Source organism: Anopheles ziemanni, chromosome 3, assembly GCF_943734765.1.
Source record: "Anopheles ziemanni chromosome 3, idAnoZiCoDA_A2_x.2, whole genome shotgun sequence".
Taxonomy (NCBI): Eukaryota; Metazoa; Arthropoda; class Insecta; order Diptera; family Culicidae; genus Anopheles; species Anopheles ziemanni.
The window spans coordinates 94,535,725-94,657,467 of NC_080706.1; the positions used below are offsets into that span (position 1 = coordinate 94,535,725).

The window sequence follows — 121,743 nt, forward strand, 5'->3', positions numbered from 1 at the left end:
ATACCGTCTGTCGTAAGAAAACCGGGGCATAAAAGGATGTTTGTAAAATGAAAAGTACCTCCAACTAGTTGCCTTCAAAGGTATCAGAGGTAAGGCTGTTTATCTTTCATAATGTCGCACTCCGAATTCAAACGCGCCCCGCTTGATCATTTCGCCTGTAATTGATCGTGATCAATCTCTTCCCTCCTCCTCCCCTAGATGTCGGCTGAAAGCATAACTAGTTGAACACATTGGCGCAAAAAGGGAGGTGGTTTGAGAAGTGAAGGGACAACTTCCGGGCGACGGAAAACAAGAATCAAGTTCCTTTCGTGGCATTTATGATCCTTTTTTTCCGGTGTGTTTTTGATCACTTGATTTCTCTGTCAATGTCCGCCGCGAGCAACTTCGTCAACCAACCATTGGTGCAAAAAAAGCGTCTTAATGGGCGGCGGAATTGACGCACTTTTTGGCGTCATGCCAACGGTGCGCGTGGGAAAACCATTCAGCCCGACGCCCCGGCAGACACCTTTTGCGCGAGTTTACGATGCGTGAATGGGCATCGATCGACATCGATGTAGGTGTGCACGTGTGAGTGTGGTGGCGCCTCGCGATCAGGTACCTTGTTTTTTTTTTGGTCTGTTGTGTTGTTACACGCGCGCCATGTGTCCGCCCCAAAATTGGAGTGTTTGGATGCTTGCCGTTCCGAGGGGGTACGCTGGAACAGTGAAGAACAGCCCAATTTGGGTTTGCAGGAGAAGGGTTGGTGTGAGCAGAGAGGATGGAAAAGGATGTACACGGTTTTTCACGGCTTAATTTAGGATCGAAACCTTCCTCCGAAAGGTACCGAGCGAGGAGAAGTATGCTACCGCTTTTGAGGAGCACTTCGTTGTATTACTAATTTGACATTGACCGCGACATTAATGGTTAACTTTACTATTCCAAACTCAATCGAAGGCTTGCACAATTTAAAGAAGCTTCTTGATCGAGAACCGATGATGTAACAATCTCATCAATTTATACTATAGAAGTTACTCTCTATAACTTTAAATAAGAAAACGAAACGAGGGAAAATATTTTATCCGAAAAATCATTTTTTATTTCGGACTCGAAAGATCTGGCAAACATGGGATAGATCTGCAATCTGCAAGAGTCATCCGTGTGGAGCATCAACAAAAAGCTGAGTAATTGTGTGCAAAAATATTGATTTTGCCAGTTGTCTGCCCTCTTGCCAGGCTAGAGCCGGCATATAGCTTTCGAAATGTGGGGAATGGCGTCGTTCCCTTTCGTCCCGTTTTTTGCCTCCCCGTCTGGCGGATATGTCCTGCGATAAATTCTCACTCCAGTGGTGCGGGTACCCAAACTCCGCAAGTGGTGGTATGGGGCGGGTCTCTGGCGTCAGCTCGTCAGGGATGATGCTTCTATTAGCGCCAGACGCCTGGTCTAGACTTCCGCAGTGTGGCCGTGTTGTCGCAATGTCGCTTTGCCTTTCCTGGCTGCGTCCGCTGTCTCTGAGGGGAAGTCTCTTGAATACTGAAGCACTTTAGAAACGAAGGCTTATAGCCTTTGGAGTTATTGGCTATACTGTGCGGGAATGAAAGGACTGCTGAAGGATGATGATGCGATTATGTTATTTTATATCAAAATTTAATCCTACAGTATCGGAATTCTGCTTTAAGCACGGAAATGATGGAAAAGCAATAATCCATTACCCACCGCCGACATTACAAGGTTTGTGGAAGACTTAGCGGTCTCCGCAATAACGGTTAACTGTAATCCCCTGAATACGTACTTTGCGTGACTGTGTGTAGTTCTGTAATCCATCCTATCTTCCGTGGCAAGGAGTGGTTCCAATTAGTTCGTATTGGGTGGATAATCGCATATCACCATTACAGGTAGGCCTCGAGTCTTTGGTACCGTTCTACCGTTTTTGCCGTGAACTATATCTCAAAAGAGAGTACTGTTCCCAAATGGATCGAAAACCGTTTATGTCGACAGCAGGGTACCTTCCTTCCGAAACTCCATAATTTGAACTCCTGAATTCCATTGTGTGATATCTAAAATAGGTCTATATTCTGTCATTTATTGCCCATTGGAGCAATAGATTGTACCCAATGGGGGAATGAAGAAAATGCCGGAATCGTTTATAGTTGAGAAAAGTGTGGTACGAGACGGTGCTTGCATTTTTATTCGCTTTCTTGGTTCACTTTGACTTTTACTGCTCGACTAATGAAAACATCAATACAGCTTACGAATGGTGCTTTTCCTTCTATAGGTGATGGAAGGAGGGTGGAACTGGTTTGTGGATACACACCTAAGGTGGTTGTGTGGCCGTCACTTACCGAAACTCACACCATGCCACGGTGCAGTGTTTATGGCGCCGCCGCCCCCCTAATGAATATTTCAACGTTGTTCCATTCGATACCCCATCGTCGTCGTCGTTGTTGTCGCGCGAAAATCCGGAAACACGTTCTAGGTTTTATTTATCATTTGCCTACGAGCTTTATTTCCACCGACCGGCGGTCGACATTACACTCCCTAATGTCGGCGACGGTTTGGTGCAAAGGTACTAGGTACTAGGAGCTCGGAACTATATAATGCTGATGGCCGGTAGGCCTTAACCTTTGCCAACCTTTTGGCCCATTTCCACTCGTTCCTTTTCAGGCATTTGGGAGGGAATTGGGAATTTCGGATGATGGCCAAGAATATGGGGGGGAAGTCATTGGCGGATGAAGTGTCTTATCCGCCTCCGCCTCTCTTATTCATTCCCCCTTGGCTCTAGTGACTCCAGGTGGATTTGCAGTTGGTATGTGTGAAGGGCTGGGGGGTTTGATCGTTAATTCGTCTGAAGGCGCCATTCAGCTATAACACGAGGTCTGGACAAGGAAACCAGTTTGCTATAGGCGAAAGGGGGGAGGTTGGGAACTCCTTGGGTTAGGGGCAACTTTCGTTTTCACCTCCCCGGACGGAAAAGTGCAATGTGTTATAATTCACTACGACAATTTATATGTCTAACGTTAAAGGAGCATGAGAAAGTATGGTGCAAGAGTGGAACGAACGAGACGACAAACTCATACTCCTTAAGTTCTCCCCCGTCTAGTTCATAATCGAAGGAAAACAGGGATAAGGAGGGTGCATCAACACGCAAACGTACTTCCAATACCAAAATTTACCCGAGGACTATGTTGTCATCAAGAAATTCACTCAACAATCTTCGACTCTCGAACCCCCCTTGAACGTTACTTTGCGGAACCCATCGATTTTCCGCGAATAAATCTTTTCGGGGTAGACCAGGGTAGACCTCCACCGGAGTCCTTTGCACGAAAATAGGATTCCTATTTCTCCCCCAACCTGATAAAGCTATCGGCTTACGTCGTGTACACTATTTTTCCCTTGCCATATGAAGGTTTTAAGAGATAGTTTACACCCTTGCGAGGGATGAATGTGTTTTGCACAATTCGCATTACTAGCGATGGAGAGTTTTATAGATTTGTGTTATGTTTACGTATTACTCATCTAATGCATTTACACGAGACGGCTAGAGAGTTTCCCCCTGCTTCTACGTTCCGGATTGTTGGCCGAGGGTCAAGGTGGTCATAAAACCACCCATCCCTCTTTCGTTTTCGTTGACCATATGGAATGCACTTTCCAACACGAATGTGGAATATAACACGCGGAAATGTGGTAAATTCAACAGAACGACCCCAAATGGGTTCTTTTATTTTAAACTAAACGGACAAATCAACATTTTATTTCTTTTCTTTTCTTGATAAGGCTGAACATGTTTTTTATGCTTCATGATTGTCGGGAATTCTTTATGATTTAAGTAACTTATCTGATCGAACAATCTGAGAAATTAACAGTTTGGAAGTAAACAGGAGCAAGATTAAATTAGATGGCTTTTTTACATGCTGATTCATTCTCGCAGCATGACATAATGAACCTATTTTTATTACTCATATTTTTTCCAAAAAAAGGGCATGCGCCCATCTTTTTGTAGAGTTGCAGCTCTCAGCCTCACGAATCCGTCAGCCCGTAAAAAGTAGGAAAAAGGCCTTTGCATTTGCCGCAAAAAAAAAACAATCAACTTACGGATGAAGCATAAAAGAAATGGTAAATTGCACGGGTTTCTGGTTTCTTGAAAACGCAATTGGGTAATTGAATAATTATCTTTGGGTACGGCACGCTCCATTGCGCATCGCTGCTAATTATTATCGTCTGAGCAGAAGCATAAGAGAATGAATAATTTACAGTTTTTGTAAACCCATCACTATGACACTTTGTTGCAACGTTATTGAAATTGTGCAGCTTACATACTTTAAGATGGATCAGTTTGCATTTAAAAACTGTAAGAGCCATGTGCACCTGCAACCAAACTTGTATTGTGAACCGCCATCACTAATAGAGTTCCGATGAGTTCAATGGCCCCATATCCGGCTGATAGGTTTGATGAATAGATTCTCATGCTGCCATCATCCAATTTTGGACATCCTCCAAATCGGACATTTTTCTAGACAGGACGACAGAACTTCGCCGTGGCCGTAACTTCCTCGTTTTCATCAAGTTTTGTCTTTCCTGTTGAAAACTGTCCAGCTTCATCAGTGCAAAAGTTGGATAGAGCTGTTGTAGAGAAGTTTCACTCAAATTTGTTCTCAAGCGAAAGCTGACGGGTCTTCATGTACGTGCGGGAGGAGGTTTATAGAGTTCGGACCTTTCGCCTTGGCAGCACTCTTCTAGTATTTGCTCGCGTTCTCTAGTGTCCGCCAGTTCAAACCAACTCGACGGACATCGACGGCTCGTTGGGGAAGCGGACCAAGGCGCTAGCGGACGTAGATGATTGCGTCAATTTAATGAATAATAAATAACATTTTGTGAAAGTGGACTAACCACCGGCGGGCATAGGGCGCTGCTAGACGACCGGTTTGCGGAGATCCCCATGTCTGGGGGTGCGACGGGAATGGATCACAAGTACTCTTTTTTTAAGCTTCTCACTTCCTCTGTTGTTGTCGCACTTGCAATCTGCAGGAATCCGGATGAACCCAACAACCGCTTTCAAGCCACCCTTTTTTTTGTGCAGTTAGCTTTCCGACGGAGAAGTCCTTCACCTTGTTCCAAAGTCCTTTTGGGCTAAAACAGAAAGAATATCACTGGATTGACAGCTCGATAAAGCGCAAGAGAAACGTAATTATGGGATGAAATTGTTGTCTTTATAATGTTGCTTAAGCGGTACTAAAGTTATCATATATTTTATGCTATAGAATTCATGGGATTCCATTCCATTGTATTCAATGTGCTTCCAACACAGTAAGGTAGAAAGATTGTATGAAAATTACATCGAATTCAGAATGGGCGCTAATGTGTGTATGATGCCCTGTGTACATTATTTCTATTCGTCTCATTTTCAGATGACGTGACACCCATTTTCTAATTAGATGAAGCTAATGGGTTGGGCGCCCAGAAAAACGCCAGAATCAAAGCATTAGCAATCATACATACACTCGCATACTAATGTGAGTCTAGCGCCGCCGGTTCCGTCCCACAAAAAAAAGTGGAACAAAATAAGAAAAATAGTACCAGAAAAATGTGCAAAATTCTGCGCTCCAATAATTTCCTTTGGGAGTAGGTGGATCGGGCGCGTTGAGCTTGCTGCCGGGCGTTGGGGTTTTGCTTTTTTGTTTAACAATTGTTTTACTTTTCCCTACGCCCATGTGCATGGCGCCCCAAGGGCCTGCCATTCCGTGTTTTGGGAGTTTGTGCTTTGTTTGTGCGCTTATTCTGGTGGTTGCGATAGTGCGCGCCCTTCAAGTGGGCGCTCATCCCCAACCTTTGCTCGGATTAATGGGAATGGTGTTCCATTTTTTTTTTAACCAACCGGGTGCGGAAGTGAAACCACTTCGTTCGTTTGGGCTGCAAATATAGCCCTGCTTCACATGCCACAACGGCGGACAAAAGGGGACTTTGCGTGTGTTTGATTTGACACGGATTTACCTCGCCGTTCGTGAATGCAATTAGTTGGTCCTGCATCAGCGCAACTGCGAGCCGTGCGAGCCGTGTCTAGGTACAAATTCTGACGCTGGCCAGGCAGAGGAGGCATCAACCTGCAGGCTGGGTGGGACTTTCCTACGTCTGGTGCGAATTCATCATGTGTCCGCTATTGTTTCGTGATCTCAAGTGGCTATATGGTCCTCGTTTGTACGCGCCTATCAGACCCCAGCGTGCATGTTGCATGTGTACCGAAAGCATGCGTGGCTGTTGGCATTTCGTTTTGTGGAAGAATGGATCTAGCTAAGGTTGGCGAACATAAGACGTACATCCAACTAACGAACCAACAATTTCTTTTTAATGGAAACGGTGTGAAGTGAAATGCGTTAATTGATTTTTTACTAGTCGTATATATTTTGAAACAGCATGTTTTGCGTCTTTGCGTAAGAATTACAGCATTTTCCAGCTTTTTATTCCAAAGTCCCATCAAAACACAACCTGGTGCCAGGTTTCTACAAAGCCACATTCAATATCTAACAAGTTTCATTTCGCTATCGGTTTGACAGCTCTCAAACCTTGATTTCGGTCTCCGTCGCCTACTGGACGCAAATCGACAGCGAGATGAAACATGTTAGATATTGAATGTGGCTTTGTAGAATGGTAATGTTGCCATGCCAACGATGATGCGTTGTTGCCATTATGGAGCGCTACTTATTAGATGAAACCTGGTACTTGTTAGTGTTTTGATGGGACTTTGGAATAAAATGCCGGGAAATGCTGTAAGTAGTAACTTCGTAGTAAACTACACTTCCGCGAACTTATCGAACATGAAAAAACACTGATACCAAACAACGCGATTCAGTTTTTGTTTACTTTTAGTATTTTGACAAACTATGTAAAGAAAAGCGTTAACTCATTAACGATTGATTTGTTTACTTTAAATTTTATAGATTCTAAAATTCATTAATTAATCTTATTCACATCATTTTTCACTCATTGCAGGTGTACCTGGGTTCGGCATTGCACGTTGAGTTGCTCCTTACCTCAGATACGTTGCCTGGAAAGGAACAACTACATCGGACGATCGAATGGTGCAGCGAAGCTGTGGCGAACCACCGTTACGGTGGTGGCGGTTGTCCTAATCTCCATCGCCTGGCGGCCATCGCCACCGCCATTATTTTTGCTGACGGTAGCAGCTTTCTAGAAGTAGTGTTCGATTCCATTTCGCTTCAAACGAGAGGTTAATGCACTAAGGAAAGAAAACACTGTCTCCTTGGATCCGATGCCATTGCTACAGGATCAACTGCCTTCCTAGGAGAGCCGAGTGTAGAATAAAGGCAAGGAGTTTCGCAGGATCACACTCGCACACACACAAAGGGAATACGCCATCCATCGTAGTTTTTTTGGTTAACGCCTGGGAGACTGGGAAGAAGTCATCGGTAGAAAGAACTTTTTGAATTTTTGGAGTACAGTAGTTCCGGTGCATTAGATAGGAACTAAGAAATCTACTACGGATATACAAGACGTAGCGTTGTATCTGTTTAATGAAATTTGGTGCCTGCAATTTGTGCTCGTTCGTGTATCCTACATTTTGGGACGAAATACGTAACGAAATTTGGATTCGTTCTCCGGTCTACAGAAATAGAGCGAGAAGCAAAACAACACCATGGCTACCGATCAAAAAGACGTCCTGGCGGGATTGAACTTGTCGAAACTGTCCGGTAAGATTACGGCCCAAAAACACCTTGGAGAAAGTTGTGAGGCGTGACTTAACTTTTCTTGTTTCTACTTTCCATCAGTTCAATCTCCTGCGGCGCGCCTTAAGGAGCTGGAAAATCTTATCCTCGACCAGGTAACGTCGGGCGGCAATGCGAACAACAACTTCAACGGGGGCAGCAATGCCAATGGCACAACCAACAGTCCCCTGTTCGGCAACATCCTCGGTGGGGTGGTGGCGGCCGCCGGTCTCTCGGCGGAGAAGTTCCTATCGGTCGAGACCATGCTCGACTGCCTGCTGGTGCTGTACGACGAGTGCTGCAACTCATCGCTGCGCCGGGAGAAGACAGTGTCGGACTTTATCGAACTGATGAAGTCGGTTGTGCAGAGCATCAAGCAGCTGCGCCTGTCGCGGGATGACTTCGAGGTGCTGAAGGTGATCGGACGCGGTGCGTTCGGGGAGGTGTGCGTCGTGCGGATGCACCACACTAGTCAGATCTATGCAATGAAGATACTGAACAAATGGGAAATGTTGAAGGTAAGATTTGTGTAAAAGCAAAAACATATAGCTATATAGTTCGGAATTGTAATATGGGTCCACGATTTGTCCACAGCGTGCCGAGACAGCCTGCTTTCGAGAGGAGCGCGATGTGCTCGTTTTTGGTGATCGGCGATGGATCACTAACTTGCATTACGCTTTCCAGGACGACATCAATTTGGTAAGATATGCCCTAGTTTTGCTCGAAGTGTATTCCATTTCCATTAACATTTTTTATATCTGGTTTTATTATTAGTACCTCATAATGGATTACTACTGCGGTGGAGATTTGTTGACATTGCTGAGCAAATTTGAGGACCGTCTACCAGAGGACATGGCGCGGTTCTACATTGCCGAGATGGTTCTGGCAATACACAGCATCCACGAGCTAAAGTACGTCCACCGGGATATCAAGCCGGACAACATCGTTCTGGACGCGAGCGGGCACGTGCGGTTAGCCGATTTTGGCTCCTGCTTGCGGCTCGGTCCGCAGGGCACCGTCCAGTCGAACGTAGCGGTCGGCACGCCGGACTACATCTCGCCGGAAATCCTACGCGCGATGGAAGATGGCCAGGGCAAGTATGGACCGGAGTGCGACTGGTGGTCGTTGGGCGTGTGCATGTACGAGATGCTGTACGGTGAGACGCCCTTCTACGCGGAAAGTCTCGTGGAGACGTACGGCAAGATCATGGCCCACAAAAACTCGTTCGATTTCCCGAACGACGACGAGGAGTATGGCGTGAGCGAACAGGCGAAGGATCTGATCCGGGGGCTGATCTGTGCGCCCGAGTATCGTCTCGGGCAGAACGGTATCGACGATTTCAAGGCGCACCCGTGGTTCGAGGGTATCAGCTGGGAGACGATACGGAACGGGCAGGCACCGTATATACCGGAGGTTTCTAGTCCAACCGATACGTCCAACTTCGACGTGGACGATGCGGATGTCAAGCAGTCGGATGCAGTGCCACCGACGACGAATCCGGCCTTCTCCGGACACCATCTGCCGTTCGTAGGGTTCACTTTTACCAAGGACAGCTCGTTGTCGGACGTGGGAAGATTGTCGCGTGCCATGGGTAACAATATTAGTCAATTGGCAGGTAGTGGTGGCGTTCCGTCGGTAGCGCCGCTCAAGCTGGACAAACACGGTTCGGAGGAGAAACAGCGTCTCAGTCCGGATAGCACGCGAAAGCTGCAGGATGAGATAAACATTCTGACTAAGCGTAACTGTGAGCTGGAGAGCCAGATTAAGAGCTTCGAACGCGTCGGGGCACTCTCCGTCGGCACCTCGTCCGATTCTGTTGATGGCCAGAGTGACGCCAAGTTAAAGGAGCACGAAAAGATAATCCGTTTATTGCGGCAAGAGAAGGAGGACCTGCAGAAGGAGCACCAGGATGCGCTCGACCGCTTGAAGCAGCAGGACAAAGAACTGAAAGACGCACTGGAACAGCGCAAGCTGGCCATGACCGAGTACACCGAGGTGACGGACAAGCTTTCCGACCTGCGCCAACAGAAGCAAAAAATTTCCCGCCAGGTGCGCGACAAGGAGGAAGAGCTGGAAGTCACGATGCAGAAAGTGGATACACTGCGCATTGAGCTGCGCAAGACGGATAAGCTGCGCCGGGAGCAGGATGCCCGCATTCAAGATTTGCTGTCGGAGTTGAACCGTGAGCGACAACAGCGCGAACGTTCGGAAGAATGTTACCGGCAGCTGCAGGTGGAGGCTCGAAGTCGTAGCTCGTCGGAGTTGGGTTCGTCGAACTCACTCGGAATATCGTCTTCGGACTCCATCCGACTCGAGATTGATCGTCTCGAAGTGGAGTACAGTGAGAAAATTAATCAACAGCAGACGCGCTACAATATCGAAATATCGGCCCTGCGCGATCAGCTGAACGAGGCGGACAACCATCGGGAGATGTTGCAACGCGAACTGCAGCAGGCCCGTGAGAAGCTGGATTCGAGCCGTCTCGAGTCGCTTACGGACTCGGAGGAGACGATCCTGGAGCTGCGCAAGCGACACGACCGTGAGAAGAAGATCCTGCTTGACGACAACCGTAAACTGATCACTGATGTCGAGCTACTTAGTGAGTCGAACCGCCGTCTGACCAACGAACGACTGCAAATGGAAAGCGAATATGAAGACCTAAGGTAGGTTTGGAAGAAGAAAACTGTGTTCGGGTCGCAATCAATTTACACTTATAACCATCTCTCATCTTCGCAAACAGAAATAGACGCCAGGCATTCAGTCAGTGGGAACGTCAGATTGCGGAAATCATTCAGTGGGTGTCGGATGAGAAGGACGCTCGCGGGTATCTGCAGGCTCTCGCGACGAAAATGACCGAAGAGCTCGAGTACCTGAAGCACTCTGGGCCGTTGAATCACAACGCGAGCGATAACAAGAACTGGCGCAACCGACGCTCGCAAAAGCTCGATAAGATGGAGCTGCTCAATCTGCAGAGCTCGCTGCAGAACGAAATCCAGGCGAAGGCTGTGATTTCCGAGGAGCTTACGCGCACCCGCACTGATCTGGTGGCGGCTCAAAAGTACGTAACCGAACCGTTTGGCAGCGACCGAGTTTTGCTCTAAATTGGTGAAGTATACTCGATGTTAACGATGGATCCTCCTGTTTTCCTTCTTTTAAGGGATCTTCTCGAGACGCGACAAATTTGTGAATCGATTGGAAGCGAACTGAAACGCAAGGAAAGCATGATCAAAGAACTACAACAGCGTCTAGAGTCGAACGAAGGATGTGAGTACCAATCTGTGGTGTTTAGCTTGTGGATCTGTTTTTAGTTTTTATTTGTTAACTCATGTTCTCGCTATTGATTTTTGAAAGCTTTTACAGTATTTAAAAGCGGGTATTTTTGGACGTTCCTTGCATTGGATTTTCCTACCAATTGTTGCATTGTTTTATCGCCGTTAAATGGATTACGGTGATACAAATAGAAAAGGAATAAGATATTGATTGCGATTTTTATAGTTCATAAACAACTATAGTGTATTTTTTAGTTTTCCATTGGGTGGAAGATTTCTTCCCCAGAAAAAGAAGATTCTTTTAATGTTAAAAGCGCTTCAATTTTATCGTTGCATCGTTGAGTGACTACGGCAAGGTAAATTTCGTGTGTACTGTGTAGAATATTTTGGTGCGCTTCATAAACGCTTTGGAAAATCGAAACGGTGTTGGACAATTTAATATGTAGTATCGGAGATGGTTGACTAATATTTAAAAGCAACAAAAAAGCTTAATTAATTTAAGCTTAATTTAAGCGTTTTGATGTTTATCCGTTGGCACACGGTTTACGGGTAACTGCTTCCACTGATAGTTACTAAAACAGACGTACATAGGAAGTAGCCGAATGTCACTCAACCAACATTTTGTTTCTTTTGGTATGCATTTTCTCTTTCACTCAAACGATATCATTTCGTTTCTATTTTATTAGAGAAACGAGAGATAAACTAGCGTTAACTAACCCATTTAATGTCTGTGATTATTTTAAAAGATACTTTTCTATATTACCTAGCCCTCCCCGTTATGTGCATTTATATATTTGCTATATGTTTACGGTCCCGAAAGTTGTATTATTCGGCAAGTCGTATGGTCGGCTACAGAAGCTGAAGTTAGGTAATCTGTTGGTTCACTGTTACGTGACTGCACCTATACAAACATGTAATGCACTTGCTTGGAAGATATCTTTAAGCAACAAACATTCCTTCACAGTATCTTAGGTGAATTCCCAGATTCTCTATAAAGCAGAACTCGCAAGGCCTCGGCTGCCTTTGATTAACCTCGGAAGTAGATCTGCTTTGGATGCTTCCCCTTTCCTGAACACATCCATACTCCCATCGTCATAAAGCCTCTGTTTGGTCCGTCCCATACTGCCTTGTCCCATTTTTGAGAACACGACACCACCGTCCTGTACCTAAGTGTATATCTATGTGTATCTATTGTATGTGCAGTAGCGGGTAATAGGCAGAATGTAGGAATCGTTTAAACCAAAGTGTTTGCTTCATGCTGTATTAGAGCATTTATCCACTCTTAAGACCAGGGCCGATCGCGGAACGAATTAGTAGCAATAAAGAAGGCTTTTTTAAACACATAATTCAATGCGATTGCAAAATGCGACCTATTAGAGGCCACGTAAAGATGCAAATAATGTATCCTAGTTAGAAACCAGACATAGAGTCATATTTCCCGACTTGTACTTTACAGGAAAAGCGTATCTCTCCCTACACGTGTGTGTGTGTGTGCTCGCGTGCGAATGTGTGTCTGTGTGTATATTTTCCTATGAAAGCTTTGTGGCGCTCATGCCACAACGTGCTATTTTTTATCAACTGAACTAAATGTGTTTGATTATTTCTCTGTCGCAAAATACAAAACAAAACGCACAACGATCGAACGAAACAAACTGAATCATTCTAAAACCAACCGGGAAACAACCAATTCTCTCCATCGTTTGGGGGAAAAACCAAAATGATACATTCCCCACCAATCAGTAACCGTCCCGGTCGGGCAACTGACGAGCGTACCAACATTCAACTACCGAGGAGCTCGTAATAGCATCAACGACGCCACAGCAGCTACAGGACGTCCAAGAAGCTCCCGCGAGGTGGAAATGCGAGATGTACTTGAGACTGTGCGAAAGCATTCGCTGTCCCTGGTAGGCGTTGAACCGATCAACAACAATAAATGCGCTTCCATCGAAGGTGGCGATGATGAGTTGTTAGTTGAAAACTTACTGAAAGGGCTCCGGCAGCAGCAGCAACAACAACAAGAGAGCGAGGACCAACCAAAAGGAAGAAACAAAAACGCAACGCTTACTGGAGACGACAGCAATGAGCTAACCGATTTTGAGAGGGCCGTCCTAAGCAAATACATTCGCGAGTTGAACGAAATGCCTCACCGGACGGAAGAGCCGGCATCATTGTTGCCGCCTGTGGGAAGCAATCTGACGAAATCCGATGAGAGTAGTATAAGCATAGGATCAACGACGATGCAGCTTGATGAAAATGGAAACGCATTGGTTGCAGAAAATTCAAATATGGCGGCGGAAGTGAGTGGGACGGAACCAGATTTCCAACAGGAGCAGCAACACGCAGGCGACGTCTCTTCACATCCGAAGGTTGTTATGTCAGCTAAAGCTACTACGAAAAATGCAGCAACGCCTACTACCAGCACTAGCTGTAGCAGTAATGCCATCACTCGCACCACTACTAGCTGCATCGCGGCTAACAACAGTGAACTCATAGAGCATCATTCAGCAAAGAGCGAGCACAATGGCACCGTTAACGTTTCATTAGCGGAAGGAGCTAACGCTAACGATCATAACCGTGTTGTGTCACTCCCTGGCTGTAAAATTACTACCACCTCCGCTACTAATGACGACGGTGCCGAGCGAATTGTTATCACAAGCCCTTCAGCTACTTCGGTGGGCACATCCGTGAATAACAACATGGCAGGTAACGAACGGGAGAACAATCACCTCCTGCCGAAAGGCGTCGAGGCAGAAGGGACCGGTATGGGTCAACCAAAGTCTTCACCTGCCATCATATCAGCATCGACGGTAGTAGCATCTGCTGCTGTTGACGACAATAGCAACACCAACAATACGATGGCAAGGGCAGCGATGGCCGCGATCCGCGATCGAGCAATGAGACGCAAATTTTCCGTGTGGGTCGGTGTCACGTCCTGCGTCTGGGGCCTGTTGCTCTATCTAATCAAAACGTATACGTAATACTTCCTTTTACTTATATTTGTGACGAATCCCCTGTTGTTTTTATCTGAGAGCACCCCGTGCTTACTTGTTTAATATTTTCCTTTTGTTTCGTTTTCATATTATTTGAGTTTCTTTTTGGCTTGAGTTCGACAACCTCTCTGTAAAGTGCATTTTATATACGGCATTTTATTCTCTTTTATCGTTTGATAAGTGAGTTATTGCTAATGTGCAGAAAAGCTCCATACGCAGGCGCAGACGCTTTTTTGTTTTGTCTATAATTTGCTTTGTTTGTGAGCTTTGTATCTACTGTTTTTCTCTTTTGTTTTTTGTATATTTATTCTTCTCCTTCCTCATTTCATGTCAATATTAATGCGTGTTTTATTGTTTTTATTTTTGGTTTACTTACTTGGCTTTCGATTTTCTATAGATTATGTTGTTGATTGTCCTGCTGTGTTTTATTCATTGTTTGTTTACATTACATGTGTATTAAACGTTCGTTTGTTTTCGATTATCTTCCCCTCATTGACCCCTACGACAAACAGTGGCTCTACTTTGGAATGTTGCAGTTGATCAGTGGATTGAAAAGCAAAGTATTCGAATCATAACGAAGTATCGCGTGGGTCGGACGACTGTTGAGAGAGATTTTGCAACTCAATGAGCTTAAATTGATAAGTATAGTCGATATACGAAGAACGTGTAATGCAACTCGTGGGTTTGTCATCTACTTTCACCTTGCATTTTTTTTAGGTAAGCACTATCGTAGTGCGATGTTGCTTAGTTGAAGGCGTTGTGTTGTGCAAATGGATTAAACTAAAACCAAGCATAACACTAACATTTTAATGATAACACCATAATGTTTGGAAAGCAAAAAAAAAGAAACATCTTGCCTAACACCATGCGAACTAGAAAACGATTTAATGGTTACTGTTTCATCCTAAAACGAAGCTAAAACCAGCTCAATTGACTGACCAACAGCAAAACAAAAACAAAATAAGAACTGTATTAATTTGATAACACATAACTCAACTCCACGTTAACTGCAATTTTCCAAAAGAGCGTTGTTGGCGGCCGTTAGATTAGTGATCTGATCGCATCTCCATATGACCATTTTCTTCCTCCATTTGTTGTGCAATGAACATCCGGTCTATGATTTTGCGCTCTTCTACCTCTTACTTTTTGAATCTTCTTTGAATTTCCTCTATTGCTATCTCTCATTTGCTCGCCGATCGCTCGCTCGCTCGCATCCCCCATTCGTAGTCGAAAACAAAAAAAAAACGCAATTATTGCGATGAGCAAAAATAATGCATCAAAGGAAAATGACGCGTGCATCGCCGCCGATTGGAGTTTGCATTTAATCAATATTTCGATCACACCCATGTTCATCCAGCCATCATACGAGTATGTCTCGATCAGTCACCAATGCAACGCAATCGGGATGTTTTTCATCCAAGCTCATAAACAATCGGTCACAAAAGCTAAAAGCCAACAGCTACCTCATCTTCTACCATAGCGTGTAGTAGTCATCAACATCCGGTTGTGCTGTTTTTCTGCAAGAAAAAACATTTTTGCTAAAACCAAAAAAAAACGAAAACCAATCGACGGCCCTCCGCCCGCGCATTCTACTACACCCAACATCTCTCTACATCTGTTGTTCTTCTGTTGTTGTTGTGTTTCTTCCCTTTTTGCAGATCATTGTAACAATTATAAACTCGAACAGTGTTGTAGTTGCCATAACCGAAAAGTAACGACGACAATCACCACGACCACCACCACTACCATCCGATCGACCGACGGTTACAATGGCGGTGACTACGAAGGCACCGAGCACCAGCACCACCAACATCACCATAACCACTGTTGCGCAATCGCACAGGACGATCTCATCGTTACTCCTTTCGACTCCATTACCGCTCATGCCATCACGCCCATGGCGACGATGTTGACGATCTCGACAACGGGACAGTCTGGGACACCGGTAGTGCCCTCGTTGGAGCAAGAAACCGCTAGCGCTGCGGAGCCCATACAAGAGAAGTTGGTGCTTGATACGGTCGATGGAATACATCCACTGACACCACCGGCCACACCTCAGCAAGCCGGAAAGCATACCTCAAGAAGGACTCAAACCTCTTCTACTATAAACACGGAACCATCAGTTTATACCGAACGTGAAGAGTTTGCTCTTCTATCCATCGAGGAAAATAATGAAGATGGTGCAGATGAAGAAACACAAATGCATCTTCAGGATCAACCCACACCAAAGACCAATGTAGTGCTAGTAGAACCGGACATCGTTATCAGTGACGACGTCTCGAAACCCGATGGACTCCTCGAAGATGGCACCCCGATCGCATTCCCTAATCGTTCGCAATCGCTCTCATCGCTGCACTTATCTGACTCATCGTCGGAGCTATCGTCATCTCGTTCGCCACAGGCGACATCATCCACCACACCGCCACTATCTGAGTCGGCATCCGCTGCGATCCTTTCCTTTACGCGCAGTCAACGCAAAGGAAGCTGCCGGAAGCGCAAGAAGCGTCGCGAACGCCACCGGAAGTGAGAAGCCTATGTGTGACCGTAGGAAGGATAGGAAAAATCGATCGAACATACAATGAATGCAATGTAATGTAGAGTTTCTAGTCAACCTAAGATGTAAAAACAAGAAAAAAATGGTAAAGTAAAATAAAATGCAAGACAGTAAGTGAAATCAGGATACAAAAAACCCAAGAGTAAGGGCAACAAATTAGGTCAGATACAAGTATTTCGTGCTTGTATCTAAAGAGCATTGTAAAACTAATGAATCTCAGTCAAGTAGATATGAATGGTTGTTCCATCGTTTGCATAAATTAAATAATAATTCAAGTTAAAACTGTCTTTATTAGCCTTCAGACGAAACATCGTCAAGGGGAAAACGATAGACAGAACAGCAACATAAAATGAGTCGAAAAGTTGGAAAAGAAATAGTTTGATATGTAGAACAGAACGCAGGCAAGTCAGATGATTGTTAGATATTTTTGTTGAATTCTTCTTTTTAAATGTTATTTGCCTTCATAAAATGGAGGAACTCTTGTCGAGGCCAGGAAGCTATACGCAATGGAGCAAATGAAATAGCAATGTTAAAGTTAATTTTATTCCTTGGCCTATATTGTTATTATATGAAACACAAATCGTATGAAAATGAAATGCATTCAAAAGAAAGATAAAATATAAATAACGAACATATTAATTCCAATAACGCGTGATTTAGCATCTTCGATCAATTGATGTGTTTTAACGTCTCAAGACAGCTATATAAAAAAACAGTAAGTTCATTAACTTGTCCGTTCTGGATTCCAAGCCAAAGGCTGCCCGCTCCGGTTGGGGTAGGTAAACCAGAGTGAAACGTAAGGAGTCATAACAGTATCCCTGAAATCGTTTGCATTTTGTATATTACAATGTGCAGTATAAAAATGTTAAAAATAAGTAACAGTCCATAGATCGTGTAGTGCTAACAGTCTCTTTTTGTTTCGACTGCTCTGAAATGCCCAGCTTCCTAATGAAACGACCCAATTTACCGCCAAATTGTCATTCGATCGGATAATGTCTCTAACTTTATTCAAGCTAGTAGACGAAAAAAATGTCGCAGAACAAAATCGTTAGTTTATGTGGTGTAAGAACAATACATCTGCAAGATGTTACAATTTGTTTTTGCTGTACTTAAGCAAAGGTGCATTCATCTAACAAATTGTGTGCATTTTCTTTTCTTTTTTTCTTCCTTCTGATCGCTGCCGCAACGCCTTGCTCGTAAAACAAAATTTCTAAAAATCAAACACCATCAACTTCCATCACATCAAATCGACATGAATTCGGCGTGCGCATATAAAAATTGTTTGCCTAACGCGGTACAATACGCGCGTGTGTGTGTTTTTATAATTTCTTTTTATTTCACAAATAAAAAATATTTCAACACATTCCAAATCATAAACGAATCACCAACAAAACACCGCTGCCAACGCTACGATAAAAAAACTAAACTCAAAATCTATCAACAATGATTTTTTAAATCTACCGCAAACTGTTACACAATGTTCCATGTATTCCATTTGTTTTGTGTTTTGTTGTGCGAACGTTGTGCTGCGCCATGAACATTCCAAAAACAAACCAACATTCATGGGTTTACCATTTCGTTTTCATGTTTGTAACCATTTGTCTTTTGATGCGTGTGTGTGTGATGGTGGTTAATTGAAAAATGCGTTTTTGGGAACTTGAAAATCCCCGGCAAGCAGTCCTGGAACGGCCTTCCTCGCAGATGTCCTACCTGGATCATTTCCTGAAGGAGTCGAGCGGTGTCGGCAGCGGTGGTGGAGGTTCCAGCTCAACGACGCACACAAACTCCATGTTAGCGATCAATATGGTAAGTAATGATCGAGTACCGCATCCTATCCAAAGTAGGCGGTTTGCTCGATGTAGGGCATGCTTTGTTTTTGTTTTCTCTTCAGTTTTATTTACAACCCCCCTTTTGCAAATATCAGCACCAAACACCCGTTGGGATGGTTTCCGTTCACTTTGGACAACTACTTTTAATTCTACCGAGAAACCAAACTTCTCTTCTTGCACTCGCATTTTTCACTATCACGCCCTTTCCTGATTCCGGTTCCTGCACGCAGCCACCGGCCGGCTCCAGCACAGTTTCGCAACACCAACAACAGCATCAGCTGCAGCAGCAACAACAACAGCACCATCAGCATCGCAAAAGTAGTGGCGGTAGTGGTCAGCAGCACGTAAACACATCCACTAGCTCTTCCTCCAACAACCTAACTACCAACAATGCACATCATCAACTGAATCAGCAGCATAATCAAAGCCTTTCGTCACTACATCAACAACAATTACACCTTCAACAGGTTCAGCAACAACAGCAGCAGCAGCAAGTGCAATCGCAGCAAATACCGCAAGCACATCATACGTACAGCAACCAGCAACAGTTGCTCCAGCAGGCGCAACAAGAACAGCAGGCGCAGCAACAGCAGCAGCAGCAGCAACAACAACAGCAAGCACTGCATCATTCAAACTACTCGATGGAGAGCGAAGATGGCGATGTGGAGGATAACAATCGGGGCCATTCGTTGTCCAGCTCGAAAAGCAATTTGAGTGACCATTCGTTGGTAAGTTTGCAGATTTGAATATAGATGTTGTACAGCCAAGTACGCTAAAATAGAGGCAAAAGGACTAAACAGCAAGATTTTCGATACTTTTCTTATAACTTGGTTTTCTTTCGTACAGAGTTTGCACAGCGTAATGATGTCACACCAGCAGGATCTTCATCCGCACCGACAGCAGAAGGCTAAGATACACCAGTTTCTCGTACGCACTTTCTCCAGTCCGACCAAGTGCAACCACTGCACGTCGCTAATGGTGGGCCTGACGCGTCAGGGCGTTGTGTGTGAACTGTGCGGCTTTGCCTGCCACATGATTTGCTGCCCGAAGGTGCCGACCCAGTGTCCGGTACCATCGGATCAGACAAAACGTCCACTCGGTATTGATCCGACACGTGGCATCGGAACGGCCTACGAAGGCTACGTGAAGGTACCGAAGCTGGGCGGCGTCAAACGGGGCTGGGTGCGGCAGTTTGTAGTTGTGTGTGATTTTAAGCTGTTCCTGTACGACATTTCCGCTGACCGCAGCGCCTTACCGAGTGTGCACGTAACGCAGGTATGTTACGGAAATAGTGCAAACAGAGTCGATAAGAATTGCATTGATTTGACTTTCTCCATCTTTAAGGTCTTGGATATGCGTGATCCAGAGTTCACAGTTTCCGGTGTACGCGAAAGCGATGTTATCCATGCAACGAAGAAGGATGTCCCGTGTATATTTAGGGTAAGATGAGCACGATTCCAACGCCTCGGATGGAGGTATTGAGTCTCTATTCTGTTGCTTACAGATAACAACTTCCCTGCTTGACGGTGGTCCTTCGTTGCAAACACTGATGCTGGCTGATACGGAGTCAGAAAAGGCCAAATGGGTAGTGGCGTTAAGCGAACTGCATCGCATACTGAAGCGCAACAATCTGCCCAACACGGCCATGTTCCGGGTGCGCGAGGTGCTTGACAGTACGGTTTCAGCCATTCGCAATGCACTGAGCGCGCTTATCATCGACCCCGAGCGAATACTGCTCGGTACCGAGGATGGTCTGTTCTGTCTTGATCTGGATCGTAGCCAGATCGCACGCATCGGCGAAAGCAAGAAAGTGTATCAGTTGTGGTACATCGCCGAAGAGCAGTTGTTGGTAATTCTGTGCGGCAAGCAGCGCCATCTGAGGCTGCTACCGATCCGAGCCCTCGAAACGGTGGATGTCGAGTGGATCAAGGTGGCTGAGTCCAAGAACTGCATTACCGCCTGCACCGGTATTATCGAGCGAGGCCCACAGCCGGTGTTCTGCATCGTGTTGGCGCTGAAACGGCAAAACACCTCCCAGATCGTGGTGTATGTTGTGAATAGGGACCGCAGTCGGCACCACAAGATGTGCGAGTTCACCGTCGCCTATCCCGTGCAGAGCCTGCAGGTACTGTCGGATATGCGGCTCGCCGTAGGCCATCAAAGTGGTTTTACCGCTTACTGTTTGCAAGGAGCTGCCAAGGCGATGCGTAAGTGTTTTAATAATGTGTTTTCGCCGGAATACTTCAATACCATCCATCCTGTATTTTTCCACAGCTCTTGTACACCCGGAAAACCAGTTGAACAACTTCCTTAACTTCTCCGGTGTTGATGCGTGGCGCGTTATCGAGATTCAGTCAGGTCACGGAGCAAATGGTAAAGCACACGGATTATAAACGATATAAATAGGTTCTCGGTTACTTACAGTTTTTATTTCATTCCTTCGCAACAGTGCACGGTGAATATCTACTCGTATTTCAGACGCTTGCAATTTACGTCGATCTGCAAGGTCGAAAATCCCGCGATCGTGAAATAATGTACCCAGCAGTACCAAAGCATATCAGTGAGTATCAGTATATGGTCTTTAAATGTATTTTTACGAGGTTAAATATAATATTCTAACGATGGCTATCTATCTTATCCATTACCACAGCGTACTGCGATGGCCATCTCCTAGTCTACTCGGAAACCCATTTGGATATCTTCAACACGCAAACTGCTGAATGGGTTCAGTCAATTGGTTTGAAACGTTCCCGTCCACTAATGAACAATGGCAGCCTTACGCTTACCTATCTGAACGATAGTGTACACGTTGTTTACCTGGCGAATATGCACACGAGTGAGTATCACCAGCGTTGTTAGGGATTATTTTCCGAATCTAACCAACATCGAACCTTGTTACCTTGTATCATTTTTAGGAGAATTGCTCAACCTTTCACCATGTGACAGGGACGGTCGTCTCAAGACGAAAAGATTTTCATTGCGTGAGCCAAACCGAACCATTCGGACGTAAGTAATTTATTAAATAATTGAGTTTCGAAATCATTGAGAAGGTACGATAACGGTTACACATTGTGTACACATCTTCCACCAACAGTAGCACCGATCGTCGTTCAAAACTCATCTCCGCCCCAACCAACTTCAACCACATCTCCCACATGGGTCCGGGCGACGGAATCCAGAAGCAGCGGCTGCTCGACTTACCGACCACGATCGAGACGGCCGATCAGAGCACCCAACAGCAAAGAGTAAGAAAGAAGTGTATTAAAGATCATATACAGTTGATCTTACTTGGTGGTTTTTTATCACAATTGTTTAGATTTCAACTATGCGTCACGCTCCTCCGCCACCTCGTGCACCGCCACGTCCATCGATGGTTCATCCTCTTAATGGTAAGTACATTCGTCCTTTCCTTACCCATCACTTTCCCCTTATTGCCTGTCGGATATTTAATGCATCATTAAATCCCAAAATAGGTTCAAACAATTCTTTACCAGGTGCTAAACGGGCGGCTCCAGCCAGGCCACGCGATCATCCACCATCGTTACCACGTTCACCTAGTCCTTTGGGTAGTATGTCCTCGTTACATGATGTTCTGAAGGTAAATTTTACAACCACGTAAATGCGCATGATGTAACGTACTGAATCTGTACTATTTTAGGTGTCGGTCGCTGATATGCAGTCCGAATCGCGTCAAAGCGTTGCGAGCAACAACTCCAGCTCGGTATCGACCCCACCATCTCCGACGAACGATCGATTGAGTTCCAGTTACGACTCATAATGGTAGGCACCGACGGGGTTGTGAATTGTTATTGCAGCTATTACATGCGAGTGGTTTCTTTCCAGTTTCCTGAAATATTTCACCAAATTGCTTAATATTCGTTCTACATTTGAACGCAACAGGCAAACGTTTTGTTTGAGGCCAGCCTCGGCGCCCAGGCATCCGGTTCGTCGTAGTTCAGATGCTTAGGTTGGGTTTCATCGTTACTTATGCATGTCAGGCGCCATAAACTTTGTTTGCATTTCTTTTCCAAATGTCTACTGAATCTTAAATATATTTGAGGAACAGCAACACCGCCGTTACATAACATACAATCAGAAGGTTGCAAATTCGTTTTTGTGTGCTAGTATCTGTTTTCCCGGGGGTGCATTGCAATTAACACTGATCTCTCTCTCTCTCTCTCTTAATAAATCTCTAGCTATACTTATCTTCCTTGTTTTCGGGTATTTTCTGAACACATTTTATTTTAACAAAGCGATCCAATTACACATTTTCACGGCTAAAGTGAGATCGAAAATCAGGAAACTGTTTCAATTAAGGCGAACATGAGTGATTAAAAGAACAAAAATATACACTTAGCAATTGTTGGTAAGAGGAAACGGGCAACTGCAACGATAGAAAATCAAAGTCACAGTGTGCATGTATATGTGTGTACGTGTGCAATCGAATTGTTATAAGAAAAATTAGTGAGTATTATTCTTTGGGCAAAGGAAGATACGATAGAGATGATGCAGAATGATAAGGGGGGGAATGTGAATTTCCCGTTACCACGCTATTTAGATACTAGTAACCTTAAACTTTACCCAGTGTACTACATTCTACTCTACCAAACCACGCACTACACATTTGCTATTTGGTTTTGTTCGCAAGGAATGATGATTCCATAAATCCTTTCGTAGCTAGATTGACCCAAAATGCTGCTCATTTGAACGTTTATAAATAAAATATCAATCAAAATCCTTGTTACCAAAACATGGAACGGTTGTGTGCAAATCATCTTTGCTTATGTGTGAAGAGATTTACCAACATTAGAGAAGAAAACACATATGGTAATGGTTTCAAGGGTACGAAACATTTACACGCAAAAAGATTGGAGAAATCCTTACAGACTAAACATAACCGTACCATTTCTTGTTCATCGAGTTGTTCCATGATAGCTATTCGCTAGTGTTTCTATAACCTAAATCCATCGACACCGAGACAACGATAAGCAGCAGATTCGAGTGGATGAGGTAATTGTTGTCATTGCATACTACATAACTAATATACATTTAAAAAAAACCACACACACACACATGCTCTATTCGAAAAAGAAGATTTGCAAAAATGTTGGAATACGCTGCTTTTTCATATAACATATAAACTAGGATTACAGTAGAGCAAACCGATTTTCTCTTGAAAATTGGACGTACACACATGCATGCATACTGACTCTCGAAGAGGTAAACGTGGAAAAAGGGGTGGTAATGTTGTTAAAAAAACGAGAAAAATAAGACCTAAGATGACGTTAGAGATCGGTGCATATGGTGCTTCCAAATGTAGTAGTGAAAAGCGAATGAACAAACAAAACATGACTAATCTTATGCTAAGAGGAGGAACTACTTCAACTGCTGTCGTTTTGCTCGTGAATATCATTGTCAATAAGGAAAGGAAAACGGAAACCGGATAAATGGAAAAGGATAAAGGAGCCTGAACAAATTATGCTGAAATCAAATTACACTTATACGAAGATATTACAAACCTTAAAAAATAAGAGTGGTCAAGAGATCTGCTGTTGTCCGTGTGTGAAACCAGGAATGAAAAACTCGCCAACGGTGTTTTTCCTAGTTCTCGATGTAAATGAACTACCGCTATTAGTGTGCCGTAGGTTCGAAGTAATGAAACTAAACGACGGAAACTGAAAAAAACGAGGACAATATTTAGTATTTCCAATGCAGATTAATACTGCATTTGTTACATATTGTATAATTACGGGGCGCATTACGAAAGAAGAGAAAAACACGAAAATGCAGAAAATTTCGATTTTCCGCGCAAAACTTAGAATGGTCTGGTTACGTTAGAGCAACCACGCCTGATGCTGTGTGGAGATGGTAGTTATGTACGTTCAAAATACGGATCACAAATCACTTAAAACATACCTACAAACATGCATACATTCACACTATCTTTCGTACGGTTGACTACTAACTTATTGCACCAACATCAGAATCAGCAGTCGTGATCAGAATGTCGTGAATAGTAAGTAGTACGCAAGAAATGAAGGAATTAGGTATTAAGGAGCTACAAAATTGATCCGAGCGAAGAGCAACACTTTATGAACAGTTCTAATTAAAATTTACTTTATTTATGTCGATTTCCATGCTGTTCTTAGTATACCCATCCCTGCGCCTAGAGGAAGCTCCTAGTATATCGAACACGTTTTAACTGAAGTGCTTCACATTTTTATTCGCTTTAATGAAAATGAAATGAGATACCACTATGTTACAAATTTACAATCGCCATTATTTTTCTTAAATCTTTCGTTTGTTAGCATAAATTCCTATTTTATTTATTTGAGCGAGCTCTGATGTTTATTTATGTTTAATAGTGGAAATATGATTCTTAACGATTAACTTAATTTGACCCATTCAACTTGAGGCCGTAAAATAATAAAATAAAGATTTTTGTTGTCTTTCAAAGAACTATGTGACTAAACATGTGGCAGACAGTTAGCGCGTAGGTATTATGTGTATAGTTTTCTTCAAAATTTAAATTACATTCATGACGCAGGAAGAAATCGCTAGTAGGAGCTGATAAGAAGGAGTATAACTGCGCAAATGTACATTCTATCCATGCGTCAAAACCCTTCATAACTACACCAGAATCATACTAATACGATGTAAATGCCGTTGTCGATGGATAACGGCATTCGTTAGTATCAAACAAGTAATGATTGAAAAGCATTGCGACAAATATCCATCACGAAGCATTACGGGCATTGGATATGCAACAAAGAAAAAGAAACCGAACACTCACACTTCACTTGTATTTCTGTAAATTGATGGAAAGAAATTCTCGTTTATTTTAAAGAAATCAATGTGTTTTGGGCAAATCAAATTCCCAACTACCAACAAATAGAATAATGTGTCGACCGCATAGTACCATAGTACATAAGGTGAGTAAAGTTTAAGTACATTCTATTTACCTTACCTATTCACAAAACAGATCTGTCAAGGAATTTGACAATCGGCTGCGAAAACAAACGGTCCAAGAACAACCTCATGTCACGTTATGTTTTCGTTGAAAACTGCCGTATGCTGCATTGTGATTTTGGTTGGTCAATCTAGTCAGCTCTGAACTTGCGAACGAAACGAATCTTCCTGTTTGTAGAAGTGCGCCGAAAAAACAACTGCACAAGTAGTGTAATTCTCGAAGCTGCTTCAAAAACGGATTTACACGGCATTCACTAATGCTAGACAGTGGTGTGAAAGTGAAAAACTGTTAGTCGCACGTCGCGTCGGAACGTCCGCGGATTCGGAAAAGCTGCGAAAATAAGTGCACTTACAAGGGGCACACCGATTTCACACTCGCCCCTCTGCACCAGAGGCTGCAAAGTTCGAAAAAACAGAAAAAGAAGCCTGCGAAACAAATGACGAAATTCATTCTAGCCCGAAGCTGCCTGGAGTTAGCCTCCGCCGGCACCCTTGGATCCTCGATAGGTTTATCGAATGCGTGCATCGTTCCCCGTATGGGAGCTTCATGGATGAGGCAATACTCTCTACAGCTAAGAACACAACATGCCAGGCTAAGTAGCTTTACCGGCGGGCCGATCTGTAGCAAAAACTTTTCCACACAGGCAGACAACCGCAAACCGGTAGCATTCGACGACGGTGACCGCCCACCATCCGATCCGGAAGCCGTCCATGCAGATCTACTAAAGCGACTAACGAAATTGTACGATCAGGAGCAGGCACGCAAATTGATCGTTCCTCCATTTAAGCGTGCGCTACTTTATGGCGAAAAAGCGGCTGTTCGGGATCAAGTAGGCGATTTCAGTTTTATACAGCTGTACGAAGCCGTCAAACGACTTGCCGTTCAGATATCAAAACAATGTGGTAAGTTCTATACACAAGCACGGCATGTCGTCACTCATCACTGGGAAAACATGATGCAACCAAGGGGGCTACATAAAAGGAAATGCTTGAATGCGTTGCTGTTTTTGTCTCCGTTTTCTTAAGTTGGACAGCCAACCGAGCGCCAAGGTCAGGGTACGCAGTCGACCGACATTGAACTGGTCGCTCGGTTGGCGCCAGTAAAAGGGGCTTAGCGCACCAAAAACAGGTCTCCGGCATAATATGCAGCACAAATTTAGTTTCCGGCGTATTCATGTTTTTCTCTTCTTCGAAGGAGTGGGGGAGATGTCATCTCCGGTAGAAAGCGAATGATATATGTCAGTGTGCCCACTGATATATGTGTACCGTTTTTTCAAACGAAGAAAAAAATCTCAAAATTGCGACGCAATTTAGCATCGCGATGTCCGTCTTCGCATAATTCAGTGAGCAAAAAACTCAGATCTTAACGGGTTTCTGTTGTTTGTATCTTTCACGTGCTTCCAACGCCGACATTCTCTGAACTCGATACCTTATCCTTGAACCTTAAAAATGCCGGACGTAGGCACTTGAGGCGCTTGTTTGAATGCAGATCACTGCATTTGTTATTGCCTTTTTGTCTGATTTTATTTGATCAGCTTGCTTTCGAATGGCTGGAATTAAAAGAATATTCAGCAACGCTTGACACTGTCGGATATTTTGTTCGTATCAGATCCACATCAAGAGGGGGTTTAAACATAATACCTGTTCATTGCTATCGTATTTCGGTGTTATTTTTTGTAGAAACCCTTCCTAAACTTGCTGAAGCATGAGTGTTCTGGAACAGAAATATCATTTGGCTTTCCGACTCGTCCCAAATGGGAAAAAAATGTCACCCGGTATAGACAACTTGAATGACGCCGTACCGGCCATCGGCACCTCGGGTCGGTGTTTGTTCTAATTGTAGGAGCGAAAAGTGGTTTGTAAACAGTCGGATCGGTTCACCGGTGCAAACTGTTTGTTATTTTCTCGCAATCTGAACCTCGATTTAGCGATAACATTCTGCCACTCCACCATAGGGCTGATGCTCTGCCTCGTGACACACTGTAGTAAGACGCTCTTTTGTAGAGGAGACAGAAATAGACCGAATCATTCAAAGGACTAATCCGTACCTGGGTCGGTGTGGGTGGTATGAAGCGGCTATGTTTAAAACGATAGTAGAAATTACTGGTTTGGCATGTCGATCGTTTTGCTGTTGATGCCGATTAATGAGCAGCGAAAGCAACGAGATGGAAAGGCGCCAGTCAAATCGAGCAATGGGAAGTGAACCGTCAGAACGTAATCTAATGTGATTTACGTTGTTATCATTAACAAGAAACAAATTATGGAAGCTGTCCAAAAGATCTACTGGTTTTTATGCTTTTATATGGAAACAGGAAAAATCTAAGAAAAATATTCACAACCTAATCTTTTAGTTTTTTAAGAAAAGATCAGGACAAAAAATGACCGGACGTTATGTTTGGGTTATTCCTGTTCTTATTTGGGGTGGTCTAATAAATTAAAACATAGGAATCACCCGTGACGATATTTGCAAAATCGCTGTTATATTTTTCACGCCATGACACTAATTGGCAATAAACGAAATACTTTAGTCTGGGTTTATTCTTGCGAATTTCTTACTGTGAGATGCCGAGGTGCACGGATTTTGGTGCTGTGATTTAATTCGCGATTAGATAATTCATTTAAAAATCTCACGATTTTTGATTGGTTAATTCTGATTTTGTGTATTTTAAACAGGAAGTGCATCCCAATCCCGCGTGGCATTCTTATGTCCGAACAACATTACATACGTTGTAAGCCAGTGGGCATGTTGGTTCTCGGGACAGATTGGTGAGTATGAGTTCTGGGTTTGTGGGTGATTGGTGTAATTATCATTCCCGCGTTTCTCTTCCTGTAGCCGTACCGTTGAACGCCAAATACCCGGCCGACCTTCTTGAGTATTACATAAAAGATTCGGATGCATCACTCCTGCTGACTACACCAGAGTTTCTGCCCCTCGCCGAGCCGCTGGCAGCAAAACTGCAAAAGCCTTTTCTGGTGGTGAGCCATGATTTGATCACCAGTCCTGCAGCGAACAATACGGGTTCAGATCCCTCGATGGGAGGCATTTCATACTTAGATCCTAGCCGAGAAAATGTGCTGCAGCTTAACGATTTGCTCGTGGTGGAGAGTGCCCTCAATGGGGAGTTTTACCGCGACGCAAACGCGCTTATACTGTACACCTCCGGTACGACCGGTAAACCGAAGGGAGTGGTACTTAGCTACGCCAATTTGGACGCCCAGCTAAGCTGCCTATCGCACGCATGGCAGGTAACGTCCACGGATTCGGTTTTGCATGCGCTTCCCCTAAATCACGTGCACGGAACGATCAATGCACTTAATCTTCCGCTGGCGGCCGGTGCAAAATGCGTCATGCTGCCGAAGTTCGACAGTAGCAGCGTGTGGAGCTACCTGCTAAACGTGAATATGACCACAAAAGAGCGCGTGAACATATTAATGGGAGTACCGACGATGTACGGATTGTTGATACGCGAGTACGACAGTGTTTTTGGAGCAAATGCGCGCATGCGTGACTACGTGAAGACACATTGCCGAAACAAGATCCGGTTGATGGTGTCCGGGTCGGCGCCACTTCCGGGTAATATATTCGATCGCTGGCACGAAATAACCGGTCACAAGTTACTTGAACGGTACGGAATGACAGAGATTGGTATGGCCATTTCAAACCCGTACGTACAGGACTCCGAGCAGCGCAGTCGGAAGCAGGGCTGCGTGGGAATGCCTTTGCCTGGCGTTAGCGTTCGCATTGTTGAGCCAGAATCCGGTCGGCAATTGACATTGGAGGGTAAGGAAAACGAAGGTTTCTGGAACAAGGACACCGGTGACAATGTTCCCCCATCCGATGCGCCGAAGGACTCTGTAGCAGGTCAACTGTACATCAAAGGACCTTCAGTGTTCCGTGAGTACTGGGGTAAACCACAAGAAACCGCCGCCGAATTCGACTCCGAAGGATGGTTCCGGACGGGTGATACGGCCCAGTATGAAAATGGAACGATTCGCATTTTGGGCCGCACGTCGGTGGACATCATTAAATCAGGTGGGTTTAAGCTGTCTGCACTGGAAATCGAGACAGCCCTGCATGAACATCCGGACACGAGTGACGTTGCCGTGTTGGGCCTTCCCGATGAAACCTGGGGCCAGCGAGTGGTTGCAGTAGTAAGCCTTCGGGAGCAGGTAACGCCGGAAGAATTCAGCATTCCGAAACTACTCGTGTGGCTAGAGCAGAAGCTGCCAAAGCAAGCAGTGCCGAAAGAGGTCAAGGTAGTGGAAGAAATTCCCCGGAATGCAATGGGTAAAATCAACAAGAAAGAACTGATCGATCGATTATATGGTACCCAAACAACTACGACGACGCCGGTAGCCGAACAAAAAGATGAAGTTAAACCGTAAGCTACAGCTGCAGGACATTAAGATGCGCACAGAAACGTATTTATATCAATAATCGAGATAATTCTAAGTAGGCAGCCAGTACCTAGTGCTAGTCTATAGCTCCAAACAAACAGAAAAAAAACCATCCGATTGGACTTACATAACTTGACGGAAGCAAACCTTTTTATATTTCGTTTGCTTACGGAACAACCCGGAATAACAAGAATGTTCGTTATAAGTTGACCTAATAACAATTTAGACAGCAAGGTGTCAATGAAAACTTGAAATGTAGAGGATTTTTCCGAGCAAATAGTATCCGAAATTTACTAACTTTATCAGTATGACGGTCAATAGTAACTTCGTTAAAATTAAGTTTTGGAGATTGTCTAGACTTTCTTTCGAAACATCCGGCGATTTTTCCGACTACGAAATGAAATGTTTTCCTTGGAAAACCCGAATATTAGTTGTAGGCATCTTGGAACAAAACTTAAACGTTAAGTTCGTAATGTCAAAAACTTACCGATTAAGCAACCTCGATTTCGATGTGATTACCGATTAGATGACCTTGAAAAGTACAAAACCTTCATAAGGTTACCGTTTCGGCGGAGCCAATCACAGCACGGCGTTGTATGTGTTGGTCAGTCACACACACAGTTCACGCATAAAACCCCACTTGCGACAATCGCATGACGCTTGAAAAGTCATTGGAGAGAGGTGTAAACCGATCGCAGTGAGCATCGCAAAACAGAGCGTTTCGCAGCAGTAGACAAATTGTCAATCTCGTCAATTCGGTCGAGTGTGTTTGTTGAAAATCGTTCTTCTGCGTTATCCGCACTACGAACGGGTTTTTTTCGTTACCGCAGCTTTTATTCCGTGTGTCAATTCAACTCCATCGTCAGGTTGGCCACAATCGTTGTGCACAGTAGCCATTGTTGTTCGTGTGTCCGGGACGGAAAGAGGAGAAAAATCTGCAGCGGGGCAGAGGATCACTGTATGATGTAGTGCTTGCAGCAGGAGAGAAATGGGTTGCGCGGGGGGGTGCGTATGTGTGATGGGGGAGCGATAGAGAGAGGGAATGCAAATCGATGACCATCATCTTGGTCTTTCGAGACGCCGATCAAAATTTTCTCGCAGAATTCACGAAGTGCCAGTTCAGAATTCGGTGTGTGTCGCGTGATCTCTCTCTCTTCGAACCAGACGGTGGTCCTTTGCTCGCGTGAAGCAGCAGCAGCAGCGAGAGAGTAGCCTTAGTAGACGTGGTAGTAGCAATGTGGTGGTACTAAGTAAGATAGCAAAACGTTTGTGAACGGGAAAAAGGGTGGAAACGAAAAATCCGTCGGCGGAGAATTTCATTTGCCTGCCCAAATCGCTACTGACTTTCCCGTGTGTATTGTTTGCACACCTAAGGTGGCGCATATTTTCTTGTTCCTGTTACCATCGAATCGACCCGCACGACCGACGAGGATGCAATTGGAGCCTTTTTGTGCTCTGAGTAAAGTGGTCACGGAAGTAGGCACCAGACGTCGTGGTTGATTTTTTTCCATCAGCAAAGTAGACGTACATTAATCTCAATTGAGTTTTCACTTGCCCCTGTCCGGAAAGGTCAGATTCGGTTCGATTCGCGGTGGGGTAGGTTCAGGGAGCAAGGCGAAAAGGAGCCGCAGTCCCTCGCTTGCGGGGTGGAACGGAAGTGCAGAAATGTTTTTCCTTCGCTCCGTTCGAGATCGGTCGAAACGTTAACCTTTCGGACAAACACGGACTTTGTGATCCGTGTGTCTGCCCCGTTTCCGAAAGGTAGCAACAGCAGAAGCGTGCGTGAACATCTGTGCACTTGTGTGCCGCGGCGTGTGTGCGAGTGTGTGTCTGTGTGTCTGGCGGACATCGATGAGGCGAAAAAATGGTCTTTTTTTTCGTTTTTGGAAGGTAGCGAAAATGGTTATCCAAAAGCGTAAGCGCTGGGGCGACTCTTTACTTTTTCACCTTCGAGCCTTTATTGACGACGGCGACGATGACGACCACGATGGCCGGGCGGGCTCTGGGGGAGGTTTGTGTGGTGTGTGCGGTGAATATCATCCCGCCGCTGCCGCCGTTGCCACCGTCGGTGTGTTCCCGTCGTTACCGCCACGGCGCGTTCGATAAGAATCGAAAAGTGTGTCCTCCAAACCCCCGATGTGTGTGCATGATAGTAGGAGTAGGAGAAGAAGAAACGCGGTTGATACGAGCTGAGAAGAGATACAGATCTGACCAGCAAAGCGCAGCTAGCAGCTCCACCGTAGTCAGCATGGTAGTGGTGGATGTGAGATTCCGTCGTGAGTCCGCGCGCGCGAGAGGCGAGAGTCTCGGAACCATTTTGCTAAGTAACAACCCCCCCACATACAGTCTAATCGCGACAGCCAGCAGCCCCAGTTCGCAGCAGCGCCCGTGTGTCCGCCAGTAGTGTACACTAGGTGCACCCGGAATACTAGAATCAGGCAGGAGGAAGATAAAATTGGAAAAAAAAATCGGCGTTGCACAACCTCCTCCGCAGCTCCGGGGGGCGAGAGCAATGATGGAGCAGGAAATTACAAAGTGAGCCCGAAAAAACAAGGTTCCAAGTGTCAGTGAGTAAAATGGGGAGGGATTCGCGTGAAAAGCGGAGGGTGGTGGTTGTTGCTGTGCCCTGCCTGCTCCCCGGGAATACAGGATTTGAAACAGCGAAAAAGGGCCTCCAGAGCTCGCACACACATACAGAACTACTCCAACACATGGGAGACCTCGAAGGGGGTGGAGGGTTGTTAGTGAGACATCGGCGGGTGGATGAAAAATCACAGTGCAACCGAAAGGATGCGAAAGGAGCCACTACTAACCGACTATTGTGTAGTGTTCGTCCGCGGTTCGTTCCTCCAGGACGTTTCCATCACGTCCATTTACGGACGGAATCGAAGAAAAAGTTTCCTTTAGCAAATAAAGCTATGTAATAATCTACAGCTTTTCTCGCCGTCATCAGCACACACATCAGAGTGTTGTGCGTGTGGGGGCCTTGTCGGTCTCCCGAGGGGGATGAAAGCGAGAGAGAGAGAGAGAGAGAGCGAAAAAACCAATGAAAAAGAGAGAATGAGAGTGAGAGAGAGAGCGATTGGGTGGTATAAATGTCAACCCGAGAACAGCAGGTGTATTCCTCGTTCAACCAGTGTTCCTTCTTCCTGAGTATTTGGGAATAAATATTGCAGTAAATTAAGTAAAAAAGAATTTTTCAAAAAGAAGTTGATGCTTACGACGGGGGTGGAATTGCAACGGTTTGGGGTGGGGGTGAAGGAAATAAAAATGGCTCATACGTTAATTTCGGGTGCAGAGTTATGATGGAGGCGCAGACAAATCATATTTTCTTTTAGTCGTTGGGTTTAGTGACAACCTCTTTGTCGCATGGCCTGCTGAATCTATTGGAGACGGCCTTGTGTATGTGTGTGTGTGTATGTACAATTTTCTTTTATTGTTAATTTTTTAATGTTTTGTTTTCTTTTCACTTCTAGTGTTTGTGCGTTTTGTGTGTGGTAAAGAAAAAAAATAAATAAACGTCGTGCTCAGCTGTGTGGTGTCTTCGTAATCGCGACAAGAAAAATAAGAAAAATAGAGTTATAAGGTTCGGCGCCGGAATAAATACAAAACCATAAAACCATCATCCCCGTAAGCACCCGCAACAGTAGCAGAAATCAATAGCAATTCAGCAGTAACTGGCTGGAGAGAAAAGTGTGCCAAGTGACCTGGTGTGACGTGAAATATCACGAAAAGCGCAAAGGAAACATCAAGTCGCTGGATCGCAGTAACCAGACCGCTCGCCTAGCACCAGCCTCGTGAAAAGTGGTGGAAAACTGGCTCACAAGTAGGCTGGAAAAGATAAAAGTGTGGTGTATGTTTCGTCGAGAAGTGGGGGGACCTTCTTGACGCGATCTTGTGACCAGGAGTGGCGATCATCATCATCATCTGCATCGTTTTCAACGAGCGGTCGCCTCTCTGTCTGTGCCGGACGGGTTGTGTTTTTTGTGAGTGTCGTGTACCACTGTTTAGTGATTTGGTGTCCCGATGAAGGTTTTATTCATCAGTGTGTTTGATTAACATCACGAGAAAGAATAAAGAAAGCAAGAAAAGAAAACAGGCGAATCGTGACATCGTGTGTAATTTGCGCTATCCAAAACCAATCGAAACCAAGCACCAAGTAGCACAAGTGTGACTTCTGCTGCTTTGCTCGTTGTGTTTGCCAGATTGTTCCGCCACCGCTTGCAGATACATACCTCACAAACAACAAAACTCTACATCAGCCAAAAACTACACCAGCAGTTGTTGCAGCTTTAATGGTGAACCGTCAAAGCAACCTGAAACCACAATAGGTAGGTAGTAGGTACGTTAATGTCACCAAAAACCACCCTTATCGACGGTTCGTTCGATTTTCAGTTACAAAACACTCTCTGTCGGAGCTGTTCCTCCCTCCGGTATTATGAATACCGAATTTATTCCCCATTGCGTGATTCTTTTCGCCGAACGAAACATAACGAAACATTAGACAATGAAAAGGGAAAATTATTGCTGCTTTTCCATTCACCTGCCTCCAAGCATTGCCCGACAGATGGAGGGCGCCCTTTTGGAGGGTGCTGCACATAGGTTGTAGGACCAACAGAGAATACCAATGCTGCCCGTGGGCTGCCATCCTTTACAGGATGTGAGAGCCAAGGAATGTTTAGAGAAAGAGAAGAAAATGGAAGCGAAGAAAAAGAGAAAGCATGTGGAGAAAGATAGCAAGGAAGAGAAAAGGGTGCAGCTCGTTCGTTGACCTTCTAAATCCTCCTGTTGTAGTGGCCTCTGCGAGGAAAATTCTCGTTCCAAATTCTTTCTGCGGGCCGAAGGCGATTTGGTTCTTGTAAACGGGAATATTCGGCACGCCTCGACCTTTACTCGGGATGTGGTTGATGAGACTAGGGTACTCTGTACCGGGCAATTGGTGTGCTTGGGCATGTGTTACTGCCTGTAGATCGAGTCTTTTCTGAGTAGACCACATCCTAGGAGGCTCTCGCCATCAACTCTCCTGGATTCGAATGGAGTAAATTTAATTTGCTGACGATTCTCACACTTTCCACACGATGGTACTTGATTACCGTGTTCTCTCTGTGTATATTCCAGCAATTTACTGTAAACCTGGTGATAAGACCATCAATTGGTGTTTGGGAGTCCTTTGGAGTATGTTGCATTAAGGATAACAGGAACCAACAGCAGTGTAGAATAAGTTAAAAACATGTAGAAAATTTCCCTGCAAGTGCTTGACAGGTAGTTGCTGTTGAAAAATATTGCCCCTATTTCGTTGTTCTATGACAAGTATGCTCCATTTTTCTAAATTATCACTCTCTTTCTCTACTCTTTTCGTCCTCTCTTTCTCCCGCTCTCTGGTCTTGCCTTTTGCTCCTTTTAACTTTCAAAACTCAGAGTTGTTCTAAACTTGCCATTCTCAGAATGGTAGTATTTTCAGCATTCATTTCCACTTCCGTTCAAGCGATCGGCTACTTCTCTGTTTTTCCAACCGCGAGAAGCATGTGATGGTCGAAGAAACTAGGATAACTCCCTCCAGAATGTGGGTCCTCCGAGACATCAGACTTTGAGGGTTCACATCGAATTTGTGAACCTATGATTCTTTGGTCCGGAACCAAGCATTGGATGGAAACACACTGTTTGGTGAGCAAGATTAGTTGCGCGGTGATATGAATTTAGAGGGAATTTGGTTTCACTCTCGGCAAGTTGTTGAACTGCTGCCGCTCTCTAGCAACCATCGGGGGACGCTTGACGCTCCGTGTACTGCTGTGTTCCGATATCTCACGTTTCGGAGCGTTGAGATCAGCGAAGAACAGGCCCAAGATTTATGCCTCCGAGAATGCACAACCAAAGTGCTTGCTTTGCTTGCCTGCTGCTGCTGCTGCTTCTGTCTCGATAATAGGCAAACACAACACACCACCAGATTTCAATACACGCTTACTAAGATTCAAGTGTATTTGGCTGTGTCTATGTGTGTGTATTGGGAGCGGTTTGTGTGTTTATGTGCCACCCACGGCAACAAATGTACGTTCGTCGTGGGATAAGAAACACGGCATCTCCATCGTTGAACGCGATAAATTGCGTCCACTGTTGCGACTATCTAGTCTAGTGTTTGGGCTTGAGCGTGGAAAACACTAAACACTGCTAATATTATGTTTGGTTTGAAGAGATACTTACAATTTGTACAATTGTAATTAATTTAATCCAAATTATTTGACCTTACCAAACCTAGGGTTTCGATTTAAAAAAAAAATTATTGTTTTAACTATTATTATGAAAGGTAAAAAAGGTAAAATAATTTGTGAAATATATTAAACTACAAGAATTATTGTTGCTCTACAAGTAAGGAAAAAATGAAGAGTAAAGCTAACATAACTTCAAAGGTAAAAACCAAATGCAAATAAGTCATTGGTCGTCCTTTTTATGGCATGGTTGTGGCACATGGAGGCGCCCGGTGTTTGATTCGATCGCACGTGTTGGCGGTTTGGTAACTTCACTATCACTTGTGAGTATTAACTATCGATTCATTTTCCAGTTTCCAGTTCAATCGTGCATATGTTTGCGCCGTTGTTGAAAGTGACATCTAATATCCCGTGTCATCCAACAACCTGCCAGAATGGTTTCTAAGTTGTGTGTTGTTGCTCCAGGCCGAAGAAAATGCTGGGCACAATCCCGCTCGACCTGCTCTCTTCTTCTGGCAGGGAAGTTCCTGTGCTGAGGTGCTTCGAAGAGTGCGTGTTCGGTTCGGGTTCCTCAGCCGTGAGCGATGAGATATGTAAGAGAAAAGTTGCAACAACTTCTTGTCTGGGAAACCAGATACTCACCGTCGGGGGTCCGGTCAGCTCTCCGGTCTGCTCCGGCGTGTGACCAGTGGGAAATGTGTGTGTGTGTACTCCCTTAAAAATGTGCCTCTATTTTTCACGAGCACATCGGGACATACTACTTGAGTCTCCACCGTGGGTGTGGATTTTCCACCGTGTGTATAGGTTCTCCGTTTGAAGATTTTTGTTTTCCTTTTACTTTAAATAAGTGCGGGGAACAAAAAGCTCCACTTAAAGATGGTAAATTAACTTACAATTCCCGACATCGACATCGTTGGCGTTCGAGGACACCGTGGGATATATTTTTAAAGCGTTTCGGTGTTTAAAAAAGTCTCCCTCCATTGTTTCACAATGTTACAGTCCTTTTATTCTTGGAAGGAGTTTTGGAGGCCGAGACCAAACGAAATTTGGATAATGGAAGTGGTGCGCTTTGGGGGAGGCAGCGCTTTCTTTTATCCTTCATTCTTTATTTACCACGCTGTCCAAAAATAGACTCGGGGTTTCGAAAAGGCAATCACACCACGGACGGCCGGTGCCACACAAAGAGAGCCACCCTTTTTGGTTGGAGGACAAATGGTGGCCAGGGGGGGGGGGGGGAGGCGCTTCCGAGGTTGTGTCCACTTTAATACGCGTAACAGAAATCCTTTCTCCGGTTCAACGGCAAACAAAATCGATGCGGGCAGGAGGGAGTATTTATGTCGATTTTCTTCATCCACTTGCCCGGTTGGTGGCAATTCCTGCTTTCTTGTTGGTGCCTTCCGAGCCCGCCTGGCAGGACTGTTATAAAACGCAAACCATCCATCCACTTTACAGCGAGCCACAGATTTGGTAATGATTCATCGAACGAGGTTTTTAAGTGCGATGAGTCCTCAGGGAGAAGGTGGACGGATGATTCATTCACGTGTCAATTTAATTAGCAGCGGAGATCATAAATAATTTCCGGTTGCAACTGACTGCTTGTGACAGGTTTCGGAAGTACATTTGTTGTTTATTGGAGCGGTTGTTAATTACCTTTGTGTTCGAATAAAGATAACTAAAAATTACTCTAATTCGGCAAAACAAAACCGACTGTTAACCCAAGCAGAGCGGCATCAACGGATTGTGAAATCGAAAGTGTCGTTGAAAGCGACAAGATGACCTTCTTTTGCTCACTTCTCCTCCCCTCAGCCCCCCCGTCGTTGCATCGAATGATAAGGCAGAACAAGCGTTTTGTCTGGCCTTTTTCCAGGCGTTCCAGATTGTAGAACGACACGGATGTCGGACCAGCAGATGAACACAAACAGTCATACAGACAGACTCAAAGTCAGGTGTTGCTGGCCATCAGCGTGGAATATAATATGTGATGATGACTAATCAAAGGTTGTTTTTCGTGTCTCGCCCTGGTGGCGCTCGGACACGGTCACGCTGCTGCGGATGACGATAAGAGAACGTTTGTCGGGTCGTGGATGCGGCATTTTCAGCTAATGAGAAATATTACAATTGTATGTCAACATACATACGATCGGACATATCATGAAGCCAAATTTCATCAATAAATGTTTCACGTCCAAAAGCGTTGACAAATAATGTTGGCCAAAAAGGTACCGGGAATGAAAAACCGAACCGTCCGAAACCCCACCACGATCGAGCGTAGCGCTTTCCCACGCTGTTTTTCCTCATACTTTTCCCCCCACCGGTGGCGTCCCGTCTCGCTTCCGGCGGACACAGCGCGCGCTATCTCTTTATCTGGCCGTGTCTATGTCTCTATGCTTCCCTTGATCCTTATCCACCGTTTTTCCGATTACGGGGGCTTTGCGGATTCCGGCGTTGGATAAAATAAGCCCTGAAACAACATCTGCTCGGGCTCTATGTTGGCCTTTTTGCCTTGCTCTCTTTCTCACACACACACACACACACACACAGTTTTTCTCTCGCTCACTCACTGTGGATTACACTGTTGGCAAGAAAAGGTTAAAATCCATCCTTTGGTGTTGCGTGACTAACTCCAGAACACGCCGCCGGCACTGCTGCTGCTGCTGCGGCTGGCCTTTGCGTTTTGTAACCAAATATTCCAACCCCCGCCCCCCACTGAAGGGGGGGGGGGGGGAGGGGAGAGAGAGAGAGAGAGAGAGGGAGGGATCCAGTGGAAACTCTGGAAGCGATGGGGTTCACCAACCCACGCGCAACGTACAATGTACGTACGAACGCAATCATCATCTGGGAAGGTCAAAGGAGCAATGGACCCCGGAGGAGAAGAAGAAGAAGGGTATCCTCTGCTTCGGTGGGGGGAGGGTGTGGTGAAGATGAGGCGAACCGGGGGGGCCACTTGCAGGGAGAGGTATGGTGACGATAAAAATTATCTCTCTAGGTGTCTCGGGCATATCGGGCGTTGTGTCGTGTTGTTCGGTCGTCATCGGCTGAAATTTGGTGACGTAACGGCAGAAAAACACCACCCGGCGCAGGGGGGGTGGGGGTGGGGAGAAGAGTACATGGCCAGGGGGAGGGGTAGTGGGGGATGGTTGTCTTGCAGGCAGGGTGCTGTTTATTTTTGGGTTTTTGTCTACGTTAGGAGGCGGCGGTCGGTTGGAAAACGGGGCCGGAAAAATGGCATAAAGAAAAACCGTCACCATGAATGAATGGATCAATCAACTCCGGGAGGAGGCAAATGGATTGGTAGCAACTCGCGACTCTTTCCATTTGCGCGTGTAAGCGTAATGTATTTCTTGCCGATCTTCGCAGCGGTCTCCGGTTTTCCCGTTTTCGAGCGAAACTTTCCCCGAGTTAAGCGTACCGGAATGGGTACTACTCCTACGGTAGCGTCCCAAAGTACTCTCGAGAGCAACAGTTTGTTGGTATGGCTCGGCTGGATTCGACTCTTCTCCCGCTTCAAACATTACCGCTTTAAGGCAATTGTTCTAAAATTTGTCAATAAGTTTGAGATCGTTTCGCAGTAACGAGGACTTTTCCAAAACCGGCTCTAGTGTTGAGAATAACGAATCAGTACAGTGAGTCACTTCAGTCAGAGTGAGTGAGTTGGAATGGAGACTCAATGCTTGAAATTAACTCAGAATGATTTGTCTCACTCTCAGTGATCCGAGTCTTTATTATGTGGGAAGGAATCAATTATCGTAGATCATACTACTAACAAAAATTAGGATGCCACCATCCTTGCTTGTGAGCCAAATCTTTCTGAATCATTTTAATCACAGATGAGTCGAAATAAATCTTAAAAAATTGAATTAATTTTTTAATTCATGGACTCGGGATGGACTCAAGCATTTCTCGAACTGATCGTCGAGCGTATGTTTCTAACAAGGCTATCAATGGTTCTAATGTTATTTATAAATTATGTTGAGTTGTGGAAGGGTGTAGAAACCAAATCATTCTATTCTTGTCCAACGTTGATGAATTTCTAAAAATTCATTCTAGATCTTGTGATCAACAAACAAACGTTGTCAACTCTAATTGTTAAGGACCAATTAATCTTTCATCCAACGATTTCAATGCTCTATTAAATGAACGTGAATTCTTATCATTCATCCAATTACCCAACTTTAAAGAATATTTTGACGTTCTTTCGACCTTTGAGGTCGAAAAATCTAAGTGATTTTCTGATAGATACTTTTTGTTCCAAAAACATCGCAACACAAACTAATACACATTTTACTTCATTCGCCTTAATTCGGTGTAGCACGTTGTGTCAAGAACCTAAGGCTAATACATAAATCTATCATGAAACCGAAAGGAGAAGAAAGAGCTTCGACCAAATTTGGTTTCGTCCAACCCAATCAAACACAAAACTTAATGGAAATAATTATTTCTCCATTTTTTTTCCACCTACCCGGTAGGTTCGGTCACTTACTTTCCGGGCACCAACGGTGTGGAAAGAATGTAAAATATGCAACCGAACGAACGATGGATTAAGCTAATTGATTGCTGCAATTAGTGAAAATAGTGGCGTAAGATGATGCCTTAAGTGGGGGTAAGAGCGGAAGGAGGTTTGTGGTCGATTTTACACCTGGTTGGTCTGTAGCAAGGGTTGCGACAATTGTTGCAGTATAGGGTTATGGTGAAGGTTCGCCCACATCCAACACTGCCTTCTGAAGGCCTCAGGCTTCTTCATTTCATTTTATTCAGTCGGACACCGTCTTCATGTATGCTACCCGCCCTCCCACACCCCCACCTACATGTGGGGGGTAAACTCTCCACTGCTCCACGACGCGATTGTTTGGACAACATTTTAAATTCATCACATGCTTCTCCATCGCACTGTGCACCGTTGTCCATCGCGTCCATTGTGGAACTTTCTCAGCGGCGCATCGAAAAGATGAGACCTAGAAAGCCGAGTGGTGCGTTTGTACCTATGTATTTGTGGATGCGTGTGGGTGGGTTTGCGGAGGGTGATGTCTCAGCATACTAATGTTACCTTTTGCGGTGCGTTGGAAAAATAAAATGTAAGCTGTTTAACGAACGACCAAATTGGCAAAGGGAAGCAAGTTTAGCCATCGGGAAACCTCACTAATGTAGGTTATAAGTTTTTATTCTAAAAATTGGAAAACCCCTGTTTGTCTTCGTGATACACGAAAATGAGATGGAGTTGCCTGGTGCTTTGTACCCGTTGTGTTCGAGGATCATTAAGATTTGAGCTCGAATTTGGATTTGAAAAGTGTACGGAAATGTTTGATAATTTCAATGGATAAAGCAAATGTTTTTTTTTTAATAAACCTTCCATTTTTAAGTCTGCACCATAAATTTGGTATTAGGATACATTTTGTTTCTAGATTCTAAATTATAAAAAAAAACTTTGCAAAAATTAACTCTGTCTCTAAAGAATGTAATAAGAACAAATCATAAAAAAGAACCTAAAGCAATTTAAAATTACCAAAAATTATAGGACAACATTTCGATTGAATAGTAAGCTCTACTCGAAAAATTTCTTCGAAAGTCAGAATAATTTAAAATAGGATTTTATTCATGGATATATGAAATGTTTATTGTAATTCCAAAAATAAACCATAGATTGTGCTATCATTTCTTGCATCTCTGCCAGTTTTGACCCTTCAAAGCCACTTATTGTTCGTTTCTAAACATTATCAATGATGATCATTTGCAACACGGAAGTGTGGGACCTTGCTGCAAAGGAAATACCCATTTCCACGCGTTGATGCAATGCGACCCTGGGGACGAGAAAGTGTACCGGAATTACCTCCACTGGCCAATCGCATCGTCCCACCGAGTCTTCTGCATGTGGCCGAGAGTTTGATCGTGCAGTTCGCGATCGTTTGGCATCGTCGTTCCTGGGGAAGGGCCGTGGCAAGCGGCACACGTAATTCCTTGCGGCGCGCATGCTTTCGGTCCAACTTAAGCAGTCCGGTCACATAACCGTCCCGCGACGCCTTACAATGAATCTCGTTCCCTTCCGTCCGTCCCAACCGAGACGGTCGGCTCTCGGAATCGTAAACTGTCTCCAGTCGTCGTTCGGTGTGGGTTTCATTTTGAAATTCTTTCCGATTCCGAGACCAGGCTGCATTTACCGCGCGGCTGTGTTGTTTCGCAACACGGAGAAAGGAAACATTCCTGTTTCGAATGGCGCGCTGTTGTGAAATTATTCTCGCCATAGTTAGAAAGGAAGCAATTTGCTGTCCCGACCGACCGACCGCAAGTGCAGCTTTCCATGTCGCGGCCAATGTATTGCCACCGAATTATGTTCCACCCGTTCGACGAGCGAGAGAGAAAAACACAATAAAACAGTGGCCCGATGGCCGGGCGCTTAACCGACGCCACCATCGATTGATGCTAATCAAGAAGGTGAAGCATTTGACAATCGTCTCACCCACTCATCCATCGATCGGCCGGCGGGGGAGAAACGGTAATGTGGCCGCTAATAGCCCTTCTCTCTCCGTTCGGCTGTTGTGGTTCAGGCAATGGCGGCTTCGAAGGCGCAATAAAAACACACACACAAACGGTGAAGAAGGGAAGAATGGCAGGTAGCGGGAGGAGGAATCGTAACCACCGGTCACTGTGGAATGTGTTTTACCTGTCCCAAAAGGGGTTGGGAAGGTGGCAATTTATGTGTCCTAGACGCCACTTCGTGCACTGCCTATGCGACTATCGGGCGCTTATGGTAGCTTTATTAGTGGCAGGAAGTAAGAGGGAGGGGGGATAGAATTTTCTTAACTATACCAACGGCAATTAGCGTTTTCCAGGAACACACCAGCTAAGGTCAAATAAGCCAAAATGCAAGAATAACTAAACAGCGCACTTACTTTCTTACGTTCAGTTAAACCACCTTCCTCACGTTCACTTACATTAATCATCGATGGCATCGAGGCAGGAAAAAGGTGCGGCATCTGATCACAATTCATCGAATCGAGAGGTGCCCCCCGGTCTAATATAAAGAACTGCAAGTGCGACTCTTATGCCAAAGGTCTGGTACGATCCGCGCAGGAAATGGTGTTGGCATTCATCGCCGGCATCCGTCGGATCGCATTTGCGTGACTGAACCGCAGTCCGCTGGTTGGCTCGATGCTCTGAAGTCAATCGAAAGCAAAAGAGGTCAAATCAATGATCACCGGCAGCGCCCGAGAGCTCTGCCCAGTCTGTGTGTGTAGGTAGGCCGGCCAATTAGAATATCGTTGAACAACGCACGGTAACAGTTGCTGCGAGATGCTTCCAGCGTTCCGTGTCTTACGATGGTTTGAGGGTCACTTTTCTTATCCACTTTTGGAAGAATAATGTCCCAGCTAAACCGCAAGCTGTTGAAAATGTCCTACTTCCAATCATAAGAAATAAACGTTTCATCAGAAATAACCGTCATTATTACAAGCAGGTTTTTGGGAAAAGATGTTCATAAATGACATGATCTTCCGAGATACTCAAGCGTGCATTCAATTCCAAAAAAAGTCCTGCAGGGCGTCATTTTCGGATGAGTCGATATGAAGGTATTAGAGATATCGACCTATAAGTGGTTAAATGTTAGACCTTTAACTTGTGATTCAAGAAGGTGGTTGTCATTACAAACGCTTGAGCTTTCAGTAAAGATACGACTGGCACTGGACATTAGACATCATATTTTGGATTGGTAAAGATCAATTGAATAGTATGTAACATCAGGGTTTTTCAGATGATATCATGATGATTCTAACTGCAGCACATGATATTCCAACAGCATCAGTTGATTTTATCACGCGATCATGTTTATTATAACTTTGTCAGTTGAAATCAGAATCGTAGCCAAGATCAATCAAAAGACAGGTCGGGTCAAAGCTATTTTTTTGCTCCGCCATTGTTGTGACAGTTGGTTGAAAAAGTGTTTACAAAAATGTCTTGCATACTTGTGGGAGATCTGCTCTTCTGTGTGAAGTCATGGGATATGGATCCTTTTGCTCGCCGTGAGTGCCGAAATTAAGTGTGTTGGTCTGCCTTATACGCAGCCTTCCTCCAGAACATATTTCGAACGCCTCAATTCCTTGTTCATACCAAATTTGCAGTTTTACCTCACTTTCCTGGCTGCTGGTGAGAGGTAAACAAAATTTCAACCAACTGTCAAAAATTTCTGACGGTTTTTCTCTCGAAAACGAAACGATGCTGTTCGAATATTATGTGCTGCATTTATAATAAATACTGCTACTGTTATGATATCATCTAAAAATCCCTGTATTTCCTCCCAATAATTTCAATATCATTTGCCAGTAAAGCATCCTAGACATACAACTTTTGTCTTCTACGTGTGTCGATCCGGAAGTCAAATTTAAATCTTTGAAGGTTTAAAATCATTCGATAAACAAGCAAAACTTCCCACCTCTTACTCCAGGCTAGTTACGCTTTCAAACCACACTTACTCATTATGTCCTGCGAGATACCACAAGCTTCAATGTTTTAGGGCTACTTGGCTACCACCCACTCGGCAAGTGCCCATATCTGTAACGGGTGCAGTTAACCGTGAATATCGCCACCATCGTCGCGTCATTATCATCGTCATCATCGTCATCGCCAACGTCTTCTCGTGGACGTTACCGTTGTTGTCGCATCGACGTTCTGTTTCGCCTGACGTTCGGAAGCGGGCGGGGAAGCTACAAAAGCGCCTACCTTTTGCATCATCACCGATGTGGCGATATGTTTGCAATGCCGGATGAAAATAGTTCGTTCCGGAGATCGGTCCGGAGGACGCGGTACAAGAAGAAGGCGCCTGGCGTTACATATATATTTATATATATTTGCTGGTTGTTATATTTGCCTTCTTTCAGTACCATCATTTAACAACAGACTGGCTGGTTGGCTAGCTGGCTAGCTGGCTTGGTTCAGAACCACCATGGGCTTTTACTCGTCCCAAACGCAATTGGCATCGTGATCTGGAGTATGGAGTATGCGGGCGGAAGTAAGGTGCGTGGTGGATGCTGCTGGAACCCTGGATAGATAATCGTAGATACGCGTGCATACACACACGCACACACACACAAACACATCGACACATCATGCCATCTCCACCGATTGATAATATGGTGAACAAATTTTCTCACATTGCATAATTATCAGCAGCAGCAGGCAGCAGTGGCAGTTAAAGCGACTCCTCCTGTAGTAATAACGCTGTAAGTGTTTGGAAAATGGCAGGGAGTGCTGAATGGTGGGAGGCACACTAAACAAAGGGGAGGGGGGCTGCTGCACTACTAAAACCTGAGGGTTAGGAAGTTCAATTCCGCGTGAGCAGTAGTGCACTGGAGGTGGGGGGTTGGGTGGGGGTGTGTAGCTGTTCAAACACTCGATGGCCGGCTCTCGTGGCTCTCGGCTAGAAGTGCATCATGGAGTGCTTTAAACAAACAAACACACCACCCTCATAAGTACTCGAACATGATTTGTTGATCGGGATTTTAGGGTCCCTGGCGCGATATAGCGTCCCGTTTATTGGGAAATATAGAGACAATGTAGTGGACCCGTTGTGGCCACATGTAGTATCTAACACATTTGTCATTTGCAAACAACAACCAACCGAGTATGTATCCAACCGGAGCCATTTTTCTTCCCCAGAAATCTCCATCTTAACGAGTGAGACGTGTTTTCTAAGGCGAAACTCACATACGCACTTACCTGACACACATTCTGCGAACCGATTAATTACTAGCGCACATTATAGGGGGGGGTGGAGATAAATAAAAACGTGGATGGAACTGCAATAGTCACCCACTCACCCAACTACCCCTTCCATCGGATTCTTCCCGGTCCGGTTGGCCTAGGGCCCGCTCTCATCAAACGCCGCTGCACAATTGGAAGAAACGATTATATTTTTATTTATAGCATCAAACTGCTCTCTCACACTCTCCAGTGGCCATCCACAGCTCCCATTCTTCCCATTTCATCCCTTTCATTAAAATACCTTTCATTTTCGCATTTCCGATCGGCCTGTGGGAGGGAAGGTAGCTGGGACTGCGGAGGGGGCGCTCTATTCCCAGCGGATCACATAATCGATGCGCCGATTGCCTGATGTCGGAACAACACACACCCCATACAACAGTAGCGGGGCGTAGTGTGGTGGCCGCGGGGCTGAAAGTATAGTATCAAAGGCGCGGAAAGCATCAAGTAAAGCAAAAAAAAAAATTGCTCAACATCGACATCGTGCGATCCTCCTTCGCACGCGGGGGTCGCACACATTTCATTAACAAGTGTTGCCTATCGAACGTGTCTCGTGACGGAGGAGAAGGGAAGAGCCAACCGCGAGGGGTGGGTTCCGAGAGTGCGTGGTTTAAATACTACCCTTCCGAACCGAAGGGTCTGGGGCTGTGCTAGTGTGTGATTTTAATTCTAACTCTCTCTCTCTCTCTCTCGTTGGCTCTTATCATTTCAGAGCCTTCTGCCCGCCCGCCCGCCTGCCTGTTAAGGGCAAGTACACGACTCCGACTTCAGAGTGTCGGAACCGGATTGAGTGAACTGGAGTGTAAAGCTGAATTTGCTGAGAACCCGACTAAACTAAACACCCGTGGGAAGAAGTGTGGATTGCGAGGAAAAAGTGTATCGGGAGAACGGCGGGAGTCGCAGGATACTTCCCCAATGAACATAGGATAGATCTTGTCCTGTAGCACAAACAAATACGTCGCACTCAGAAAGAATCATCGCCATCACCGGGGGAGCTGTTCTGTCTTCGCTTGGTGGAAGAAGGAAGCGTGGCAGGATATCGAACGGATCGCGCCAATAGCGAACGACGCACACCGGTCCCAACCATTAACGACGGAGACGGAGGGTTCCCGGGAAACATCGCACCCCATCTAGACGCTGGCTCGCAACGGTGAAGCCCGGGGGGCCGAGTCTCCCGATACGTCACCGGAAGGTGGTGCCACCTGCTGGTGGGCCCCGTGGTCAGCGATGGGTTGCTTCGGCTCGGCCGGATCGAAACAGTCGGACTCGAACAGCTCCGAGGACACGAAGAGCCAGAAACGGCGCAGCGATGCCATCACGCGGCAACTGCAGAAAGACAAACAAGTAACTGGGACCACCAAACAACATGTTCCAGTCAGCAGTCCAACGACGTTGTAACACTTGTGTCCGTTTGTTCTTGGTTCCCCTTCTTCTAGGTGTACAGAGCCACCCATAGACTGCTACTACTCGGAGCCGGTGAGTCTGGCAAGTCCACGATCGTGAAGCAGATGAGAATACTGCACGTGAACGGGTTTTCCGATAGCGAGCGGAAACAGAAGATAGAGGACATTAAGAAGAACATTCGCGATGCTATCTTGGTGAGTATCCGCCGAACCGGTGAACCCGGTCCCGTGTCCACTTTTCCAGTCCAAATCGAATCCCGTTGGCGCTTGGATGCATCGTTTCACTGTTCCCATTGTTCTACGTTTGTGTTCTCACACACTATTCCAGACAATTACCGGAGCGATGAGCACGTTGACGCCACCTATTCAATTAGAGAAACCGGAAAATCAGGCACGAGTAGACTACATTCAAGATTATGCGTCCGGTAAGGGGAGCAGTGTAGTGGCATCGCACTGGTCAGGTTTGAAGTAGCAGCTAATAAATGTTTTCGTTTGCTTCGTTTCCCCCATCCCACCCGCAGGTCCGGATTTCAATTATCCTCCGGAGTTCTACGAGCACACCGAAGAGTTGTGGAAAGATCGCGGCGTCCAGCAGACCTACGAGCGATCGAATGAGTATCAATTAATTGATTGTGCTAAATAGTAAGTAATAGAGACCCCGGTAGAGTGTATACTCGGCGAGTGTCACTCTTCATTAACCCCTCGGAAGCAAAACAAACGATCACACGCGAGCCGGCTCACATTTGACCCCTCCCTTTCTCTCCCTCTCTGCCCGCTTCGTTGCAGTTTTCTGGATCGTGTTAGTGAAATCAAACAGCCTAACTATACTCCAACCGAGCAGGATATCCTGAGATGTCGTGTGCTAACGTCCGGCATTTTCGAAACTAGGTTTCAGGTTGATAAAGTTAATTTCCAGTAAGTATCCTAGTGCAAGTACGAGTTGCATCTCGAGTGGGGCATCAATATACACATTTATCCTCTCCGCTCTCCGCAGCATGTTCGATGTCGGCGGGCAGCGCGACGAGCGACGTAAGTGGATCCAATGTTTCAACGATGTCACAGCAATCATCTTCGTGACGGCGTGCTCTAGTTATAATATGGTCCTACGCGAAGATCCCACCCAGAACCGGCTACGGGAATCGTTGGATCTATTTAAAAGTATTTGGAACAATCGGTCCGTATCAAGTCTCGCTGCAAACTGTATATCTTGTGCAATGTACTAACCGGTTTCTATGACGTTTTTCTTCCTTGGCAAAACAACAGATGGTTACGGACTATCTCAGTCATATTGTTTTTAAACAAGCAAGACTTACTGGCGGAGAAGATCAAGGCCGGCAAGAGCAAACTTTCCGACTACTTTGGCGAATTCAATCGTTACCAAACACCAGGTACGTATTTGGCATCTCGAATCTTTGGTTGCTGAGTTCTCTTTCGCAAACACTAACACGCGCTTCGTGGCTCTTATACCCCTACGTTTAGCCGATGCTGTTTGCGAGATGGGAGAAGACCCGGAAGTGATTAGGGCGAAATATTTTATAAGGGATGAGTTTTTGGTAAGTTACGATGAGACCGTGTCGGCAGATAGCAGATAGTTTTTAATTGCTTTTTTTCTTGCCCTCTCTTCCAGCGTATATCGACAGCGAGTGGTGATGGCAAACACTACTGCTATCCACACTTTACCTGCGCTGTAGATACAGAAAACATCAAGAGAGTTTTCAATGATTGCCGAGACATCATTCAGCGGATGCATCTGCGACAGTATGAGTTGTTATAGGTAGGAAAATGCCGGTGTATAAGAGTACCGACCCAGGGGTCTCTGGGAAGTATGGGGTATGAGACACTAATACGGCTTGTGTTTTTTTTTCTTTTAGATATACTTAATGATTTCGATTCAGCAGCAACTTGGTCGTCTCATTTTAGTTGTGTCTATCGTGCGAAAAATATCAAACCTAGCCAAACTATACTAATTTTATAAAAAAAAGAAACAAATATTTGATTAGGAATTAATCAAAACAAAAAAAGAAACGTGCAAACACAAAAACACACCATACGTCACATTCACCCCCTCTCCGTTAATCCTTCTCCTCACCCAAAACATACACACAAGTACACACAGTATGCAAGTTACACGAATCAAGTGTAAACAACCGGGAAATACCACACGTTACACTGAGAACAACAACAGCAACAACAACGACGACGAACGAAATAGGGGAAATGTGCACCAAGCGGCTGTAAACATGCTCAGCTATAGTGAACCTCGGCAGTGGTGTTGTGCAATTGTGTATGTGTGTGTGTGAATGCTGTCCAAGGATGTAGCTTCAAAGAGTGGATCACCACGACGATGCTGAATCTATGACAAGAAGGAAATCAACAACTGCCGTCGAAAACGCGCAAATTTGCGCAGTAAGCGCAGAAAACCCGGTTGCATGGGAGACTACTACGATCACAGAAAGAAACGCGCATCGCATGTAGAACATCGCTCGTTCGATTCGCAAAACCTCGCGCTATCCTTGCGACCGGCATCGTTGGTGACGGTGGAAGGTTGCGGTAAGCTTATGCTCTTACCCAAAGTAGTGCTAAAATTACTGCATCCTTGAGGTAAACTAACAAAACAGATCGTAAACCAACAAACGGCCAAGGATTCTTCTCTCAGTGAATAATAAACTACTGAGAAAGGAGACGGATGTAATTCAGCTATACAAATCAGTGTCTCAAGCTTCCAGTACCAGCTTCCGGATGTAGGGAAAAGAAAAAGTTAAAGAGCGTAAGCATCGAGTGACAACCGACTTACGCTGCAGCTATCGATCGATCGCAACGCAGAGACAGGAGGGCTGCACGATCCGTTATAATAGGTTCTGGTTCGGATACTAACCCGATGGTCGAGCAGATGATATAGTGTGTAGAATTTCAGTATTTTCGCTTCCTGTTTTATAATACCGCCCCCTGTTTTAAAACTGTTCTTCGCATCGCAACGGTATTGTTGGGATGAATATGTTAAACGATTTTTTTTATACGCGAAGTTCTTTTAAAGATTCCCACGAAAACAGCAAAAATCTTAACTCTGTATTAATTCTGTTTCATCAGCCATAAGACTCTATTTCTATTGTTTATGTTAGAAAGAAAGAAAGGGGTCTCGCAGCTTTAGAGAGACTGATCAGCAGATCGCAGGCCAATGTGTGTGTGTGTGTGTGTGTAAAGTTATTATAGTAGGATCGTTATTATTTTAAAATTTGTTGTAGCATTATGTCATTGTTTTTGTTTTTAAATAATGTTTTATTTTCGTTGACCACAGATTGTGTATAGCTCATTTTAAATCGGTTCAAATCGGCAGAGTCCGGCGTGTGGACCGCAGAAAAGCGATATGAATTGATTGTTACGTTTTGCAAAAACATAGAGGGAAAAATGCTTGTTTGGATAATGATGTACAAAGGCAGAAATGCGCCCGACCCGGCCGATGAAGATGGCCCCGAATCGTGTCAAACACGTGTAATCGGTTCGTTTACTTTCATTTAAAACGTGAAATGCTGTTATTTTATGTGTACTGAGCTGTTACGTTGTGGGTCCTTATGCATAATTGTTTTGTTATGCTTCGTGATCGTGTGCAATCGGAAAGGTTTTTCTTTTTATTTCCAATTTTGTGTAAAAAGAAGTAAAAAGTGATGGAAACTCCCTAAATGGAATTTAACGTAGGCAAATATTTAGTTAAATGGTATGAGAAAGGCCGCCAGTCGGTAGCCAAAGGAATAGTAAAGAATTATTTTGAAACAAAAAAAAGTTCACACTTCTTTAGGCTATTCATAATAGCGTGTTTGCCAGTGCAGTGCAAAGGGGAAGTTGGTAACAGATACGGATGTTAATCAATCCTTTTAAAGGATAAACAGAACAGAAGAGAGAGAGCTGCAAAGAAAGTCGCATTCGATGTATGTCTTTTGGTTAGCTTAAAAGCGGGATCTAAAATATTGCATACTTGATTTTGTGCAAATCAAATTCCATCCTCGCTCAAGCACTGCGTTGAGCAAATCATAAATGCACCTTATTGTTTTAACGCAAAATTTTGTTTTTATTTCATTTTTCCATTGAGAAATATGTTGAATCTCTAATCAAAACGTTCTAGGAAGCTTGCGTCGTCCAGATATGAAGCTCTGAGAAGAACCGTTAAGTATGAAAGTTTCCGTGCTTCATACAACTGGTCACTTTAATAAACAGTTGTAATGGCTTGGCATGTGAGCATCGTGTTTCGAGGTAGAAGGCAAAAGTCCGGATTTTCGGGTTGGTGGTGTGGGGTGCGCAATTAGAAAAGCCATCTAACTGAACACATTGCAAACAAACAAAACTACACGAACCAACATAACCAATCAGAATCAGATGGCAATTTTGTATAGCTTTATCGATGGTATAGAGAGAGAAAAAAACAAACAAACAAACAAACAATATCTGAACGAAAATGATAGCAAATGAATGGTGTTTATTATAGATGTTAAAGTAGTGAACAACACAGGAAAAGGAAAAAGATCGACTCACGTAACCAAACGCAGACAGTTTTCTTGGCGCACGAGGTGTACGTGAGTTTAGGAAGGAGTTAAGGCTTCGAGACTCGCTGTCTAATGGTACGCTTTTGTAATGTTTCATTCACCACATTCGTCACTTGTGATGGAAAAATGCTTCATTAATTTGGTACGAACAATTCAAAGCAAAACAACAAAAAGTTCATTTCATGCTCCATGTTATCTCCTAGTTTTGTTTCGCTATATAAAAGTGCAAATTTATGTTTCGGTAAAAGTGTAAAACTGCAAAAATAAAATCAAATGGGGAATAGCATGCAAAAATTCATAATGAAGCTAAAACCGAAATTAACAAGATAAACAAGCTAATAAACATTGCAACATAAGTAAAACAAACAAATACACACACAGAACTCTATAAACAAAAGAAGACAGTTGGAATATGTTGTGGAACGTCCTTCGCAGTATTTTGAACGCGAGGCACCTGACAAGGTGACGAAGTAGTCGTAGTATCTTTCGGTGAAAACGGTGAGAAGATAATGATAAAAGATGTAAATAGTAATTTCTTCGCCCTTGCTTCACCGCCACCATTAGTGAGTAAAGTGGGTAACGAGTAGAACAAAGAAAGTCAAAGAATAGAGACACAATCCCAAAATTGAAACGGAAAACCAGAAAACAACATAGATTATCATTAAAGAAAACATACAAACACGTACTCACCTCACACTTGAACCGAAGACGACGGTATTACGTAAGAAAGATGGGCTAAATGAATAAATCTGAGGAGGAAAAATTTGTTTTCCTATGTTTATGTTGTCTTTTGGTTACAATTTGAAGAATACAGAACATTAATGACTCTATTGTTCCTCGGTTGGAAAGACGAGAAATTCATGCTGAGATAGTGCTTGATAGTGCAACTCGGATTTAAAAGAAGACTTTTGATACACCTTGCTGATGAAAGAATGTAAAGTATGAAAACGTAAAGTTCATCCTGATAACTATCCTAATTCGGAGAATATTTGATGTTCCCATTTCGTTACTGGTGGTTTATATTTATGCAAGCTCTATTTGTTAAAAGTGATGCATTTTGGTTTTTAACGACGACGTAAAGCAAACGATGGACATCGACCGAAAGAAGGTAAAAAATCAGAAACATCTCGTAGAATATGCAGTGTTTTTTCTGCCTAAGATTTTTATTCCACATAAAAAAAATATGTGGTTAAAAATATACTCTGGGCAATCATCTGTTCCGAAAGCTTTGGAATATGTCTGTGAACGTGATCGAATCAAACATTAGAGAGAGAGCAAGCATTAAAGAACATAAACTGTAGGTGGTTGTAGAGCGATTATAAAATTTAGCTCGATAGATATGTGCAACAAAATCGAGGGGGTAACCACAGGAGCGAGAATAGATGTGTAAAATTATTGTTATTTATTTTATTTCTATTGCTATATGGACCCGGGTGCGGTAAAGCAACATTCACCACCCCACAGGCAACACATACAAATCATAGACAAAATCATAATTAATATGTACCGTACATTAAAGAAACACTCCGTATACCTAGCAAACAATAAACAATCGTCTCATGCACAGAAACGGTCAAACTAAGTCGCCGCAAGATGAAGACGATGGAGACGCAAAAGACGGTTGGCAGAACCTGCATGAAGGGTGGTTTTGGGATAAAGATAGTGAAACAGAAGCTGCAGGAGGATCTTACGGAAATCAGACCCCGTTTACACGGAAATAAACCTAGAAAATCTGAACAGTAAAAATATGTATCGTTTATACATACATAAACATACACATGAATATACTTGTATAAATCCGTATATAAGTATATAAAATAACCAGATGAACAAGCAGATGCAACAGATGTACTATTTTTCGTTAAAGTTATTGCTCCCTTGTAAAGATATCTCTTCTTGTACGGATTTCGTAGCAAAACACCCACCTTCGTACCTTCCTTCTACTGTGTTAGTCAATTTGTCACTGACTCTCCATTCCTAGAGCTTTCGCGCGACCAGAACAGGCGAAAAAAAAAATAGTGAAGCAAATTAATTGAGCCACTGTCTCAATCTGTGTCCGGATAACCGAGAGCATGCAAGCACGGGCTCCGAAAGTGAATGCTGGGAGTGATGAAACACTGCACCTACTACTGTGTATGTACGCGTACTTTCATCAAGCTGGAGTGTTAGAAATCGCTACTGACCTGTTAGCCACACAGCAATTAGGCAGTTAAGCAATATATTCTGCAACCATTTAACACGTAGAATTATGTACTCCCAGGCGCTAGCCACCAGCTGGCAGAGAAAGGACAGAACAAGCATTGCGTTAACACGCGGAACACGCCAATGCGGACTTCAGACAGACTACAAAGTCCCTTTTAAAAAAAAAACATCTGTTTGGCCCGCCAGTACTGTGGCTCTGATGATATAGGGGTTGGAAAGAAATGGTGGACGATTACATAAATCGCACGAGAAACCACATAATTGTTAGCAAACGATTACACTATAAGCGCTGAGAACGTGCAATACGAGGGGTGGTAGAAAATCATCTCTAGTGCATTTTCTTTAACTTAGAGGAAAACCTGCGAACAAAGTAGACTAACCAGAAGGACACGCAAGGGGCAAGAGAGAAACTGTGTGATGGGGGTGAGAAGCCGGAATGTGCAAAAAAAAAGAACGTGTTCATCAGCAACAGATTGATATAGAAGTATATAAATACCTATCAAAATAAATTGGCATAAATCGAAGGTAAAAAGCAGAAATCAACAGAAAGCAAACGCGCATCGCAACTTGCACGAAGCAACAAAAAACAACAGTAGAAGAAAAGAAAACCAAAATCCTTTTGGGCAGCGCGCGTGAGTGCATAACTCTTTTATATAGCTGTATAGAAAAGAAGGTACCGAAAGCTCGATAATACAATAGTGCGGATGTGCGGAGAAATGAGAGCAAGTTAAAACTAAATGATTGATGTATGGAAACTGAAAACAAGAAAACAAAAATCACCTAGTAATAATTATTAAAATTTCACTTATACTGCAAGAACATTAACAGAGAACGACGCATGTATTGTGGCGACACAACAATAATGGCAGTGTGCGCGCGGGGTCAATACAAACCGGAACAACAATCGCCTGCAGTGATCAGGTCAACTGGGTTAGAATTAGGAAAGAGCAGATACTTTCAACAAACAAACACTTAAACCCAGCACAAACTGAGTTTGACAGGAAAGATCAGAGCAAAACCGTCGGCAAATAGTCATACAATAAAGGTGAGTAATTAAATAAAACTAGGGACACGAAAAGTCGCACAAAAAGTATATAAAAGTGAATGGGATTATAGAACAAACCAGGAATGTCGAAGCAGAACAAACTGAACAAAAGAAATAAAAACTACAAACAAAACAAATGATACCAACCAAAACTACCAACAAATCTTGAGATAAGAGTAGTTACACAAAAGCAGAGCGACTGCTGAACACGATAATATGAACAAGGAAATAACAAGCGTGGTGAAATGTAACATGAAACTTTGAGGAAAATAAAACCAAGAAACCCTATCGGAATATGTGAAAAATAAAGCTGATAAAAAGTTTATATGTGAGTATGCTTTGAATAAAACAATTACGTGATGACAATTGTATTTATGCTTTACAACGGATTGGAACTCGGATTCGACGATCCGGATCTCAGAAACGATTTGAATCAAAAGACTCGAATCCCTGCAGGGATTGGATTTTCCCACCACTAGTATTCATGTATTTTTCAACAGAATGCCGACTGTCAAAGCACGCAGCCACTTTGGGTGGTCAACTTTGAATTGTCGTCACACGATTTCAAACGCTTGAGGGTTAATTGGAAGTTAGGAAAATAATCCTCAAGTCGTCAAAAGAAAAAAGTTTACTTCCAATCAGTATTATACTTGGAACTGTTTAATCCAATCAACGGCTCAGGTTTAACTCAACCGTCATAGGCAATAAATTAATTTTCCTTCTTCTTCTTGGAGTAACTACCATCTTCGGTCTTCCCTGCTGCCTGCATTATGGGCTTACTAGCCTTGGATAGTCAGTCCTCTCGTACAGGGCAGCATCCGGTCTCGGTTGGGATTCGAACCCACGCCGGCAAGGTAGCTCCTCGGCTCTCGTTGGTTGATTTTCTAACTGGCGAAGTCGCGGACAGCCAACAACAAATTTAATTATATAAATTTATTATTTAACAACCAATAATTTTATTATTTAAGTTTTTTAAGTAACCTTAGCCATAAGGTAAATATTGCAGTCGCAGTGAAAAACAACTTTACTATCAGCTTCGTTTCGAAACCTTGGCAAAGCCGACTAGCCTTTCAAGCCGCCAAACCGGCGCTATAACTTTCGCACACAATTTGACAGCCAGGCCGCGACAGCGATACCTGCGAGTAGTGATGGAGAAACTGAATCCCTACAGGGATTCGAATCTTTCGATTCAAATCCATTCTTAGATCCGGATCTTCGGATCCGAATCCCAATCCGTCATATCATACACGCTCATCTAATGCCAATTTTTCATTCATTAATTCAATGAATGATTTACATAAGAATATCAGTATAGTTGACATTATTCTTCTAATTGTATTCAAACAACACGAACAACCTAGTCCTTTTTGGGAATATGCAGACTAACTGATTTACCCGAGAACTGTCCCGAAATTCATTGTTTTTTAAAGGAGTACATTGGTACAACAGGATATCGAGAGAGCGGGTAGTCTGACGCTGTGCTTGCAATGTATTTAGTAAATGTTGTAGTTTTTGAGCTCGTAGTATTGCATTTGTCAACATGGTCTTTGATTATGATGATGATGAGTAAAAAAATGAACAGGAACTTTTTATTTTTATTATCTAATTTATATTAATAGAATGAATGAGTCTACATAGTTTTGAGACACGCGCGCGTAAATGAGGACAATTGGTGGTCATGGCTGTACGAAAAGAACTAATAGTATCTACACATCTCGCTTTAGTTGGGTCACTATGTAATTGGCAGTGGGAACTACAAACAGAGCAGAAATGCCCTCTTACACTCTGGAAAGTGGTGCCTCGTTAACCTTGGGGGACTCGGCGATTTACCTTTCGAGGTGATTGCTCGGGACCGTTGTATGGAAGGAACAAGATCAGGTTCCTTAAGTAGTACTCGTGGGTTTCACCACACTATCAATCATTGATAGCTGGCGGTGTTAACCAATACTGTACGAAAATACCTGCCCTACTCCGGAAAGTGGTCTCCTTTTGCTAGTTGGGAAATCTAAGATATACCTCCTTGTGCAATTGATGGCGACCGTTGTATGAATGGAGCAGAGTTGGATACGATTGTTCTGGAGAGTAATGCCCCAATGCCCCCTCTCGTTTGATGATTTATATTTAATATCGTAAGATACTTTCGTCTCTCTCAAACCTATGTAGGGGTAAGCGGTGGGACTCATCATCATCATCATCATCATGTAAACAAATCAATGTCGGTCTGGAAATTGTTTATCCTAATTTGAATCCCCAGAATCCGATTCAGAATCTGGTAAAAATGGTCTGGTCCTGATGAAATGGGTTTGGTTGGGTAGAGCAACTCCGATAATGGACATTCTACTGTATTTCTTTGTAAAAAATAGGTTCTAGGAATTTTTCTAAATGGGATCCAAATCTTTAGAATCTGTCAGATCGAATCTTTGGAATCCGTCTAGGGATTGAATCTTAGAATCTTCCGAATCCCGATTCTGCCAACACTACCTACGAGTGTGAGGGAGAAAGATCACCGATCGGGTAATGTGAGTGAAAACGAGAAAAGCTGACAATCAGTCTATCAAAGAAGGAGCAGGCATCGGAAAGCAGCAGTCAACGAGGTTTTAGCGAAAACGTAGAGAAAAAATGAATGTTTGTGAAAACAGGATTCACAGTTTCTTCCCATCGCTCCATTGCACGATAATCGCAAACTGAACGTACCGTTGCGTGGCGGAGTCAAGTGTGTCGAACGTTAGTGTGACTCCGCAGATAAAGTGATGCTCCTGAAATAGTGGATCCAAGGATTCCCTACATTGTTGTTGCTGTTGTCCCTGTGCTCTTCTGCTGCAGCTGACAGTTGTTCCAGTCTTCGCGACTCGCGGATATCATCGAGCCGATGTGTATTATGTTTCCTTGAAACGCCAAATGCAGTACGATTGTCCGGATTGGTAGCGAAAAGAAGTTGAATCGAGTGTGGGATTCGCGCACGGTTTACCGTGATATCGTGACACTCGAGATCGACCAGTCCAGGCCGTGCTCCGCCAGAATCCGCAGCCCACTGCGAAGCAGGAAAAATCGACTCTGGGCGCAGTGAGAATATATAGTAAGCATTTGGAACGAATGTTATTTCCCGTCGCGGGTCGTTTGAAGTGAGGTGAAGATGACGGCACTTGACCAGGTCCAAGTGCACGTCCAACACTAGTTGCAGCATCGGCTGGCAGCAGTTAGTAGCGAATTGGCGGCGAGCGTCAATTCTTGCGAACAAAATACGAAAGAGAAATGTGTAAACCATGCCGTACACATCACGCACAAAGTAAACCTTCGAGGTGCAAGTAAAGGGCATAGCACTGTTGTTAGCTGCGCCGAGCTGTTTTTTGTTTCAAATAATCATACGTTGTTTTGCGTGCCTCACCATCGCACGGAAGTGACGACAGTACGAGATGTGTTAGGAATCTTGCGGTCCGCGTAACCTTCAGCTCAATCGGTCGGCGAAAGTGTTTGTCTGTCGCATCGGTTGTCTCGTCTCATGCTAACCGGTGCGGTAGCGGTGTAGGCCTACAATATCTATCGGTTCTGCGGGAAAAAAATGTTCTCCGATCCGCTGCACGCACGGGAGTACTAATCGCTGATGTGTCCTCTTGCAGGTTTCTTATGTAAGCTAACTCAATGTAGGAAGTGGCAAGAGTTCCCTGGATCGGGCCACTGTTTCTCAAATAGAGCGATTTCCACAATCGCTCACAAGGTGAATGTATCAACAAACGACGACAATCGGCGGTGGCATCGAGCACAATGCAAAGCTTGGAACCAGCGTCATGTCAAGAAGCCGATGTAAGAGGCACACACCTTATCCCTCCGTACGGTATGACACCAACAATCCACTTTCCTCATTCGTTCTCGTTTTAGTACATGCTAAATGATGCCTACTGCAAGCTGAGAAAATCTCCCTCGAGGCAATCGTCACTGCTGATCGATCCTCCGCCACAGTATCCGAATCTTCCCAGTCCTATACTTAATGACAGCACGCCACTGTTCAACACATCGTCCTCCGGCGACAGTCCCAATCCGGCCTCGCCATCACCGACGTTCGCCTCACTGACCACCACCAGCCATCACTCCCTGTCCCCGCCGGCAACCCTGCTAGCATCACCATCACCGTCGTCCTCACCGACCGGGCGAACGACCGCGACTTCGTCGACGCCGTCCAAGTCACTGAACCCCGCGTCCCCAGCAGTCAACCACCACCACCACCACCAACACCTTCACCATCATCATCATTTGGAAAAGCGGGTCGCGTCGGAATCGTCCGGCTACGGAAGTGGTTCTCCGTCGAAGAAATCCAAACTCTCGGCCTCCACTGCTTCCTCGTCCCTGTTTCTGGCTTCCTCGCCCACGCCATCGGCGTCTTCCATCACCAGCGGCACAAACACCACCAGCCCAAGTCAGCAACATCACCACCATCATCATCACCATCATCACCATCATCATCATCATAACAGCGGTGGTGACGTGGGGAGTGGCGGCGGTGGTGTTGATGACGGTATTACTGGGAATGGTAGTACCATCACTAGTCCGGGCCAATGGCAGAGGCTGCAGCAGCAGGTCAGTGGGACACCAAATACTCCATCCGGAACGACGAATGCCCGCGGTAGCGGCAGCGTGGGTGTGGGGGTTGAACGGTTCAACATTCATGACAAACTTAAGGAATTGTATCTGGAGCTGTTGGCGGAGGAGGAGGACAGCGGTGAGACGTGTGACCGGCTAAACCTGCGCAGTACATCGTTTCTACTGGAAAAGCTCATCTTACGCGAACAGCTGAACACGCTTATTGTCAATCTCTATCCGGGCAATAAAGGATACTCGCTAGCATTTCGAATAGGATCGCAAAATGACGCGGGCCGAAATGTACGTATTACTTGTATCGAAACACAAACAGGGGGAGGGAAATTCTCTGCAGTTACCTAATCGGTTTCCCATTGTTTTTTTTTTGCAGATATCAAAGAGTGGAGCTGCTGCCAATCTTGCGGCCACTTCGGCGATGGGTACCGGCGTCGGTCCTCCATTTGCGTCGTACGAGGGTTCGATACCGTCCGGTGCTGGTGGTGATCTCAGTAGCGAACTTTTGCAGGAAACGATGCGATGGCCATACGAAGAGGAGGAGCTGCTGGACTGCATCGACCGGGAAGAGTTGCCACTCGTGCTGGTGGACATTCTGGAGAGCAAGTGTCCCAGGCTGTTCTACTGCGGTTGTGTGGTCGCGGAGGTGCGCGACTATCGGCAATCGTTTCCTATGTTTACCTGTGATACTTTCCACGTTCTGCTGAAACCCACCAATCAGGTAAACCCTAGCACGTCAACACACGGGATGAGTCTGTATTTGATATGCTATAATTGATTTACGCACTTTAAGACTTTACTGGCCGACTTGAACCTCCTCACGGCGGACGGTGAGTGGAGTGCCGAGGACAAGCTGGCGCTGGAAAGTCAACTCGTGCTGGCCACCGCGGAACCGCTCTGCCTCGATCCGAACCCAGCCGTCGGCATGATGGTCATCAATCAGCAGCACCGTCGACATTTGCTCAACACCGCGCCGATCCGGCGGCAGGCCAAAAAGTTCTCCCAGGTGGCCGTGAATCGCAAGAGGAAAACGGACCAGTTCACGCACAACTTCGGACTGGAGCTGAGTGACTTTATCAACAAGTATCGAGCGCGTCCGCCGCGCCCGCACGTTGCCCGGCGCGGTGTGGTGAGCTTCACCCAGCCCAAAAAACCCTCCGAAGTGGTGCCAACAGTGAACCTGCCTAGCTTGGAGTTGCCCGAACTGGCGGCACCCGCCGATGTGAATGTGGAAAAGTACGCCCGCAAGTACGAGGCACCGAAGGAGAGCCGCGACTGCATTCCGCAGCTAATCGAGGAGTACATTCTCGAGACGGACCGCGTCGTCAATCGGGGCGATACGCGCGTCTACCACATCAAGCTGTCCATCTTTCAGCGTCCCTCAAACTCGGAGTACCTCGGGGAGCTATACGTCGATCGCGACTACCGTGAGAACGAACGCAACGGAGAGGCTTGCCAGTTCTCGCTGGGAACGCGTGCCCATGCGCATCGGTATATTCAGCAGTTTACGGAAATCTTCACCGAGGAGGGAAGAAAGTCGGTCAAAATCACTCACCTCGTTCCGGGCCAGATTCCGAAGGTTCTCCATACGGCCGGCATGCGGGAGCAAAATGTTCAGCAACAGCAGCAGCAACAACTGCAACAACAACAACAACAAGCACAACAGCATCAACAGCAAATAATGCAACAACAACAGCAACAGCAGCAACAGCAACAACAGCAGCAGCAGCAACAGCATCAGCAGCAACAACAACAACAAACTCATCAGCAGCAGCAACAAACGCTTGTGCAGCAACAAATATCGCAAATTCAACAACGACTTCAGCAGCAATCGCACCCTACCCAAGCATTGCTAACCCGGCTGCAAGCGACAAATCCCACGTTGGCGTCACAAATTGCTACAGCGACCGGTGCCGGTGCCAACGGCAGCATCACCCTGAACGCCACCAACCCGAACACGCTGCCCGGCAATCAGGCCCAGCAACCCCAACCGCTGGCAGCGGTACCAGCGACAACGGCGACGGCGACGAACGTGCATCAAACGCTGACCCATCAGCAGTTGATATCCGCTGCGACCGCTTCGGGGGCAAACATTATCAGTATCAGCCCGGCACCCGGGGTCTCCACGGCGCAGGCACAATTGACGCAACCTACACAGCAGCAAACGCAGATTCACATTCAGCCACAGCATCTGATAGCGGCAGCAGCAGCCGCAGCTGCAGCAGGTGGCCACCAGCAACAGCAACAGCAACAACAGCAGCAACTGTTCACTGCCGGTGCTTGTGATACAACCAGTACTGCCACTGGTGGAGTGGTGGCCACCGTGGGCAGCGGTACATCGTCGACCGTCGCAACGCCACATGGAACGACCATCACGCTACAATCGCAAACACAAGCGGCACCACAACAACAACACCACCAGGGTGTGCAGCAGCAGCAGACGCTCAGCTTGAGCAACGGATCGCTGCTTTTGCTGCAACCATCCGGGCAGATATCGAACCTTACGATGACAACCAACGCCGCGGGCCACCAGCAGGTGCTTGCAACGCAGGGCGGTGGTGCAGGAACTGCAGGTGGCGGGTCGGCGGGCAACGCAACGGTCGGTAATGCGCCTCAGAGTTTCACCTTCTCCTCGGGCGGACAAACGGCGACCATTATCAATCAGGCTGGTGCACGTGGCATGGGAAATGCCGTTCCGTTGCTCGTGCGCCTGGATAACGCCAAGGTAACGCGTGATGCTTCCGGTAACCTAGTGTCCACACTGGCGCAGCAGCAGCCAACCACCGCCGGGCAGCTGCAGATACAAGCTCAACAGGGACAAAATGCTGGCCAACAACTGCAACAGCAGCAACAACAGCAACAGAGCCAGAATACGATACACACAACAAACCCGGAAATCAAAGCGATTGCAATAAGTATCATGAACTCGGCAAATCAGTTTAACCGACAACAGCAACAACAGGCGCAGCAGCAGCAGCAGCAGCAGCAGCAGCAGCAGCAGCAGCAGCAGCAACAGCAGCAACAACAGCAGCAGCAACAACAACAACAGCAACAACAACAGCAGCAACAACAACCTAGCGTCAAATCGAATAGCAACGCAGCGATTCTGAGCCTTCTCAATAGTGCACCGGCTGCAATGACAAATTCGCCGGTGCTGAGCAGTAGTCTAACGTTGCCCGCTGGTAAAACAGTGGCCGATGTGCAACAGCATCATCAGCAACAGCAACAACAGCAGCAACACCAGCACCAGCAGCATACCATCCATCATCATCAATCTGTCGGTGTGGGTGGTACAACGACGACGACGATAAGTGGCAGCGCGGCAGCGGCCCTTTTCAACAGCGTTGGAGCGCGCAAAATAAGTATCCAACAAGCGCAAGCGAGCCAGAACCGTGTCCTGAACCACGCCAACCTCATCACCGTCAGCAGCGGCACCGGATCAAACACTCAACAGTTGATTAACATCCAAGCAAGCGATATTCAGCAGCAGCAGCAGCAGCAACAGCATCCGACATCGCAAGTAGGCATCCAGCAGCAGCAGCTACAACATCCGCAGCAGCAGGTAACTCAGCACTCGGCGGGAAATATTCGCGTTACTATGTCGGCCCTTGCTACGCAACTGGCTTCGCCACCAGCGATTCTGACAACCTCCAATTTACCGCAGAGCTTCAACGTTGCTGCCGCTGCGGCCGCGGCAGCCGCTGCGTCATCGTCCGGTGGCCAGGTGGTGTCCAGTACGAACGCCGTCTCCAGCACCAACGCCGGTGGGGGTACGTTCGCGGGCACTAGCGGGATAGCCACGCCCGGGGGCAGTAAACTCATCATCAACAGTGCGAACCAGCAGCAGCGCGTGCTCAACATTAACACGAACGCTGCTGGGACTGCAACCTCCACTGCGGCCGTCGTTGCTGCCGCCTTCGGGGGTTCGATTCGCCGTGTCAGCGCAATGGGCGGTGGGGGAAACGCTGGCGATGGTATTCAGCTGCAGATTCAGGGACTGTCGGCGGCTCAGAACAACCCAGGGCTGGTCACCACCTCCACATCCGGCAACGATGGAATGCGACGGACCGTCGTGACGGATCAGTTGCAGATACAAAGTATCGCTTCTCCCGGCAGTGATCACTCGAACGCGTCGTCAGCCTCATTGGCTAGCAATAGCAATGGTGGTGGCGGAGGACTGAATGGAAACAACAGTAGCAACAGTGGCAGCAGCATAATCTTTAACAACATGTCTGGTTTAAGTGCTTTGCTCGCGAATAGCGGAACGGCTGGTGTCGTCGGGGGTAGCGTTAACGTCGATGGTACGGTCATGCAGAATCCCTCGGTCTCGGTGGTGAGCATTGGCGGATCGGTCTCTAGCAGCAACAGCAGCGGCAGCAACAACAATAGTAACGGTGGTACTACCGTGTGCAGTAGCAGCAACACTAACCCAGCATTAATCGAAAGACTGAACTCATCTAGTAGCATAAACCTTACCAATAGCGGTAACCTGCCGTCGGCGAGTCCCGGTTTGCAGTTTACCATACCGTCGCCCAAAACGCCTCAGCAATCTCAAACGCATCTGCAGATCCAATCACCCGCCAGCACGATATCGCCGCTATCTAGTCCACCACCGCAGGTTACCATTCTTCCTCAGCAGCAGCAACAGCAGCAGCAGCAGCATCTGCAAGTGCAACAGCAACCTCAACAACCGCAGCAACAACAGTCCCAAGCAGCCCAGGCTATCTCTCAACAGCAGCAACAACAGCAACAACAGCCTACTACGGTCAACTTGCAGGGGTTGAATTTTGCTAGCCTTCATGGTGCAATGACTTCCATCCCCGGGTTGCAAAATGTACAGGTGAGCATCATTATAAGGAACATTACCGAGTTAAAATGACGCCTTTCTCGATGTAAGCAAAGAGTCTACGCACACGTTTATTTTTTCTTTCGGAACCCCGTCAAAAAAAGCGTCGCCTGCTCGGATTGATCTGATATTTCTTCATACTGAGTGTTGTGTTTGCTTTTCTTTACAGGTACAAATTCCCGGGCTTGCTCAACCCATCTCGTTGTCGCTCTCCTCCGCCCCCTCCGGAGCGACGGCGGGTGTGCTGAACAACTCGGCCGGAAACAACACTGGTCAAACGACCAGCCTGCTCGTATCGGTGCCAGTAACTAATACAACGCAGGTAGTAAATACCATCAACGCCGGTGGCAACAGTAATGTACTTTCAGGCAACTCACAAACAACCCAAACCGTCGTCCTCACGAACCCACAGACGAGTGGTTCCAGCTTGCTCTCCCTTCCAATTGGTAAGATATCATCGAACCCCCACGCAAAAAGAGATAGCAAAGAAATTATAATCGTGCTCCATATTGTTTTATTTTAGCTCAAATTGTCACCTCTGGTATGAAAGGCCTGGGCCAGCAGGGTATACGTGCTGGTACACCGCTGACGATGAGTACCGGACAACCAGGGCAACAGATTCAGCTACTGAATATAAGCCAACGGTCTCGCACTGGCCAGCTACCCGTAGTAAGCTGCGCTGGGACTACGCCAATCATGACCAAGCAACTGGCCGCTCGGGTGGCTCAACACCGCCAGCAGATGGCAACGGTAGGAGGCTCGACGCTGAAAATAGCATCACCTATAACGGGTAAGCGCGAAAAAGCAACAGAGTGAGAATAAGTAACGGTTGTTTTGCATGAGTAATGAAACATAATGCGGGCCATTGGTCCGCATAATTATGTGATTGCACCGCTGACTCATACATGTAACGAATTTCCCCAGCATCCCCTCATGGTGGACAACTCAGCAATACATTGAACGTAACGACGAATGCCACATCCAATCAACAACTGTTAATGACTACGAAACAGCTACAGCTAAAATTGCAACAGCAGCAGCAGCAGCAACAACAAGCGCAACAGCAGCAGCAACAAATTATCACAACCACCAATAGCCAACAACCAGTGACGACAACGCAAATCCACATCCAACAGCAGCAGCCGCAGCAACAACAACAGCAGCCAACCGTAGCACAACATCAAAACTCTCAACAGATAAACATTATCAACAACACCGTTATGACACCGCTGTCCCTGTCTAGTCCGGTTGTTGTTGCCACGGCGGGTGGTAGTGCACAGCAACAGCAACAGCAGCAGCAGCAAACAACGCATCCAAACATAAGCGCAATTGCAGCGGCCGCGGCGGCAGCAGCAGGCAAGCACCGAAGACGATCTGCTGCCGATATGAACAAGTGAAGAACCGAACGCAAATAGCTGCCCTGATAGTGCAGCCGCTAACGCTATTAGTTATTGGCATATTAACTGCTGCTGTCGCTTCACTGCAACATAGTTCTTACTAAGCTACTGTTGCTGATACTGCGGCAGACGTTGTTAATGGTTGCTATAAGCAGGACAGCAGTGAAAAGACAAATCATCTGCTTTGTAAAATGCGCCTTGCGCGTGAAATGCGAAAAAACTTTGAAAATAAGCGATCGTACCAGTTACCATTTCGGAGACGCTTTACGATAGAAGAACAGGCCCCTAGAGGTACGATTTGGCGTTCCACTGAGAAGGTACCTCCTGTCGTTTTCAGTAGCAGGTGCGTCAGAAAAGAGATCATCGTATGCTGCAATGGGCAAACAATCTCCGAAACACCCAATTGTGCACGGTTGTTGTTTTGTTCTTCTTTTATGTGAATGATTTTAAAGTGCTTGCTACTAATAATGATAGTTTTATATTGTCTTGACATTTTCCTTGTTTTTTTTTCTCTCTCTTTTGAATGCTTCCATTGTATACCATCGGGACTGGCTTTAATTTTTGCCAACATTTGACGTCCCTCGAATAGTCAGGAAATGTTGGCAAGATTAGTTCGAACGGGCTGAATAATTATTCGTGTTGAAGGTATATTTTACGTTGTTTTCGTACAACCTCGTTTATCCATGTCCTGGAGGGGCGGGGGAAATCAGTTTTTTCCTGGTGAAAATATTGTGCACCATTATTAAGGAAGATTGGAAAATGTTTGGTAGTCCAAGTCCGCTACGCGATTAAACTATAGGTGTCTCAAAAGTAGAATACTTCTGGTTTGAGATAATAGTGTTGTTAAAAGAAAAACAAAGAAACATAATGCCGCTAGGCGCAGACGAAAAGATGGTACTCCAAAGGCAGTTTTACACACATCGCGACTTATCAGATTTGGCTGGAAGACAGATCCAGCAATTCTGCCTTGCCGTTAAATTTAAGTCATAGTCAGCGGGGCAGAGAAAGGCTTCTATTTAACTACATTGCATGGGATGAACTGTAAAAAAATGGAAAAAACAAACAAAATAAACCGACCGGCTGTCGGAAATTGTAAAAGTAACCAAGCATATTCATATGAATGCTGCAAAGAAAGAGGTGTGAAGCTGTGGATAATAATTTAAATTTGTTGATATTACTAGTACCGAACGCTGTCTGAGAATGGGAAGAATGATGAAAATAGATCGAAGAATCGACGGTTGAAAGGCATTAGCGGATAATGAAATTCAATATATTTAAGTAATATTATGTGTAAAGCGAAGCATGCAAATGCTGCAAACAGGAACAAACTTCAGCGCTAATTCGCGGATAACGTTTAGATAGACGACTCATAGAAACAGTTCTCGTAACAAATTCTTGCAATTTTCCGTTTTTCGCAGCCACACGCAGGCATGGTTGAGGCAGAAACGTGGTTGGGTAATGCTCATCCTCCTTCCCTTCGCTGCATTGTGCCTAAGTTAGTTGGCGTGTATAACTGGTGCGAATATACCCAGAAAAGATTTTAGTATACGTTTTGTTTTTTTTTTGCGTTCAAATGCGTCAGCATCAGAACTGTGTTCGGCATATCGAAGGATGACACTGAGGACTAACATCCCACCAGAGCGATTAACGTTGTTTTTAGTCGAGTCATTTTTTGCGTAACTTTGATTTTAGTTTACCTCAAGCTTGGCGAATCGGATTGTGTATAGCGGTTAATTAGAAAAACAGAACGAAAATCTAAGCAGCTGACTTTCTTTACTTTTTCTGTAAATAAAATCTATGTTATTTAATGAATTGTACTTTTTTTTCTTCCCTTTTTTGTCTTTCCTGCATTGGTTCATAATCGACAATTATTTGAAAATTGGCAGTTTTCTTCTTTAAAACTGAGTGAAATATTACTTGATTAAAAATCCCTTGATCATTACAATTTAAAAACAAACCTTACACATACCAGTGTTTTTATTACAGTACATGCTTAGTAAAATTAAGCGACCCTGATAGATTACCCATGTAATGTAATATTCAGCGGTAGACGATATGTAACCTTCTTAAAAGATGACTAATTAGGACTTTTGTTTTATTTTAATCTTCAGTTGACTGGTAGCATAAACAGCGCATAAACAGTGTAGCGATGCACATTAAAAACTAAGATGATCCACATGTCATAAAGAAATGAACCTAATAACAACGCTCGTCGTATATGTAATGTAGGATGTACAGGATCTTGTACATGAAGTGTTCAAACTGGCAATGACTACTACTAGCTGCTGATAGCAGCATAAAGAGAGAGAAGGTAGATGGATTATCTTCCTTCCAGATATATAAGTTCACACCAAAGCGTTGGGGAGAATGACGAAAAGTAAACATACATAATTGCGTTAGGGTAGCTTTGAAATTTGATGATGAAGCGGGCTTAAAAGGATGTAATTGTAGCGGAGCAAAAAAAACGGAACTAAATCGCTGTGTGTAATAACGAATGGGTTGGTTAAAGGTTGGCAAAGCAGACGTAAGAAATTTCCTACTACGTATAGGTAACTCACGCTACTTGTCTGTCGATTATTACGAAGGTGTATTTCTGTTACAACTAAAAGTGAATAATGAACTGAATCCTAATTAAATTGAGCTACAATTGAAGCATGGAGTAGTATTTGATTACATTATTGCTCATCATATTATTTCATTTTATTTTGTTTTCTCTTTTGCAAAATGCTACTCATCATATTTTTCACCGACTTTTCCCGTTTCATCGCACTAGCGGTGCAGGTTTGGAGCATTTCACCATCCATTGATTGTCCTCCGGACTGGTTGAAGAAGCTGATTTTTTCGTCGGTCATCGTTACAGTTAGTGTCGTAGTGGCAAGCTTTTCCTCTTCCGCCGTAGGATCGCTAATAGTTCGCCTAAAAGATGAAACGAGATGAGAAGTTGTGTTCGAATGTTTCACAACTAGAAATCACCGTAATATAAACATACCCGGCTATTACAACGAATGAAGTCGGCACGGGAACCGAATGCACGGTAAGTGGTGTGAGAGAAGACATATCGGTCACCGTTTCATCCGTATCGCTGTTGTGCTTGACTTTGGGAAGTTTTACTGTGCATGGAAAAGATCATCATTAAAAGGCTGCGAATTCTTTTTCGCATATAAGTTCAAGATTTTTCTACCGACCCGTCTGCAATGCTGCAACAAGAGCTATGACAGCCGCATCAAAAATACAACCATCGTGATCTAAGCAAACTAAATCGCAGTATAAAACCCACACCAGCTTTCCGGCGGTAATGCACAGGTCCTGCAGGTCGATACACCGTGAATTGATCACGATGTCCGCTAGTGATTGACTGTGAACTTGAGCCTCATCACATGGCGGCCCGGGTCGGTAGGCAGGCGATGATACTGGCGATATTTCCACGTTTGGCACCAGGTAGCCCACGTTCGGTTCGAGCGCTTTAGGGACTGCCAGCTCTGCTTTAATGCCACAAACCACGGTCGTATTGCCGATCTTGACTATCGCAGAACCATCGGCACTGTTGATCACATCGTAGCTGATCGCTAATGGTCGGAGCTCTTCAAGCAAGCGGCCATCCGGACGAATATCTTTTTCCAAATAATCCTTGTAGTACTTTACAGGATGAAGAAGCCTGCCAAAAGGGTGGTAAAGGGAAAGTTATGAAACGACGATTCTGGAAGATAAATTAAATCAACATACTTGAATGTTTTCAGATCCATCACCGACAACGAGAAAAACGTTGTTATGCGTTGAACACTTTCTGTTGTTGTTATTGTTACAATATGTTCAAGCCGCAAAGTGAGGTTAGAAGCTGTCAGTTGTGATTGTCGGTTGTGTGCTGTAAGTACCACCGTGCAAGAAACCCATGGTTTGGTGGCTACCAATAAATTCTAACATTACATTTGGCATGTAATGGTAGGCGATAAAAAAGCAAATTATGTATCAACATATTTAACAATATAATAATATAAACAGCCCTTTAGATACTTGTACTAAAAATTGAAAACAATTCAACTTATCGGTATCTGCCAGATGGGTTGATGTTCCAATTCCGGACATACTACCATAGTCGATGTCCATCACAATGACTGCCCAACGTTTCGCACGGAAATATGAGATATATGTGTCTCGCTTGCACACCCGTCCGCGGTCGCAATGCTTCTATGACGTCATGAAGTGTTGCAAGACCACGCCATGAGGTACGGCCCAGTTCGACCGTTGACAGCTGTTGTAAACTCCCTCCATTTGATTGGCAGATCTGTTTGAAAAAGGAAGCGCATCTCATCGCATCATCGCTGCCGCTGGTGAGGGAAGCATAAGTTTGTTTCGTCAAAATTGTACTTTGTGAAACGTTTTTCGTGTTTCCCGAATGTATGTAACAAAGTAAAATTGTGATTCGTTTACCTGGAAACGTGGAATAGTGTAGTCTGTTTCGAAGAAACGACACAAAGCCCGAAAAGGAAAATGTCCTTTTGAGACGCGTTCTCCAGGCAAGGGTGTACAGTACGGAACGGCGCGCACGCACGCATTTTCTTGGCGTGGAGAAAAGTGTTAAAATTTTGTGGATTCCCAAAGTAGTAACTTCTTCGTTAAATTAGACGGAGCCTACAAGCATATCGGCATTCCAATAAATCCCCGTAGCACATCCTTTTGCCGACGCCATCGGCAACGCAAAAAGAGTGTTCCGCGCACACAAACACACATACGCACAGCAAGGCGCTGACGCAGCCTCCATCGCAACATCCATTTTATTAACTTCGGCCCGAAAGCGATCGTAGTAGTCTGTGCGTAGAGACAATACGAAAGATTTGATTTGAAAAATGGCGACTTTCCGAGTGCACGAAGACTTGGAGAAGGAAAACCGCCTCAATGCTCCCGCTGGCGGCAAGAAAGCGACCGTTCCTTTAGGAACACTGAATCCTGTGGTGGCCCAGGCCGGTAAAAATCAGGCCTTGCAAACCGGCACACTTCTGCAGCAGCAGCGGACCATGTTCAGCGTACTGAACAATGTTCAGCCGGGAAACGTCCCGAATGCAGAAAAGGCGGTAAGTTCAAATTGTGCCCTCTTCGCGCATGCGCAGCGGTTATTAAATGTTTGAATCGTCTTGGTTTTTAATCTCAATCAAGCAGGTCAAAGAAGCGAAGGGAAAACTACAACATCAGCGTGCTGCCGGAGCCGTACTGTTACCGAAGGTAGGAGATGAAAATGGTATCGAACCGAAAGCGCCTGGCCTGCAGGCGAAGGTTGCCCAGAAGTCGGTGGTTACCGTCACTTCAGAGGTGTTGCAAGCATTCCAGGTGTACGATGAATCGAAAGAAAATTTGACTCACCTAAATGTTGCTAAAAGAGAAGAGGTTCACCATGAGAAACGGTGAGTACAATGTTGATGATTACCTGCTGTATCGATGATAAACATTGGTGTTTTTATGGCATTTTTCATTCCATCAGGGGACCGCTGCAGGAGATTAAAAATGTGGATTTGCTGGAAACACCCATGTCGGTCAGTGAAAGCTACTCTCCGATGTCGGTAGACAAGTCGTCGAGTGTCATCGTTGTCGAAGATGTTCCGATCCCGAGAAATGACCGTGAACGGTTCTACGAGGTAGAAGATTATCAGCAAGACATTTTGATGTATCTGAAAGAGGCGGAGCGACGAAACCGTCCGAAACCGGGGTATATGCAGAAGCAAACCGATATTACCCACTCTATGCGCACCATTCTGGTGGACTGGCTAGTGGAGGTGTCGGAAGAGTACAAACTACACGGCGAAACACTGGCCCTTGCCGTTTCCTACATCGATCGGTTTTTAAGCTTCATGTCGGTGGTTCGTGCGAAGTTGCAGCTGGTCGGCACTGCGGCCTTGTTCATTGCAGCGTAAGCAGACGATTTTAACCATTATACTTCTAGATAGATACAATTGAACACATTTTCATGGCTAACTCTTCTTTAAAACAGTAAATACGAGGAAATCTACCCACCAGATGTAGGCGAATTCGTGTACATCACCGACGACACGTACACCAAGACTCAAGTCCTGCGCATGGAGCAGTTGATTTTGAAGGTCCTTTCCTTTGACCTGACCGTACCGACTTCATTGGTATTCACCAATCTCTACTGCGTGATGAACGACCTACCGGATAAAGTTAAATTCTTGACCATGGTAAGATCATTTGGGTTTGCCCGTTGAATCTTCTCCCACTTATATTTATTTTCCCGATCGTTTATAGTATATTTGCGAGCTTTCGCTACTGGATGCTGATCCCTACTTGACGTACGTCCAATCGGAAATTGCAGCCGGCGCGTTGGCTTTAGCACGTCGTGCGCTCGACCTTCCGATGTGGTCGAAAATGTTGGAAAACAATATCGGCTATCGGCTGTCGGCTTTGAAGAACATTATACTGGATTTAAGCAAGACCCACAACGCCGCAGCTTCCACCCAGCAGCAAGCAATACAGGAAAAATACAAGTCGAAAACGTAAGCAATTATTTCTCGTGAATCTACAACCAATTTCTTAATTTAAATTCTGTACGTGCCATGTCTTTTTTTATGTTTCAGTTATAAGGAAGTTGCATTCCTTCCGGCTGCCATTCTGACTGAAGACACATTTGATAAAATTTGCGATCTGCTTTCTTCCTCATCGACGACCGCAGTCACTTCCAATCAGCAAGGAAAAGACATTGCGGCCGGACAGAAAAATAGCATAGTGTTCGTCTAAATGGCAGGACGCTTAGATGATCAGCGCTTAATTGGGTTCTTGTTTCGTTAATGATTATTCTTTTGCATATTTATACTTTTTTATGTTCGAACTCAGATCACATACAATTCGTGCCGCAGGAATCTACACCTTTAGTGTGCAACCGTCAGTTTTTTTTTGTCATAATTTATTTGTAATACCGTAATGTGCTGTATTATTTCATATGGTTTTACAATGAGACGTAGCTTTCCTATTTATACCAATTTGCGTTATGATTGCCATTTTCGAGCTTTTTTTTAATTTGTTTTTGTATCAATTTACGATCAGAGAACTTTTCGGCACATCAAAACAACCAGAGTTTAGTGAGTTAAAAACAACGAAGACGATCGCACGAGACCATTCGTGAAATAAGCCTAGTTTTGTCCCAGTTTTGTCAAAGATAAAGGCAGCAGATCCCGTTCGAGGAATGTATTGAAACGTCGGTTGTAGTTCGTCGTCTGACAATTTGGCATAAACGCGCGAAGCACATAGCAATAAGTAAACTTTGGTAGTTTCTGAACTAATTTATAGGATTTAAGCATCTTGAGAGTTGAGTCGAATCTACTTGACCGCATCCAGGAGGTGACCATTTTTCCTGGAGCACAGTAACTAACACGCTTGAGAGGAGCAGGGAATGAACAAATTGAGGCGGGTGCCCATGACAAGGATTTGCTAGCGTTTTACCAAATGGTAACGGGCCAGAACGGCAGATCAAATGAACAAATGTAGCTTTTCCAGCACACGTAACTGTTAAGAATCTTTTTATATTAGGAAATTCGACGCTAGAATTATTTTGTTATACAATTTACATCGAAATAAAACACTTAGCGAAAGAGGTCGTTCACGCCGTCGCAAAATCGTTTGAACTGAAATAAACCAATGAGGAAATAAGCCTTCTTTTATCTTTTTTTCAATAATCAACCCTTCAATCAACAATAATCAATAATTAATTTAAAAAATTCTGTTGGTTAACTTTAATCGATCCACCCATATGGGGAGTATTATAATGTCTCCAAGGTGTGTGGTCGACGTTTTCAAGTAATTAATTGATAAAAGTATGCGAGGAGAGAATGTTTCATCAACGAAACTGAACATGTCCGAGTTTGAGAGTTAACAACTGTTTGCTTGGATGCAGAACATGCAGTGATTTACCTGTCATCTGCTTCATGTGATGGTTTTGTCAAATGCGGTATTGTGGATGAGAGGTCGGTAGGAGAATCAAGTTTCACAAACTTTGCCAACCAAACTGGTGTCGCTTCAAATAATCGTTTCAGACGATGGGACTTTTTTGTTATGCTACCGAACCGACAGTGGCCGTATTTACATAGGTGTTTTTGTTTCCCGGGTGGGATAAAAAATGCGGTGCTGTGAACAGGTTTTTGCTGCTAAGTAATGGCTTGCGTATATTCGTCTAGTGCCGCTTAATCTGATTGAATCCAATCAACTAGTAAATTTGGTCAACGTGCCCCGACCGCAACGGGGGAACGGATTGTTCTGCGTGCCAAGCACCGTGTGTGCCTACCATGTGGGTAGTATGAAATGAATTGTCTCATGAGTTCATAACAACAACGCGTCTTTGCTGACTGAACAGTTCCCAAAACAACACGACGCGGACCACTTGTTGCTGCTATCTCTTCGCTGCAGTAAACACTACACGTCTACATTAGGATTGGGGCACGTCGTCGTATCAGATCGCGCGCGGTGGATAGTGAAGGGGTTGGAAATTCAGGTTGCCGAATTGCTTCCCATTCTCTTCCATTCTTCCCGGGGAAAGTTCTTATGATGAAAGGTAAGATGCGGGGCGCATAAGAAGGATGACCCGTTATACCGGTTTTCAATTTCGTGTTCTTTTACCTGTCCTGAAATTTGCCAGTCAAGTGAAAGGTGCTGCTGCTCTGCTCGTCGTTTGGAAGTAAGGATGCTGCAATCGACCCAATAGTCGAAGAACTGAAGCATACACCCCGGAATTCGAAGTGCAGCTGTGTGTCCTCTGTGTGTGAAGCGTGTGTTATAGGAGTACGGATCGTGGTCACTGGAATCGAAACTGCCAGCTCATCGTAGTTTTGTACCTGTTCTTGGGTCGTAGTACTGCTTGGAATTAAGCATCGGGTTGATTATCGAAAAGGTAAGGAAGGCTAATGCTGTTTTACAGTATCCAAGAATAGATTCTTACTCCGGATGTCGGATGTTTTTTGCGTCCTTTGATGTAGCATCAAGATGAGGCGAAACCTGCGTACCCTGATCAAGTACGTGTTTGTATCTGGAGGCGTGCTGCTGTTTCTAACCCTCATCATACGCTCGTTCTCGGTGGACAACAAACAGCCATCTTTGAATGGTTTGTTCGGTCAGGCCGAATCCTTGATACAACACGCCCGAGAAGGATCGTTCTTCAACGAACCGGCGAAAAATGTCCTGCAGAAGCGGATCGATTGGCATAACTATGAGCTCATCCACGAGGAGGCCAAACGGGTCGGCATCGGCGAGCAGGGAAAGGCGGGCCATTTAAGTGAGAAAGAGGCGGAAATGAAGGACAAGCTGTTTAAGAAGAACGGTTTCAACGCGGTGCTGAGCGACCTGATTTCGCTCAATCGCTCTTTGCCGGACATCCGGCACCGTGGTTGCCGCAAAAAGCAGTACCTCAGTGAGCTGCCGACGGTGAGCGTGGTGGTGCCGTTTTACAACGAACACTGGAGCACGCTGCTCCGAACGGCGGCCAGTGTCCTCCTCCGGTCACCCTCGGAACTGATCGCGGAAGTCATACTCGTCGATGACTGCAGCACGAAGGAGTTTCTGAAGGACCAGCTGGATCAGTTTGTGGCGGAAAACATGCCCAAGGTGAAGATAGTACGGTTGCCGGAAAGGTCCGGGCTGATCACTGCCAGACTCGCGGGTGCCAAGGTGGCCACGGCCGATGTGTTGATATTTCTTGATTCACACACGGAAGCGAACGTTAACTGGCTGCCCCCGTTGCTTGAGCCGATCGCTGAGGACTACCGTACGTGCGTTTGCCCCTTCATCGACGTAATCGATTGGGACAATTTTGAGTACCGAGCGCAGGATGAAGGTGCTCGGGGGGCCTTCGATTGGAAGTTCTTTTACAAGCGACTCCCGCTGCTGCCAAAGGATCTTCAGAACCCCACGGAGCCGTTCGAGAGTCCGGTGATGGCGGGCGGGTTGTTTGCCATCAGCGCAAAGTTTTTCTGGGAACTCGGAGGGTACGACGAGGGACTGGACATCTGGGGCGGTGAGCAATACGAGCTGAGCTTTAAGATCTGGCAGTGTGGCGGTAGGATGTACGATGCACCGTGTTCCCGCGTCGGCCACATCTACCGAGGTTACGCACCGTTCGGTAATCCGCGCAAGAAAGACTTCCTCACGCGAAACTACAAACGTGTCGCCGAGGTGTGGATGGACGAGTACAAGGAGTATCTGTACATGCGCGATCGGAAGAAGTACGAAAACACGGACGTGGGTGACATCTCGAAGCAGCTGGCCATCCGGGAGAAGCTGCAGTGCAAACCGTTCAAGTGGTTCATGACGCACGTTGCGTTCGATCTGGTCGAAAAGTATCCCCCGATCGAGCCGCCCGATTTCGCCAACGGTGCCATCCAGAGTGTGCCCCATCCGGCCCTTTGCGTGGACACGCTCAACAACGGCGAGAAGGGTACGATCGGGCTGTACTCGTGCGCGGAAGACAAGAAGCAGCCGCAATCGAACCAGTTCTTCCAGCTCTCCTGGCACCGCGATCTGCGCATCAAGTTCGGCGAGATGTGCTGGGATGTGTCGGAGAGTGTACCGAATGCGAAGATTCTGCTCTACCACTGTCACGGCGGTCAGGGCAATCAGTTGTGGCGGTACGAGCCGGACAGTCAGATGCTGAAGCAGGGAAAGAACAATCGCTGCCTGGACATGGACCCGACCACCCGGGCGGTGTTTGTGAACCCGTGCGATGGGGCCAATCCGCGTCAAAAGTGGCGCTGGGGTTTCGTGAACGCGACCTCCATCGCCCAGTGGGACACGTACGGAGCGAAGGTGATTGAATGATCGGCCATCAGGTAAACAAAAGTCTTTCGGATTCGATTTGAAAACAGTGGACGAAACACGAATCAGGACACTTTCAAATTGCTTGCCAACGACATAGAGAACTAATTTGTGTGTGATCTGACCATCTATTTTAAACATTTTGGTGTACGAATAGTAGAATTCGCAAATATCCTAAAAGGCAGCTTCTAACGTATATCTCATCACATTTGGCTTTATCAGTCTTATTTTTAGTTAGTAAAACATTTTGGAAGAATTTCGGATACGTTTTCCATTAAATTCGGTAAGGGAAAAAAGGGCTTCTCTTGCCGAAGCATATGCAAGTATTAGACGATCTGTGGGTTGAACTGTACTTAATTTGGTTTAAAAAAATTAATCCTAAATTGATAGATTTTTAATACTAGAAGGTTAAACTAAGTTGTGGTTCGTGGTACATCAAACTGCGTTAAAATGATGGGCCGTTCGCATTAAATTAGATTTAAAATGTACGGTGACAGTTTTGCTCAATTTAAAACCCAGAAAAACAGATTTCCAAACTACAATTTCGTACACTGTTTTTTAACTACTCTTTGGTTGTGAAAGTTAAAATTCGTGTGAAGAATGACAAAAAAGAAAAGACAAGAACGAAAACAATCATTTGCTCAAGGACTGTTAAGGACACTTCGCGTCCCCTAGGAGATTTTATTTTACATGTTTGCCATACTTTCTAATTCCGAGTACATTATACCCGCACTGTACATTTAGTAACTCACTTTGTCGCAAGATTTCTTCCCCCCCTCCGGTTTACTACCTACCCGTGGCGATGCCGACACAGCGCACAAAATCTGAGCAATAAACAAGTATTACTATCGTTCGGTGGTCCATTTCGTCGGCGATAAATCACCTGTGGACGCAAAAGGTCTTAGAACAAGGCAATAATACAACTAGGATAAAATAGGATATACAATAACGAATACGGAGAACGGAGGGTATATTAAGTACATCCACGTGAGAGTAAGAATGTTTGTTGGGGGAAACTAAATAATCGTTGAAGAAATTAATCAACTCGTACTATTCTTTACCGTATGTGTTTAGTATCACGAATCTTTGGCCGTCTTTTTGTCCTTTCCCTCGGTTCCGCCATCACCGCCGGTGATGAGTGAAACCAAATCGTCGTTATGCTTAATGTAGCAAAGGAACACATTGTACAGCATGGTGATGCCGTTGATGTACAGCACACGATACTTGGGACTGAGAAGGTAAAAGTTGATGAACTGCGTCGGTGGCCACACGAGCCAGTCGGCCATGTAGATCGTCCAGTATTTGTGCCTCAGTTCGTCGGTGCAGTCGCGGACGGAGGCGCCCTCGAGCAAGCCGGCACTGTAGAGGTAGGTTATGATGAAGATCGGCGAGATAACGAACTGATCGATGCCAATCTTCTTAAACACCGTGCGCACGCTTGCCCCGGGCAGCAGAACGTCCATCCACTTGTACAGGTAATGATGCAATGGGCCTTGTGAAATTCCAACGAGTGTCATGTTAACTGCAAAAAAAAAACCCAATGGCCATGAATGAATCGATCTACCAAACTCGAGTGAAAAATGCTTACAAACTCTCCGCCAGTCGTATCCGGTAGAAGGTGCCGTATGATCCCGTCGCATCTCAATCTCCTGCGCCGCAATGTCTCCAAGCATCATCAGCACCCCGGAACTGACGGTGTTGGTCACGAGGAGATAGCGCCCGAACAGTAGCCTCCAGATGCGCTCTATTTTATTATGGTCTGACGATGGAGCCTTACTGCTAAAGGCCACTCGAAGCCATGGAGCTTTTGCCAATGACCGTTGCTGACCATAGAAGAAACCACGACAAACGAGCGCACGCGAAAGCATTTCTGATGCAAGTGAAATCCACACTGAAGTCAGAGCCACCTGCCGATTAAAAGATGGGTCCTTTACGAGATCATTCTTAGGCCTGGACGGGGTAGGGTGCAGGTGCTAAAGCAAACAGCGGACAACCAGAACCAAGGGGGGTGCGAAATAGATGTTTAACACACAGGCAAAAGTTGTTATAACTTGCGTAATATTTTATATTTTTCTAGCAATTGGTGTTTTGTTTATCTGCTGTCAATTTTGGCAGCTAGCGAGTGCTGGCAGTAAAGTGACAGCATTCTCGGATTGGGCTCAAGCTGGATTGAGTAGAATGTTACTTTTCGTGTCTCAAAATTGCTATTTTCGTTCCTTAAAAAAGATAATAACCGTACTCAGTATTCCTTTATCATCCTAAAAGGTTATAAACTTGTACCAGAAAATTCCACACTTTCCACCCGAAAGTCCCGCTCCCCGAGATTGTTTGGGTAGTCCAGTCACGTTACGATCATGTTCGGCGCCTCGCGCATCACGATGCCCAGCACTGTCAGTTGCTGATCTTTGTTGATCGCGAATAGTCGCGGCGCAGAGGAATGATCGCATTCTAAGCAAAATTGTTAGTGGAGCGTCTATCTTCGGTGGAATTGATCGATCGATGGAACTGGAACATAATGGGCTACGCAGTGAAAACAAATAATAAACACAACGCCAACTATTACAAGGTCATCTGTTGGAGCGCGTGGTGCTAGTGAACGGAAAAGAAAAAAAAATCGCAAACTGTACCCATTTATGCGTTTCTCCCGCCCGTCGAGTGTGTTGGCGGTTTTAAAACACCATGCTTGTCCTTGACCAATAGACAAATGCGGCAGCCGTTGTGCACACCTTAACTCGTGTGCGTGTGTGTGATTTGAAGTTCGATCACTCCGATCATTCATGGCCCTTCATCTACTTCGCGAGCAAGGCGAGCCACCTTGGATCGAAGCTACCCTTGGAGTATGGTTTGGATAAACGCAGAATGAAAATCACCCAGCAGTGGCTCCATCTCACCGGAGAAAATGAATCCCAACGCCAACGAGGAAAATAGCGGGTCTTTTCGGTATCGTGCCGAGTGATAAGATAACGAACACCTAAACGCTGTGAAACACCCCGCACATCCAGCCCGCGCCCTGTGTTTGGCAAGGGGTGTCCTAAGGGAAAAAGGTGTTCACTATGTTTCGGGCGCGTTATCTACGGCCAAACGGTTACTCATACGTTTACTCCGCCAGCAACACGATTGGCGTAAGGTGACACATTACTCCATACGGGCCAGAGCGTTTGGCCAGACCGTAACTGTACTTACTGGCGAGAATAGTCCCGGAGTTTTGTAGCTTTAGGACCCTTAAAGGGAGGGCAGTGAAAGTGCAATCACGCCAAGAATAAGTGAAAGTGTTCTCTACGCCGCATGATTCTTTGGAAGCGAAGGTTACTTTGACTTTCAAACTTTAAAAGTGTGACGCGTGGTCTCGCGGGTGTTTGAGTATTCCTAGTCGTTAAGATGCATTCAGTCGGAAGAAGATGTTGGGCCAGTTTGCCCTTGGTGCTCGTGATTGGTGTGGTACTGCAGATGCATAATCCGGAACCTGTCTACGCATCCCCAGACGAGGTAAGAAGTTAGTACGTGTTTTAGCCACTGCACTTCTCTTAGTCACAGTACTTCGAGCGAACTCTGCACATTTCGTCATGTTTCAGTATTTTGCTGCGCCTAGAGGCACTTAGCTGTGCTAGAGGCAATATTTGTTCTTATCAAATAAAGTATCTAGCGAAAATACGTGACAGACCATCGAAAATATCTCACCAAGACGGTGGAATTTCGTGGAATTTTGTGCAGCTAATTCCCACCTGTACGTTGGATCTTAAGCCTAGCTGCGTAGATTTTGCCAGTATCAGCAAATAGAATTTCTTCGTGAACTTCGATGGTTTGCCGCCGTGTGCCCTAGGCTCGTCCCGTTTTGCCGTTATCTTATCGACAGGCGGATCCATCGAGCTCTCTTGCGTTTACCGATCCGATAACGAAGAAAAAACCAACGAAAAAAAAAATACTATGGGTCACCTGCAGGTCCATACGCTAGAAGGGCTTAAGTGTGATCAGCACAAACCAACTACGGCAAACACCACCGAGGAAAAAGTGGTTCATGTTGGTTTAGGCGCAAACATTAGATTTCAATTCCGGTAGCAGAGTGTATATAAGGCGGTGAAAAACGGGCATTGCCGGTTTTTAAAGATAAAATGAGGATTAGTCGAAATTGAGTTGCGTCGGTTGACACTGACTCTGGGAGAAGCATGTAACTTTCAAATTGGTTGTGAGATGTGAGCCGCAAATTATCCTCTGCTGTCAGTCGTTGTGCAATTTACCGATGATAATTTGATGATTAATGGGAGCAAATTGTCAAGTGCTTAGGTACTGAGAATATAGAATGACTCATGTGTTTGCCTTTGTATTAGTAATCGATTTATTGCAGATACGGTCAGCAGGAATTAATGTAGCCCGGAACGAGTGTCACTTCCGTTGGTTTCAACCATGTGCCAATCGATATGCGAGTCTGCATTGGAAATTTTCTTCTGATAGCAAACGATAAGAAGTGACCTAATTTTGATGAGTATTTCTTTGAAAATAAAAGAAAATTCCAGAGATGCGAATGACAAATTATTACTTCTATGTGAATGACCGGTCAAACAACTGATCATTCATCGGAGTTGAAATGTATTAGACAACTTACATCCTAGACACGATCTTAGTAGGCTTAAAATAATCTGATGGGTATAAAGATCCCAAGTGGTAAGATGCATCGGTGGTTCAGTGGTAGAATGCTCGCCTGCCACGCGGGCGGCCCGGGTTCGATTCCCGGCCGATGCAGGAGATAATCTTTTTTACACCATTCATTCATTTTTATTCGTTCTGATTCATCACACGATTGATAATTGGTATGCTAAACCCATTTTGGTATGTTAAAATCTGGCCTTGAAACGGGTTAATGCTATTACCACATTCGATCAACGATAGAGTTTACTTTTTTTTACATTTATTTATAGACAAACACGACCGAAGCTAGCACAACGCCAACGACAACGACAACTCCAGCATGGATGCCATACGTAGAGGAGGCTTCAAAAAATGGAAGTCCATCGACGCTGACGTCGAAGCTTTGCACAAACTGCACGTGCGACGCTGACACCGGAACGTTCGATTGCACCAGCAAGCAGCTCGGCCCGAACACGTATTCCGCCGAAGCCTGGCAGTCGCTGAACGGGACCGGATTCGTCGCCAAACGGCTCCTGCTGGTATCGACCGGACTGAAGCATGTGACCAGCTTCCCGCCGATGAACGTGACGATGCTCGACCTGAGCCATAACGAAATCGTTACGATCGAAGCAAGCTGCTTCATCAATCTCACCGAGCTGGAGATTCTCGATCTGTCGCACAATCTCCTCACGACCGAAGCCCTCACGCCGGAGATCTTCGAGGGGCACTACTCGCCCATCACGTTCGAGCCGCTGGAGAAACTGCGCGTCCTGCGGCTCGGTGCCAATCAGCTGCATTCGCTCAATGCGGACCTGTTCGAGCACCTGCCGGCACTGCAGGAGCTCAGCCTCGAGCTGAACACGTTCAAGGTGATCGACCACCAGTCGGAGGTGGCCATTGCCGGCATCGCCGGGCTGGTCAGCCTGGACTTGAGCTACATGGAGCTGGAGGCGATCCCGAAGTACTTACTGCACACGCCGCGCAGCCTTCGGTACCTTAATCTGACCGGCAATCTGCTGAAAGAGGTTCCCGAAGCCCTTAACTACGCCGTCGGTCTCCAATGGCTCAGCTTGGACGAGAACCCCATTCCTGCGATCGTGTTGGGCAAGTGAGTGGAACGCCTCGAGGAAAATCATCCGTCAACGATCGGATTGCGTAATACGCGCGTTTGATTTTTATATTTTTAGCGAGTTTCCAAAACTCAAAAACCTTACCTACCTAAGCCTCTCCTATATGACCGAGCTGAAGATGATCGGACGCGGGGCGTTCCGCGGGCTCGAGTCGCTGGAGGAGATCCACATTACCAACAATCCGCACCTGAGCTACCTCCACGGGCAGGCGTTCGTGCGCAACGACACCGACAACCCGGAGCGGTTCGATTGGCCGCCGGTGAAGCGATTTTTCATGCACAACAACAACATCTCCTACCTCGACGCCCAGCTGCTTGTCCAGTGGGACTCGATGGAGGTGGTTGACATTCGCGTCAATCCGTGGGCATGCGATTGCTCCAACCGCTGGCTGCTGCTCACGTTGCTTCCCATCATCGAGCGTACGACGCCGGCCATCCTGAACAATATCGAGTAAGGCCACCACGACGACGTCGACACACGTCGATCGAGCTACTAAGTGCATTCACATCCCTCATTTGCAGATGCTCGAGTCCGAAGCAGATGGCGGGCCAGTCGATGGTCGACTTGGAACACAAACATTTCCACATGCGGTGCCCGGATGGGGCCGGAAACAACCCGTCGAACGATGGGGCCCTGCTGATGGGACTTCTCATCGGTGTACTGATTGCCATTCCCTTCACAGCGGCCATTTGGTGCGTGTACCGGCGCGGTTGCTTTGGTCTTTTCGGCCGGTCCAGCCCAGCGGCCTATTCGCGCGCCTTCTACAGTCGAACCACGCTCAATGAGGAGTTCTAAGCGAGAGATTTGCAGCCAAACACGTGCGCGAGTGAAATTCCCATTTCTCTGAAACGTGCAAACTACAACTTTTGAACCATGGTTTTATTATTGTTGTTCCACATTGTGCCTTTTTTACCCCCTGTGAATGTGTTGCGAGAAACCAAATAAAGACATTTTAGTTTTTATCAAACTTTTAACATTTCTATGTTATAAAGTGATCGGGTGTATGTCTTTTACAGCAGTAATGGTTTATGTCTCGGATTCATCGTAGCTATGTAGATATGTAGAGCATCCTAGAAGGCTGGGAATATACCAGCAGCTCTGATATAAGCGGTTGAAATGAAATTCACAATGGAGGGATTGCGCTGCAGCTCACATGACATAACTACCAAAAACAAAAGTAATGTCCACAATCTAATACTAATATACTCGAGAGGAAGAAAAATCAGCAATTTTATGTGTTTTAAAATGTCGTTTACTAGCAGTGTTCTCCTCCTTGGCTGCATCCATGGTTTTAGACAAACATACACGGGTTTTTTTTTATTCGTTTCCTTTCCGTTTTGGTCGCTTACAATTCTTACTTGTTAAATGCGTTCCTTGCCTTGCGCCGTTATATTAAAAGCGTATACAGCACCCTAATAGTAACAGTTTGCTTTTATCCCCCCAGCGCCCCCTTTTCCCTTCCTTCCTCTCCATCCGAAGCGAGTTAGATTTGTGTTTTTTCTTTTCAATGTTTTGTCTAGAAGGGTTTAGAGTTTTTGTACAACATCGTAGTCATCGTGGGTACACACAACACGCCCAAAACCTGCGCGAGAACAGAAGCAAAAGCCGTGTGGTTTCGTGTTTTACTTGTGTATTTTTTTTTTCCTGTTCAATATGTACACTTAGGCTACACACCGTATAATACGCTCTATTGTCTGACCTATGCTCTAGCCTTCTTCTGTGCTATACATCTTTGCCTCTCTGAATCCCTCCCCCCGGTGGGGGCAGCTTTCCTTTGCTTTTCCGACGGCTGTTCTGGCTCATGCACATTCGAGGTCTACTATGATTTGAGTAATATACTCAATACTCTGTTCCTTAGGTGTACTTTGGAGATCCTCCTTAGACTACTGTTTACATCTAGTGTTACTTCTATTATCGCTAATCAACCAACCTTTCACTTTCAGGAGAAAGTTCACTTTAAATTACATTACATCGCCCCCTGGTTAATCCATTTGCAACGTACAACACATGAAACATGAAACGGGGTCAAAGAAAAGGAAGTGACGAGGAATTGCATCTTTGAACACACTGCTGCCTACTACGTTTCGTTCTGGTCGTCGTTGCCGTCGTAGCCATCGTTACAGCCAACCGTGAGTAAACTTTTTTGGTATGGCGAAAAATAAATTATATAAACACACACACATGCGCTTACACACACACATACACACGTACATTGTTGCTGCGCCAACGATGTGCTCAACGAGAAAGGTTTCGAAAAACAATAAAACGGCGATCTAATTTGAACTTGTGAAAGGCTCTGTACTGTAAAAACACCAGAACCCAAGAAAGATCGCGAATCAACAAAGGAAAAATTCCCCTATAAATTGTAACATTTCCGGTATCCGGCTATGATCGTTGTTCCAAATGAAGAAACTTTCCGAAAGGACACGATATAACCGGAAACGAGAGATGCCCAAACAACAGATCGAAAATAACGAACGAATGGGTCGATCTCGCATTTGTTTGTTAGGTTAGGACGGTTCGACCAAGAGGGTGTAAGAAAACAGCCACCGATGTATGTATGTAGATCGCGGCCATAAATGAACCCGAAACATCTAAACTCCCGGTAACGATCGGCATCGTGATCGCAAGTTAACATGCATCAACACGGAACGCGATGCATCGAACACGAGAGGTTCAGGCAATGCACCCAACGACAGCGCAAGAAACATAGAAACAAAGCTAAGCACAGATTCTAGCGCATGTTTGGACAGATTCAAACAACGCCCGGTTCTTCATAAAGAATAGTTAGGATGTCGTACTGTAACTAATGCAACAGCACGAATGCTATGAGGAAATTCTGGTGCATAAACGGCATCATTAAATCAGTGTTAAGTTAAAATTCAAACGATTAACCCCGTGTGTTATTTTGACTGTGACACTCTCTGGTTCTTTGCCACACACACATCCCTTCTTGATCCTGTATCCTGTGGTTGCTGTGTTGCACGTATTTTTCGTGTTTTTATCGATGCCCCTATCGGCTCCTTCCTTTTTCACGTATATGTACAAATTGGTTTTGGTTTCTTCTCGGCTATGACGACCACGTTGCGGCGGCGGGTTCCCGGTTGAATTGTCCGATGTTGATAAATAACAGTAATGCTACACTAAAGTATAGCTCGCTCGTCTCTACTCGGTAAAAGAATCGCTAAATAAAACGACCAGCCCTTGAATTATACGCTATATTACCACGCTGTACGCTATATATAAATGCTATATATATATATATACAGTACAGCAGGATAAAAATATGATTGTTATCTTGGTGGTACCTTAACTAAAAAAAAACACACACATCCAGGAAATTAGGTTCACAAGTAGTTGGTAGTACGCGCTGGCACTATTGTTTGTTTAGCTATTTAGCTAAGGAACTATTTTTGTCTGATGTACATTTTCGTTTGCTTATCTTATTTACGATCTCTACCCTTTCTTTCCCTCTTTCCTTCGTTCGCTTATCATTTCATAATAATCCGTGGGTAGCTTTAAAATAATATTCTATTTGTTATGTTTGTGAATGAGTTTGCTGAAACGGTTGCTGAAACATAATTTTTTTTAAACTATTTGGAATCGTGTGTGTGTGTACGTTACAAAAAAGAATTTTTGACTAAAAACTAACCCGTACGGAACGAGGGTTTTTCTTTGTTTTTCTATAATTAAAGCCTTACAGGGACAATGTCATGTCAGGCCACGGATTATGTAGCGGTTTGCATTGCTTCTCTTTATCCGGGTGCGATTGTTTGTTCTGCATGTCAAGTGCATTCCGTCTGCCTATGCAGACATTTCGCATCCGTAGCAATTCGACTAAAGGAGGAACTATATTACTTTTACGAAATGGAACAAAACGCTTTCTTGGGCCGAAGAAGGATGGTGGTGGTTTTGTGAGGAAACGCAACATTGGGCTTTTCTGTGCTGTGTTTCTACTAGCTGGAGTTTGTTTTACCATTCACCCACTTTAACACATTCATTCATGAGCACATCCATGCATACACGCACGTATTAACACCCACAATAAGCAAGTCTACAGCTGTGTGATTTTATTTCTCCATTCCTTTCTTACTCGTCTTTCTTGTTCAATCACACTTAGTTACTTTACCGTGTTACGCGCTAGTATAGTCCTTCCACTAGCCATTTAGTGTTTTTGTTACACCTGAAAAAGACTAAATTATATTTACAACAAATCCTTTCGCCCGGGTTTCCTGCTTTGCTATCCCTCTATCGCTCTCCAATTACACCTGTGCAGTCAAATGTACATGTTGTTTCTCGGTATCGAAACTATCTTATATGCTCAACAATAAATCCTTGCCTAGCCATTCTTCTATTATTTTACATCCGATTCTAACCTCCCTTCTTCTTCTTCTTCCTGCTTCTACTCCGCACCATTCGTACTCATTGCCGTAAGCTTCAATTATTTTGTTTGTTTGTTTGTTTGTTTCAAACTGCAAATTTTAAAGGATACTTCATTTACAATTCCCTTTTTCTTTGATTGCTCACTTGCTGTATTCCTTTGCATATGCGCGAGCGCACGCGCTTGTTGTATATGTGTTTGCTTCTTTAAAAAATTAAAATCCGGTAAAGAAGGCTCAGGTTGCATATCGGAAACGAAAGAAAAAGAACGTAACAAAAAGAATACGGACCTCCCTCCTGTCTCTCACTCTCTCTTTCTCTCTCATGTTGCTAATGCGCATATTATAAGTGTGTTATCTAGATGGCGGTGAGTTCAGGTCGGTAGGAGCACAGCGAAGAGAAATTTAAATAAAAAAAAAATTAAAACTATCGAACCCTCGCCATATATTGCCAACTCTACACTGGGAGGGAAATGGGATGATTGGGAATTTCAAATACAAAGAAAAAAAAAAGAAACATACATTGCTTCTGTCTGCTTCGGCGCGACACAATTCGATAACAGATCGCAGGCGGTCGTCTAACCGAAGCGCGTTTTGTCCCCGAAGGAAAGTTTGAAATTACGACCCGAGACAAGACCCGTTTTCTGAACCTGGAGATTGTAAAAACTTGTGTGTAGAGAGAGAGGGAGAGAGTCAAAATGTTCAGTAAATCAAACTATTTCGAAAAAACTAGCACTGTTTCTGCTTATGTGTTTTGTGGTCGGTTTGCTGGATTGGGATGGTTTTCAATGTGAATGATGATTTTTTCAGCGGACAGAGGTTGCCTTTGCGTGTTGGACAAACAAAAAACAAATTCGTTTGAATTATGCCGTTCTAGTGTTGGTAAATGATGTTGACCGGTCTTTGCTATGCGTTGCAATTGTTGGTTGCTATGGTGATGGGCTACCTTTCACGAACTTCCAAAAATGTAAGCCGTATGCGTCGCATAAATACAGCTTCAGACCATTTGGCTTATGATAACATTTCTGAAGAAAAAAAAAACAAAAAAACGTACCAACATAAGATATTTCACTTAAGTAAGTTTAGTGAGTGAGTTACTACTTACCAAACCCATTTAACGAGAGCACGGTATGCTCACCTCTGTGGTGAGTTGGGCGACCGGATGTCCGGTTTGGGTCCGTTGTTTTGCATTAACCGACCTTCGACCATCTCGATCGCATACTGATCATCTTCATCCTCGTCAATTACGTCCTCATTCGCACGCAGCGGTTCCGTTACATCATCTTCTAGCACTAGGAAAAAAGAGGTAAAAAGTGTGTAAATTATCACCTGACTACGTTCGGGGGCAGGGGGGAAGTTGTGTTCCTTACTATTGCCGGGCGCAACGGCCGCTTCGATGGCATCCGGTGAGTGGTAGAAGGACACCAACGCAAACTGATCGTTTGCATCCGGAAGCAGCATCGAGATGATATCGATGAACGTTGGCCGTGCGCTGCATCGATGCTGCCAGCAGATGCGCATCAGTTCGTACAGTTTGTCGGGGCAGTTTTCGGGCCGCTCCATAACACCACCGTCGATCACGTACCGCAGCACTTGGTCGTTCGTCAGTCCCTGCGTTAGAGCGATGAAGAAGAAAGAAGGATGGCTTGAGTTAACGCAGCATAAACCACTCTTGATGAATTTGGTGGAAACCCACAGGTGAAGTGCAAACTGAGTCAGAGTGAGTGGATATATCGAGAAACTATTTATTTATATGTATTCGCCCGAATATGCTTGTACCGCGGCGAGTCTGCTTGAGTAAACCAAATTATTATTACTAAGCTAAATCTTTTATTCTGAGTGAATTAAAGAATTGACTCACTCATTCTGCATTGACTCACTGACTCTGCATTGACTCACGTCACTGAACCGTTAGTCTCGTCACTAAAATCAACCACTTGAAGCAACGAGCTGTACGTTTGTAGGCACAGCCTACTTTACACGTTAAAGTTGCTTTCACACTACGCATTTACTTCGGCTGTTTCCCCCTTTCTCTTACCTGGTACGGCTGCGAGGCAAGTGTGGCCATTTCCCACAGGACCACACCGTAGCTGAACACATCGCTGGCGCTTGAAAACATGCCATCTTTCAGACTCTCCGGGGCCATCCACCGCACCGGCAGGAAGCCTTTCGTGCCCTTGCGATAGTAGTCGGTCTCGTAGATGTCTCGCGTCATGCCAAAGTCACCGATCTTCACCGTCAGATCCTCACCCACCATGCAGTTGCGCGCGGCCAGATCGCGATGTACAAACTTTTTGGCCGACAGGTACGCCATACCGTCCGCAATTTCGATCGCCATCTGGTAGATTTGCTTCAGCGTCGGAGGTTGCGGTGAGGACTCTTCTCCGTTCTCGTAATCGGGCCGATGCCGCCGAAGGTAACTCTTAAGGTCACCGTTCGCCATCAGCTCCATCACGACGAGGATCGGGTGGCTGATGGAGACGATGCCGAGCAGTCGCACGACGTGGTGCGTCTTGAACGACTTCATGATGTTCGCCTCGATGAGAAAACTGTCCCGCTCGCGGTCGGTGGCGTTCTCGTTGACGGTTTTGATCGCACACGGGATGTTGGTGTCGGGGCCGAGTTTCACCACGATCCCCTTGTACACCATGCCGAACGAGCCCTGGCCGAGCTCCTCCAGCTGGATGATGTTGTCCCGCGGCACCTCCCACTCGTCTACCTTGTACGTGACGCCGGCGTAGTCCGGATTGACCTGCGCAAACAGTCGCATATTGTTGGCCGCCGGCAGATACTTCGTCTTCCAGTAATAGAAGACGACACCACCACACGCAGCGAAAACCAAGAGCGCGATGGCCAGATAGAGCCCCCAGAAGCGGCCCACACCGTCCGTCTCGTACTTCTCTAGAAAGAGAAACTTCTCCGAAGAGTACGACCCATCCCCTGCGGTCGAGGTGGCCATGATGCGAATGCTGTAGTTACCCGAGTCCAGCCGGGTCAGCATCGCGAAGCCCATCCGGTTGTGCAGATCGACCGGCACGCAGAGCACGTTTGCCAGCACCGAGTCCAGGTCGGTTCGCTGGTACTTGATTGAGTACGACACTACCGGACCGTTTGGTTTCTCCGGCCGTCGCCAGTGAACCTTGATGACGCGTTGCGTGCTATTCGAGTAGTCTTCCAGCTGAATCGAGTCCGCCGGGATGTCGTTACCGTGCGGTAGGGGCAGCGTGCGATAGAATATGGTTTGCTCCTGGCCACACCTGTTCACCATGTCAAATACTTGGGCGCCGTTCTGGATTGGGGCCGGCTTTTCCCGGCAGGCCACCACACGGAATGCATACAGCGAGTGGTGCTTGAAGTGGTCCAACGGGAACGATATATTTGTCGCGTTTGTCGATTCGCTTAGCACGCGATAGTACTCTCCGCTCTCGTCCTTCACATTGCCAATTTCCACCTTCGTCGTCTGATCGGGAAAATTTTCGCTATCGGAGTGTTTCGGGAAAACGAGCGACTGGTTACCACTCGTCTGGGTCATATCTTCATCGTGGCTTCGTTTACGTCGACTTGCTTTTGGATTTCTATGGTTTGAAAACAATGTAGATGTATTAGAGTGTTGTTTTTGTTTCGCATTTATCCCAAGATCGGTAAAACGAGAGGTCGATGCAAAACTACTTTCTGCCTATGTGACCCAGGACACCTCGCGGATGTTTTAGTAAAATAAAATCCCGACTAATCGAATGTGGTCCTCGGTACAAAGCCATGGGAAATGAATGCTGTTGGTTGCCAACATTAAGCGTGATGATCATCCTTGCCTGCAATCTTCCTCCAGAACATATACCGAACTCCTGAATTGCTAGTTCAGTTAGTAAAAAATACTAAATTTTCTGTTTTACAGAAAAACTTTACAGGCCGTTCATCGATAGTAACCAAAATGAATGCAAAGCAACTCTTAAAAAACTATTCCCACGGTTTCTGGCTCGTTGCATGGTCTGCAGTGATCTCTCATTTTTCCAATCTTCTTGATTGATCCATTCAATCATTCTACGTACTTGATATACACATAGTTATGCAGCCAATCCTCGAATCCGATCGCCATATCAGCCTCATTTGGGTCGAGCTTTGATGAACTGTCGGCCGTGGACGAACCGGCCTCTTGGCAAAACGAAGCGCAGTCATCCTTCGTGCAAACCCCGGTCGCGCTGCTATCTTTTGCAGGCGCCGGGGTCGTCACATCCGGCGTTATGCTTGTTTTTGGTGGCCTTTGGATTTCTGTAATGTATAAACAAATTTGACACGACACGATCGCATTATACGATGCACGGTGGAGAAGGTATAGCTATTTTTAATTCCTTACCATCGGTACAGTAGTTCCGTTGCTTGATCATTTCATTATCCTCGTCGTTTATCTCGACAACGATTTTATATTCTTCCAATTTTCCAAAGATGTGGGCCGGCTCAACCCAGGAGACGATCTTTAGAATATGAAAGTATGAAATGATATATGAGGGTTTGAATTGCATTGAGGGTTTGAGGGTTGCTTGATGGTTCGCGGGGCCTAAAAACTTACCACCATATTGGTTTCGAGGTTTTCCGTGACACGTAAATTTCGCACACTCTTCGGCGTACCGGGAGGTGTCTTGAAGTACGTTATGTTCGTCTGACCACCGACGTTTTCCAGCGAGAGCGTGTACGTTTTGACGTAGTACGCGTACCGTGTGTTATTGTCTAACCGCGTTAAGATGTGGGTCGTTTGGTTCTCGTCCAGCTGATTGCGCACGTCATCCACACGCCAACTCTGCGAATTGCAGGCGTCTCGCCCGTCATACATCGCAATCTCGCCCGTCTCCGGAGCTACGCTATAGTACACGACGTAACCGATCAGCTGGCGATTATCCGGCAACTCCTTGAACGAATCCCACTTGATGATGGCCAGATCGCTGATAATTTTGGTCACGCTGGTTTTCAGCGTGAACACTTCGCAGGCGGTCCGCAAACCGTTGCTACGCTCCAGCTGCGCTTCATTTTCGATCATGACGCCGTCGTTAAAGTTTTTCTTCAACGCTTTAATATACTTGACGCACAGCAATGGGTTGTCGTTGAACATTACTTTGCCCCTTTCGATGCGCACATCTTGCGCGAACAGCTCCTGCAAGTTCTGATTGTCCAGCACGCTCAGTGACATGCTGCAAAGAAAACGGAAAACAAAATCACGTGAACCGTTGATTTGACGGTTGACCGTTGATTTGACGCCGCGTTGACCCGTGGCACCCGTTGACACTTACTCTGAATTCACCAGCTCTTTGCCACGGATAACTTTCAGGTTTTTGAAAAAGCTCAACGACATCAGCGAGTACGAACGGACGATCGACAGGTAGCCATGGATCTCTTCGATCGAGAAGAGGTACTTCTCCAGTTCGCGGACGACATTATCTGTGGGAGGAAGGAGAGAGCGTCTAGTGAGTACGTTTAGGTCCAAGCCAAAAGCCCATCGGCTCTTGAAATTCTAGCTCACTTACCTCCACCGAGCTGGCGGATTCGTATCGAAAGCGATCCCTTGATGATGGTACAACCCGCCACGTTCTTGATTTGGGAAAGGCTCTCGATCACCATGCTCTGACACTCGATTCGACAGGGTCCTTTGCAGGGCACGCACGCCTGCCGATTGGTAACGGGGTCCTTCGACATCGAGTGACCTTCGGGGCAGTCTAGCTGACACGCGCCCTTGATCGGCACGTACGGGTTGTTCGGCGTGTTGTCATGCAACCGATGGAGTGGTTTTTTTTGGTTGTAACACTCCTCGGCGGTCAGACACCGACTTTCGGCGAACATGAACAGATCGTCCGGGCACTTGTCGACGCACCGGGACCGGCCGTCGGAGTCGACGTAGTACAAGTTCCGGCACACCATGCACTCCGTCCCGTTCACGCCGCCGCACTGCCCGAGACAGCTCGGGCTGCAGCACTCGCCCGTTATTGTGCAGGATTTTGGGCAGCTTGCGGGGCATTCTGGAAAAGGTAAACGGAAAAAAGGGATGAATATTTGCTCATCGGTACACGCACTACTCACAGTAGTGGATGGATCGGGCTCGGTTGCAACTTACTCTGTTGACAATGTTTGGTGGACCAGCAGAGATAGCTCTCCTTTTCGTTGTGCTTGGGGCTTTTTGGTTCGCGCGTCGGACACTGGATCAGACGTGTCGTCGAATCCGGCATCGTGATGGTAACGTTGCTTGGGCATGTGGTGCACGCGTTGGGGTCTTGATTTCCCTGCGAAACGAAAACAAAGGTATTAGGATGAGTCAAACATGTGGCGATGTGTATTCTTAATAGACGAAAAGAAGATTGGAACAAGGTCAGGATGTATAGCAAAGGATCCCACCATGAGCGGTCTCTGGAGGATGCTTGAATTCTTTACGATAAGCATGGACTACTTTCGTAGGCCGACCATCCTGTACGGATAAGTTCATCTAAATCAAACATCTGCAGCTTTAACAAGTATTATTCGGTTACTCCATTACGGGCGAACATGTTCCTCAGGGTCGATACATCCTTTAACGGTTTATCGAACTGGAAAGACCGTTAACCGTTTTGCTGGCGACGGACGGCGCCGGGGTCTGCAAGTCGTGGTCTATTACTTCATTCTGAGCTAAAAACCTGGAGGTGCCCGATAACTTTCTTCCCTTATTCCTCTCACTCCCCCCACCCCCTCCTCCAGAGCTTTCATTCAATCGAGCTCAGTTAACGAATTCCTGGCATTTCTTTTCGCCTTTCGCCGTCTTCTCTCATCCGCAAATTCATTCAAGACGGTTTCCATCACGAATACCAGAGCATTAGCAGGCCCCGTTTGTCCCGGCGGGGGGTGGTGGCAAGAAGTGCGGTGTGTTTGACTTATTGCTGTCTTTTCTCTTTTGCCTCGAGATTCGGGGGCACACAGCTTCAACAACTCGGCGGCGTTCTTTCTTCACTGCGCCTTCACTTTTGCCTTCATCAACTATTTCGCTTTCCTACGCTCATTCGGTGACGCGCTGGGGATGGAGGGTGGGAGGGAGGGGGGGGGGGGGGAAGCGGTAGACAAACGAACGCTGCTTTCTTTCTGCGGGATTTCCCCACCCGGCGTGCGATCTCGCCGAGCAGGTATTAGAAAGACGGGGGCCACTTTTTGCATTCGGCTTGCCTTGAGAGCATTCCTTCCCATCCCTTCCCTTCCCTTCCCGTACCTTCCTGCGCTATTCGCAGCGTCGCAAGCCACAATTCCCGGTGCCGCAGATCCCGTCGTCGTCGTCGTCGTCGTCTTGTGGAGGAGAGAGAGATCGCACGGATAACGGACGACGACGTTCCGGGCGAACGCGAACACATTGCACTCCTTTTCCACATTCCATTCTCATGTGCTCATTTTAATGTTTTCTTTCACTTTTCCTCCCCAGCTTTTCCTTTCCCGTTTGCTCGCAGCAACACGTTCCGCGGGCTTCTTGATCGACCGGTTATCGCTTTTATTACGCATTCCTCTTTCTCTCCTAGCAAGCTCATCCATATCAAACGGGAACACTCTGCTCACAAATCCCCTTGGAACTGCAGCGTGGCTTTGGGCAAACGGTTCGGATTCTCCTCCTTTCGCACAAATCAAATCAAATAGCAATCAGTTGTTTACCAACAAATGCAATAAACTTGATGAATTTCAACAAAAATCGCTACGGAACGATACAAATAAAAAATAAATCCCCCCCTCTATCGTCTATCGCACGAATATTTCGCACACAAAAATTGGCAACGCGCAGCAGTTTGCTGGATCGTTCACCGGTTTTTAGGTCTTACTTCTCAATGAACTGTTTACGATGCCGAAAGCGTTAACAAATAAACTGATAATTGACACCAACCAAGGAATGCGATTGTTTGGAATGTTTTTCTTCACTAACGATCAATAAACATAAGCAAACGACTGCAATTTGATCTCTGTGAACGCGCAAAAAAAATTAAAGTTTCACAACAATAAATCATTACAAGGGGGTAGAAGGTTCCCCCCAATCCCCCTTCGCCCCCCTAGGGAATGCCAACAATTTAAGGACAGGTGACAGAAAGGGTGGTTCAATTTTCACTGGTGATTCAGCAAGACATTGGCCCCCGTCCCGTGTGTCAACGGTAGATAAACAATATATGCTCGATCAGCGATGTTCTATCCAAAATGTGGCATAAAAACTCCAACATATTTGTTGCATTGTTTTTTGCACAAACAAGCGGTGACGATGCCAAAGGAAAACTTTAAGAATTTGTTTACGAAAGGATGCACGATCTCTATATTGGAAAAAGCGAATAGAAAACAGCGTGAAACAAAACAATCTCTAGCTCATTGTTCTAAGCCTACTTTACCATAAAGCCTACTACAACAGTTTCTTATAGTACCCTCGTTTGGGAAAAGCGTGTAAGGCAAGATCAAAGGAAAAGAGGTCGCAGCATACCATGTCACGAGCCACAAACCGTGGGAAAATTTTTGACAGTTGGTTGAAATGTTGTTTACCTCTTACGAGCAGCCAGGGCACAACTGCAAATTTGGTATGTTTCATCAACAGAACAGCAATTGAGGCGTTTGGATTATGTTCTGGAGCGGCCTGCGCGTATGGAAGACCATCACACTTAATTTCACCAGCCATGGCGACCAACAGGATCCATATTGGTTTCACACGGAAGAACAGTTTCTATCCGCGAAACCATGGGTGCTCTGATCCAAAATATCCAATAATCTATTTCGTTTAAGAAATTTTAGCGAAGATCTCCCCACATTCTGCAAGTTATGTTTGTAAACACTTTTTCAATCAACTGTCACAACAATGGCGGAGTAGAAAATAGCTTTGATCCAACCTTTCTTTGTATTGATCTTGGTGTAAGGCATAATTAATTATAGGACAGAAGGGTGCAATATACTCAACAGAGCGTAGGCGACGATGCAATAGATACAGTATGCTATTCCCTCCCCGCTATGCTCCATGATCACTTCCGGTGGGCTACTTTCGGAATGGTGTCTCCGAAGCGCTCCGACGAAGCCACAAAGCAACCAGGCTGTTGTGTTTAAGAACACAAACAAACTGCAGTACCCAGTTTAACGTATATTACCCCACGTAAGATAGACGTCTTCGTAGTCCGCCAACCGCTTGCTTTTCTTTTTATGGTTTCAGTGCATCTGAACCTACTGCTTCTTGGAAATCTTGAAGCGCCACCCGATGATGAACATGAGCCATCGCTATGTGGGCCTGGGAGAAGGTTGCATTTGACTGCATGAGCCATTTGGAATTCCCCTACACAGGTTGAACCAATGCAAGTTGTGCAGTAGAATCCTTGGCCTTTGCTGAGTTCATCGGCTGAGTTGAGTCAGCTCATGGGCAACACAACGGGTACCGCGAATTTCTGATGACACCTTCATAATGATCTTTTCAGAATTCTGCCTAGTGCAAGGATTAGCGAAGATGTACCTAAACTTCTTACTTCCAGCCGGCCATCTGATAACCAAGCAAGAAACCAAGAGATAGTAATCTCCCAATGCCTCACACGAACGGTGCGCGGCAAGCGCACGGAGATCGGCCGAACGATTGGCCAGCTTTTTGGCATAGCTGATTGAGTTCTACTGTTTGCCTAATCTGAAAGTGAAAACTTGCCACTTCCGAGAAGCGAAGCGAAACCGAACCGAACGGACCGATTTCCACACGCCTGGCGACATTTGTTAGTCAAATCGGTTTAACCTAGAAAATTTTAAGCAGCCTTTGGGCAATCTCTCGCGCGAACCTTGCTCACGCCGACGGGGGTTTGCTTCTCCAGCCAGACAACAACGACGACGGCATCAACGACGACGACGACGACGACGACGCCGCAGGTCGGTTGTCTGATCTCGAACGGGTTTATCTCCGGAGCACGGTTTGCAGATCAGATCCATTACATTCGGAGGATGTGTATTTTTTCCCCGTTGTGCTTAGTGACTCAAGGAGCACGGAAAGAAAACACAAGCACAACTGATGGGAAGAGGCTACTCTTTGCACAAACCTTGACCAAATTGTTTGACTAGGTTTCGTCGGTCAGCTCTCGCGGCTTTCGACGACTCGGGGGCTTTTTGCAGACAGTCAAGGCAGTTTGTTTTTGTTTGCCTTTCCCCCCCCTTGGCATTCTCCGGAGGCCGTTTTGCTTTGACATTTTCCTTACGAGCAACTTGAGAAGAAAACTATTTTTATCCCATATCTCCCTATTTGCATAATTGAACCGTGTCTTTAAGGGCTGCCCTCCCCCGCCTGTGCGGCAAAGGTCATTTTTCTACACGAAATAAATCAACTGCACCCACCTCACCCAGCCCCCCTCCGCAGGCAGCATCTAATTTCTTTGATGGGACTGAACGCCCTCGTTCGAGTAGAAAACATCATCTCCATATGCAACATTACGTTTCCTCTACCGGAAGCTACCGCGGCACGGGAGTCTTGCCCCGCTCCGTCAGAGGAGGTGGAGGAGGAAGGGAAAAAGTTCTCTAAAAATATCGTCAAACTGTCCGCCGTCAACACCCGCGGGATGTCATTGCCCGCGCAGGAATCCACGAACGTTGCGTGCGTGCGTGCGTGCGTGTCTTTTCCCTCCAGGATGAATGGAAAACTTCGTCATCCGAGCAAATGGCGTAAGGCAACCAAACCCGGGGTGGAACCCGGGGAAACGCACGTACATCTCAAGCTCGTCATCAAACGGAGGGAGTACTACGAAGACATCTTCTTGCCCCGCGAACCACCACATCCTAGAGAGCGCAGGACAGGAACTGAGGGTTTCCCTAAAAGGTCTCGCTCCCTCCCCAACCCCTATGCCCTGGCACAGTCTGGCGACAAATTTTTGATCTATATTTAGTCCAGCACACTCATCCGGTCTCGGGCAAAACGTGGACGCGCAGCGGTGTTCGTCTACACTTCTTCCGTTCCGGAGTACGCGGACACAACAGCTCTTGGGCAAGAAGACAGCCTTTAAGGGTAACGATCGATAAAACGGTCGCTGGGAAGTGGGAATCCAAATCGTCTCTTAAAGCCCCACCAGATTGATTTCCTACTGAAAAGTGTATTCGGTTGAAGTTTTCCTGGACCGGTTCAGTTTTGTTGTTGAGTTTCCTAGAATTGGTCATCTGGTAATAATATAAGTTGGTGAAAGCGATTAAATAACGGGCGTGTAAAAATATTTTGTAAACCAAAGCAAAGACACACATTGGGCGAATACCGAAGAAGAAGGACAACATTGTTCGCGGCCTCCCCCTCCCCCCTCGGTGGCCAGCCAGACGGACACGCATATATACACACGCCGCGATCGTGTTTATTCTTCGCGTATGAGAAAAATAGGACTGCTCCGCTGAAATATTGATGTCTAAAAATAAGACCACAAATTGAACACCCAGTGCTTTCCACTAATCACCAATAAACGGGACCCCTCCCCCCCGCTCCCTGCGCACCCAAGAACATGCGGAATAATAATATGCTACGTGTTGGGGGTCAATTTTTGAGAAGAAAAAAAAACACCCCAATGATCCGCGCAATGGTTTTCAGGTTTTGCGCGGAGTGGGGGGGTTTTTCCTTCGGTTTCGATGTCGATGACCGATGACAACACCGACATGTCTCGATGGCTCTCCGAAGAACCGAACGGGGAATGCGTGTATCTCGTCTGCAAGCACGCTTGCTGACCGTCACCCTCGTCAGCCGGGTGACGATATTTCCTACAGTTCTAAGAAATCGCTGGTGGACGAAAAGAAATGCGGCCTTCGCCCGCCATTCGAGGGTGTTCCTATTTTTCTCGCCCGAGAAGAAGGAAAAACAACAACCCCCTCGACCCCCATCATCTGGGCGGATCCGGGGGAGGTTGGGGGAAGTGTGGCAACGCATGTGGCGGCGTGTGGCAGACGAATGTTATCATCTGTTTCATCCCGGTCGAGCGAGCTTGACGTGCACTGTGAAACTGTCAGTGCGCCAGTCCCCCCGGGAAGGCGACGCCATCTATGACAGAAAGTGCAGGAGGTCAAAGGTTACGTCATGCAAGGGGGGGGGGGGAGGGGGGGAGGGACATCAGAAAATCATTTCGAAACGCCTTCGAAAACGCGTTCACCACTCGATCGCGCGTGATAGAAGTAGTCATTCTTGTTGGCATGATCGAGTTACCCACGCGTCCTCGTTTGACAATTCTCCTCCCGATCCTTCACAACGCCTTCCGCAACCGAAGGGTTTGAGGGGGGATGGGGAATCGGAGTGAGTTTAGGGCTCGCACCAAAACAGGGGAAGCGGGACAAACATTTATCATATGATTTATTTACGTCACGCGTCACTCACTCGCTCAGCCGACACACGTCATCGTCATCGTCTCCGTCTGGGATCGTTGCAGAAGACGTTATCTTCGGGCCAGAAAACCGAAGACGTCGTCGACACGAGGGGCAAAAGGTGGTGGATGGCGGTGAACGGTGGGGAGCCAATGTTTTGCCTGCCCTGCATACTTTATTTTCGACGGGCGAACGCCGACAAACGAGAGGTGATGTGGCGCCCAAAAACCAAAAATCACAACATGCGCACGCAGCTTATCATCTGTTATTCGGGTGTGGTGTGGTGTGGTGCGCTTGTTGTGTTGTTTGTCGCCGCCAGACGAAACCATAATCGGCCACGGATCGGTTGTGGCGGCGGCGACGGCTCTCTCCGGCGGTGATAGCCATTTTTAATTACTTCTTCCCAACGAGACCCCCACCGGAAGCAAGATTTTTTGCAATATAAACTGTCTCTTCGTGACGGATCTTATTGAATTATTAAAATATTGTTTTGTACTTGTTTGTTAAACCATAGAAAACATACTGACGTAACGGATCAGAGAAGGCTTTACCCGAGCAGCATTAATCGACACGATTCGCGTTACATCATCAGGTTACCATAGCGTTATGCCACAGTATTTTAATGCTTCCATGCGTTACTATGATGAATGCATGGAAGCGTTACTATGATGAACAGTACTCTTCTCATCAATTTATGAAGACCCGCACGTGATCGGATTCCTCACCGAAAGCATCTGACAGAATGAGTTATCACGTTCGTTTCAAAACAACAAACACGAATCGTTCAAAGGGCTAATTCGAATGGGTGTACCATTCCCTTTTCTCTTCCTCGTGCCTGCTGCTGTGCTGTGCTTTTGGTGTGGGGATGATTGATCGGTGTACGAATGTTGCATTCGATTATTGGCAACGGGCTGGCTCTCTCTACAAGTCGCGGTCCTTGATGGTGGCCAAACAACATCAAACCGCGTGACCACCGCAACGACATCAGCGAAACAAACGGGGAACACATTAGCGACACCTTCTCACCACACACCACTCCGACCACCAACAACAACCTGTCGATAAATAACATCACATTGAGGCAAGAAAACGCGACGAGCTTTTAAACCGTTCTCTACAGACCGTCAAGAATGTGGCGTAGTTATTACTCGTATGCTTATACCATTGTTTGATTGAGTACACGGCGAATGTTTTGTTTCCAATCCGGTGGTAGTAGGTGACAACTTCCTGTGCCTGATTCGTCATCCCGTCCGATTTAGGCATGATGAGAGCGAGGTCTAGCTTGGCATCCGACTACGCACGGATTGATTTAGTTATGGCAGCGGACGACGGCCGAAGACACGCCAAGAGACACGCCGCTCGCAAGGAGTAAAAGATGTTTGGAGATGATTTTTCGACCGGTGCAGCAGTATCTTGTTTCGTTTATTTTTACTCGAGCGGCAGAAATAACTTTTAAAAAGCAGGGGGCGGTCAGACACTGGGAGAGGGAGGGGAGAAACTTCCTCCGCATTCCTACCGCCGCTCGGCATCTTGAAAATGACTGTGTCGTACTGGTGCGACGACCGGCGGGGTGGTGGGTGAGTGAGCGGAGGACGAAATGGTAATCATGCTTCGAAGAAATGAATGGGCATGCAGCACAAACAACACACCAGGCCAAAAACGCAAGGAGTTATTTCTAATTTATGAGTTCAGCGTAGTCTCCTCCCCATCAGCGGCGCTAAGAGAATGTGTCACCCAGGAATGTCGGGTTCTGTGGAGCGCACTCGGGTGCGGCTGGTGGAGGGGGGGTCGGGCTGGATGTGAATGACGTATCGTTGTTGGCGTTCGGTACGCCACGGGTGAACGACGAGGCCATGATGACGTGTCACCGTAGGGGGAGAGCGTGGGAGATACACTCGAACTGCAACTGTCGGTCCGTCTTCGCGGTGACGCAGCATCACCAAAACATTGACTCACACAGTTCAGAGTTTGTCCGGTCCTGTCTTCGATCCGTCAGGCCGGAAATAATTTGTGAACCAATTTTAGCAAGCGGCAGACAACGCCCGACCGGAGGATGGATGTTCAACAAAAGGAATTCATCTGTGTTTCGTAAGTTACGTTTTAGCTGTTTCCTACCAAAAAAAAAAATATGATCCACAAACTGAAGGTATCACCAAAAACACACCGAGATGCTTACCATTTGTGTACGCAAGCGTTTTCACTTCATCCAATATGTTCACTGCCAAATCGGTCGTGGTGTAGTTGGCTTTGAAAAACGCCTACTATAAGCTACAGCGTTTTCGGTTACTTCAGAACCAACTCGCTAAACAAATGAAATGGATCCGGTTTGGAAGCTGAGCGTACGAACGTAAGAACCTTGGTCACATTATAACCGCCGTAACGCTTCTTGATCGGGAACGCGTTACCATGTCAAACCGATTACGTAACGCCAATCTTATCTATTAAAGCTGATTGGGAAGAGGCCCTTGCCCCTATCAGATAACATGAAAAATATACGATAGGCGGGCGGGTCGTACGTACTTTTGGTTTACTAATTAATTTTCTTACTGAAATCATCCCATAGTTCACCCACCTTGATCCAGCTGTCGCCGTTCGGTGCTATCGTTTTCCAGTCGATCGTGTCTCCGTGGCACAGGTTTGGGTTTTTCTCGATGCGAACACCGCCGCGTTCTATGTGAATCAGCGAAGTAAGTCCGAGTTCCTGCGTGTGAAAAACAAGAAAGAGATAAGAATTAGTTGCACCCAGTCGTAAAAAGCCATATTAAAACGGTACCCAAGCCCGGGGGGGTTGTGTTTGTACCGATGAACTTTCCCTTATTTTCGACCGTAACGGACGGAAATATGATTAACGGGTCACATGCGCACAGATGAACGCGCCCGGCCAGGCACAAGACCCTTCTTCGAGGGCCCCCTTCCGAAGGAAGCATCCGTCAAAGCAAACAAACAAAAGTTATCAAGATGGTAGTAACGATAAGGGTCGCAACGGGCGATTCAAAACTTGTACTCATCGCACTTCCAATTATCGTCCGATCGTGCCACAACCAGTAGCAACAGCATCGTGGCACCAGCATCGCAGGCCGGCGCACGCAGGGAAGAAAGGGAGGTGGAGAAGGGGGAGGCGGGGGGCTGAGTCGGGTGATAAGCTTTCTACCCTCGCGCTCGGCAGCATAAGCATTGCATTCATTCATAAACTCTGCCGCTGATCGATCTGGGTCGACGACGCTGGCGCTGTCGGTAGAGATTACCAATTTTGTTCCCCGACCCTCGGGTGGATTCATGGCAGGCTTTGGCAGTTGATTGCCCATCCTTAACCGGCCTATCGTTGAATCAAACTAGGCCGGAATTAAACTAAAGGGCTCAACTCTGATTTGTACCTTCTCCTGTAGAGCCCTTACTTCACGGAAGCTAACTAAACCGCTGTCACATTTTTGACGTTTGCTCTAAAATTCTGGAAAAGAAAGCTAAAAAGAGACTATTATGCTTGTGCGGCTCTTACCTTGATCTGCATCAGCTCGTACACCACGAAGGCGTAATTGTTGGCCGTATCTTCGCCGCGGATGACGGCCAGGTTGGGGAAGAGCTGGCCGAGCGTCTGGAGTCCGTTCACACGAAACAGCAACAGGTAGCCGGTAATCTCCGTCAGCAGCGGAAAGGAGAAGTTGCTGAAGCTGTCGTTCTCGTACTTGTCGATGAGCATGATTTGCACGAACCCCTCCACAACCCGGCACCCATTCAATCGATCCAGATGTTTTGGCGTGTTCCGGACGTCGACGCTCGAACATACTGTGTGTACAGAGCAGGAAAATTATTCCGGTTAGTCATTGGAAATTCCATTTAAAAATCTTTTATCTAAAGCAATAATTCATCCAACAGTCGAAGAAGGACAACTTTAACGAACTTGATCGTGCTAATTCGTTCATTATAAATAGTTTCATTCTCTATATCTGCGATTGACTCCTAAATCGTTCTCTGGCAATTTTTTTTTTAATATCTATAACTCCTGACTGAGAAGCAAATATAAAATGTAAAGGTTACAAATTATTCTAACTTCTACAATTAACAAATAAGTAAACTGAACTGAACAGTGAAGGTGTCCTCACCATGGTGCTAAAGCGCTTTCAGATACGGAAGGAGAAAAGGGTGAAATAGTTCACTTTATTAGCATTTTGATCAGTCCTAGGAGTTTATCCCAATTATCACCACAGTGACAGCACGAAGAATTGTGCTTGGAGTTCAAATACTTTCTTTTTGGTATCTGTTTTGGTGAAGAAAGCGCATGTTTATGTTCTCAAATGATAGCTATTTCAATTTTTGAGATAATTGTTACAAAACGGATTCAATTTGAATTGGATAATTCGGAACCTAAACGACTCTTTGTGGTTAATCGATGAATATGGATCTCTGAATGTGAAATCACTTGATCACACCTTCGAAAAACGTCTAAAGTCGTGTGGAATTTATGACACGACTGCTGGAATCCTGATTTTCGATTTCATTTTCATACGGTGAAAGCCTTTATTAGTCAGTCATGCTCCATATTTACCTCTTCCTCCGCGATCTTGGAGATAACCTCCGTTTGTGTCTCGACTCGACCGCGTCCGGCTCATCAGCTCCGTGCTGGGCGCCTCCTTCAGGTCGGCGCCTTGCACGAGCTGCAGCAGGCTGGACGTGTGCAGGACCATATTGAAGTAGAACAGGATGCAGACGAGCGTGAATATTCGTTTCCACCGCCACCGCTTCCACAAACTAGTCCGATTCAACCGCTTCCCGCTCCAAAGGTACTCGTTCGCCACCCCCGGATGAGGGGGGCTCCACCACCGGCGGCCAATACTTATGCTACAACTACAACTACTAGCACTACTTAGCCTATCACTGTCGTCGGTGCCACTGCCAATACTTATGCTACTAGCGCTAGGTTGTTGCTTACGGCTATCGACACTGCTGCTATTGCTAAACGGAATAAAACCACCACTCGCGGCATATGCATGGCACATCCGCCGAGGCCGCGAGGTATCGAAATCTTCGCTGCGCCGATCACCATTCAGAATCCTCATGCGCGCCGTCAGGCGGCGCAGGAAGAGCTCCCAAACCGACGGGTCGTCGGATGCCGTTTTACCTTCCATGGTGCGTTGCAACAGATAGGACATTAGAAATTTAGAACCGTTCCTCCCGACCGGGGAGGAGCTAGATTGGGGGCAGGATTGTTGCGCGAGAGAGAGATTGTGTGTATGTTGTGTTTCTGCCTCCCGCAAAAGGATAATGTAATTTCTTATCCCGTCAAACGTTAAGACGATATGTTGTCTTGCTACATTTTAAACGCGAGTCCTTGTTGTACGCGTAGTTATTCTTCTCTAGCAGCACTAGGCAAATGTTTGACCGTGCCCACCACTGACACTTCCGACCACCGCCTCCACCTGCTCCTGCTGCTGGTGGCCCTTTTTCTTATTCGGGACCGGTATTTTTGTTCGCTTTCTTCCTCTCACCAAAACAACACTGGGGCGCATTCCAGCGGTGGCACGACACATTTTTTTCCCCCCCGCTTCTTGCCACTACGCACTATTCCGGTTCCGGAACTGCGACGTTACGCACACTCGCACGCGCACTTTTCACACTTTCACCCGCCACACACCGTCGCGACAAGGGCATCTCTCATCATCCCCCCTGGGCCCCGTTTTTTCCCCGTTCACATCTTAGCGCCTCGACCCGGGACACGGTCTGGGGCTCGGTCTGGTTTTCTTTTCACCCACCACTTGTTCTTCTTCCACTATTGTGCAGCATCCACACGGTTTTATTAGCTCAAGTGACTGCAATTGTGATAGATTCTCTTGCGCACCACTACTCCACCGCAGCAGTCGTCGCCGAACAGCATCGTCGTTTTCCTTCGGCCGCCGTCGTAGCGTGATTTTCACGCACCTACACGACCACATTCACCACCGCCACACCGGCGTCGCGTTTCGTTGCCTTCGTTTCACGCCGTCGAGTTGAAGATTTTCTAATACGCAATAACAAACAATATCACTCGCTCGCCCGCCCAGCACGCGTGCCAGCTGTTCGGATGAACGAACTCCGCCGCGACTCCTCCGGCCCGCAGAATGAACACACACACACAACACTCACACTTCCCCTTCCTCTGTGTGTTGTCACCGTTTACTACCGCCGCCGTCGGGGACGCAACACCTCGGGGGGTGGGGTGGGTGTGATGAGACAAGATTCGAAATCTGCAATAAAAGAAGAAGAGGGTTTGATAAGTATTTTCAACAGCACGATAGGACAGAATGGACACACGGAGGAGGAGGAGGAGGAGGAGGACATGTACTACACACCATGAGCACGGACGGGAAAGCGGACACTCCACTCCACTCATTTGTAATCCAGTTAGGACCACGGAGGGTTGTGGAGGAGAAGGGGGGGGGGGGAGGGTTTAAAGTCCAAACAAAACCGGAGGAAAAACAACCGAATAAAACAACACGGTGGGGGTTGCTTAGGATCTCATGATGACGCCACACTGCAATAACAAACCGCGAGAGACCTTACGCGAGGGAAGAGTGGAGGGAGGGGGGGAGGAACGAACGAAGGGGGTGGTAAAGGGTTTCGCTTATCTCAAAAAGATTGGTATTTGTTTTTAAATTTCGGTTTTTGTTCGTCTTCAGCCGTGTCGTGAGCCGCGAGACGAGCGAATGAACGCGAGTGTAGTTAGTGAACGTTCCAAGAAATGTGACATTTGGATGAAGACAAATTGGTAAAACCAAATATTCAGATGTTTTTCCTTTTTTCTTGTTCGATTCGGTCATGACTTATTGCATCGAATAGGACGAAACGAGCAAAGTATTCATCCGATCTCTATTTCTCTCGCGTTGCGGAACTCCAGAGGAGTCCAGAGACCAGAAACCCATTTCTCAATGGGACTAGGGGATTTTTTTGTTGTCTCTGCACCTAACAAGGGCTCCACGCCCTAGAACCAGCAAGTATAGTCTCTCTTCTCAACGTATATGGCCATTTTTAAGTGCCTCACAAGCAGTGAAGGGCATGCGACTTATAGCTGCTGCGGATGAAACCATTGGTACTTCCTCCCGCCGCCGCTTGTCATTACTACGAGCTCTAGAGTCAAATACAACTTTTGCCTATACAACTACTATTACTACAAGAACTACTACTAATAGCATCCCTACTACTACTACTAGTACTACTAGTACTACTACTACCACGGTCACTTTTGGTATCAAGTGGATTCGGCGTACGAGATTCGTACTACGTTCGTCTATACGGGAACATCCGCTCAGAGATCTTCCAAAATACTACGTGTCATAGTCCCATCACTTCTAGGTTATCACTCTCTCTCTCTCTCTGTCTCTTTTTTCTTTCGCTCAATTGATCCCCCTCCCCCCTGCTCACCCCCCTCTTATCATGCTTTCCCACCCCGCTTCCTCTTCAAGCAACTTCCAAGAACATCTCGCATATACACCCTTTTTGGTCCAATCGACACACGTGAGACAGTCTCCACGTCATGTCACAGGGCTGAAAACGTGGGGGGAGGAACTGGAGCCAAGGGTCGTGCCATGCCACTCCTGCCCGCCCCCCTCAGAAGACGGTGCCTCTCCTTTTCTCGCTCGCACGCGTTTCCCCACTCGAGACGACGAGAATAACAACCGATCGATAAGCGTAGTAGCGTAGTTTTCCGGCATCCAACCGTTTCCCGGCGCTTCCATCATCCGTTCGCAAACATCTCCCCCCCCTCCCGGGGGTTCTTCTCCCTGAAAGGGCGAACGCGACGTCGTCCCCATCCTCACGATGTCGACCTGTGCACGGTGTATATCAGTTCCCCTCCCCCACCACCCTCACCAATCATCGATCTGTCCCGTGCGTTCGTGGCGTGTTTCACTGCTAGAATGGAACCGGAAGGAGCGCATTCATTGACCTCATTTGCTTTTCTCGATTCGATACTGGAAAATTGTCCAACTAAGAGATAATTGAAAGAAGGAATGTTTAAAAACTCTTTCAAAATTAATATAAAATTGAGGAAACTAGAGGAATCGTGTAAATTGCAAAGGAAAGAAGATCACATAAACACACTTCAGGGTAGAGCAAAACACTTGAAAACTTGTTTTTCACCGAAACTAAAATAAATAAAATCGTTCAACTGAAAACAAATGCACTTGTGCTGAGAACACCGACACTTTTTTAATCGAACTCCAACCATATGAAATAATTATCCTGACACCGCGTAAGGAACGAAGGAAGGCAGACGACGACCACCGTCAGTCAGCTCAAAGTCGCACGAACGAACGAACGAATGAACGGCAGCTGACGGCGAAATTTCACTTCGCATTTTTCCATGACCTACCCTACACGACATACACACACACGCACACAGCAGAGTTCGGATGTGCAATTGCAGCGTGTTGCAGCGGGGAAATGCATATGACACACAGGCGCACAGGCCGCGCATGCATTTCAGAGTGAGGCCATCCCTTCGTTGGATCTCGGAGAGCGAGTAAGAGAGACGGCGGAGAGAAAGAGAACGTTGGGCGACGCCGCAAAATATCCTCCCCCTTCCTCCTCCCCCCACCTACAATGTGCAGCAGGGTGCAATCAGTTTTAATCTTCAGTGCATTCGACGTCTTTGCAGTACGATTTTATGATGACATATCGAAGAAAACCAATGATGGACCAATATCTGCATATGTAAATATACGTATATGAGTACGTTTAGTACTATATAGGAGTTAAACAAATATTTTTCATTGGAAAATCAATCCGTTCTAACTATAAAACGGTTTACTTAAATATTTCGTGTTATATTAGCTTAACAATCACTTTAGCTCATTTCAGAATAATCATTGTAAAAAAGTAACCAAACAGGTTGAGTCAGTTGCGCTGTAGAGTCGAACGGAAATGAATTACGGTTTCTCGTGTAAAACACCTCCCCGCCTGCTCTGGTCTTCCCCTCCCCCCTTTTGGACTGCAGTATGCACTTCATCTAGCAAACGGACGTCACGACGACGCGTCACGTGCAGGCCACCTGCCGTACCCGCATCAAAACAATCTCATCATCACCAGGCCCCATCATCGTGATTGCCATCGGGTTGGGGTTCTGCCATCATGACCAGGAGCTTGCACAAACAAATCCCACACGGCCACAACCCGGATACCCGCGGTTGGTCCGCAGTTGAGTCATGATGTGCACTACTACGCCTGTTCTACCAGTTCCAAAGAAATATTTATCATGTTTCCATACAATGTTTTTAATGACCTTTGGGCAGAGGATCTAACCAGGAAATTCGCTGAATTTAAGAAAATCATGTTTAATTTAGATTTCCTAAGCTACGGATGAGTTGTTTTTTAAAGGAAATGTTACCAGTACAGCGGAGCTAAAATTACCTTCGAGAAGCTATTCCGTAGGTCATAACAAGTGCAGGTTACAATCCCGCTGCAGGTATCTGCGATTCTAGGGAAAACTCTTGCATCATACGACGGCAATGACTCTGTTTTTCCTCGAACGCAATTCATAATGATTCAATTACAGTTTTCCCGCGAAGCGAGAGTCATTGCCGAGGGTAGTTATTAACGTCACCTGAACCTTCCAGTCCAGAGCCAACGCAACCGGATCGATCGAGGCCTAATTTGGCCTTCCCGGTACTTGCAATTGCTAGTTTTCCCCTTCTGCTGCCCTTTAAGATAATCTCCTCTTTTTTCAGCTTGCTTACGTAAAGGTATAGTTTTCCTACCGAAGTATAAAAACTGACCAGAATTTTCTCCAAAAACAATCAAATACATAACTTTTAGTATGAGTATATTTAACATCGATCAATAAACTCATGTGGAAAGCTCCATTTACTCTTCGCATCCTTTTCTCGCCTCTATGGCGTAAGACATTCATGCTTGAGGTATTTCCTGTGGATCAAGCTTCGAACGGCAACACCCTCTCGACATTCTTTGGCCGCGAAAGTGCGGGGTTGTTCCACTTCCAGCTAAGTGGATCAGCGATGCAGCACTCTACCTCCACGCGGCGGAGACAAACATTCGCAAAAGGACGCCATTATCAGCGACAACGTTGCACTTGTTTGCAAGCGCCTGGGGTGTCGTCGTCGTTTGTTTACGCAGAAGGAATCGAACGTCACGAAACGGTCCGTCGTCCCGGATCCGCCGCAAGCTAGTCAACTCAGTTGCGCGGTTTGTCGGTTCCGGATTCTTATTTCTTCAGCCACGACAGCAGAGGGGGCTAGTGAAGTTCAAAGTGTGAAACTTTAGTAAAACAACACCAGCGAAGTAAGCTAAACATACCAACAATCCATACGAAGCCCCTGTGCGCAGCGGGGGGGGGGAGAGGAAGAAGGTAGGAGAAAGCACTCGTTTCAAGCGCCATTCGGGCGCCATTGGATTGGTTTCAAACAGTACGACGACGAAGAAGCCGGATGCCTCCGCGTTCCGACGCATTGTTGTTTTTCCACAAACATTTACCACCCCTTTTGCCCCGGCCCACCCAACAACCTGTTTTCGTTCTCGGGCCGCATTCGTCAGGCTCGCACCAGCCGCACTCGATAAGTGCACGAGCACGTGCACGTGCCAGTGGCGAGTGCAACAAACAACGGCAATGGTCAAATGGTGCAGCCATTTTTCACATCCTACGATTGTTTTTTACGAATATTGCAAGCATTTTTACTTAGATAACACAGAACTTATTTCTAGCTAGTTACGGATGATTACTTGTTACTTTTCTTTTTCACTCTTACTCTTTTCTTATCATTTGTTCTTATATTGGGTACAAATTTTGTTTAAATATTGATTATATTACCAATTCACTTACAGTCACTTTCCCGTAAAACATAACCAGTGAGGACCGAAGGGATTGAAATGAGCTTATCTATCTATCTATATCTATCTATAATCTTCTATCTTCTATCTATAATATACAAAATTTAATAACTTGTAAGGTGTAACATTGCACAAGTTCAATTTGCATGCAAGTTTTCTATGCAATCGGTAGTCTGCTGCTGAATTAGGGAAAAAAAATCAACCAGAACGCAATACAGAGCTAACTTGGATGGAAAAACACGCAGAAATTGAAGGAGATATTTGACAGACAGTTTTTAGCAAGAAATAGGTTCAAAGCTTCCTAAGATTGATATGAAGTCGGACAGTACCGATTACAATGGTTTGGAATGTGACCCAAACTGGACTTGAATGTTAAGCAAGCTGTAGACGTTACATATTAATCTGCACAGATGTTTGACGTCTACAGCCTTTCCTTAGCTATTTCCAACATCCCCGAGATATTCGGGATATCTCGAGGGATGTTTGACAGACGATGGGTACGAGAGAACAAAGGAAATCTGTAGACGTCAAAGATCTGCACAGATTAATATGTAACGTTTAAATCCAGCTTTACATTTGACTAAAATACCATATTTCACCTCAAAGATAGCTTTCACTTAAAAACTAACATAGTAACCGGGCAAATGAGCTAGTGAGTTTAAAATACAAATACAAATGTATAATCTAACATAGCTTTGTAGTCAGCAGTACGTCACTACGTTCGTAAGCACCAACAATGTTTAAAGCGTTTCTCTTGTTCTGTTGAAATGTTAAGCAATACAGAACTGATAACACAATAATCAGCTAACATGAGGCATACAAATTATTCGCGTTGGGCTTCGCGTAATAAATACAACATAAAACTATAGCATGGAGGACAACCTTGCAGCAAATGGTGTAACAATCGTACAGTACGAGTGTAATTTGTGAACAACAACACCACACAGAGGGTTAGTGTGTGAGTGTGGTTTCGAGCGGTCCTCTTATTGGGTCCCACACGACGTTACGCGCGACGCAAACAACTACCGTTCCCGTCTTTACTACGACTTTTCTCGTCTCGGGTGGAGCTCGAGGACCACGTCGTCGTCGTCGTCGGGCGAGTTATGTTTGCCACCGCCGCGCGGGCCTGCTAGAACAAAACTATTTCACCCTTTCACGGTTCACCCCCTCCTCCCACCACTTCAGCGCCCTTTCCGTCCCTTGGTTGCTAAAACGTGCCCAAGGTTCGCCTCAATCAACGAACGAGCGAACAAACAAACAACAACACCCTGTGTATCACAACCAACCCCATCCTTCCCTTCCCCTCGGTGGCCGTTTCCTAGTTCTGCTGTCATTGACGATCCATGACGGACCGGTATAAGGGAAGGTTGAACAAAAATTAATTCCTATCGAGGCGTTACACTGCGTTACAGCGGTGCGTTTCCGGGGCCAATTTGCGTCTATTTTTGATATTGACCATCGGGGGTTGAACGGAAAAATCATAGGTCAGGTTTGGCCACACACGTCCAGCCGAAGGGAGTGAATAGAATAGGTGAAAATGATATAAAACAAAACACTGTAGAACAAGATTATTCTCTCGCACTTGCATTTTTACTATGGCGAATTAACAACTGACGGATCTAGAGCAAGAACCGAATCAAAATAAAAACTAAAATATCTCCACCATCATCCGGCAACTTGTACCATATATCCCAAGCGCTAGAGACTAAACATATTTTGCGCACCACCCACCGCCCACCGTCGGTTTGAACGCTACTACGCAATTTCTAAATTTTCTTTACATTAGCCAGAGAGACGGTTTGAGGTGGAAGGGATGAAAAAAAAGCGGGGTTGACTAACAAGATAGGAATGGATCGAAATAGAGAAAACTGAGAGAGGAAGAGAGAGAGAGAAAAGGAGAGAGACAGGGTGGAATGATAGAGAAGAACGTTACCAATAGACATTAAGTTTGAAGAAAAAAAAATGAAATCATTCGAACGATAGTTTATTGGACTGAAAATTCGGCCGATGAATCCTAATGCGCAATTGAATATTTTTATTAAATTCATTGCCCAGCGTTTTTTTTTTTGTCGGGTACGCAAGGTTATCAAGCACCGACGACCACATCATTACTCACTTTAAATGATCCGATGGCTTAGATTCTCTTGCCCTTTTTCTTTCGCCTAGGTTCTGCGTCTAGTCTAAGTCGCAAAAAACCAAAACCGAACTTTTTGGGCCAGAGATACATATTCACTCCGCAAACCAACCCCTTCCATCGACTCACCCGAAACCTCATCATTCTATGATGAACGCAGACCCGACACAACAAGTGCCAGAGCGTATTAGCGAAGGGACTAGAGCTCGATGAGGGCATATAGTGGATGAACCAAAATCCTCGCGAGAATAGATCGAAAAGATCTGCGTGTGTTGTGCCGAATCGCGACGTGATGGCACGCAACATTAGCAACAACTCGCACAGGGTACTAGAGGTGGGTGTGGGGAGGGGGGGGGACCCGTGGTGAAATAGTGTTAAATTGGCCAGTTATGACTTATTCGGCGAAGTTCCACCTCACCACCGTAACAGATTCTCCAGGAGCGAACAACCGCTTCGCTTGTCTCCACCGGATCATCATCCACCAACCTCGAGTGCGGCCAACCAACCATCCTTTTACATGTCGTCGTGCTGCGTGTGCCGCTTCTGCGATGCTGCCAAGGTGCACGACCACGGACAACTAATCGTTTCATTACCGGCCTTCGCGGTCTGGCTGGAAAGCTAAGGCTGGCGCTGGCTGAAAAACACACGTCGGTTGGTTAAATAAACCATGAACACGAACGAACGAACGAACAAACGTTTGAAACCTACCACCGGAGGGACCGGGAGAAGGTGTAAAATACCCAGCGTGCGAAAGGGAAAGATAGAAAATAGTAACGCGCAGTGTTTTGGCTCGTGACTGGTGTGTGTGTTTGTGCTATGATTACATTTACAACCAGCAAAAAAAAAGATGGGGAGTGAGGGGGGGAACAGCCAACCTTCTTCACCACCTCCCCGAGATGGACTAGTTCCGGAAGGAAAAATAGAACTCACGCACCTCATCATCATCGCGCGGACAGCGCCGTTTCAAAATCTCTAACATTTCTTACATCTTCTACTGACATTCTGCTCAACGTATCCGTTTGGTAAATTTACACAAAATCTGGGCGCCAGGAGTCTTTAAAAACTTTATTAGATTCACATTTACAGGGTTTCGATTCATATAATAGAATGTTTCAGTAGGTAGAGAGAACATTTTAAAAGCATAGGGGATATTTTCAACCAGTTGAGAGAACTTTGCAATCATATAGGGGAATGTGTCACACAGCTAGGGGAATCGTGCAAAATCCACCGGGGAGCTTTGCAACCTCGAAACTGTTTAGATGTCTTACAACAATACAACTTAATCTTTTTCAGCGCTGAAGTGCGCTGTCATAGCCTGGATTCGAACCCGTGACCATTGAGATGCCACCAACATAGACCGCTGCGCTTTTACCCGCTACTCCACGGGGTATCTCAGCATGAAATCTGACTTTAGATCAATAATAAAGCAAACACTAACTTAAATACGGGACAACAAACTGAATCGGTAAATTTAAAACATGTTACAAACGTGATTTTGGGGTATAAAGTAGGGAAAGAAACAAATGACAATATACAATACACCAAAAACCAAACGAAATGAGTGAAGGTTCAGTGTTGTGGATGTAGCAATCAGTTGGAAACAAGCCTAAAACTTAATGAATAGTTTGAAAAGTTAACTTTTTTCGTTTCTCATGTGGAGGGCCGATAGAAAACAACCATTAGAGGCGTCCAAGTGTTTAGGGTATGTCATAAAAGTACGTTAAATTTACCAGCATGAATAATTTCTCGCTTCAGCGAACGAGGCGAGACCGCATAGGCGAGACATATGCCCGACCATTTTCCACTGCACGGAATCTAATTAATAAACTGCTTCATTATGCAATGGGAATGTGCATAGGAGACAGCAGGATGGCTTCCTTGGAAGAGGCTGGTGGAAGCGGCGGGCCGAGCAGAGCAAGGAAAAACGTGTCTTCTGTGCGTTAAATAGGCCGTAATTCGCTCGTTAAGATAGCGCTAGGCGTCTGTGAAACAACCGCGTAAATTTTAACCGAACAATCAAACCCTCGGCCTCTACACTGATGCCACACGGTGGATGTGGATCTCCCTCCTCTTCGATAAGGTGAAACGAAGACAGTCAAAGAGCAACTATCGAATGACATAAATTGAACAAATAATGCTCCCCGGTCGAAACCGATGCCGAAAAGAAAACCTTCCAGACCGTGACCGAACCACCGGGAAGGGAGCAAAGCAGCTGCTTCTTCCGGCCTATAAAATTCGTTCGTGAACAGGAACCGGATGATGCGAAAGATGAAGGGAAGGGAACACAACACTGAGGCGCGCGATACGGTAGCGTCTTTTCCCGAGCGAGGCGAGTTGTCTAAAACGTATTCGTCACGTTTGGAACACGCATCGCGGGCAAAGAGAGGGTGTGGAGGGAAAAAGGTTTCTCCTGCCCCCCCGCGGAAGGGCTCTTGTTCGACTCATCACTGATGATTTTTTTTTTTGAACAGCCGGAAAGCCGGGGGGAAATCGGTGGAAATCGGGGGACAGAATTAGCAGTTAATAGGGATATTATTCCACGTGTCACGGGGCGTCGGGTTGGTTTGCCTCGTTTTCCATGCCATTGCGCACGCAAGCGTCCACGTGGGGCGTTGCTGGGTGTGGACCCGGGTAGGTGAACGTGTTTCGGTAGCAGTTTCGGCGCAAAACGATCGCAAGGGCCCCCCTAACATCGTATGTACTATCGAGCGCCGCTAAACGATTTCGATAACACATTGTCGAGGCATTTTCGAGGGATAGGGTGGTACTCAATCGCAACCCTTAATTTATTGGGAAGTCAGGTTCTTTCGAAGGTTAGTTTTGCGGGTGGACCAGAAGCCAAACCGGAACCGGGGACTACTTGGCTTCAAGGGAGTCGCCGCCGCCGTTGAGGGTTCATTCATTTTAAATAACCCTCGTTTACAGAGTGGAGTCCTAGAATTGGGCAGGGACATGAAGAAGGGTTGGGGGGGGGGGGGGGGGGGATCATTCATTCCCTCCATGTCCATGTTCTCCGGGGCAGGCAGCAATGCGGTGCTCATTATTTCCACACATCGCTGCACAATATTGCTACAATTCGATTAGCGCTATCACGGAAACGAACGAAGCGTCCAAAAATTTTAGTCCAATGTTCCTTTTGCTACCCCTACCATTTTCCCGAAGCATAAGGTGGCATCGTTCATTAGCCTTAGGAAGCTACTGGTGGTAGCGGGGGGGGGGGGGGGGGGGGGGGGGGGGGAAATAGGTCTAGGAGAGAACATTGTTTACAGAAATTCCTCAAATATTCATACGCTTTGGTGGATTCGTTTTTTTTCCAGTCGTGCTTTTTATCTGCGAAAGTCTTCCCTGTTTTGGATGGTTGGACTTTTTTGGAATAGTTTGAGATTCGACCTAACGAAAGGCACAATAGAATGCCAATTTTAAACAACGGAAACAGTGCAGTTTGATCTCCCGAAAATATAAAATAAAACAACAAGAGCATCTTGATCTATAAATTAACGTTTGCATTAAAAAAATAGACAAATTTTCATCGGTGATAAGAAAAAAAGTTAACCAAGCTAATTGAATGAAGTAAATTTTATTGTAGAGTTACACCTTTTAAGTACTTTCAAAAATTATTCCGACGGCCAGTAAAGCGGCCTTATGGTCCTTGGTCGAAACTTTAGTCATACTACAAAATCAAGCGTGTAACGATGTTTTTCATTTGTTTGGACTTTAAAATGTTGGAATAGTGTAGAATACGAATAGTTGGAATAGTGTAGAATAAGTGTTGTAAATTTTTTTTCGATTGGTTGTAGTTGAGAGACATAACAAGGGTTAGCAGTGTGGGATATTTCAATTTTGTCTGACCCGTTCTTCAACTCCTTCGGTTCTCTTTGCGCATGATTTACTGTGGCCAGATGTGCATTCAGATATAATTGTGATACAATAATTGATACAATTGTCAAACTTGTTCTAAATTTAAAAGAAATGCTACTCTTTATATTGGGACAACATATTCCTTTATGCCAGCGTTCGTGACAAGGCCGATGAAAAATGATGCCGCACATAGCATTGCTGATGGAATCGAATTACAATAAATGAAAGTTACCAAGCATCAAATGGTGAATTAATCGCGTTGGGAAAAATAAACAACAGGCCACACACCTAACTGCATCGAAACAGAGAGATGCACCGGCGGCTCGATCCACTCGTGAGGAGAAAGGGGAATGAATCTTGAGTCGGTTAAGAAAACTGGCACACCACACCTCTCCACCCGTTCTCCCCGGCGATACATTGTGCATTTTTCGCCGGCGAGAAAGTGCGCGGCGTTGCAAGAAGCAAAAAAAACAAAAAACAACACCCATCATCGGCCTCGTGTCTCCATCGCGAGAGCCGCCGGCGAAGGTTTTAATTCTGCAGTCACCGAATGAAACCGTCGCTTTTACCCCCCCTATCCCTCGACAGACAGTCCATCAAAACTGCAGTAAACATAAACAAATACCTCACATTCCCGGCAACCGCGAGACGAGTTCCCCCTCTCTTCTCCTCCCACCCTTTGCCGTTCGTGCTCACCCGCGGTCCCCGGAAATGTGCGTCTACGGACGATCTCGAAGTGCAGCGTCGAAGAAGAGGCGTTGCACAGAGCAAAACTGAAGGAATGCGAAAAGAGCGAACGAAGCGCGAAATGAAACATGAACAGACATTTCTTCGCGAAAAATGCGTCCGCGTCGGCATGCTTCGAGGATCGGAGTGAGATGGGCGACTTTCTTCCTCCTTGTTGGGCCTTTTATCCTTCCACCACCTCCCTCTCTCTCTCTTTTTTACTTTCATCTACTTGCATTGGAACAACAACAACTGCGAAATGGAAGGAAAAGAACACAACTTCCAAACGACCACGGCATATTCGCCACGTCTCGGACTTTTTACTCCGTGACCAATATCATACACCTTGTTTTTATAGACGACGCGTTCCACTTCCCCCCGATCCACAGAGCCCTTCCTCCTTCAACCTTCCAACGCTTTCCACTAGGTTGCACGATTTTTTTTTTGTTGTTGCATTCACCAACCAACCCCGGGTGTTTGTTGTGCCGCCTCTGCCGGCCATTGATTCGCCGAGACTGGCCCAACTCCGCGCCCCACACTCTCCCCGTCCTCCTTTCCGTTCCTTTCCGAACCGCATAAGAATCCTTGCACTTTCTGCACTCAATTTGCATTCCCCCCCCGGCGGTCACACACCCCACCGTTGAACCCCACCACTTTTTCCTCATTTCCCTAGTCACTAGCCACAACCAAAACACTTCCCCCCCCATCCCTTCCGCCGAGACAAAAACACACACGCGCGCGCGGGGGCTTTGCTTATTCTATTTTTAAACAAGAAGCCGCCAGCCACCAAAGAATGCATTCAGCAACAACAGAAATAAAATAAAATAAATAAATAAAGTCCCCACCGCGCGCGGTACGCGTCTTGTGTCTGTTCGCCTTACATTAGCGTTTCTTCTCCTCGTCCTCGTTCCTTCGTCTAACGACTTGGCTTCTCTATTTCTGCCCGCGTACCCCTCCTCTCCCATACGCTGTTCTCCACTGTTTGATTTTATGTTTCAGTCTTTTAATTTTCTCCTCAAATCGTGCACGAATTTACTATTCTATTTACTAAAGCAGATATCTAAAGTTCATGCTAGTTTTTTTTTTTGTCTTGATAGATTTTACGTTCATCGTTATGATAATTGAAATGTAGTAACCTCTGTATCGTGTTTACTAATCAGCTATTTGGTTATCAAGTTAATTTGCCATCCAGAAGTGGCTGCAATTAAATTTATATTCCAATGTGTTTCTTGGGCACTTCCTGGTGAAAGCCTCCAATTACTCTTCGAAAAGTTTGTTTCCAAAAAACTAAACTGTTTCCTTTAGCAAAGACGGGTAAGCAAAGACGAGACAAACAAAACCGTGTGACAGTTTGTTGCTTTTCAACTTCTCTTTCATCTCGTCATTGATCCCAAAGGAACATATGTAACACGTGTGAATGTTTTACCTCTTTTTTGTGTCACTTCCGGTTCAGCTTAACGTTGTTCGATACTATTCCTCCCTTTTGCTTTCGCTGTCTCCTCTTTCGAATCCTGAATATGTTTGCCGAACCATGCCGAGCTCCGGAAAGGGTTTTTTTTTTCACTCTAAAATTTGTTTTAACGATCTTACTTCAAAATAGACCACGCCTATGATAACATGTGTTGAAATCTGCAAGTTTGAAACATTTCTTCCCATCGCCACCGGAAGGAATGCCAGCTTGATATGGCCGATCAGGACTCGCTGAAAGTTACCCACACAACGCTGCTGTGCGTGTATGTGGATGAAAACAAAGGAGAAAAATCGTGCTTTCCACTGGAAGTCCCATCGGGTCTTCCGCAGTTCGGGTCCCTCCACGGCCCAAAACGGTATTTGCTCCGACCGGTGGTCCGCGTACCAAATCCTCCGCTCCCTTGACCTTTTTTGGTCCGATGTGTGCCAGAGCAAAAGGGAGACGGGGCAGAGGGCGATGTTGGTCGGTCGGTGGCGGGACAATTGGTTGCTATATTGCTATTTAATTGGATTACGCCATCGTCGCACATGGTATCGCGCCCTCGGCACACGTGGTCTCCATCGTACGTACGCACGCACGCTCGCACGCACGTCCCTGCTTCATGCAAGGCAACATTCACCCCAGAGAGAAGGAGGAGGAAAAAAACATCTGCCCAGCCAAAAGAAAAAGGACAATCCCGTTTTCCTGCTTGTCTGCTGCTGGTTCATCATCATCACCGTCTCTCCACTGCAGCAACAGGGAACCAACCATCGAACCGGGAAAGCTAACATTTCATGGTTCTCCCGCCTTTTTCGCGCGGCTGACAGAGAGATAGAGGAAAAACGGAAACGAGAGGGATGAAGGGATGAAGAAAAAGAACCGATGTCGGGAGGGGAATCAATGATGGTTGCCTGGAATGATTATCTACATCCATTATTATTTGGCGTATATAAAATCCACAAAAAAACCTTCTAAATGCCTGTATGCCAACATCAACTCGAACCACAAATTATGTTTCTACTAACAATTGTAGAGTTTATTGTTTTCGAGATGATCAGTTATGGAAAAGTAGGCTACTGCTGACTTTTTTTCAAATTATATTACATTGTTCTATTTGCTTGTAAAACTGTGGATAGACGGATGCAATATTGCAATGACTGTTGTTTCAGGTAGAAATGTCAAATATTATTTCATTTCATTGAAATATTGCATCCGTCTATCCGCAGCTTAAGCGGCCGTATTCCAACAATCTTCTATCCAGCATTATGCCCTTGTTAGACTAGGATTTTATCTGCCATCTTTGCTCAGACTTTTACTGTCAAATTTTTACGTTTGACATCAAAATTTTAAAAAAATATTTGATCATTTTCATGTTTGAATTTAGCGTATTGTTCATCCTAGAGTAATGAACAAAATCTGTTGCAAACAACAGAGCAAAAAGTAAACAAATCACCACTTTGACATATAAATTTCAGACGAAAGAAAATCGGAACCGGTCGTGTACGATAAAATATGACAGATAAAGTCCTCGTCTAATAAGGGTATAAAGGGTAACTTACAAGTAAGTATTTTTGAAAGAGCCAAGAATCGAAACTTCCCATATCGGAAACAGACCAAAATTTCGCAAAGGTACTTGGAGGAAAGACCACAACAACGTGGAAAAACATAACCCAAAACGCTACGAAATTTGAGGTCATTCAACCCGACGTCCGTTGCTTAGCGTAACGGTCCCCTGGCTCAAGAACCCTCCCCGCCCGAGCATATGTACACCGCAAAATGGTAAGGAGGGGAGCAGCAAGCAGCAGCAACAACTGGGTAATAGTAGCGCGCGCCAGGGGGAAGAAGCGACCGTTTGCCGTTCCAGCAGGTAGGGGGATGGATTTCCATCGGGCCGAGGAAAACCGTTCGGATTGCCGAGGAGAAAGGAGAAGGAAAAAGAAAAAAAAGCCCCGTTGAAAAGCGACATCGGAATTCCATTCGCTTTCGGAAGTGCTTTTCCTTCCGCGATGAGTATGAGATACACGGCGGGGACGGTTTATCTGTATTTTCTCGGGCAGAAGAAGAACATCATCATCATCATCGGGTGGCCACCCAACATAGTCGCGTGTACGTAAACACACACACACACACACTTAGCTGCATGAAATGCATTCAAGTCTCCCTGTAAGCGAACAAGAAAAGCGCTCTTCTTCCTTCATTTGCGGAAGAGCTAGGAGAGAGTGACGTTTGAAACGGAAAATGAGGGAAATCGGGACTGGCTGGAAAAACACACTGGACTCGGAGATAAGGCGCTGCTCACACAAGTGTGTGGTGAAACCGACGCTACCGCGGACATCGGATGAGGCGCGCTAGAATGATTATGCAGTTTCCGTACTCGCGGATTCGAGAACCAGGTTGGGAAAAGTAGCAAAGCAAAAAACAAAAGCTAGCTATGGCAGGAAAAACGGCAGCTGGAAATTTTGTAATAAATCGAAAAAGGAGAATAGCACGCGCTCTTCTGGTAGTGGAACACTAAGGGCACACACAAGGGCCCGGTCGTCATTCCGAGGTCGAAAAACAACTAAAAAGAGACCGAGCAAGCAAGAGAGAGAGAGAGAGAGAGAGAGAGAGAGAGAGAGAGAGAAAGAGAGAGAAAGAGAAGGGTTGAGAGATACAGAGAGAAACAGAAGACAGAGTGATCGAAAAACAACATTTTGCTACTTGCAATGAATGCCAAACGGCGTGTAGGTTTTTTTTATATATATATATTTTAGCAAAACATCGAGCAGGGCAAAGGGCTAGTAGTAATGTAGTTGGTCGCCGCCTCACACGTACGCGCACACAATCAAACCCACACACACACACACACACACACACACAGACGCATACTTTACTATGGCATAGCGCACCGCACCAAAAACAGAAACACGAAAAAAAAAGTAACACGGAAGGGAGAAGGGAGCAAAAAGGGACGCGACTAAAAGAGAATCGGAAGCAGGACAACAAGAAGGGACGCATCCGCATTGTGTGTGGGGGAAGGGAAGAAGAGGGGAATCGGAGGGAAAGACTGCGGAGCTTCCACCAACCGTCATTGCCACCGCCTTTCCGCACACAACACAAGCCGGGCGTCGTCGGTTGCCCATCATCGGCGTTTTCGTGTCGCCGACACAACACACAACACACTCAAAGCCGACGACCGTGTCAACGACCTCGGGCAGCGGCTACGTACACAAGAGCACGCACACACCGATGCGCAATCGTCGCGCGAGATCGATAAACGGTTTACCGTTTCGATGACCTCCGCACGAACAGCGCCAATGTCATTCGACCGTTTCGCTCACCGTTGCCTAGCCGACCAATCACAGCTCACTTTGCTTCAGAAGTGTCGCACGCGACAAAAAGGCGAGATCACCAAGTTGGCGTACGGGCAAATGCGCCATTCATTTCGGAAGGATTTTCCTATACTTGTGAGCCGTGGGAAAAAACCATCTCGCGGCACCTTCTTTTCGCAAGGTTATTAAAATCGCCTATTAAATTATCGCCCGGCGGACTGGAGAAATGAGACGGGCCAAAAAACATCCGTATTGGGAAAGGAAACAACTAAAGAAGAAAACCGTCTCATTCTGTTCTGTTTGGGGCAGCATCTTTCTAAAAAAAGTTATGCGTAGCTTCAATCAACTAATTTCCATCCATCAGGTTATCATTTTACAATATATCTTTTTATCGAGATTACACCAATGATACGAAAAAATCCTTACGTATGCCATACCTTTTCCAGCGCTTGTTTGTATAAATCCTTTAATTCCCAGCTAGACGTTGGTCGGCTTGTCACTACTCCAACCTTTGGTAATCATTCAGATTGTAAACTATTCAATAACTCATCT

General features: G+C 45.8%; 10 protein-coding genes and 1 non-coding gene across 14 annotated transcripts; 8 read left to right on the top strand and 3 right to left on the bottom strand.

Moving 5' to 3' along the window:
• The first annotated feature begins 7,403 nt into the window (after positions 1–7,403).
• LOC131289643 (serine/threonine-protein kinase Genghis Khan) lies at positions 7,404–22,469 on the top strand. Its single transcript, XM_058318939.1, has 20 exons — positions 7,404–7,679; positions 7,758–8,212; positions 8,289–8,393; positions 8,469–10,357; positions 10,435–10,752; positions 10,852–10,958; positions 18,186–18,313; positions 18,804–19,064; positions 19,183–19,611; positions 19,681–19,776; positions 19,841–20,543; positions 20,611–20,709; positions 20,786–20,896; positions 20,987–21,172; positions 21,252–21,342; positions 21,434–21,581; positions 21,653–21,725; positions 21,810–21,934; positions 21,995–22,116; positions 22,180–22,469. The coding sequence occupies exons 1-19, from the start codon at positions 7,625–7,627 to the stop codon at positions 22,112–22,114; spliced, it is 5,499 nt and encodes a 1,832-aa protein (XP_058174922.1). The 5' UTR covers positions 7,404–7,624; the 3' UTR covers positions 22,115–22,116; positions 22,180–22,469.
• A 3,054-nt stretch (positions 22,470–25,523) lies between these two features.
• Positions 25,524–29,957, top strand: LOC131289194 (malonate--CoA ligase ACSF3, mitochondrial). The gene is made up of 3 exons (XM_058318402.1): positions 25,524–26,208; positions 27,979–28,071; positions 28,139–29,957. Exons 1-3 carry the CDS (start codon positions 25,743–25,745, stop codon positions 29,689–29,691), a joined length of 2,112 nt encoding a protein of 703 aa, XP_058174385.1. The 5' UTR covers positions 25,524–25,742; the 3' UTR covers positions 29,692–29,957.
• A 473-nt stretch (positions 29,958–30,430) lies between these two features.
• On the top strand, positions 30,431–50,571 carry LOC131287645 (guanine nucleotide-binding protein G(s) subunit alpha). 4 transcript variants are annotated; one of them, XM_058316713.1, is made up of 12 exons: positions 30,431–30,569; positions 33,180–34,034; positions 46,363–46,994; positions 47,087–47,248; positions 47,382–47,478; positions 47,575–47,695; positions 47,840–47,968; positions 48,048–48,227; positions 48,317–48,441; positions 48,533–48,606; positions 48,681–48,827; positions 48,925–50,571. In XM_058316713.1, the coding sequence occupies exons 3-11, from the start codon at positions 46,878–46,880 to the stop codon at positions 48,825–48,827; spliced, it is 1,152 nt and encodes a 383-aa protein (XP_058172696.1). In that variant the 5' UTR covers positions 30,431–30,569; positions 33,180–34,034; positions 46,363–46,877; the 3' UTR covers positions 48,925–50,571. The 4 variants fall into 4 exon arrangements, with proteins under 4 accessions (XP_058172696.1, XP_058172698.1, XP_058172695.1 ...); XM_058316715.1 differs by lacking the exon at positions 30,431–30,569 and adding an exon at positions 30,608–30,708; XM_058316712.1 differs by lacking the exon at positions 30,431–30,569 and adding an exon at positions 32,133–32,238.
• A 7,025-nt stretch (positions 50,572–57,596) lies between these two features.
• LOC131288137 (uncharacterized) lies at positions 57,597–65,815 on the top strand. The gene is made up of 10 exons (XM_058317249.1): positions 57,597–57,911; positions 58,453–58,636; positions 58,712–59,710; positions 59,799–60,143; positions 60,216–62,384; positions 62,484–64,091; positions 64,143–64,262; positions 64,438–64,714; positions 64,792–65,058; positions 65,193–65,815. The coding sequence occupies exons 2-10, from the start codon at positions 58,598–58,600 to the stop codon at positions 65,663–65,665; spliced, it is 6,297 nt and encodes a 2,098-aa protein (XP_058173232.1). The 5' UTR covers positions 57,597–57,911; positions 58,453–58,597; the 3' UTR covers positions 65,666–65,815.
• Positions 65,816–68,234: 2,419 nt separating this feature from the next.
• Positions 68,235–69,504, bottom strand: LOC131288140 (exosome complex component RRP43-like). Its single transcript, XM_058317252.1, has 4 exons — positions 69,389–69,504; positions 68,851–69,320; positions 68,655–68,775; positions 68,235–68,581 (listed from the first exon to the last, which is right to left on the bottom strand). The coding sequence occupies exons 1-4, from the start codon at positions 69,406–69,408 to the stop codon at positions 68,356–68,358; spliced, it is 837 nt and encodes a 278-aa protein (XP_058173235.1). The 5' UTR covers positions 69,409–69,504; the 3' UTR covers positions 68,235–68,355.
• Positions 69,505–69,948: 444 nt separating this feature from the next.
• Positions 69,949–73,304, top strand: LOC131288139 (G2/mitotic-specific cyclin-A). Its single transcript, XM_058317251.1, has 6 exons — positions 69,949–70,734; positions 70,820–71,061; positions 71,139–71,564; positions 71,646–71,850; positions 71,918–72,165; positions 72,247–73,304. Exons 1-6 carry the CDS (start codon positions 70,510–70,512, stop codon positions 72,404–72,406), a joined length of 1,506 nt encoding a protein of 501 aa, XP_058173234.1. The 5' UTR covers positions 69,949–70,509; the 3' UTR covers positions 72,407–73,304.
• A 1,337-nt stretch (positions 73,305–74,641) lies between these two features.
• On the top strand, positions 74,642–76,712 carry LOC131288138 (N-acetylgalactosaminyltransferase 6-like). Its single transcript, XM_058317250.1, has one exon. It carries the CDS (start codon positions 74,642–74,644, stop codon positions 76,466–76,468), a length of 1,827 nt encoding a protein of 608 aa, XP_058173233.1. The 3' UTR covers positions 76,469–76,712.
• A 549-nt stretch (positions 76,713–77,261) lies between these two features.
• Positions 77,262–78,333, bottom strand: LOC131285896 (mpv17-like protein 2). The gene is made up of 2 exons (XM_058314750.1): positions 78,054–78,333; positions 77,262–77,987 (listed from the first exon to the last, which is right to left on the bottom strand). Exons 1-2 carry the CDS (start codon positions 78,331–78,333, stop codon positions 77,542–77,544), a joined length of 726 nt encoding a protein of 241 aa, XP_058170733.1. The 3' UTR covers positions 77,262–77,541.
• A 2,798-nt stretch (positions 78,334–81,131) lies between these two features.
• Trnag-gcc (transfer RNA glycine (anticodon GCC)) lies at positions 81,132–81,202 on the top strand. Its single transcript has one exon. It is a non-coding gene; the product is annotated as a tRNA-Gly (tRNA).
• A 188-nt stretch (positions 81,203–81,390) lies between these two features.
• Positions 81,391–83,013, top strand: LOC131287930 (leucine-rich repeat neuronal protein 3-like). Its single transcript, XM_058317025.1, has 3 exons — positions 81,391–82,196; positions 82,276–82,668; positions 82,740–83,013. The coding sequence occupies exons 1-3, from the start codon at positions 81,433–81,435 to the stop codon at positions 83,011–83,013; spliced, it is 1,431 nt and encodes a 476-aa protein (XP_058173008.1). The 5' UTR covers positions 81,391–81,432.
• A 4,339-nt stretch (positions 83,014–87,352) lies between these two features.
• Positions 87,353–102,608, bottom strand: LOC131286646 (insulin-like receptor). Its single transcript, XM_058315630.1, has 12 exons — positions 102,397–102,608; positions 101,473–101,601; positions 92,695–92,860; positions 92,111–92,599; positions 91,877–92,024; positions 91,162–91,777; positions 90,915–91,066; positions 90,644–90,796; positions 88,636–90,172; positions 87,968–88,208; positions 87,703–87,889; positions 87,353–87,622 (listed from the first exon to the last, which is right to left on the bottom strand). The coding sequence occupies exons 1-11, from the start codon at positions 102,595–102,597 to the stop codon at positions 87,732–87,734; spliced, it is 3,990 nt and encodes a 1,329-aa protein (XP_058171613.1). The 5' UTR covers positions 102,598–102,608; the 3' UTR covers positions 87,353–87,622; positions 87,703–87,731.
• Between the last annotated feature and the right edge of the window lie 19,135 nt (positions 102,609–121,743).

What these genes read in the sequence shown, in the direction of transcription:
- LOC131285896 (XM_058314750.1), bottom strand. Translation starts at nt 78,333, where the DNA reads ATGCTTTCGCGTGCGCTCGTTTGTCGTGGTTTCTTCTATGGTCAGCAA. An exon ending in ATACGACTGGCGGAGAGTTT is followed by an intron (nt 77,988 to 78,053) that starts GTAAGCATTTTT and finishes TTTTTTTTGCAG; the next exon opens with TTAACATGACACTCGTTGGA.
- LOC131288137 (XM_058317249.1), top strand. Translation starts at nt 58,598, where the DNA reads ATGCAAAGCTTGGAACCAGCGTCATGTCAAGAAGCCGAT. An exon ending in ACCGACAACAGCAACAACAG is followed by an intron (nt 62,385 to 62,483) that starts GCGCAGCAGCAG and finishes CAACAACAACAG; the next exon opens with CAGCAACAACAACCTAGCGT. An exon ending in CTTGCTCTCCCTTCCAATTG is followed by an intron (nt 64,715 to 64,791) that starts GTAAGATATCAT and finishes GTTTTATTTTAG; the next exon opens with CTCAAATTGTCACCTCTGGT.
- LOC131286646 (XM_058315630.1), bottom strand. Translation starts at nt 102,597, where the DNA reads ATGCTCATCGACAAGTACGAGAACGACAGCTTCAGCAACTTCTCCTTT. An exon ending in AATCCGCCAGCTCGGTGGAG is followed by an intron (nt 92,025 to 92,110) that starts GTAAGTGAGCTA and finishes TTCCTCCCACAG; the next exon opens with ATAATGTCGTCCGCGAACTG. An exon ending in GGCCGTTGCGCCCGGCAATA is followed by an intron (nt 87,890 to 87,967) that starts GTAAGGAACACA and finishes CTTTTTTCCTAG; the next exon opens with TGCTAGAAGATGATGTAACG.
- LOC131287930 (XM_058317025.1), top strand. Translation starts at nt 81,433, where the DNA reads ATGCCATACGTAGAGGAGGCTTCAAAAAATGGAAGTCCATCGACGCTG. An exon ending in CCTGCGATCGTGTTGGGCAA is followed by an intron (nt 82,197 to 82,275) that starts GTGAGTGGAACG and finishes TTATATTTTTAG; the next exon opens with CGAGTTTCCAAAACTCAAAA. An exon ending in GCCATCCTGAACAATATCGA is followed by an intron (nt 82,669 to 82,739) that starts GTAAGGCCACCA and finishes CCTCATTTGCAG; the next exon opens with ATGCTCGAGTCCGAAGCAGA.
- LOC131288140 (XM_058317252.1), bottom strand. Translation starts at nt 69,408, where the DNA reads ATGGATCTGAAAACATTCAA. An exon ending in ATGGATCTGAAAACATTCAA is followed by an intron (nt 69,321 to 69,388) that starts GTATGTTGATTT and finishes CCCTTTTGGCAG; the next exon opens with GCTTCTTCATCCTGTAAAGT. An exon ending in TGTTGCAGCATTGCAGACGG is followed by an intron (nt 68,776 to 68,850) that starts GTCGGTAGAAAA and finishes TTCCATGCACAG; the next exon opens with TAAAACTTCCCAAAGTCAAG.
- LOC131287645 (XM_058316713.1), top strand. Translation starts at nt 46,878, where the DNA reads ATGGGTTGCTTCGGCTCGGCCGGATCGAAACAGTCGGACTCGAACAGC. An exon ending in TTAATTGATTGTGCTAAATA is followed by an intron (nt 47,696 to 47,839) that starts GTAAGTAATAGA and finishes GCTTCGTTGCAG; the next exon opens with TTTTCTGGATCGTGTTAGTG. An exon ending in GTTGATAAAGTTAATTTCCA is followed by an intron (nt 47,969 to 48,047) that starts GTAAGTATCCTA and finishes CGCTCTCCGCAG; the next exon opens with CATGTTCGATGTCGGCGGGC.
- LOC131289194 (XM_058318402.1), top strand. Translation starts at nt 25,743, where the DNA reads ATGACGAAATTCATTCTAGCCCGAAGCTGCCTGGAGTTAGCCTCCGCC. An exon ending in TCAGATATCAAAACAATGTG is followed by an intron (nt 26,209 to 27,978) that starts GTAAGTTCTATA and finishes TATTTTAAACAG; the next exon opens with GAAGTGCATCCCAATCCCGC. An exon ending in TTGGTTCTCGGGACAGATTG is followed by an intron (nt 28,072 to 28,138) that starts GTGAGTATGAGT and finishes CTCTTCCTGTAG; the next exon opens with CCGTACCGTTGAACGCCAAA.
- LOC131288139 (XM_058317251.1), top strand. Translation starts at nt 70,510, where the DNA reads ATGGCGACTTTCCGAGTGCACGAAGACTTGGAGAAGGAAAACCGCCTC. An exon ending in GAGGTTCACCATGAGAAACG is followed by an intron (nt 71,062 to 71,138) that starts GTGAGTACAATG and finishes TCATTCCATCAG; the next exon opens with GGGACCGCTGCAGGAGATTA. An exon ending in GCGGCCTTGTTCATTGCAGC is followed by an intron (nt 71,565 to 71,645) that starts GTAAGCAGACGA and finishes TCTTTAAAACAG; the next exon opens with TAAATACGAGGAAATCTACC.
- LOC131289643 (XM_058318939.1), top strand. Translation starts at nt 7,625, where the DNA reads ATGGCTACCGATCAAAAAGACGTCCTGGCGGGATTGAACTTGTCGAAA. An exon ending in AGCAGTACCAAAGCATATCA is followed by an intron (nt 20,897 to 20,986) that starts GTGAGTATCAGT and finishes CCATTACCACAG; the next exon opens with CGTACTGCGATGGCCATCTC. An exon ending in AGAGCACCCAACAGCAAAGA is followed by an intron (nt 21,582 to 21,652) that starts GTAAGAAAGAAG and finishes ACAATTGTTTAG; the next exon opens with ATTTCAACTATGCGTCACGC.
- LOC131288138 (XM_058317250.1), top strand. Translation starts at nt 74,642, where the DNA reads ATGAGGCGAAACCTGCGTACCCTGATCAAGTACGTGTTTGTATCTGGA.